This window comes from Leptosomus discolor, chromosome 1 (genome assembly GCF_034619465.1).
Source record: "Leptosomus discolor isolate bLepDis1 chromosome 1, bLepDis1.hap2, whole genome shotgun sequence".
In the NCBI taxonomy this organism is placed as follows: Eukaryota; Metazoa; Chordata; class Aves; order Leptosomiformes; family Leptosomidae; genus Leptosomus; species Leptosomus discolor.
Window position 1 is genome coordinate 151,920,947 of NC_141391.1, and position 133,731 is coordinate 152,054,677.

General features: G+C 52.1%; 13 protein-coding genes across 15 annotated transcripts in view; 11 read left to right on the forward strand and 2 right to left on the reverse strand.

The window, feature by feature from the left end:
• The first annotated feature begins 322 nt into the window (after nt 1–322).
• WASHC1 (WASH complex subunit 1) lies at nt 323–45,955 on the forward strand. 3 transcript variants are annotated; one of them, XM_086467398.1, is made up of 12 exons: nt 323–366; nt 2,430–2,544; nt 13,063–13,216; nt 34,891–35,002; nt 35,687–35,833; nt 40,823–40,959; nt 41,907–42,042; nt 43,164–43,368; nt 43,834–43,998; nt 44,301–44,459; nt 45,083–45,151; nt 45,665–45,955. In XM_086467398.1, exons 3-12 carry the CDS (start codon nt 13,068–13,070, stop codon nt 45,814–45,816), a joined length of 1,431 nt encoding a protein of 476 aa, XP_086323524.1. In that variant the 5' UTR covers nt 323–366; nt 2,430–2,544; nt 13,063–13,067; the 3' UTR covers nt 45,817–45,955. The 3 variants fall into 3 exon arrangements, with proteins under 3 accessions (XP_086323524.1, XP_086323533.1, XP_009948844.2); XM_086467407.1 differs by lacking the exon at nt 2,430–2,544; XM_009950542.2 differs by lacking the exons at nt 323–366; nt 2,430–2,544 and having other exon boundaries at nt 13,038–13,216.
• A 1,521-nt stretch (nt 45,956–47,476) lies between these two features.
• Nucleotides 47,477–66,067, reverse strand: DDX11 (DEAD/H-box helicase 11). Its single transcript, XM_086467417.1, has 26 exons — nt 65,987–66,067; nt 65,508–65,735; nt 64,723–64,809; nt 62,929–63,086; nt 61,798–61,843; nt 61,193–61,300; nt 60,550–60,637; nt 59,918–60,120; nt 59,197–59,349; nt 59,042–59,088; nt 58,171–58,250; nt 56,865–56,909; nt 56,656–56,723; nt 56,102–56,140; nt 55,505–55,628; nt 54,842–54,979; nt 54,277–54,389; nt 52,857–52,929; nt 52,398–52,501; nt 51,479–51,628; nt 49,451–49,519; nt 49,170–49,270; nt 48,669–48,753; nt 47,985–48,060; nt 47,664–47,818; nt 47,477–47,543 (listed from the first exon to the last, which is right to left on the reverse strand). The coding sequence occupies exons 1-26, from the start codon at nt 66,050–66,052 to the stop codon at nt 47,514–47,516; spliced, it is 2,634 nt and encodes an 877-aa protein (XP_086323543.1). The 5' UTR covers nt 66,053–66,067; the 3' UTR covers nt 47,477–47,513.
• A 1,577-nt stretch (nt 66,068–67,644) lies between these two features.
• Nucleotides 67,645–69,066, reverse strand: LOC104342199 (uncharacterized). Its single transcript, XM_009951271.2, has one exon. The coding sequence runs from the start codon at nt 69,064–69,066 to the stop codon at nt 67,645–67,647; it is 1,422 nt and encodes a 473-aa protein (XP_009949573.2).
• Nucleotides 69,067–73,618: 4,552 nt separating this feature from the next.
• On the forward strand, nt 73,619–78,528 carry LOC147416308 (uncharacterized). The gene is made up of 5 exons (XM_086461308.1): nt 73,619–73,655; nt 74,670–74,885; nt 75,292–75,386; nt 75,953–76,400; nt 78,284–78,528. Exons 1-5 carry the CDS (start codon nt 73,619–73,621, stop codon nt 78,526–78,528), a joined length of 1,041 nt encoding a protein of 346 aa, XP_086317434.1.
• A 545-nt stretch (nt 78,529–79,073) lies between these two features.
• LOC147416309 (uncharacterized) lies at nt 79,074–84,458 on the forward strand. Its single transcript, XM_086461320.1, has 6 exons — nt 79,074–79,110; nt 80,123–80,338; nt 80,745–80,839; nt 81,413–81,856; nt 83,702–83,840; nt 84,337–84,458. Exons 1-6 carry the CDS (start codon nt 79,074–79,076, stop codon nt 84,456–84,458), a joined length of 1,053 nt encoding a protein of 350 aa, XP_086317446.1.
• On the forward strand, nt 84,458–89,898 carry LOC147416310 (uncharacterized). Its single transcript, XM_086461331.1, has 6 exons — nt 84,458–84,491; nt 85,505–85,720; nt 86,127–86,221; nt 86,788–87,235; nt 89,108–89,341; nt 89,777–89,898. Exons 1-6 carry the CDS (start codon nt 84,458–84,460, stop codon nt 89,896–89,898), a joined length of 1,149 nt encoding a protein of 382 aa, XP_086317457.1.
• A 5,441-nt stretch (nt 89,899–95,339) lies between these two features.
• LOC147416311 (uncharacterized) lies at nt 95,340–100,714 on the forward strand. Its single transcript, XM_086461342.1, has 6 exons — nt 95,340–95,376; nt 96,386–96,601; nt 97,008–97,102; nt 97,669–98,112; nt 99,958–100,096; nt 100,593–100,714. Exons 1-6 carry the CDS (start codon nt 95,340–95,342, stop codon nt 100,712–100,714), a joined length of 1,053 nt encoding a protein of 350 aa, XP_086317468.1.
• Nucleotides 100,714–106,099, forward strand: LOC147416312 (uncharacterized). Its single transcript, XM_086461352.1, has 6 exons — nt 100,714–100,747; nt 101,764–101,979; nt 102,386–102,480; nt 103,054–103,497; nt 105,343–105,481; nt 105,978–106,099. The coding sequence occupies exons 1-6, from the start codon at nt 100,714–100,716 to the stop codon at nt 106,097–106,099; spliced, it is 1,050 nt and encodes a 349-aa protein (XP_086317478.1).
• A 5,441-nt stretch (nt 106,100–111,540) lies between these two features.
• LOC147416313 (uncharacterized) lies at nt 111,541–116,916 on the forward strand. Its single transcript, XM_086461364.1, has 6 exons — nt 111,541–111,574; nt 112,588–112,803; nt 113,210–113,304; nt 113,871–114,314; nt 116,160–116,298; nt 116,795–116,916. The coding sequence occupies exons 1-6, from the start codon at nt 111,541–111,543 to the stop codon at nt 116,914–116,916; spliced, it is 1,050 nt and encodes a 349-aa protein (XP_086317490.1).
• On the forward strand, nt 116,916–122,301 carry LOC147416314 (uncharacterized). The gene is made up of 6 exons (XM_086461375.1): nt 116,916–116,949; nt 117,966–118,181; nt 118,588–118,682; nt 119,256–119,699; nt 121,545–121,683; nt 122,180–122,301. Exons 1-6 carry the CDS (start codon nt 116,916–116,918, stop codon nt 122,299–122,301), a joined length of 1,050 nt encoding a protein of 349 aa, XP_086317501.1.
• LOC147416315 (uncharacterized) lies at nt 122,301–127,686 on the forward strand. The gene is made up of 6 exons (XM_086461385.1): nt 122,301–122,334; nt 123,351–123,566; nt 123,973–124,067; nt 124,641–125,084; nt 126,930–127,068; nt 127,565–127,686. The coding sequence occupies exons 1-6, from the start codon at nt 122,301–122,303 to the stop codon at nt 127,684–127,686; spliced, it is 1,050 nt and encodes a 349-aa protein (XP_086317511.1).
• On the forward strand, nt 127,686–133,071 carry LOC147416316 (uncharacterized). Its single transcript, XM_086461394.1, has 6 exons — nt 127,686–127,719; nt 128,736–128,951; nt 129,358–129,452; nt 130,026–130,469; nt 132,315–132,453; nt 132,950–133,071. Exons 1-6 carry the CDS (start codon nt 127,686–127,688, stop codon nt 133,069–133,071), a joined length of 1,050 nt encoding a protein of 349 aa, XP_086317520.1.
• LOC147416317 (uncharacterized) overlaps nt 133,071–133,731 on the forward strand; it is a 5,386-nt gene continuing 4,725 nt past the window's right edge. The window contains exon 1 of the mRNA XM_086461401.1: nt 133,071–133,104. Within this exon, the coding sequence (XP_086317527.1) occupies nt 133,071–133,104 (34 nt within the window). The remainder of the gene's footprint in view (nt 133,105–133,731) is intronic.

Below are 133,731 nucleotides of genomic sequence, written 5' to 3' on the forward strand. Positions count from 1 at the left end.
AGCCACCCCGGGCCCAGGCCAGCACCGAGGCTGGGGAACAAGGGAGGGCGGCCGTGCCGGGAGGGGCTCGGGAGGGGCTCAGGCGGGGCAGACGACGCGCCGCCTGGCCCAGCAGTGCCGGGGTCACGGGAAGGGGCAGCCGGCTGCAGGCCCACAACATGGCCGCCGCCAGACAACATCACACGCCCTGCGGCCCGCCCTCTCCAGCGCATGCGCAGCTCCACCCCCCCGCCCTCGGCTCGGCCTAGGGACTCGCCGGGAGATACAGGCGCCCCCTCCGGGCGGAAGTGACGAACGACTAGGGGCGGAAGCGGCTCAAGGTGCCGCTTCCTGCTCGGCGCCGGGGCGTGGCTGGCTTCGCGGCAGGTGAGGGGCGCGCGGCACGGCCGCGGGGGGCGGGCTCTGTGCCCGGCGGCCGGGGCGGGCTCGGTGCGGCCTGGCCGGGCCCCGCGGCGGACAGCGGGGCCCGGTGGGGCTGGTGGAGGGCGCCGAGCGTGGAGGAGGGTCGGGCGCATCGCGGAGAGGAACAGCGTTGGCTGGGCTCGGCGGCGGGGAGCGGGGACTTGGGGGGGGTCCGACCTGCCGGGCCTGAGCGGGGCGGCAGGCGCTGGCAGGGCCCTGTGAGGGGCTGCCGCGGGGTCCGCGGCCTGTCGCCCGCCGGTGAAACGCGTCTGGTGGCCGAAGGCTCTGTCCGGCGAGAGCCCCGTCAGGCCTTGGGAAGAAGAGCTTGGCGATGTGAAATGAGAGCCGTACGGTACCTGTTTGGGTGGGATAACGGGTTCAGAAAATAGTTTGTTACAGTTCTTACGTGGTGGTTCGGTGCTGAGCCATGCAGTAGAGTGGAAAACCTGCCAGGCAGGCATGGAGCGTGGAAATCTCAGGTTGGCAATTACACATGGGACACTTGGACTCAACGTAGCCCTTCGGGGACTGGGGAAGTGGCGCCTTCTCTCCGTGTAGGTTAGGTACCCTGTAGGGATAGACAGCTGGATGCTCCAGCCTGAAGGGAGTCACGAAAAAGAGAAAAAGGTGTCCAAGGCAGAGGGTCAGAGGACTCTGGGATATGGAGTTTTTCCTCAGAAAATCACCTAATAGCTTGTTATAGAGTTGTGGGGGGTCTTGTACTATTCCAAGTACCAATGCGTTACTATTAACTATCAGCTAATTCAAAGAACACCACAGGTTGTAAGAAAAAGTAACTTCTAGGGCATCAACACAGTTTGCTACCTGGAACGCTGGCAGATCAGTTTTAACATGGGTTGCCTTTAAGTTGTGCAATGGTGTGTTCCTCACTCCCAAGCTGGTAGCTGTGGCGGTGTAATGATTTGTCAAATAAAAACACATTGTCAGTGTTTGCAAGTGAACCCAAATGTTGTTGTGATTTATTGTATTCATTTTTTTCTATGTTCAAAATAACGGCTGAGTCAGTAAACAGTAAAAAGACCACAGGGCTACTAGACCTAGCTGTACATGTGAGGAAGGGCTGCTGGTGGACATAGTGAATGTTGTGGATCCACGTCCAGCAGTGATGATCGCTGTTAGTATTTATTTTAGTAACTGGCAGAAGTCCTGTTGAGGTGAGGTTCCCCCTGCCCCGCCACTCCTTTTTCTTTTTTTTTTTTTTTTTTTTAAGATGGTGTGGTTCAAATGTTGAGTGGTTGGACAGCACCTGGATGTTCCCAAAGGCCTCTTTCAAAAGAGGAGGCTTTTAATCCTTGGGAAGGGTAGGTTAATTCTTGACTCTGCTCGCTTCTACAGTGCAGCTTCCAACAAGGAGTGTGGGTTAGTGCCGGCTATAGTTGTGGCATTTCACGTGATTCAAGCAAATGTCAGCTAGGAGTTTGCTTGAGATGACCTATTTATTTAATTTAGGTTGTGTGGCGTGTGTTGCTGGCAGTGATTTGCAGACCGGGTTGACCTATCCTGAAGTAGATGAGGTAGAAGCTAAAAGTGTCCCTATTTCTTGCCAATTCTCTGGATACGGAACCCTCCTTGAGCAGTGAAAGGAAGCAGAGCGGATAGTGCTGCTATTGCCAGAGGCAAGGGGTAGAAGCAAAGTGACTTTGGCATGTCCTTGTAGAGGCTTTCTGTGTTCCAGTTGTCCAGGGAATCAGAGGGGCACCGGTCAACTGTCCCTTGCTTAGACCTTTTTTTTTTTTTAGGAAGGTTAGCTAGAGGCTGATAAGTTCTCCTGTTGCTTGGTTATGTTTGTCTTGTCCGAGTAGTAAAGCTGGGATGTAAAGGCTGCCTAATATACCAGATATTCCTGGGGTGCTTTGGCTGGGGGGAAACAGCTACATCTCCAAAGAGCCCTCAGGCAGAAAAATGCCAAGGCAATCCCAGAGCAGCACAGGCTGCTAGTCTCAGCATCTGCCCTTCTCCTGTCACTCTGGATATTTAAACTGAGTTTTCAATCTTCATTCCTTCAGATAAAAAAGTGCTGTTCTCTTCGCTCAACTCAGGAGTTCCTTGGCAAGAAAACTGAAAGCAGATAATCCCTGGGAACTACTTTGCAGTCTGGCTTCTGGGTTCTGCTAATACCAGGTAACTGTAGTCACTGCGTGCTCAGCCTGAGCAGTAAAGAGAAGAGTAGAAATTGGGGGCTGGGGAAAGATAGTACTGAGATAAGCCTGAAAGCAAGGCAGATTTTTTTTTAGATTTTTTTTTTTTTTTTAAATTAAAGGTAGTGTGCAGAAGAGGATTATCTCTGAAATTGTGATGTTTCCCATGTCTGTTGTGGATGAGCTTGAAGGGAATAATTTTTATCACTCAAAAAGCAATTTCTATAGCTAATCAGCTCTGCTTAGACCCTTTCACAAGATAACCGTTGCCAGAAAATAGTCCATCCAGCAGTTTTAGTGGATTATTGATTCCCCAGGTATCATTCTTTTGAGCCAGCTTGTTGTCAGCTCCTGTCATCTAGGCCACCCTGTAGGGTTGTCCCTTCTACAAAATGGGACCAGGCTTGAAGACATTTCTTTATAGTGAGCAAGTTCCTCTCCTGTCATCTTGCACAAATGCAAGCATTCCTTTTGCTTTTGAATGTACAAAATGGTCAGGAACTGCTTTGGTTGCCAGTTTCATAGAATCATAGAATGGTTTTGGTTGGAAGAGACCTTAAAGATCATCTAGTTCCAACTGGAATGGGCAGGGACATCTTCCACTAGACCAGGTTGCTCAGAGCCCCGTCCAACCTGGCCTTGAATGTTTCTAGGGATGGGGCTTCTACCGCCTCTCTGGGCAGCCTGTTCGTGTTTCACCACCTTCATGGTAAAAATTTCTTCCTTATGTCCAATCTAAATTTATCTTCTTTTAGTTTCAAACCATTACCCCTTGTTCTATCACAACAAAGCCCTACTAAGAAGTTTTTCCACGTCTTTCTTATAAGCCCCCTTTAAGCACTGGAAGGCCGCTATAAGGTCTCCCCGGAGCCTTCTCCAGGCTGAACAACCCCAACTGTCTCAGCCTGTCCTCACAGGGGAGGTGCTCCAGGCCCTTGATCATCAGTTTGATTTGGTTGTTGCCTTCATTAAATATATCAGCATCTGTTGTAACACAGTGTGTGTTTGGTATGGGTGCTGTAAAACTCCAGAACTTTGGAGCAGAGGGTACTGAATGTGGAGGTGAAAAATAGGACATTGCTAGTTAGGGTCTGTGGCAGTGAGATGTGGCGATGATTAGCTCTGCCGATAAGGTCGCTCTGCGGGAGACTGAAGCTGATTTTGCATCAGAAAAATAGAGGGAAAAATTAACTGGATTTTTTTTTTTTTTTAGGGAGCTGCTGTGTTTTTGGAATTATGTATTTGTTACTGTGGTCTGATAGTAAGAATGAGCAGCTCCTCATTTTTCTGAACTGAATGTTCTGCAGGAAGCTCTACACCAGTGTTTCAGCAAGCCTGCTTTTGAAACTCCAGTATTTAAGAGAACTTACTGCAGAGAAATGACCTTCTAAGGAACTTTTGGCATAGCCAGTGGCTTCTGTGTATTTGGCATACAAAACCAAAGTGCTCCCATTTAGGAAATGGAATGAAGAGCTGTGTCGGGATATTTGAGCTGGGATTCTCAGTGTTACTTTTGATGTCTGTATTGTAGGTGTAGCTAAGTGTTTGCTCAGGCTTATTTTATAATAAATAGTGAGAGGCAGGGAAGGCAGGCAGTTGGCACGGTGCTTTTGGTCAGTTGTAGATGGCTGCCTTAAAATCAGATCAATTGTTCATTAGAGCGCCTGATTATCTCCATTAATGATGAGAGCCAAAGGTGACAGTTGCAGAGTGGATTATCAGATTTAAGTTTAGATATCAACATCTGTCCGTCAAAATGAGCTTTATGTATCCAGCTGAAGGAAACCAGTTTCAGCCTGTGCTTAGAGGACAGGGCTTTCTCAGCAAGGTGACGTAGCCTGCAGCTCAGTGCCTCATGGCAGTGAGGGCTGCTGTCTGTGCTTTGCAAAGCAGGGCTCTGCTTTGAGAGGAGAGGGTGTCTTCAAGATAGTAGTGGCTTAGAGGCCATCTTAGCTTGTGGAGCTGAGAGGATTGAAGTGTACCTGTAAATTCTTTTAAGTCTCTACCTTTCAGAGTCTCTTTAAAGAAAAAGTTTAATAGGATTCTGTCTTCTGGAGAGTCGGTATTGTTTGATTTTATGTGATCCATCTTTAAATGTCAGGTATTTTGCAATTTGCCAGGGAGTTGCCATATGCTATTTTAACGCTGGGCTCTGAGATCTCAAATTTTGATTCTTTCTCTTCAGCCTAAGTGGAATAGGGCAGTGTAGTATGTGACAAACCAACAAATCTGAGTGGCTCTGAGCAGTTTTTAGGGAAAGGGAGGGTCTCCATTTGAGAATGATCACGAAGTCTGTTGATGTACTGGTTCAGGCCCATGCTTATTTGATCTGAGAGACAACGCTGCTGCTGGGAAAACAAATCCTCCATGTGCATTTAGTTAGCTGTCAATAGTGTCTTTGCCGTAATGTCATATTGCTCATAGATTTCAACTGTCTTTAGTAGCTGCAGTAGCTACTGTTTCTGTCAAAGCAATGTGTCTGAGATAAAGGTGTTACCAGGCCCTGGCTTCTTGAGAAGGGGCTGCCTTAAATACTGGGCTCATGCTTTCAGAAGTAGATATTTGACAGGCCAGTGCTTTTCCTTTGGTAGCTCTGAGTACTCGGGAAGGATCACATACAGATAGCTTTTTATTCCAGAAACAGCAGGATAGCACAAACACATAAGTAGTGAGGGGTGTTTGTTGGTGTCTGATACAGCCCATGGTCCAGGGAGACATGTTCGTATCAGGCACCCAGTTTACAGAAACTGCATCAGTAAGCTGCTCTTTTGTTGCAAAGCAGGCTATTTAGTGTGTTCCCTCTGCAACTTAGGAAATTAACTCAAAAATGAAAAATTTTTGGGGTTTTGGATGCAAGCTTCATACCAGAGTCTCTCTTGCTGTTTCCAAAAGTGGATATCTTCATAGCATTACCTTAATACCTTTTTCTAGTACAGTGTTGGTAGTCAATAGGTTGAGTGAAATGTGTATTTCAAATTGAATGGATCTGGGGTACCTTTCATGCAGATCCCAAGGTATGTTGGGTTGAACCAAACAGCTGTCAGTAGTATGCAGATTCAGCTAACAAAAAGGCACCTGGCACTGTAGCTGACATCATGGTGCAACACAATGTTCTTGGATGTGCGAGGTACCACATTATGTGGTAACTGCCAGTAATTCCACACCATTTGGATATGGAGAACTGAGTGGCGTTATATCACTGGGTAGTTAGTGGCTGCCTACCAGTGCAGCAGAAAAGACTTTTCCTTTTCCCGCAGCTGCTGCTAGGGCAGATGAGGTGACACTGCTTCAGTGGTGGAATCCACTCCTGCCATTTCCCTGCAGAAAATTGGCCCACAAGGCCAGGATGCGCAGTGCGTGAAATGCAGCGTGAGCCCCCGAGTCCTGCTGAGTGTCAGGTCAGGCTCCTCAGTGCTCTGCTGTTTCTGCAGGGCAGTGGTGTGATGTGGGAGGCTGACTCCTTTTGAACATACCTTGGCTGTTCAGGCAGTCACGTATCAATGGGCAGCTTTTGGAAGTATCAGTGTGTAGCAGGAGGTTCCCTGTAGGATTCATTTTCTGTGTGGACTTTGTTGTTGTTGTTCTTCTGAGGTAATGCTGTTAAAGACAGGCTGAAAGTATGAAGTTGATGAGATTGAGTGAGTATCTGTCTTTCTACAGCTGGAGCAGAGGAGCAGAAATGGCTTTTACAGCTGTGGCTAGGTTAACTTTGTGATGTAGATGTGGCCATGATGTGCTCTAGCTGCTCAAAGTGGGAGGGAGAGTGACAGCTTCTAAAGCTTCTCACTTTCCTGCACCCCTTGCCAGTCTCTGTGCCCGGGGAGCTCCAGCTGCCCGGTTTAATTCACCCATTGAGAATGGGCAGGGTGGGACAGATGGAATGGAGAGCTCTCTTGCTGCAGGAATGGTACTGGGAAGTAAAATCCTAGCTGATGCCAGGCCCTCCAAAGGTGGAGAAACCCAACTCTTCATAGCTTTGTCTAAAACAACTACTAGAGATGTTGAGACCCAAAGCAGTAATGTCTACAACAGTTTGAGGCTGCTACTATAAGAGACATCTAGTAACATGAGCACCCTGGTGGAGTACAGCCTGCTACGGGGCCTAATTACGGTCTTATTAATGCTTTCTTTCATCACTGCCTTCCAGCCTTCAGAGGTGATTAGACCTATTTATAGGGGCAGACTTCTTTAGTATTCAGCACAGTGCACCTCTTGCCAATCAAATCAGTACCATCTGCATCTTTGATTGCTGCTTAATAACACTGTAGAACATGGTTAATTAAAAAATATAAATAGACTTTTCATCCTCTTAACTTATCAAAGTGCTTTTCTCCTCCTCTCTTCTCCTCCCTGTGCCCCCTCCTCCCCCCCAAAAAAAGGTGAAGTTGGCTTAGCACAGGGACTGTGATGAACCTCTCATCTTCACTGCTGGAAATACATCCTGCTCTCCTACCCAGGATAGTTACCTCTTGTGTGCTGAACAGCAAGGTGTGGACTAAATTTCAACCCCTCCAGTGAATGTCAACACAGGGCAGAACACTCATTTGCTGCACAATGGAATAGGACTTACATCTAGGCTCCTGTGCTGCATTTACCACCAGAGTATAAGCGACTTCTAGCTTTTGTTTCAGTTTTGTGTCTCCATCTGTGTGAGTCCATGTGTGTATGCTGCCTTACCCTGTCCCTTAACAGGAGGAGCATATGCAATGATGTGTTTTGCTTTTCTAGCATTTTAAGTCTCTCTTTTAAATACAGTTCCTTGGTTTTGCAGCTGGTAAACTCACAGGAGTGTGCTTTATCTGTGGAGGGCAAGGTGATAAAATTGTCTTTTTGTTTTGTTTTGTTTTTTTCTTGGAGGAATTCATGCTGATATTTTGTTGGAATGGTCTCTGAGCAAGCTTCTAGTACAACCAAGGTATGACTTAAATATGCCAGCAGATTTGATCATGATTTGAAATTCTGCGGGAAGCCTGTGTGGCAAGTAGAGAACGAGGATGATGTAGTAGTGTGTTAAGCACAGCACTACAGATTAGTTAAGTGTACAGTGGTAGAAGTTTGTGATGAGACACACAGCAGACATTGCAGTGGCTGGGAGCTTCGCAAACTCTGAAAGGCACATTTAGGTATTGTGAGCAATGTGCTGGTGTAGTATGCTGGATTGGAGCAGAGGAAAGTGAGAATAAGGGGTCTGTTATTGTCAGCCAGAATGGGACAGTATTTGTCCATAGACATAGGAGAAAGTATTATGTGTAAGGAATTACTGTCAGTGAGGAATTTGATCTGACTTCTCACTGTGAACCAAGTTATCCGTGTGACTTTCCTCTGTCAGAGGAGGCAGCATCTCGTGATAAGCTATGCCCAAAGCCTGTCTCTCTACTCCATCTTTTGAGTGTGTTTAATCTCAACCTGTAGTTCACTTGTGACTTGGTCTGTTCCCACTGTGGAGCCATCCTAGTGGTAGCGTTGTGTGTGGTGAGGGATATGCAGGCTTGTGTTTATTGCATATTGCTGGTCTCTGCATCCTTGCAGGTGGCTACAAGGCATTCATCTTTTATTAGGATCCTACAAAGGAGAGACGTAGGGCTAGAGATAGGCTGTCATTGCTTCTTGGAGATGTTACTGCATGTGGGAATTAAAGGCCTTTAGTTCATGCTGCCTTTCCAGTGCAGTGACAGCAGCAGCAGCACAATAATTGCTAAAGCAGCCCCTGTATCTTTGAAGAATACACACTGATATTTTTCAAAGTATTTAAGCCCTCTTCTCCCTCAACCCACTGTTTTTAGTTCCTTGATGCATGTTCAGGAAGCAAGTATTGTTGGTGGCTTGCTTTATTCTCCCATTATTTTCATAGCATGGTATGCATCTGCTTGTATATATACAAGCTTTACAGTCTCTGCCTGTGTTGAGGGCAGCCAAATTGTTTTCTTAATGTTTGCTTTGTTTATGTTTCCTTGAAAAATTAAGGTGTTTTAAGGTTGTGGAGCTTTTTCTTTGTAGAGAATCATCTCAGTGATTGATCCTCCATAGAGCAATATTTTCAAAAGAACTCAGAGGAGTGTTGCTTCTTTTACAGACTCTGCTTGCTCTGTAGCAGGTTCTCCTGGGCTTAGCCTTGACACCAGGAGTTTTATTCTTGGGTCCAGGGGGAAGTAACCCAAGAGGTGAGCAAAGTAGGTGGAGTGTTTCTGTACCTATCCAGAGCAGCGAATTGTCTACTTCCTCCTCTGGGTTCGGAGCTGCAAATCTCTATGTAGCCATCAGAGTATTAGACTTGCCTGTGATGATTGAACAGTATGACCCGTTGCTGGTCCAGATACCTGAAAGCTGGAGTGCAAAGCCTGTGTCTATCCTGGTGTAAGTCATTTGGGAAGGTGAGACAGTCTGGCGGAGGCTGATGTTGCGTTTCCCACTGCTCTTGTTTCCCTCAGCTTTTGCTGTTGTGAATGTTGGAACTGGGAGGGAAAGAGCAGCTTTGGGTGCAGAGGGATTGACACCAGCCCTGGCCAGCTTTGTACCAGCTTGCTTGAGGTTAAAGGCATAGGCGGCTTAAGACAAAAGTGCAAATCTGAGCAGTTGCTAGCTCTAGTCAGAACTTCCAAATCAGGATATAGCACTCAGAAACTGGGGGTGCAGTGAGAAAACAACCTTTTTTGTTTGCAATTTAACAAGGTGAATGAGGTTATTATGTAACACCGGAGCACATTTGTCTTAATCACGAAAGTTGATATTAAAAAATAATTGAATGAAGAGTGGCTGGAGCCCCTAGATGCTGCAACTCTTATCCAGAGCCTCTTTGATCACAAAAAAAGAGCCGTCTTGCTGTTTCTTCTGCCTTGTGTGACCCGCAGGTGGTCACACCACTAACAATTAAATTTCTTGGGTGATCTGGCGTCTGCTCTTCTGAATCATACCTGCTTCGGGGTTTTATATGCCTGTTTCTCACTGTACCTTGTGAGTATTTCCTGTCAGCTGTCATAATTCCAGGATGCTGTGCTTTCTGCTGAAACACACCAGCGCCCTCTTTAAGATTCTGGAGTGATACTGGAACCAGTTTGTTGCTTTGCGGAAGTCACTTCCATGTGTAGTATATGAACAGTTTATTTGCACCTTTGGCCTGTGTGTTACATGAAGGTTTGGCATCCATTGGGCAGGGTGTGAGAGCTGAGTTTTTTCTCATCTGCAGCACTTTGTTTTCATGTAATGCCTAATTCTGATCATGGAGCATGGCAAGGAAATGTGCTGCTTCTTTCTCAGTGCACTGGAGGTTGAGATAAAGGAAGATTCAGTCTTGCTGAGTGACATTTGGTCTTTGATTTCTTTCCTGACTTTTGTTGGGAATATTTTGACATTTCCCTATTAAGATCTTCCTTGTTCCTGCAGTCTGTCTGTTATGGGAAGCAATTCCGCTTTTGTTCGAAGCGTATGGTCAGGCTTTTACTCAAAGCATTTGTAAAACTGCCTGTTTTCTGCGGTTAGTTTGGTCACAAGAGGTAATAAATAGCAGCTGTAGCATGGGATTTTGCCCGAGTCTAGTCATTTAGAAGGCTGTTGCTGGTTTTCCTCTTGCTATAAATCTCTTAATTTGTTACCTTGCACAGAAAGAATTGTCCCTTGTACCTATCTCTGATAGCAGTTCCCACAGAGTGTACAGTGTTTCTCTGATGTGTTTGTCTAGGAAGGGTGAGAATCTGGAGCTCATGCAAGAGGCTGTGTTGAGAACCTGTGAAACTGAAGTTCACTGACAGCTGAACTGTGACAGTGTGAGCAGGAGCAACCGGGGCTTTTCCTGCTTTGCCCCACTACTCTGTGCTTCTTTCTTTGCAAGGGAGCAGTGTGTCCTGAAGAACAGTCTGTAGTTCTGAGGGCAAGGAAAGAAACAGTTTGGTAGTAGCTAGGGGAGTGCTGCTTCTGAGTACAAGCATCTATCAGGCAGCAGCTGAGCTGAGCTTGGCTTTAGAAAGTTCACGAAGAGAATTAGGATTGGTGAGAGTCTGGGAAATCGTACTGGGGCTGTAAAATCTCATCTGGCCTCAAGAGGTGAAAAGCTTGGCCTTCTCATCCTGCAGGGCAGGATTACCGTTACACAGTAATGGTCTGGATAGTGAAGGAAGTTTAAGTCATCCCCTTCTTGCCCCTGCTTCCCAGTCTGTTTCACGACTGGGCAATTACAGCTGTATCTGGCTGTGGTAAATTGGGTCATTGAAGTGAACTGAGTTAAAAATAGGCATCTCAAACATCAGCAGCATTAATGCAGCAGAAGAGTTGTGACCAGTGGCGAGGAAGATCATAAACTTGTTTTGCTGCCAGAGCCAAAGTATCTCATCACTGCACACTTGCTGTGTTACCTCGTTGCTTTGTTCTGTGTTGTCAGACAAATAGTAGATTTGAAAGCAAAAGGGTTCAAGCTTGGTTATGGTCAGCAGGTCAAAAAATGCCATCTCAAAATGAGCCGTACTCCTCTCAGATTAACTTGTATGCTTTACAGCTCTAAATAATAATTTCTTGCCTGCTGGATAGACCCAGTCAAGAAGACTAATCGGTGTGCAAACATTGCCCCTAAAGAGTGTGGATACAGAGTTTGGCTGCCAGTGATGCATGAAGTGAAACAGAATAGGTTTAAGCTTCCTGCAGCAGAGCCAGGTCTTCTGATGGCTGGGCTTGATTTTGCAAATTTGTTATCTGTGGGAAGGATCCTAGGTTTCCTCCTTCTTTTACCTCTTCTACAATTCATTATTAAACAACCCTCCCCTCCACAAAATACCAGCAACCCCAACCAATGCCACCCCCCAAAAAAACCAAACCAAAAAACCCCCAAACAAACCAAGCCAAAAACCCGCAGAACAGCCGCCACATCACATTTACAGAAAGTCTTTCCTAGCCTGCTGTGGTAAGATCAGAAAGGACAAATTTGGAGAGGGTGGATGGTGTTTCTTAAATGTACAGGAATGGCTACAGGCACATCTAATCTGATGTCTTTTCGTTTTGTGAAGCAAGATAGGGAATTTAAAGAATATGTGAAGACCCCTCTAATTTTCACCTATTAACAGTTGTTTTATGCTCTAACTATCTCTTCAGGTTCTTGTTTTGTGAATTTCTCCAGTATAGGCTGTGTTTCTATGCCATTCTCAGCCTGCTCCGCTGTATAGGCTGGAATACAGTTTGCACACAGCAGTGCTCCCTGGACTAGCGCCTGCAGACCTCCAAGTACCATGGAGGGAATGTGTTGTGTCCTGAGGCATCTCTGTCTGTTTCTGGTACCTTACTTTTTGATCCTCCTTTGTTTTGCTTCTCTTCAGCTTAATGAATATTTTCTTATACGGATGTATAGCACTCTGCGTGATGAAACCGTGTAATGAGCAGCTGTAGACTTTGGGTTTTTTAGAGTCTGAATGAGGAAAACACACAGAGAAAACAAGTTTGAAGGAAATTGTGTCGGCCTAGCAGCAGAGTTCGGGTTAGAAAACTGTACAGTCTACTCTGTTCATTAATCAGACTGTCCTAACAGTAATGTATTTGTGAGTTTACAATTTCTAATGTGCTCAGGGAAATGGTTTTCTTCTTTATACCCTCCTCCACATCCTGGAAACTTTTTGTTCTTTTTGTGAGTAAAAACATGGGAGGCAGAATCTTTGGGAATTGCTGAGGGAGAAGTGAGGAAGGTTGGCAGATAGAAACATGGGTGATGCATAGCCTTCTCCTGGCTGAACTATAGAGCAGCGGTATGGGTTCAGCTGCATCCGGGTGCATGCATACTGCTCTGGTGGATGTGTTGAACACAACTGAAAGATTTCAGTGACCGTTTAGGTTTTGTGTGTGAAAGGATCCTAACAATAAGGAAGCTTCCTTCAAGATAGTTTCTGAGGAAAAATCCAGTCACCAAAAGCAGTGAGCAGCTCCTGGGAGTCTCAGAATGGAACAACTCTCATTAACCTACTTGGAGCAAGGGCATGTGTGCACATGCTTGCCCTGTAATTCCGTAGCTGCTGTTCTTGGAAGGGAACAGTGGTTGTGTTTCTTGGATCAGAAGTGTAAGGTGAAATACTGGATTGAATGACCCGAAATATATCCATCTGGAATATGAGGATGGGAAGAGGGGACAGAGTGATTTCTGACGAGTCTTATCGCCACCCTGAACCGACTTTGCTCCAAAGTGTGGTCTTTGTTTTCAACACAGTGCTGAGCAGACATTTGTTAAGTATCATGCTAAAAATAAAGTTATGGTTCCCAAGAGAATTCAGATAAGCAAGAAACTGCCACCTCACTGTAGCTGCCTTGGGTTTATTAAAAATCCGATGTGTCAGCCTTACTACTTGTGCCTTTCTCCTCAGGTTACTGGTGCCTTTCTCCTCAGGTTACTGGTGCCTTTCTCCTCAGGTTACTGATTCTGTTGCAAACTCTTTCCTAAAATAATTACGGGAACAGAGAGTGGAAGTCCCTGAATAACAGCTGTGATAAAATGGAAGTGTGTTTATTGTAATGACCTATTTGCTCTTTCCTTTAGGTACAATGGCTACAGTAGCCCAGAAGCACTTTTTGGAAGGGCAGACGTACTCGGTCCCACTGATCCAGCCGGACTTACGCAGGGAGGAGGCTGTTCAGCAGGTGGCAGATGCTCTGCAGTATCTGCAAAAGGTGTCGGGCGATATCTTCAACAGGTATGGTGCTGTCACATGGGGGTTGGGGGCTTAGCATTCAGCAGTAGGAAACAGAGTGCTGCGATGATGTTGCAGCAGTGAAAGGGCATTTCATTGGCAAGCAATGGAAGTTCAGAAAAGGGATAAAGAAGGACCAGATGCACTTCAATAAAAGTTTATTGGATTCATGTCTGTCAAAGTTAAGCATAATGAAATGAGTGCAGTTAGCCAGAAGTTGGTGGTTATTAATTTTTTGTTCAGTGGAAGACTCCCACAAATTACATTACTGCTTCTGCTGCAGTTATCCTTTATTCCTTCTTGCCTGTGTTTTAAAGGGGAGACTTTCTCATTTAGGGTATCCTGAAGATACGTCTTTGAGTCGTCATACTTAGAGCAGCGGAGGAGGAAATGTCTTTTTATTCTGATCTCTGGAACTTACAAACTGTTCCCTTTGGGCCTCTGATGTTTTGCACTTCTCTTTTTGTGTGTTGGGAGGGCTGAACATGTGAGAGTGTCTGTTCTTCTTGCAACAGTCTCATAATCCATCTCAACTGATCTCTTCAGGGATTCAGCCCAGACTTGCCACCTCTTGTATGTGGCCGTCTTTAGGACCGGATCTATAAGGCTGCCTATACAGCAGATCAGAGAGATTCTTGTGTTTGCCTGAAAGTGATGGTAGAAAGTGTGGTGCCTTTTTTCATCTGATGCAGTCTTTGATATCTCAGTGCCCTGGAGTGGCATGTCGTATCATTGATATAGAAACAGATCAGCATTTATCTTCTAGCCTGATTAGCGAAAGCACCTGCTTTGGCTTCAGTGGGGATCGTGTCTATCTAGTTTGATTTATTATGGTTGAGCAAGACCATGGCATTCTTTCTTCTTTTGAGTTTTTAGTTTTCTTAAGGGCAGAATGAAGTTCTTCAGTTTTTGGTAGTGACATTTTGAAGGGCAGTCTCTGGGCAAAGGATAGTCACTAAGGCTGAGCTCAGGTCATTGAGGAAAATAAAGGTTTTTCATTGGAATAGTCTCTGTTTGGGCAAGGGCTCCTGGGCAAGGGCTGTGTGGAGGATGGATTAGGTTGAACACAAGCTCTTGCTCGCTTCTGCACTTCTCTGTATGGGAACCCTTCATGATAAAAGGCTGGGAGAAGGCTTTCTAGAGCTTCCAGAAACATGTGGAAGGCACCTCTCAACCTGGGACTGCTGACAGTGCTGTCCCTCTCTGTGGGGCAAATAAAGCTACTGCTAAAAGAGGAGTGTTTCTTTCTCTATCTCTTTTTTTTTTTTTTTTTTCTTTTTCCCCTCCTACTCAGTGCTTTGTAACACAGTACCCTGTAATTTCCCCGGGGAGACAAGCCTGCTGTTTTGTATGCAAGTCACTCCTGAGTCCTGAACAGTGACTGTGATGCTGTTCTCTCGTTCATTGGTGCACTCATGACTTTTAATTACCAATTTTTTCCAACAACAAAGGAGGCTTCATTGGGCTATTTGTTTGCTTTGCCTTTCCTCTGAGGTCTCAGCTCTCTGATATAATTAGTAACGATTTAGTAATTATGCAGGCGTCTGATTAAAAGTTCCGTGACCTTGGTTGTTCCATGCCAATCAAGGGGCAAAGCTTTCAAGGTGAGAACTTTGCCACTTAGTGAAGAGTGACCTTTTATCTTCCCTTTCCTGAGATAAGGCAGCTCTGGCTTCCATTTCCAGGAAGGAGCTGCCTTATCGGGGGAAGCTGACTGTTCTGATCTGTGAAACAGCAGCTTGCAGTGCTGGTGGAGAGGAAACTTGTTCGGTTTGGCAGACTCAGCTGAGTGTGTCAAACTCATTACTTCAGTACTACAAAGATGCAGGTGTTCTGGGGTTGTTTTGTGGGAACAATTGGATTGGTACAGTGCTTTCGAGAGTGGCAAGCTGATTTGTAATTTGTTGAAGGTGGAGTGAAAGTCTCTCTTACTCTTTATGGAAGGAGGAATCTTTCCACAACCAAATCTTTTTTTACATATTAGCTGACGAAAGCTTCTGCTTTGAGTCGTTGCTGACCTGACAACTGACATTCTTAAAATGAACACGTCCATCCATTGTGCAAGGAAGGTGAGCTTTTTCCCTCTTTATTTTGAAATGGGCTGAAAGCAACTGTGGTACTGTCGTGGTTGTAGAAGAAATATTCCCTGGGACAGTTAGTGGTTGTGCAGAAGCAGCAGTGGTGAAAAGTGCCTGTGGATTCAGTCGTCTCAAGGGGACGCAAGAAAGACACCTTTTGCATTTGGAGAATTGGGAGAAAGAAGATAAGCAGCTTTCCTCCCCTTCTGCCTGGTTTGGGGAATCTGGGAAATAACCCAGGAGACAGGTGTCTGCCAAGCTGTCTTCTTTCCAAATGCTCTCAAACAAGCTGACTGGTTATTAAATTTAACTGTGATGTGGTACATGGGGAATGAGGCACTTCAGAGTTCCTTAGTTTGTAGAGAATCAAGGGATGTACAGGTGCAAAAAAACAGGTAAATTACGTCTGAGACCCAGAGCAGACCAACTGGGAACAGCCTTGGAGAATAGGTCTAGCAACCCATAGCAGCCAAACCTCCTCTGTACCTTGCTAACAGTGCACCTGGACTGTGATCTGGAATCGCTGAGAAAGTGCAGGATGTAGTTCAGCATCCCTCTCTGTCATATTCCTGACTCTTGGGAGCAGAGACCCATCCGACTTCTTCCACGTGGAGAACAGCAAAGTACCACATCCTGCAGAGGGAGAGCACTGACCTGGACAGGCTCTCGGCCGCTGGGCAGTGCAGGTCAACAGTCCTGACCTCTTAGGAAGTCCCATCCTCTTGGTGATGATAGCAGTATTGTGAGGAGATCAAGAGGCTGCACGTACTTTCTAGGGTTATGCTTTGGAGTAATGGAAGTTTTAACCTTGTGTGTGTTAACTGAATTCATGTAATTAATCTGCTGTGGAAGCTGCAATAAAGATCAGATTCATTGCCTGCAGCTACTGAGATTTTAATACATATCATTACTGCTTAAAACATAAATATTCTAACATAGCTGATCTGACATAATATCTGTGTGAGTTTAACTCCTGGACTTTTAAGGAGGGCTTTTGATATAGGTCACAGGAGGCAGAATGACCAATTGAAACACTCAATTAACCAGTAGTCTTTCATCTGTTTATTTCATCATTACCAGCATTTTCTGTGTAAGAGCTTGTATTGGAATTGTATGCTGTGGAATTTTTTACAGGAACGTTATTGTGATAAGTACTTCAGATAGGTGATGTGTTTAGCTTTCCTGAGATGCCCCCCTGGTTAGCTAGGCTTGCCCTTCGGGATTTCTCAGTTTCTGAGGAGAGTTTTTGTTGCCAGGAGATGTTAATAAGCTCTAATATATCAGTTCATTATTCAGAGTGTACGCTTTTGTATAACAGATTTGTGGAAAATTGCCTATGCCAGTTATCTCATAGAGTTTTACAGCAGTAGAAAGAAAACAAATACTTGAGGTTGGAATGTTATTATCAAGGTCTCCTTTGCCTGTGATCCAACCGTAAGTTGCCCAGTATACAAAAATTCTCATCTTTTTTCTTCTTATTTTTTCAGTTTATGGAAGAATTTCTGGGTTTGTCTTTTTAAAGATCTTTATTCAATGTCTTTTGCTTGTCTGGAATTGTATTTTGCTAAACAGGCCTATCCTTCTTGTTCCTCCCCAGTTGGATTCAAATTAATTTCCTACTGAAGACTTGAAAAGAGCTTTAGTATTAAAAGAAGTTTAACTGAAAGCCACACTTCTGAAAATGGTAGCTGGAAAACAAAAGCACTGTGGGAATGCTGTTAAGTGTGGGGAGGAAGTCTGGTCAGCGTGTGATTAAGGAGGTGGGTGGGCAGCAGAGCCCTAAGGGATGTTTAGGACAGGAGCAGGGTTGAGGTGCAAGTAGACCTGAAATTGAAGATATAGACAAAACCTTAAATTTGTGGTGCATTTGTGTGTTCCCCCCTTACTTTAAACTTATTAATGTGATTAGTCATGATGATCAATAATGGATATGAGTGACTGAGCGTGTCCATAAGAATGTACTTGATTTAGGAGGTTTGTGGAATGCATTATTAAATGTTCGTGGAAACTTGCAAAGAAGGGTCTTGCTGCAATCTGTACCGTGTTTGTTGTGCACCGTGGCTCTGGGATGCAGCTTGTAGCTTGGACACTGCATTGTAGTTGTTCCTCTGCTGGCTGTAAGGCTTTGCACTTACTCTGAGGAGAGCTGTCAAGAGGGCTTCATTGTGATGGGTCACCAGTCAGGTGGGTTTACACCAGGAGGCTGGCTGTAGCACAGGGAATCAATTTTTCTCCAGTTAATTTGAGAGTGTTATGGCTCTTGTTAAGGACCAAGTCACCTCATGGTACTTTGAAGTTGTCCCAGAAGCCATCTGAGAGAGGATACTAGGTCTAGTTTACTTTCAGACACCTCTTTTGAGGGGCTGTAGGAGCAGTCATTCACTGCCAGGAATGTTAAGCAGAAACAGGGAGGTAAGAGTGAGTGGATGGTCCTACAGCCATGAGGACATGGAGCATGCGGAAAACAGGGAGGAATTTTGCCCCCAGATACTGGTTATTCTTGTAGAGGCATGTCCAAGTAATGAGGATTGTCTGTCTGTCTGTCTGTCGCACACACTTTGTAAGAAATTGCTTACTTGTTTTAACTCTTCTGGTCCTCTGGAAGCTAAATTGGAAAGCTTGTAAAGATGTAGCTTGAGAGATGTTCCCAAACTGCTGGGAAGACTTTAGGAGGCAACATATAAAGGATCAGATCGGTGTGCCTGGAAGGTTGGTGGCAGCTGGCAGTAGCAAGTATCCTACACTCCAAAAAAGAGGTGAAAGGATAGTGACTGTTCTGCAGGAGTCCAGATTACAACTCTTTCTGGATGCTACTAAAATCCGTAAGCTTAAAATCTTGTCGGATCTGAAGCCCAGACTTAATTCAGGTGTCTTGACAGCCCATGAAGTGGGGCAGTGGGTGGGAAGGGGCACAGACAGAGCTGTCACATCTTGAAAAGAAATAGGAATAGTAGGAAAGAGGAGATTGAATGGTATTAAGTCATTAAGAAATTATTCCTTCAAAAATAAAGCAAACATGGCAGAGAATTAGCAAGACAGGATTCTTGCTCATCTCAGGAAGTGCTGAAAATCTGTTTCTTTTGGACTTTGAGAGATTAAGTTTGTCTTTTGAAAAAGAAGAACAGAATGATAAATTTGATTCCGCAAGGAAGATGCTTTTTTATGGCATTGCCATTGAAATGTAACGGTGGTTACTTAAGCCTTTGCTCTAAGTCTACTAACAACAGCTCTTCCACATAATTTCTTTCACTAGCAGTCTGTTTATCTTTGAATCCCGTTCCCCCAAAAGGAGGATGATCAATCTGTTCTGCCTTAAGTGATTGAAAAGCAGGCTTGAACTTGTTAAGAGTGCTGTAGCTTTCTGTACACGAACAAGGCCTTCAGCATTGTTTAAAATGAGCAATTTAAAGAAGTGATTGAAGTGCTTCACCTTCAGTATCCTCCTCCAAGCAGACTTAAACTTTTCTTACCTAATAGCAGGTCTGGAAATAGTGGTACATTTTAATGAATAGCTAAAAGACTCAGTGCCGGCATTAATGCAAAATATTTCTCAAAGCATGAGATGAGTTTACGTTAGCTACAGAAAACATTCTGTGGGGAGGAAGGCCTCTAAATGCTTGATTCTACATCTGAAAAGAAAATGATGGAATATTGTGTCTAGGATGCTGAAATGGCCGTCCAGGAGCACAAAGGAAACAATACCCCTATCCTCGTTCACTAAAAATAAAATAAGTGGTTTAGGTGCAGTCATGCTAAACTGCTGATGTATCAATTTGATGTAAGTAGTAAAAAAGTGAAGGAAAATGCAAAAGTTGCAGGAGAGGTGTTCTTCCACTTCTGGAATTGGTCTCAAAGCCACTTAGCAAAAGGAGGCCAGCAACAATATCAGACTTAATGGAGCTCTTGAGAGGATTCTCTCTACTCTTACAGGCACTTTCATGGTAGTGGAATATCTGTCTAGTGGAAACGTGAGGCAGTTTGATCAAAACAGATGTCATGTGCAATAGGAAAGGCAAACAGTAGGGAGTAACTTAGGTAACTTTGGTACATAAGATTTATTGTTTTATTTTAGTTTGCCTTTTTTTTTTTTAATCCTGACAGGATAGTCTCTTGTTCGTACTGTCTGCTTTGTTGAAGAAAATTCAATATTGAGTGACAGTTTTCAAGTTCTTGTGAGCTAATTCTCTCCTGGTCCTTAAAGACAGGACAAGACAGACTCCCTGAGAAAGCATGTGAGAGGTTCAAAAGTAGGGGGAAGTGTAAGATGCACCTACCTACATGAGTGCAATTCGGTAGCTGGAAAAATACCCAGTAGAATACGCACTGTGGCTTGACCGTCCTCAGGCCTGAATCTGTTTCTTCTTCTCTGGACAACTTTCACTCTGCTTTTGCAGAATCAGATCAGATTCATTTGCAGAAGGGAGGACCTGCTGTTCCTCAAAGGGTGAAGGAGTGATACCGAAAGAGTACAGAGGGAGGCAACGTTGCTGTTTTAATAAAGGAAGACTTTGCATGGAAGGTGTTTGATTTATTTTCTTTGTTTGGTCACAGGCAGGGGGAAATCTCACCTTATCTTCTAGAGGATTGATTGTGGCAATGCCCATCATTTGTAATAGGGATGTTGCTGTCTACAACTATATGAGTCTGTTTTCCTGAAGAGAGGTGTCCCAGAAAAGTCTGTGATAAATCTTAAAACGCTTAAGAAAAATAAGTTCTTAATAGCATAGGAACTTCATGCTTTGCAGACTCTGTTCATGCAGCAGAACTTTGCATCTTGAAGAAAATCTTTAATCAAAAAACCCCATTTGGTCCAATCACATGCAGTTCATAGTGTCTTTGTGACATTGTATTGGATTTTTTTTGATCATGTTTTTATGTCTCTGTAGGCTAAAATCAATTTACTACCATGTATAGACACCCTATGGCTTATCAAAACTTTTCTAAACTGTTTGAAGAGTTATGAATTTAACACAAGAGATGCCATATGTAGTAGCTACTGTTTATTATTCAAAGGGCATGTTCCAAAACAGATAAAGCCAGTTTCAAAACCATCTGTGGAAATAAAGCCTGTAGCAGCAAGAGGCGAAAGAAACAAATGTTACACGCGTTTGTGGAGGTGAGAAGTAATTATCTTGATAAATATTGCCTTGCTTTCACTGACAGTTATTTTAAAGCACAGTTTGAGGACAGAGTTGTGACCAAGTTGAAGGATGGGTACACCCCCAACTTCTATAAACTGGTTTAAACTTTTATGAGCTATCTTGTAACAAAAAGTACAGAGCTATAATTACCCCTGCTTTTACTGCTTTAAGAAGTGGAAGCCCAGGAAGACCTCTCTGCTATTGACAAGATGTAACTTTTTGCTCACTGAGCTGTTTCTGGATTGGAAAGGTAGTGTGTGAATAGCCTGGAGGCTAAGCACTATGCAATCACAGTGAAATAACCTTCTTTGAAGCTGAGTGCAGCAGGATCTGAACCAGCTGATGCTTGTGGAGGCTTGTGGACTTCAGAAATGCTGTCTGACACATTAATGCGGTGAGGTTTTAAATGGCTGAAAGTTGTAACATCCTAGAGCGTGAGAGTAACGTATCCAGAAATAATAATGGTGGTGATGTCTCCATAACGGCCTAAATGTATGCGAGAAGAGAATTCCACACTGAACCCTAAAGCAGACTTTTCTGCATAGCAAGAGCACTGAGCCCTTTGTGGAAGAAGTAAAAAAAAATTGGCAGGGCGTGGAAGTGGTGTTGATCTGTCCTCCTTACCACATGCCAAAAAGACTTGTTCCCGTGAGCAATGCAAGTCTTTACAACGGGACGAAGTGTCCACCTTTGCATGTTTGTTTTCAGTTAATTCTGAAGCCAGAGCTGTGTGAGCATGTTGACACCTTTTCTAGTCTCATCTCTTGAATGTTGTTTCAGAGTCTCTACCGGATTCAGACAGATGTGAACATGTGAATTCACTTGTATATTGTGTTCAGAAATGTTCCGGGGTGCCTTAAAGGTAGCATTTGGGTGGGAGATAGGCAGCAGCTCAGCATGAGCGAGATGTGAAGGCGTGGTAGGGAAATGAGTTTTAGAGGGTAGGGGGTGGACGAGTTGGACTACAGCGTGTCTCTGGCTGTGTTTTGCTAACAGCTCATCCCTCAGCAGGTTAGTGGGATGTCAGTGTCAATTCAGGGTCCAGACAGTGACCTGAGCCCTGAGGGCTGCCCAGAGAGCAGAGGTGGGACTGACTTCCCAGCTACATCTGTGAGTGACTAATGCAAAGAGGTGTCATGGCTGCCTCCTTTAGCATGGGAGGGTTGCGTATGCTTCCCTAATGTCTGCTCGCAGTTGTGGTACCCTAAGAAGGTTCTCCAGGAGAACTCTGAAACTCTGCTCGTGTGCAGCTGAGTAAACTTCCTTTCCTTGAAGTACTCTGGATAGCTGTGGGTTGGAAGGATCCAGATCCACTTGAAGGGAGATGCGGTGGCTAAGGTCCTTGTCCAGCAATAAATCACGTCTATAAACTTCTAGGGCAGGAGGTGGCTGTTAATTAACAGAGATTTGGGAAAGGTCTTGCAAACTTCCCCATCCAGAGAGGCATACCCTTACCCCAAGTGTCTGTAGCTATTAGTCTCTGGAAATATCCAAGAAAAAGCAGGTCATAACAACAAGTCGATGTGTGCCTCGTAGCAAAAGAAATGTTCCTTTTTTTCTAGTTTCTTAACCTGCAGGTTTGGCAATGTCGTCAGATTCTCCCACTCCCACAATTGCCGTGTCATTCTTTTCTTACACAAAGTGATAGCTCTACCTTCTCAACCAGCTTCAGACGCTGGGCTCTCACACGTGTGTTGGAGTCATTTTCTGTTCCTGTGGATGAGGTTTTTTTCTACTCAGTCAGCCCTGGAGGAAGAGCTGCAAATAAGTCACTTTGGTTTATAGGCATGACTTCCATCAGGGATCTAGGGTGGAGAAAACTGTCTGGAAAATAACACTGTGTGGCTTGAAATGTGTATTGCAGGCTCCCTCCTATATAAGTGGGAATGTGCGCACTGAAGGGGAGAGTTGCAGGAGGAGACGCCGGTGCCAAAGGTCTGTTCTTCACACTTGACTGGTGGATTAAATTCTCTTTCCATGGCCCTTCTTTCTGACTAGTTGTGGTGCTGTCACTGGGCTTTTCCAAATGGGGTAGGTTCAAGTTTGGGTAGAAATGCAACTGACCGTTAAGACAGAGCAGCGCTCTTCAAGACAGCGGATCCATTTGTAGACACTAATGAAAGAGTTCTTGTTTTTCTTCCATCCAAACCCTCTAGACAATCATTTTATTGAGGGAATCCACCATGCTGTGCCATTAGGGAGAGGAGGGGCTAAAAATTATTTTTGGAGCCAGGGATGAAGGATTTGGATGGTAAAGTGTGTTAAAGAGAAACCCCAGGTGGGTAATTTAGCATCTTCTGAGCTGGATTCCATTCTTAATTTATTCAAGAATATGATCCTTATTCTGGATTAATATACATTTTAAAATGCAAATACCTGGTTTTATTTTACTTCTAGGACTTTCATTTTAGATCTACTGTAAAAGCTGAACAAGACGACATGCTTGATGGGCTTAAGAGGCGTAACAGTACATTCCTTTTAGAACAGGAGGTAAAGCTCTTGCACTTCTGCTCTGTGGTAGTGCAGCAGGCGTAGCCTTTCTGATTATCTATGAACTATATATAACGTGCTAATTGTTCTAGTAGCTCAGCACCAAGCAACTAGAAAGTTTCATGGTCTCTGTGGTTCAGTTTTCTCTGTCACTTTGACCCGATGATTGGCTTGCTTTGTTTTTGCTTCAACAACAATATTTTGAAAGAGGCACCCTGAATTTTGTTGATTCCAGAACAAAGTCAGACTTTGTGTGGCTTGAGGGAGGAAGGGAGGATGAGAAGCTCACAATTCCTCTTGTGTTGCTGAGCACCAGGCAGAGTTTTCTTTGTTCTTTCTAGCATATGAGCGATTTAGGGGGGAAAGAACAACCAACCAACCCACCCCACGGCCAAAATCACGCCCTTCATTATGCTTCATGCTTACTTTTAGCTGGGATGAGGGGTTTAGCTGCTGCTAAAGGCATCGGTCCATGAGAACATTGATTGTGTATGTCACAGGGTGAGCAGTTAAGCTATTAAAATTTATGGATTTACAGTCCTGGCAGTTTTTGGGTAGGGAAGGAGGTTTGACAAGTGTATTGTACAAATTTGTTCTGGTATTACTGTCAAGCTAGTGTTTCCATTCTTAATGACTATTTGTGAGTCACTACATGGGGGAGATGAATTTTAAAAGGACAGTGAGGAAAATGAAATCATGTATCTAGAACTGCTCTAAAGGTGATGTCTGATCATTGTTGTGCCACAGACTGTTTAACTGAAATGACCGAGCAGCTGTCAGTCCAAGCAGAGAGGCAGCTGCTCTTTGATTTTGGAAAAATCTCTGCCTTGGGCCCAAGTTTGTTTGCGAAAAATAACTAGAAATCCCTCAAGAAGTAAGGAAGTGCTGTAAATCACTCAAGAAAGGTGTTAGACGGATAACGTGTGATAAAGAGTTGCTCTCATTTGTTGAAGAAGCACTTATGCACAAATTAGCTTGTTGATGGGGATATCATAGAAGGTGCCTTTTGAGATTTGAGTGTGACTGTGATTGATTGTAGGAAAATGAAGAAGTAACACTAAACAACCTCTGTTTCTGAAGAGCAAATAATTGTGAAATAAAAAGCTCAATTTACAAAAAATACAGAAAAAAAATCTTTCATTTAAGAGAGAGACCTGTTTTGAAAGAGAAAGATCTGTTGTGAGAAGTTCAAATTGGAAGCATGGGTGAGAAAGGGAAAAGCTTTTGTTAGTAATAAGGTTTTGTAATTAGCAAAGGGCTGATAACTGTTTCTGAGAGTGTGATTATTTTTTTTTGTTTGTTTTTTAATGTGATTTGGCTTGTTTTCATTGTAGCAAAATTTTGGGGGAATCTTGGGAATCGGCAGTAGTCCTTCCGGGATGCTGAGGAGGATCGTTGGCTGCTGAACAGAAGCAGTGAGTGGCAATGCTTGCATGGGCAGAAGTATCTAATTGAAGGAAGAGTGAGAATAGAAGAAATTTGATTGAGTTGTGAGCTGTTGAAAGTACAGTGATCACTGCAGCAAATATGATGAGCAGAAACACGATATTGAGAGCAAAACAAAATGACCTGGTTACTCCATCCTTCAAAAGCTAGTTAGGTCATTTATCAAGTATCTGATGACAACCTCAGTAGGTCAGGACAAAGCAAAGACAGACCACAGAAGCAGACCCTTGTTACGTGGTTGAAGTCAGAAACGAACTGAGAATTACAAGAAGAACAGATGAAGTACAGTTGTCTTTGAGGGTTTCGCAGTTGATGAAACAGACTGCTTTGTGGTAGCAAGTCCTTTTTCTTGGTTAGCCTTGCTTTCTCCTGAAAATGCAAGTCCGGTTGTGCAGGACAATGGCTTTTATAGAGGCTGCTCTTAGTTAGTGATTGTTGTGTAAGCAGTAGCTTGTAAATGATAGCTCTTAAGTATCTGTTACCGACAAGGGGACTGAAGGGTTCAACTTGTGGCATACAAGTCAAATTCCCTGTGATTGCCATGAGCTATTGGGAAGTGGAGAAAATTTAAAGTTAATGCAAAAACCTTTACCTTCAAAGTTGTGTCTTACATATGGGAGAGGATATGTTTTGGATCCGGAGAAAGAAGTGGTGTTGGAGAGAATGGTCAGTGTTTTACATCAATGTTTGCTGGCTGCAGCTTATTCTGGAGAGCAGCAGTGGGATAGATCTGGCAATGGGGAGGCACTGAAGAGTGTAGAAGTACTTGCATAGGTGGTCTTAAAATTTTCAGTAAAACTGAAAATTAAACAACTGCTAAAATGTACGTGTTAACTCCTGTGAATTGAAGCAAAATTTATTCAAATTAGCAAATGATGGACTGAAAATCTGGTTTGTTGAGACTGTACTGTGAGTTTCCCCAGATTTCCTCTGTCACAGGGGACAAACGATTCCACTCTTGGTTTCACAAGCAACCAAGACTTAATTAACTCTTGGAAATTGCTTTGAGATCTTTGGGTGAAAAGCTATGAAGTTCTAATGAAATTTGATTAAATGCAAAGAAAAGCAATGGTTTTCTCGGAGTATGATTAGTTTGAACTTCTATCACAAGGAATCATTTTCTGCTCCAGAGGAGGGTGTGTTTTGATCAGCGTTCTTAGTCTTGGTGACAATGGCTTGTTTTGATAGCAGAGATAAACAGACTAGGAGCAGTATTTGTGCTATGTGCTCTGTTGGCAAGTCCCACAGCAGAGCCTTTAGGGGTGTTCACTTATCAGTTCTTATCACACGTGGGGTGATACTTACCTTTGTCAAGAAAACTGATTTAAACCCACTTGGAAGGTATGGGGGAAAGCTAGGAATAAAGAAGAGCTTCCTGGTCTTCTGCTATAACCCAGGCTATCCTTTTGTTCTGCAGTGTTGAGTCCACGTGGACTGCCGGTGGGGAGGAAGGCTCTGCAAATGTCACTCTTCCTTCCCACATTATCATGACTATGTAGTGAGGCGTCTTTGGCTCAAGCGAGGCAGAGGCTAAAAGGGCTGGGGAGGCTGCTGTGGGCTTGTCAGTGCTAATCTGATGTTGCTGCCTTCAGGTGAAGCTCAGAAGAGACATCAGTTTAGGCTGGCAGCTTATGCATTTCTCTTGCAATCCCACCTGGGAGAAGGCACAGATCAAACATTTAAATCCAGGTTGATCTGTCTCCTGTGACTACTGCTGATAGGAAATGTGGAGCATAATGTTGATTTAAGAGTGAGTTGTAGAACAGAAGCACTGTTTGTGTAGAATCAGGCACGGTGCCCAAATGAAGGGTGGGAAGGCGTTTCTTCTGTGCTCTGTGATCCAGAGGAATCTGACACCTTTTTCAAGGCGTTAGCTCTCCCTTCCCCCAGATACAGTTCACCACAGGGTCACCTGGGCATTTCTATGCTGCTTATTTTGTGTTCAGTAGGGACAGGGAGGAAGATCTTTGGCTAATCTAAGAAAAGAGCTTTGATGGGAGAAAGAGAAACCTAATGTTTGTGTACGCAGTTGATTAATTTAAGGTTACAGGGTGCCAAAACACCTTCTTAAGCTATCTGCCAAATAAGATCCTTAACTTTAAGCAACATGGAAACAAAATTTACTTCTGACAGTCTCATAAAATTCTGTCCAAACAGGATTAGCCTTCCATTCAAAAGTGATTTAAAAAAAAAGAAAAAGGAAAAAAACAACCACTTAAGGCTTTTACTACAAAAGATTGAGCTTCAGTGAGTAGATACTTATGAGAATTTTACAAGGATGAGTGGAGACTATATAGATAACAAACCAGTTACTAGTACTTTACTAGTAACTTTTAGTAGTTACAGTATTAGTACCAGTTAGTACAACACCTTCCCTATGAGGACAGGCTGAGAGAGTTGGGCTTGTTCAGCCTGGAGAAGAGAAGGCTCCGGGGAGACCTTATAGTGCCCTTCCAGTGCTTAAAGGGGGCTTATAAGAAAGATGTGGACAAAGTTCTTAGTAGGACTTGCTGTGATAGAACAAGGGGTAATGGTTTTAAACTAAAAGAGGGTAGATTTAGATTGGACATAAGGAAGAAATTTTTTACCGTGAGGGTGGTGAAACACTGGAACAGGCTGCCCAGAGAGGTGGTAGAAGCCCCATCCCTGGAAACGTTCAAGGCCAGGTCAGACGGGGCTCTGAGCAACCAGATCTGGCTAAAGGTGTCCCTGCTCATTGCAGGAGGGTTGGACTAGATAACCTTTAAAGGTCCCTTCCAATCCAAACTGTTCTGTGATTCTGTACTTGCAGCATCTGCTGCCTGATCTCAAGACTATTCCTGTGGCTGCTGCTCTGGGAAGCAGTTCCACGGTGGAGTTCAGTATCTGCCTCCACACTGCCGGTGGAGGAACCCAAAAGGTCACCTGTGAAACTCCAGCAGTACTGGTAGAAGAACCAGTTTTTCCCCATTACTTCTTTCAGAGCATCCTTCCCAAAAGTTGTCACAGTGATGGTAGAACTTATTGTGTTTATCTGTCTTAACACTATTACTAAAAAGTAGCCTATGTAGTTTAAATAGAAGATCTAATTATGTAATATATTTGCAAAGACGGAATTTCTACTTAGTATATATTCTAAAAAAAGAAAAGCATGTCTGCTTTCAGATCAGTCAGTGGTGGGAGTCAAGTAAAAAGGCTGGAAGGTTAAAGAACAACTTGTTTGTGACCTTTTTTTTAAAAAAAAAAAAAAAAAGAAAATGAGAAGAAAAGCTCCTTTTCTGGGGAGGAGAGCAAGCTGCAGGGGAAGAGGAAGGAAGGTGCTATGATGATAGGTCAAAATTCTGAATTTCCAGTTTTACATAAACTTAATTCGTAGTAGCGGCAGCACCTTGTTAAATGAGAGATTAAAAATCAAAACGAAATGATTTTTGTGTGAGAACATGACCTATGGAGAGTGATGTATGCCAGATCCTGCTGAGGATAACCTGGCAACCTTGATCACCCTCCAATCTGCAAAGCCGTTCAGCATCACAGGAGCAGGGCAATATATGAATGCTGAAACACCTGCAAATCAGGCTCAAGGAGCAATCAGTGTGATAAACATTAATTAGTATTATACCCAAACCTTTAATGGAGGAAAGAGCATTGATTACACTATTTCACTTGGGATTTCTTTCTTTCAGAGATGGCGGATGATGACAGCTTCTGATTACACTTACTCAGACATGAAGTAAGACTTTAAAAACTGTTTAAATATGGGGAGAGAAGAGCAGAAAGCAAACAAGTTGGTCTTTCTTTGAGTGGTGGAATGATTTGGCTTTTTATAAAAAAGGATGCATTTTTGCTTTTTGCCTTTCAAACTTTTGAGGCGAATTGTGAACCGGCTTTGAATACTTCCCTGGCTCACTGTAAATGTCTTAGCAGCCTTTTCTTTGCTCTCTCCAACTCAATCCTGCGATATTGCCAGCTGCTGGGGCAGAGGCACTGCGTGGGAGTGGGGAGAGAGGGGCTCGGGCTTCTCACAGTCTGTTTCTGACTGTGCCGGCCGTTGCTGTGTGAGCTCTGAGCTGTCCCACTGCAGGGGGTAGGAAGGTCCATGTGCGGTAAGGCTGTCTGTAAAGCACACTCTGGTGCCTCATAAAACATTACCCTTTGTTGCCTGGCCAGAACACGCGTAGATATTCCAGCCAGCTGTCTAGGCCTGCTTCAGTCTAGTGGATTGTGCATCAAAGCCCGGAGTTATGGGTGCCAGCGGCGATAGATTGATGTTTCCCCGTCACTCCAGCAGCCTGAGGAACCATAAAAGTCCGTGGCCTTTTTTCCAAGAAGGTTCTTGGACAAATTAAAACTGGAAAAAGCTTGAGATTTTCTTCTCCGTAGCATACAAGTAGAAGAGAGCAGTGATATGCCTCTAGGTCCCAGGAAAGAAGTGGGTGAGGAAGGGGCTTGGTAGCCTGAGAAAAAAGGTGGACATTTAGCTCCCTCAGCACCCCTCCTGCTCCTGCTTTCATCACGGGATGATGTCTCCCTCCGCTGGGAGGTAGTCTTTCCTCACCTCACCAATGGTTCTCTCACTTTTGGAAACCCACTGAAACTTGTCCTAGAGGTTTAGTGGTATCTCATTCATCAGTAGTGGTATCGTGCCAGTTTTGGCACTGGCACTGTGGACGGATGAATGGCAGCCAGCACTGTTATCTTCCCTCATTACCCTGCTCCAGTGCCAGCTACTTGGAAATTCTGGGAATGTGATAAAGTACAAGAATCATAAACCCCGTCCCTTCTAATTCATGCCTCCTGCAGTAAAGGAGGAATTTAATAGAAGAACGCTTTGCTGCAAAAAAAGCAGCTTGACTTTTAGGCAAAAAGCCAGGGTTTTATAGAACAAATTTACCGTATGTACCCTGAAGTTCAGAACAGCAGTGATGAGCATCGCTCTGCTATCTCTCAGGGCTGGAACTTGGGGTGGGAGGAGACCAGAAGACTGACTTGCTGTGATGTGTACAGTCCTCATTTAAGGAAAAAGTCATTTAATACTTCGGCTGCCTTATCCTCCTGTGCAACTTCATTTCTCATTCTGCTCCGTAATGTTCTTTCTCCTTGGTTGATCACTTACTTTTGTACTTCAGACATGAAATTGAAGTTCTTTGGTATTCTAGAGAGGTTTGCTCCCAGGCTCTGCTGCCTTGCCTTTCTTGTTCACCTTGGTGTGGCGCTTGCTTCTTCTGTCTCCCAAGTTTTGTTGTCCCTGTCACTTATGGGTGATATGTGTGCTCAACGTAGGCCGCAAAGGATCTCCTGCTGCTGTGGTGCTTCCTTCCAGCTGAATTCTGTCTTGCTCGGCCACCTTTCTGGGAATCTGTCAGCTTGTCTTTAAACCTGCTCTGTTTTTAAACTGTTTTCTGATGCTGTCTGATCCCTAGCAAATATGGGCGACAAAAATCACAATGCGTTTTTGGCATTGTGGAGTGCTTCGAGACGCTCATAAAAATCAATGCTGACAACTGACAGGCAGTGTCCAGTGTCCTGGGTGCCAGATTCCTAATGCCTCAAATCTCTTTCCCATGGGACTAAGAGAACAGTGATTTTTGTTTTTTTTTTTTCTTTTTTCTCCCCCCCCCTCCATGAGCAGACACAGATGCAGCAAAGGACGTCTTTCAGCAGCTGCCTGAATGTGAGATTTATCAGAGGGGTCATAAGGAAATAACGGGAAGTGATCTGCTCCATGGCTGCAGATAGGACAGAGGATACGGGGCCAGCGAGGGAGGCAGTGAGGCAGGAGGAAGTATTCCTGGGACCTGCTGTGGGTGTTGGAGAGAGTTGCCTCTAAAACAGAGAAGAGTTCAAGGCAGCAGGGTGAGGGCTTTAGGAGAAATGAGATCCAAGTTGGGGGTGAGGCGCAGAGGGCTTGACTACAAAAAGATTTCAGAGGGACAAGAGAATGTGAAAGCTTGAATCAAAGCAGCTGAAAGATTGGCTTTAATATCTGCTTAGATCAAAAATAAAAGTCTGTATGGATTAAGAGATAATCCACTAGATAGATTTAATCTGCCACATGTATTACTTCCCCAAAGAAAAGCATTGGGAGGGGAAGTTCGGTTTGACTCAATGCCCAGGATTTGACGGCAGGTGATGTATATTCTCCTCCTTTCTCCTGCAGACCTCTGTTTCCCTTTATCCCAAAGCATGCATCCTGCCCAAAGGGAGGGGCTGTTGCTGTACGCTTCCTGCTTCTTTGCAACTCCAAAGTCACATTGAATCTAACTAGAGGGGTTTCTCAAGCAGAAAAGAGAACCAAGAGCAAAATAACACAGCAGTGACTAATAGGGTAGGCGCAGGGTAGGTTCAGGTGCTGGTGGTGGTTTTGGCTGTCTGAGCACAGGGTTCTGAGGGACAGTAATGGGCCATTTTATTAACACTTACTCCTCCTATCCTGATTGCAACTGCCTCTCAAACAAATGCAACTCAGTAACATACTCCTTAAATGGAGGTTGAGGTCTGAATGCCACCTTCTTCAAACACTTTGCCCCTGAAATCCTTAGCAATAGCCCTCTCCATCCCTTCCTGTTTCCTTTCTTTACAAACACCGGTTGACTCCATAGAGTAAGTTCATTTTCCACAGCAGTAGAAATACTGAAGTTGCTGGAGAACGCTTGAACATGAGTTTGTTTTTTCCATGTGTTTTTTCAGTATCAGTATAGTATGTTGTCTCCTTTAACTAACACGTGCAACGGTATCTTGAACTGTATGTGCGTAACAGTCATGCACTTTTAGGAGCCTGTACATGTGATAGAACTTGGATTAGTTGGATTGAGGGGGTTTAGTAATTTTTTTCATAGTTATCTTGCTTGGCCACAAATAAATTCATTCTGTAGACTGGTGTGTATTCCTTCTGTGTTGTGGGCCAGCCTCTGTACCACGTCAGGTGAAGGTTTTTGGCATATCTCCGAAGGTCAGTGGGTTTGGCCTGTCAAATGCTAGAGTAGGAGATCACAGGAGAAAGTACAGGGTGCCTCAGAGAGGAGCCATCGTGGTTTGAAACACCTGAGCCGGCGCTGGACGACTTCCCCAGCTTGTGCTGGAAGCGGGCCGTCTGCCTGATACTGTCCTTTTATGGGTGAATGTAGTCACTCTGGTTGTGTTTGGTGGGCAGTAGGGATGGCTGAAGCTATAGGTGTCTTCCCTCTTTCCCTTCTGGATGCACCATTACTGTTGCAGCTAGGGCACAGCAATTGCCAGTCCTGTTCAGTTTTTAGGGATGCTTCCTTTTTAAGAGAGCTTCCAGCAAACCTTAAATGAGAAGGATGAATGCAGCGCTGTGGGCTCAGAGGTGCTTTGCTTTCTGTTCTCCCCCTGACGCTGTCCCTGCGCTACGGGAGGCGTTAGTACTCTAGCACCGAACAGCACTTTGTAATAGCCAACGCACTACCTGTGTTTGGGGGCGTAAAGGGGGTTGTGGCACCGTTCCTCTCCTAAACTGGATATCTTAGAGGATGAATGTTAAATGTGGAAGTGGTTATGGGTGAAAGGTAAGGATGTTTCCTCAAAAATTCCTTTGCTGCTTCACAGCTAGTGAAAGAGTGAGTGTGGGAAGGGAGAGGAAGAGTCTGATACCTGGTGAAGCACTGGGGATAACGTGGGGCAGGAAAGGGAGGCGATCAAACACTTCCCTCACTCCCTTGACCCACTCACGTTCATGGAGTGGAAGGGAGAACGGTTACTGGTTTCCAAGCCTGAGCTTGCATAACTATTTGCTTAACACTTCCTTCTGGGAGTGAAACATGTGCCTCATCAGCCCCTGAGAGTTGTGTCTGGGAGTCAGCAGGGTACTGCCTAAAAGGCAATTGATACCTTTGCTTTCATTTGGAGCTTCAGGAAGGCTTTGTTGAGCTCTTCTGGGAGAGGGGTCTACTCACAGGTGAGAGGGAAAATTGCATCATTGATTTGAGGGAGAGCAGCAAAGCAGAAATAAATGACCAATTTTTTCAGCTTTGAAGGAAGTAAAAATAGTCAGATGCCCCCAGGAGCAGCAGTGGAAATAGTGTCAATCAATACAATTATGAAACATCTAGGAAAGAGGTGAACTGTGAGGTGGGAAAATTTGCTGGGGAGAGCAGTTAGGGAAGACTTGGGTCCTTCAGAGGCATCTCACACTTGAACAAAACAAGGCGATGGGACAGCCCTGTGACACATGAAATTTGCTGCAGACAGGTACTAGGAAATGCACGCTGAAAGGAACAACAGAAACTTCTCTGAGAACCTATCAAGTGTGTAAGTGATGCGGACTTACTCCACTGAGACAGAGGGGGAGGGTGTGGGAAGGAAATCATGAACAGATTTGTACTTAGTGTTGGTACAAAATACAAGCTGTTAAGCTGTGGTTAAAATAAAAGGATGCGGAAATGGAGAATAATTCCAAGAGGGAGAATCTTGTGAGGTTCAGTTTTGCTCATAGCCCACTCCAAAAAGAACAAAGCAGAAACAGGCTGTGTGCTCTTCTGCCACATGCATAAAGGAGGTTTTTCATCCCTCCAGGAAGAAGGGAGCATGGCTGTAAACAAACAGAAACACTTAAAGCTTTTTGGAGACAGAAATGGGGTTTTTTTTCAGAATGATACAAGGTGCTTGTACTTACTGTTTTTTCACTACCTACAATGGGGAGGCTTTAGTGGAGTCCATTTCTGTACCGTAATAGGGAATGTGCTGCAGAGTGAAAAGACTTGAAAAGATGGGTTTGGTGCAGTTTGAAAATGGGAATCATGGGTCACTGCTGATGTCACACTTGTTACTAAAAGAAATTATACAGACAGAGTGGGGGAAAAAAGCATAGGAGCGCTCTACTCAAAAGCAAAGAGGGACTTTTGGTGAAATTTGAAGGCAGTACCCGAGACTGATTTTTTTTTTTTTTGCAGGCACAAAAATGATGCAGTGGAACTCATTACTACAAAACATTGCTGGAATGCTGTCTCTCCTAATGGGTTGTATAGCCAGAAAAATACTCTTTGCTGGCTTCATTAGAGGGGTGAAGATTCAGAACACTTTTCAGCTTTTGAGCTTGAAGCTACGAGAACATGCTAGTTATGGGAAGGGAGGTCTCTTCTGAGGAGGTGACTCCATAGTTACATGTAGCTGATGCCTGGTCCCAATGTTCCTCGTAGCCTTTGGTTGAATGTGTGTGACATTCCTGCAGCACAGCAGCGACTGTGCACCACATGCTGGCGGCTTCAGTTGGCTGCAAGGCGTCTGCTGTAAGCTTTGTGGGAAAGGAATATGGCGTGTGGTGAACAGACAGGTACTTAACTAGTGACTGCTATCCCCTGCTGCCACAGAGTGCTTTTCACCTCAGTCCCAAAGCATTTTGATGCTGACCTAGTGTGGTGGTTTAACCCCAGCTGGCAACTGAGCGCCACACAGCTCCTCGCTCATTCCTCTCACAGCGGGATGGGGGGGGGAAGAGAATGGGAAGGGTAAAAGTGAGAAAACTCGTGGGTTGAGATAAGAACAGTTTAATAATGGAAATATAACAATAATAATAGTAATGAAAAGGAAAATAACAAAAAAAAAAAAAAAAGAGAAGTAAAACCCAAGAAAGACAAGTGATGCAAATGAAAAACAGTTGCTCCCTGCCAACCTATGGATGCCCAGCCAGTCCCCCAGCAGCAGCCCCTGGCCAACCTTCCCCCTAGTTTATGTGCTGACCACAACATCATATGGTATGGAACATCCCTTTGGTCAGCTGGGGTCAGCTGTCCCAGCTGTGTCCCCTCCCAACTTCTTGTGCACCCCCAGCCTCCTCGCTGGTGGGGTGAGGTGAGAGGCAGAAAATGCCTTGACTCTCTGTGAGCACTGCTCAGCAGTGGCTAAAGCATCCCCGTGTTATCGACGTTGTTTTGAGCACAAATCCAAAACACAGCCCCATACTAGCTACTGCGAAGAAAATTAACTCTGTCCCAGTCAAAACCAGCACATCTAGTTATGCAAAAATTATGCAAGTTAGCGTGCCTTATTGCTCCGAATGAGGACCTAATGTTGTTTAACTGGTGTGAAAACCCCATCACAAAGCTGCGAAGCAACACAGAAGAAGTCACGCGACGTGCTGCTGGTATAGTAGAGGACAGGATAAGCCTTGCAAGTCCTGAACTCTGCTCGTTAGCATGGGTTGCCTTTAATTTTTAACAAGTCATTTTTATTAAAAGTATGTTGGCAGTTGATAACTGGCTGGGCCTTTCTTCTCAGCAGTACCTGCAGAGAGGCATAGGGCTTGTGGCACTCTGGTGTTGTGAAAAAGCTGCAGTTCTCCATCTTTCTGTGCTGTGCCTCAAACAGCCGCGGGAACATTGTGCTGTGAATCACAGACTAGTCCTACCTTCATGTCAGAGTGCATAAAGCTCTCAGTGGGACCGAGACAAGCGTATCTCAACCAGCACTATTTTGCCCGATGAAACAATCCACTCTGACGAGAGTCACATTCTTCCCTGAGGGCCTGGGCACTGGCTGTGGCCAAAAAATCTTTGGCTCTGGCTTAAGGAAGGTGCTTGCCTCCTAGGATCTCTCAGCGGGTGGAGGCCAGCCGGGCACAGCTTCAGGCAATCGGGGAAAGAGTCACACTCGCCCAAGCGAAGATTGAGAAGATAAAGGGAAGCAAGAAGGCTATTAAGGTAGGGACTTCAGTGAAGGCTGCATGGCCTCCCTTCTTTCTTCCACCTTCTCTCTTTACTCCTGATGTAAGCTCTGGAGAAGAACAGCAGCTGCCCGCTCACCTCTCCATGCCTTGCTGCTGAGCAGGGTTGTGATGAGAAGCCCTTTCCTGACTTGGCCAGTTGATGATTTTTAGACCCATGAGCCACACAGCTTCTGGCTTTATGAAGCCTTATACGTAAGTTGCTGCCCCATCTTCTCCCCAAGAAAGAGAAAAGGCATGTGCCCAACGCCCTCCCACTTGAGGCTCATAGATGCTATGGCTATTTGAATGAAAGCTGCTGTTAGAGAGCCTCCCCTTAGTGCACCTTAATCTCGTTGAGCCACGTAAAACTGGTGAAAACCCTTCTTTCCTAGTTCTTCCTCCATTTAATTACAGTGTTTCAAATTTGCTTCCTATGAATCTGGAAGCCTATGATCTGCTAGTACTTACATACAGAGAGAAGTTCTGGGCACTTTTACTTTCTGAAGTGTAGCCTGCGCACTATTGGGACCGTGCAGGTAGCTCTTAGGAGCCTGTTGACTCCAAGGCTGTCCATTCCCACCAGCAGCATAGACCGTGTGCTTACTCCACTCCGTGTGTTTCTGTAGTGTAGGACTGCTTAGTTGTTGCGATTTTTCAGTCTCTCCTTGTCTCTCCACAGGTATTTTCCAGTGCCAAGTATCCAGCCCCGGAACGGCTGCAGGAGTACAGTTCAATTTTTGCTGGTGCAGAAGACCCAGCTAAACAGAAGTGGCCAAGACACAAGATTCAGAGCAAACACCGAGTGCTGGATGAGAAAGCTCTGCAGGTAAGGAGGCGGAGAACAGACCTCGAGGTGAACAAGCGAAGAGAAGCTGGGAGGTTGTTAGTCTCCTTGGTGAAGTAGACCCGGGCTGTAGGATACAGGCTGGGAACAGAACATCTTTTCAGCTTGGCCTGTTGGTGGGGGTGTGTGAGGTCAGGCTGGGAAGCTTGCAGAGCTGCCAATTTGAGAGGGCCATGTCAGTACAAGACCTTGGCTGGGTGGCTGAGTGCTCTGGGTGGCTGTCATCTGCCAGCTCTGCGGAGCAGTTCCGTTGCCCGAAATGCCGCCGTTTCCTGCAGCAGCGCTGGTGGGTGCAGCTGGCTGGGCTTAAGGCTTCGGCTGTGCGTAGCAAGGCAGCTGGGATCAGGGTCGTAATTGTTTGAAAAATAGTTTCTGAAGGCTCTAATATAAGCAATGGTGAGAAGGGAAAAGGTAAAAGTGCTTGTGTGTTGGGAGAAAAAGTACTCAGAGCATTTTTCTGTCCCAGGAAAGCATTGCACTTGGCTATTGTCCCTCTCTGCTTCCCAGCTAAGTTTTACATCTTGAGGGAGGAAGATAGTTTTGCTTCTTTACATCTTCTGTTTGTGCTTTGCTTCTCCTTTGCCTTGTGTTGAGCTATTGTAGGTTGCAAGCCCTTCGGAGGGGCTGAATCTCTCAGTACCCAGCACAGCTGGGGCTTCCAGGTATGCCCATAGCGCAGATGTCTGTGGCTGGTGGAGTTGAATGAGGTCTGAAGTATTAAGTTCCCTTTTAGTCTGTGGATTGAGTGGCAGAGAGGGGCTTCTTGGGGAGATCTGAGAAGCAGTGGATTTGGCAGGAAATGTTACCAAGGGATTCTCCAGCAATTTAGGCCAACATCCCTGGGCTGAAAGCATAGCATGAAGAGTTGCTGTCCTTAAAGTTTAAAAGTTACTGTGTATGTGCTGTGCCAGGAGTGGCAGATGTGCTCTTCCTGGCAGGTTAAGGATCAACCTGACAACTTCCCTGCTCTCCACCCCTAAAGAGACTTCCTTCCTCATCCTTGCCTGCCTTGGCCCAAAAATAAAGCTGCCACTGAATAATTTATCATGCTAAACTTTCCTGAGTTTTAATGGAGTTGAGACTTCACACAGTGAAGTAGTTATGAATATTTCAGCCAGGCCAGGGAAGGAGGGCTGCTGGCCGAATGGGCAGCTGGCAAACTCAAGCAGGGTTCATGCTTCCTTTGAGCCCTGGCAGTAGCGCAGGGCAGAGCTGCGTGCGACCTGCTGCTGGCCGGCCAGGGGAGGCCGATGACGGTTGTGCTGTCTGGCTGGTGGCCCCATCCCGTCAGAGCGTGTGGGGGGAGCAGAGGTCGGTGGTGAGTGGACAGGGGAGATGCACTCCCACCCCGAAGAGCTGGTGCCAATGTACAGCCCCTCTGAGAAGAACCTCAGCTGTTAAAAAGCAGTGTCCTGCAAAGATTAAATGGTGTGCCCATCCGGCTGGCCCACTGGCTCCAGTAGGCGCTGCGTGCCCTTCCCCGCCGCCCTCCCATCTGGCTGCAATGCCACCTCTTCCCTGTCCCGGGTGGTCTCTGTACCATTGCCATGTTCTGCCCTTTGTGACCAAGGCTGCCATCACCACAAGGACTTTGTTGCAGGCCCCGGGGAACGTTTGTGTTTGTTCCTTCCCTCCTGTGACCCATCTTTCAATCCTCCTTTGGGGTTGTTCACCTTTCTCTGGCTTTGCTGACCCTATCTCATGCAGCAGTCCTGTTACTCTTGCCAAGCTCACACACACTAGCTCCTGCAGCTCTTCTGTGGGGCGGGGGGATGCTGCTGTGCTGGTGAGTGGCTGTCAGCTGACGAACGATGGAGGGGCCTGTGCCAGGAGCAGCTGGTGGGGCTCAGTGCGGCCGAGCTCTGACCACATTCCAGGGGGACAGGCCCTTCTTGGCCATAGCTGACTTCGGAGCCTGATGCGCCTTGCAGTAATGAAATGTGACAGAGGGAAGTCTAATGTTTGCATTTATGCCCTCCTCAATTATTCAGGGCTTTCAGCAGAGGCTCGCTGTCTGTTTTCACTTCTAATGAGGGCCTCTTTGCTGGGAGCAGTCACAGTGGCCTTTGCTAACTTTGCTCGCACACGCACACACACGCCCCACCAGGAAAGCAAGCTCTGCTTGTGTCAGTTTGAGGGTAAGTGGTGGCAGCCTGTGCTCAGCGTTTAGGGTTTGTGCTCTGCGGGGGAAAGCAGCCGAGTTGGAAATGCGTGTGGTTCTGCAGTTTACTTAAAAATGCTTCCCTCCTGGGAAATTCTCCTTTCCCCCTCCACACCTCGCGCAAGTGAAAAGTCAACTGTTGAGAGGACACCGTTAGGTTGGTAAGGTAAGGACTGGTGCCTAAGAGTGTCAGAAACGAGGCCCTTGTGGTGAGCCTGGAAAGCCACTTGCTTTGCATGTTGCTGTGGTAGCAGCTAGGCACAGTTCAACAGTGAGGTGGATGCAGCCCTGTGGGGCTTCTCAGGCGCTGGGCACTGCCTTTGTGGTGGGAGCTGGGTCTGGGTGCTGCAAGTGCCCCTCAGGAGGCTGGAAAACGGCGTGGGAGACATGGTCTGCCTGGGCTTGGGAAGAGGTCCAGGCAAAAGTTATAGTCCACTGCTGGAGTAACCTTGCAGGGCTTCAGAAGTGTCAGTAACTTGGCATGTTCTTGTGAATTCTGCCTCTCTCAGAGTCCAGCGTGGGCGTGGGAAGCTAAACCAGGTTTTTGGCACTTGCTCATCTTCAAGGACTTTTCGAGCTAGCGTCAGCACTCCGTTGGCCTGGGGAGGATGGGGTTTCTGGTGTATCATACCAATTCCCTTTGTAATAGTGTGTGCTTAATTAAACTTAATAACCAGGGTGACTTTATGTATGTTTAACTGTAGGCTGTTAGGGAGAAAAACGCCTGCAAACGCAGTGTCCATAGGGGTGTGATCCTGCCACGGGCCAAACCCCAGGTCGGGGTGTTTGAGCATTCAAGCACCCCCCATGACTTCCGTATGTTGAGGTTGCTGAACCCTCAGCTTAAGGCCTTAATGTCCCTATAAGAAAACTCATTTTTAAGTGGCATGTTAACTTGTGGAATTCTCAGTTGCAGGATATTATTGACAGTAGGTAGCTGTTCGAAGTTTCAAAACGGATCTAGGTACTTGAATAGGACTAGCACGTTGGTGGCATTTAAATTAAAAGGATTATGTAGAGCCTCGTGTTTCAGAAGAATACTCATGCGTAGTGCTTTTATAACTGCCTTAGATGAGACTTAAAAGTAAATGTAGGTGATGGTTCATTTCTCACTCCGCCCTTAAAGTGACGCACAGTCTTCCGGTGCTAATTGAAATCTACGAAGAGAGAATTAAAAAGAAAAAAAAAAATTACTTGAGGGCTAAGTGTGTGTGAACAGTTCTAGCAAAAATGTCAGTACTCCCTCATGCTTAAAAAATTAAACATTGGGAAATGAATATTAATGATCAAAAGAACCTTTATTTCTGAATCTCTGCTTCTGTGGTCTCTAAATAACAATTTATATATTTTTGCAGCTGTAAAAATTCAAGATGTTTATTTCAATGTATTTTTCACAAGTTGGAATGTGTTATTTTGCGGGGGGGAGGAATTTAAATCAAAACCTCCCAGGTCTTTTCTTACAGCCTTTTATAGAGTCAGAGCATCATACAAACTCTTAGTGGATTAACTGAGCTGTGACTAAGCCATTTCCTAGGATTTCTGGCTACCAAGTTCAAGCCTGAAATTTCAATCAGCAGAAACTGCTTATGTTGCTGAGATGGGGTTTTAAAACTGAACCAACGTTGGTCTCCATTTCCTCCATACAAGTACAAGGAGGGAGGAAGGACTCGGAGAATGGGATCAAGCAGGGATGCTGGAAGTAGTGAGGCAGTCGGAAGCTGCGGGCAGCGTTTGAAGCGGTCATCTTCTGGTGACGGAAGAAAACCACAAGACTGTGGCCAGTTATTTAACCTGACGAACTGTCCTGCTTAGTGCTCGGGTTTCTTCTGGTGCGAACGCTTACCACCTCACAGCTGCTGGGCTGCTGCTTGCCCTAGTTTGTGAAGGAAGGAGTTGTGAAGGGGCTGAGGAAAGGTGTGGGGAGGGGTCTGGGGTGCAGGTTTGTCCATCCGAGGCTGTCTCCGAGTTCAGGAACTGATGCCCTTCCTCCCTCTACGGCAGTGTGCTGTGGGCACTGAGCTTCGTCCCCCCGAGCATCTGGCAGCGAGCGCTGTCACGCTAGCTGAAACACTGGTCTGATCTGGGATGGCAATTCCTGTTCTCTACAGAAGTCAAGCAGTTCAGATGTTATAAGTCCTTTTCTAAAGGGAGCTCTATATATTATGCATGAAGTTTTAGAACCGAGAGAGAGGAGATTTCAGTTCATTAGAGTTGAAAACTACTGCAAATCCCTCAGGCTTTGCAAGACCATCTGGCACACGTTCCACCCTGCGCACTCCCTTCTGCCTGATCTCATGCCTAGTGCAGGCACTCTGTTTTCTCCTAACCTCTTTTTCCTTTGCCTTCCCTGCATACCCCACCGGTGGGATCGCATCTCTTAAAACATCAACTGAAGGCGGCAGAGGGGAGGTAATAGAGATGTTTGGGGGACTCTGCCTGCATGAAAATGGCTCGTAGTTGGAGACACCGTAACGAACGCCTTTTAGACTGCGGTGCTTGATCCCTGCTGCTGGCTCTAGAGCCCAAGTGGTTGTTTTATTTTGGTGGGTCCTTGTCACAGCAGCACCCGTTCAACATGACCCATCCAGGGCACCGAAAGCACATGCCGTGAGTCTGAACTGCTGAGATTTGTCATGAGCGTGGGGTTGCAATGTTGTCCACATGCTTCCTTACTCAAAGGGAGGTGGAGAGGGAGCAGTAGGATTCCCAGACCATGCAGCGGATCCAGCAGTGTGGGTTGTGGTGGCTGGGGAGAGCTGTCTCAGCAGCTGTGGTTTTAGTGTCTTACCATGTTATCTGTCATCTTGCAGGAGAAGCTCAGGTACTTCCCTGTGTGCCTGAGCACCAAAATTCACCAGGAGGATGACGCAGAAGAAGGCCTTGGCAGCCTCCCCAGGAACATCAGCTCCCTCAGCTCCCTGCTGCTCTTCAACACCACCGAGAACCTGTGAGAGCTGGAAGCAGTGCTGTGCTGCTCACCTGCCCCTGCTTGCCCTCAGAGGAGCTTCCCCTTCCCCAGGGACAGCAGTAACTGCTTGCTTTCCTGGGGGTCTTGCATACCAGGCTCCTGATAGGACAGGGTTTGGTACCTCTCCCCTGGCTTCCAGCTAGCCACCCTTTCTTCTCTGCTCTTCCCCTTGGGTGGGAGGAGTTATGTTGTCTGCACCTGATCCTCCCTTCACCTGCTTTCAAGCCAACTTTGCACTTCCCTTCCCTGACTTAGTTTTTCCTGTCATACCCCTGTAATAATTTCTCTCCGGCCTTGGGACGTGCTGTCACTCCTACCTTTCTCTTGCCCCACGTGCCTGCCTAGATTCTGCTCCTTCTCCCGATGGTTCCTCACAGCAACACTTCACCCCTGTTGCTGCTTTAATGCCTCCACTGCCTCTCACTGCAGTTCCCTTTCCTGTTGGGCTTTGCCTCATGCTTTCTCCTTCTGCCCGTACTGAAGAGCATCTTTAAGCCCTTCTTGAGCTTTCATCTGCTGGATCTCCTCTTTCTTTCCCTGACTCACAGATTATTTCCCCTCTTTATCTTTCCTCCTGCCCCTTGAGTGACAAGTGACCAGGAAAGACTTGTGTCCTGCTGCAGGTTGTAGAACGGTCTTAGGCCAGGTGGTGGGAGTGGGCAAGCTTGGTAATGATGGCGTCGCAGTGGGGCTTTGCTTTAGGATGAATGTGGAGGCTGCACCGGCAGGGTGGGGAGCTGTTTGCTTCCTGGTTGTGGAGGGGAAAGGTGGGAAAATGGGGCTAGAAGGAAACTGGAAGGCCCAACATGTTCCACCTGTGTGAGTGAGTGAGGAGGTCTCCACCTCCAAGGCTTCTTGGGTACGCTGTTTCTTCTGGCCTTGGCTCTCAAGGTGGCATCATTGAAATACTTGTCCTCTACCGTTAGGTACAAGAAGTATGTTTTCCTGGATCCTCTGGCTGGAGCAGTGACCAAGACCCATGTGGCTCTGGAAACAGAGACAGAAGAGAAGCTCTTTGATGCTCCTCTCTCCATCACCAAAAGGGGACAGCTGGACCGACAGGTGAGATGCAGCTGTGGGGGTGCTGCCGCTTCCCCTTCAGGGGATTGTGCTCAGCACTCTGAGAGGAGAGGGCTTCTGTAGGGCGGAGAGCAGGTAGGAGAATGGCCCCTCATGGGTCTCACGTATGGACCTTGCCCATTTTTGAAGTCCTGGTGTGGGCTTGATGGATGGCACAAAACCCTCAGACTTGGCAGGTGTTTCTCCCTGCTGAAGTCGTTGTTGGGTGCTGTGAGAAGAGTAATGCAATATCGATTCACCTTGCTACTAGACCTTGGGGCTCTAGAGGATTTTGGAGGCTTCATCACTTGATAATCCCCTCCTGAGCCTTGTGAGGTGTGAAGGTGAGATGCCATGGCTGGGAGGAGACCTGTGGCCCATTATTCCTGCTGGGAAGGGAAACCTGCTGGTGCAAACAGAAGGACCAGCCAGGATGAGTGAAGGGTTTGTGCTTGGTGTGGGTGTGGGGCACACAGTGCACCAACCCAGCTGCCCCAGCATGTGACTGACCTTGTCCCCAACTCCTCATAGTGGCCACACCTGGAGCTTTGCTGGTACATGATTGAATGTGTGGTTGGGGGCTGGGGAAGGAAGCCTGGGAGCCATTTGCTCATCATGCTGTACCAGAGGAGATAGCAGTCTGTATAGAAACAAAGCCCTTTATGCACAGTGCACCTCTGGTACTGTTTTGCCTGTGTGTTAAACACAAAACCCAAACCTCTTAACTACTTGGTTGTGCTTCTCCTGCATCTTAATCTCAGAAATGGGCCAGGAACCATTCTCTTCTGGAGGAGAAGGGACTGCCTTATGTAGGCTGCAAAAGTTGGTGCCTGAGACCTTCAGAGGAGGATAGGGTCTGCTTGCCAAGAGTCCTGCACCTTTTCTTCCTCCTGGAGCCTGCCTTTTCCAAGCCTGGTCTGCAGAGGGTAGCCTCCAAGCGCAGGCAGCTGTTGCAGGACAAGAGCACAGAGTTGTAGGGGTAACGGATGAGTGGCCACCGTACCAAGGCACACAAGCCCGGCTCTGGCTGCTGCCCAGGCTGTTCCCTGCAGTGCCCATGCTTGCTGCAAGGGAAAGCAAGTGCATAGTCGCCGTCTTATCTTTTTGTTTTGGGTTTCCTTTAGGTAGCTGAAAATTACTTCTACGTGCCAGACCTGGGCCAGGTCCCCGAGATTGATGTGCCGTCCTACCTGCCAGACCTGCCTGGCATTGCTGCAGATCTCATGTACAGCGCTGATCTGGGCCCCGGCATCGCGCCATCTGCCCCGAGCGGTGCTATTCCCGAGCTGCCCACTTTCAACACTGAGTCGGTGGAGCCTTTGCAACCAGGTATTTCCAATCCCTGTGAAGGAGGAAGGCAGGGAGTGCTAGAAGGTGCAGAAAGTCCCTTGGTGGAGATTTCGAGATGGATGTTGGAGATACCTCTGGCTTGTGCTTGGGCCCAAGTCAAAGCTGCAACCTGCCTAAGTGCTGGCCAGACTCCAGGCCCTTCACCTCCCTCTCCGCCTGCATGGCTAGGGAGGAGGGACTGCGGTGTGCAGGGACTGGCAGCCTGGTGGGCTGCCCTTGGGCGAGCTGGGCAGACCCACTGGCGTGCAGCTGGGGAGGGCAGAGTAGGGCAAACTCAAACTCTACCTTGGCTCTGCCTGCTGTTAAGAGGGTGGGAGCGCTCTGCTGCACGGTGCCTGCTGAGAATTGTGATCTGTTGCTGCTGAGGCATGCAAAGCTCTGAGCTGAAGCTCTCAGTGTGTTGTCCTCTGGGACACTTCAGATGCAACTTCTTTCATCTTTCAGACATTCAAGATGCTGAGCTATTGCCGCCTCCTCCCCCACCGCCTCCCCCACCACCTCCTGTTATGCCAACGACCGTGCCTCCTCCACCGCCCCTGCCCCAGCCCACAGCCCCCTCTGAGCCAGCCCGGACAGTGCGTGAGGAGGGCAGCAGTGCAGTGCCTGCAGGTAAGTAAGGGCTGGGCTTCTCCACAGCTTCACCACCAGAATCTAACTCTTGACTCCTCGGTTTCAGCCTGTGTCCTTGGTTGGTTCCTGGTGGCATTCCAGCCTTCTGGCAGAGGAGGGAAGCTGCGGTGGGAGGGGAAGCTGCTCCCACCTGCTGCCCCTCAATGGGGTTGCTGCTCTCTGGGCCTGGCTCACAGCCCTGAGCAGAAGCTGGGTGTCGGAGCAGCCCATTTGGGGATTTGCCTGGGCCTGTAGCTGCTGCACTGACCCGTGGCTGCTGCCTGTCCTTCCTGTCCCTGCAGCTTCAGTCCACGGAGCCCCAAAGGAGGTGGTGAACCCTTCTACTGGACGTGCCAGTCTCCTGGAGTCCATCCGCCAGGCCGGTGGCATTGGGAAGGCCAACCTCCGTAGCGTCAAGGAGAGGAAGCTGGAGAAGAAGAAGCAGAAGGAACAAGAACAAGGTGCTGAGGCTCTCTGGCAGAACTGTTCTTCTTTGCTGTGCCCCAGCTGGGGGGAGACGGGCAAGCCAGGAGCACAGTGAACACACAGAGCGGAAAGGAGTTGCATCTCCTCGCAGGCTGGCATAGGTCTCGGGTGTTTCCCATTCAGCCAAATCTGTGCGAACTCGCTAAACCCCATCTGCCAGAAGGGCATTCCTGTTCTTGATGGAGACCCCCTCGGTCTCAGGGCAGGTCTAGAAGTTTCACGTGTGCTGCATGAGGGCAGACGCACAAAGGAAAGCGTGGGGCCAAGAGGGGCAGGGCCAAGCACGTTGGTTTAGGCAGCTGGGGAGGGTGTTGATGGAGCTGGTTTGGCAGGGTGAGATGGCAGATGCCAGCCCCTCTTGCCCCTCAAGGAATTCCACTCTTGGATTTCCCCAGAAGATACCCTGCAGTGCCTGGTGTTTTCCTGACCTGAAACTGGACTATAGTGGGAGAGATTAGGGGTGTGATACAAGATTAGAGGTTGTTTTGGGTTTGGTTTTTTTTTTTCTTTGCTCTGAAGGCAGTATCGCAGAACTCTGCCATAGCGCTAGGTTCAGACTGACGCTGCTGCTTGTCTGACTTGTTTTGCTCTGTTTCAGTGAGAGCTACGGGACAAGGTGGCGATTTGATGTCAGACCTCTTCAACAAGCTGGTGCTGAGGCGCAAAGGTACTGTCCTGCAGGGTGGGCGGCTCCTTCCCCCTAGGAAAGAGGGAGAGCCCTTTCTGGCACCTCAGTTGTCAGCCACATCCCTAGGAACAGGAACAGTGACACTTTCCCCAGCGAGCGTGCCACAGCGCAGCCGCGTGTCTTCACAGAGGGCGAGCAGGGCAGCCTCCCCCCCAGGTCCCACTGGAGGAGGTTGTGTGTCCGAGGCAGAGGATGGACTCTAAAAGCTACCTGTGAGGAAGGGACAGTGGTGTCTTTTTTGATTCAGTGCTGGGGCAGCTGGGCCACTTCCCCCTGGGGGCACCTGAGTCACCCCTGAGGCATTTAGGGCCAGTGTCACCCCTCAGTGCCTGGCACAGGGCTATGATGGTGTTTAAGCTTGTTGGCCGTTCTGCTTGCACCGTTCTGCTTGCCTGGGTGCTGGGAGCAGTGGCATGCGGCGTGGTTTTCCCCCCGCCTCTGTGTCCTCTGGTCCCCAGGTGTCACTCACTGGTGCTTTTCCTTCCCCCACAGGTATTTCAGGGAAAGGGCCAGGAGCCTCCGGAAACCCTGACGCTCCAGGCAGTCCTGCTGGTGCCTTTGCTCGTATGTCGGACTCAATACCACCCCTCCCACCCCCGCAGCAGCCCGTGGGTGAGGAGGATGAGGATGACTGGGAGTCATAGATGGGGTCAGTGTGAATCCCAGGACTCTTGAACTAAGCACCTCTGAGAGACAGGAGCCTGTGGAAGAAGTACCTCCTGAAGGGTGGGCCCTGTCATTTCTTTTTCAAGAGCGGCAGCAAGAGGAGGGACGTGCTGCTGCAGTTATAGTTATCAGTGAGGATTTTCTTCTGCTGTTCTCCACCCCAAATACCACATTCCATCTTGAATGCTGCTGTGGCTCAATAAATCCTGCCTTAGCTGGTGGGTAGTGGGGCAGCCTGTGCTCAGAGGATCAGAACTAGTATTGCTCCTGATTTAAAGGGCCCTCAGTCTTTCCTAATGTGACTGGTGATGACTGTAAAAGCATCTCTTGCAGGCAAACAGCCCTTGCCTCATTTGTCTCCTTGCTTGCTGAAGCTCCTGTTTGCTTGGTTGTTGTTGGAAGAGAGAATGAGTGTGTGTGTGTGTCCCTTCCTGGGAGCCTAATTCCTGGTGCCTCTATATTTGATGGTTTCCTTCTTTACCTGGCTTATGGTAATTCTTTGCCTGTTGCTGTCTGAAAAATTTCAATAAAGTTGAAAGAAGCAGGTCCTTGCAGCCTTCACTAGCTAAAAGCAGGAAACATGCTCCATTAAGAGTGTCTCAAGGGCAAGCCCAGCTGTCTGCTCTCATCTCAGGCAGGGGCTGGCCTTACAGCCTAGCCCCACCAGCCACGGGGCTGGAGGGCAGCAGCTGTTACAAAGTGTGCCCCCACTCCTGCTGCTGCCTTCGCTAGGGTGAAGGCAGAGCCTGTGCCAGGCAGAGGGCTTTGCTCCCACCGAAGGGGCAAGAGACTCAAAGAGACACTTCTCAGAAGCAGCTGCTTCTTTCCCTGGGGGAATAATTAACATATAGGGAGTGGGTACTGGCTCTGTGTCTAATTAGATGTGGTTTTTTTCCACTGTGAAGAGCTTGGAGAGGTAGGATCCAGCTGATGAAACTGGCAAGGAGGCAAAACAGCTCCTGAAAAGACTTGCTCAGGATGACAGAAAGAGCTGGGAACTGCAGTGGGATTACACAGCTGCTGTTAGTGCTACCTTCCAGCACTGACCCATGACCCAGGAAAGTTACACTAAAAAAAAAAAGAATCTTAAAAATTAAAAAAAGGTTTTACCATTTTCCACAGAAAGTTACTTTGAATTCAAAAACCTGGGCAGTAAAAAGAGCAGAGCACTCCTGTGCTCAAGCATGATCAAAGGAGAAGTGCTGTATTACAGCCCTATCTTTCTTCCCCTTGAAAGAATGAACCACTCCTTGAATCTATTGACTGCTTGAAGGAAGGTAAAAAGAAGGGGATAAGAGACATTACCCATAGCTGCCCTGTGTCTTACCCGTCTGACTGTGTAATTCCAACATAATTATAGTCCCCATAGAAAGTGTTTGGGTTGGAAATATTTAATCAATTTAAATAAAACCTTAATAACTGTAAATAAATAGGAACCTGCCACTACTCCCTTCGCCTGCCTCAGACCCACAACCAGTTTCACTCCTGGTTATGGTGCCGAAGGCTGTCTCGCCATCACAGCGCTCAGATACTGAACAGTAAATACCCACAAAGGAGGCAAAAGGCAGAGATTCACCAACTCCTTGGTACAGAAAAGCAGAAGCTTGCATTGCTTCAGGTGTTCTTCAGAGGCGTAGCTCACAGAGTTGACCTGCAGCCTGTTCTCTGGTGTGCATCACAAAGCATCCGACTTCCCTCGATGGAACTAGGAGCACACAAAACCAGACAGTTTGTCCCTGGCTTTACTCTACAGTGAAAGTATGAGAAAAGTACAGTACAGTGGGAAGCAGTTTTGGTGGCAGTAACATAAGGTACAACTTCTGACCTTTCTTAACTCCGCAAACGCTGATCCAAAGGCAGGTTTCACCTGGGTTCTCTCCCTGATCCACTGCGGCAGTTTGTTAAAGATGGCAGGGCGTGCATACCTGTGGTCCAGGAGCAGGATGCTTGCAAAGTCCCTCTGATGGCGAATGGCTCTGCCTGTACAGAGTGTACAGCCACATTAAAAGGGCCGGCTCAGGTGTTTGTTCTCGGGCAAGGAAGCTCATGTTCCCGTCATCTGTACTTTGACTGATTGCTCCCACCCTCCTCCTCCAGTGCAGTCACCTTTTGTATCCCCCAGCCTGCCCAAGGAAGGATGAATTACCTATTGACTGGTTTACTGCCTTCATGCACAGGTTTTCAATCAGCGCTCTGCTAGGTGCCTGGCCAGCAGCTCTGGGCTGGAAAGGAGAAATAAGTAAGACTGAACAAGAGGTGGATGTAAGTCAAACTAGGAAGCCTTAAGTGACAAAGTGAGGCAAATGCTTTTACCCCTGCAGAGCCAGCGAGTGGCCAAGCAGACCCCAAGCTGAGAGCAAGGAGGGACAGAAGAAAGGTTGCAGTCAGAAAACTATGTTGAGCATTCACAAAGAGCCAGCCTAAGGCCCCCTCGAAGGCAGAAAACTTGTCCCCACCAGCCCAGGAACAGCATCTCCCGTGGGCAGCGAGAAAGAACAAGTGAGCCAAGAGAAGTGATCCTGGCAAGCAGCTTCTATCACACTGCCACCTCCTCTGGGGTGAAGGGACCTTGCTCCCCGTGGAACTCAGAGCTCCCAGCGAGCCCCAGTGGTGTTTCCCTCCACTGAGCTTCTTCCCTGTGTTCAGGGCCACCCGTACACGTGCAGTGCGGAGAAGGCTCTGCTCTCGGTACCACACAGTCTGGGAAGGGAGGGCAAGCTCAAAAGGAAAAAAAAGTCTGCAAAGGCAGCCCTGGGATTCTTGTGCTGGGAGGAAAGTTAATACTAAAAAGCAGGAGTGAAACAGGCAGAGGTGTAAGTGTCTCTGTTACCATTGTCTTGTCAAGCCAAGTCATTTTTTCCTGGAGCTCTGGAGATTTAATGTTGGGGTAAGGCATTCCCACCATAATCACACACCTGCAAGGGAGGACTGCATTAGTCTTAATGTCTCATCCTAAAGCACTTTGCCAATAGACTGATAAATTAGAGGTCACTGCACCCCTGAAAGACAGCCAGCCCTGAAAACCAAAGGCAGCAATAAAGCACAGCAGTGTGACAAGCACGTTCTGAACGGAAAGCTGCAGAGGGATTCAGGGTGCCAGAGCAAGGGATTATCTAGCACAGCAAGCCTAACTGCATTACTCACATGAAAAGCAGTCTGGATCAGCAGGTTTTACACCACCCAGCAGACTTGGTCCCACTGGTTTAAGCATCAGCCCAAGCCCTGTGCTCCCCAGGATTCTCTATCTATGCAAGTACTGATGTGTCCAGCCTGCTTGGAGTTACCATGGCACAGGCCCAGTGCTTCCCTTCCAAGGAGCAGCCCCCCTTACCTTCCCAGGTCATCAGAGAAGTTGATCCCTTCACTCATTTTGCCTCCAACTACAGAAAGCAGCAGGGCCCCCGTCATCTGTCCTCCTGCCTGGCTGCAGCGCTGCAGGAGAGGGACCAGCAACTTTTAAACCAGAGCAGGGAAGATGTCTGTACTTCAGAAACACTCCCACACCCGGGCTAGAGCCCTCTTTTCTTGCTAAAAGCTGCAATGCCCTCTTTAGCAGCACTCCCAGGCGCAGTTGGGATGCCAAACTCCCACGAGCCTGCCAGCTCAGCTTACCTTTATGCACTTGGCATATTCCACCAGCACCTGCTCCACCTGGTTGGCTTTCTTAGGCTCCTGAAAGATCTGTCACAGGCACAGTGCGTCAGTTGCAGCAACAGGAAGCAAACAGTTTAAAGAAAGCAAATCATTTTACTCCCGTGCCATTAAACAGCACGTGGAACTAGGATCAGGGAAGGGCAAATTGCCTGGAAAAAACCAAATTCACCAGGACCTTTCCCCTTCACCCTGGAAACACACTGCACGCTCACTGCAGCGCTTCTCAGCTGAGCTCTGAAGGGAGCAGCAGCTGCTCCTGCCCCTCCAACATTCCCTTTCAGCTTTGGCAGACTTGTCTCATTCTGCGAGAAGTTACAGGCCGTCTGAGAGCTGGAAGGCAGGAGGGCAACGTGCACCTCTTCCACCTACATATAAAAATCCAGCGAGATGAGGAGACCCTCCAGCTGTAAGACCTTGGAGGACAGTGACACAGGACCAATCAATTCGACTCACCAAGTAATTCCAAGTAATAGCTCCCCTTGCCCAGTGCATAGATTAGTTTTCTATGCAAAGCATACATAAGGTAATATTTCTTTATGTTATTCTAGCATGCCTAATTAGTTACTGAAAGCCCCTGCAGTTAATTAAGCTGCATTTTGATAGATGCTGCACCTTGGCCTAAATCACAAGTTGTTTTTCTAGTAAACAAGAGGGGCAACATCTGTCTTTTCTGTGACAGTAAAGAACCGAAAGGATATGTTTCGTCTTGGTTAGCAAGGCGCACTATCAAATTTTACCAGCCAGAATTAGCCTTTCAGTAGAAAAATAACTGGCAATTACAAATAAAAGCCAGAACAATTTAATTCCTTAAACAGTAGCTATTTTATCCTCTGATTTAAATTAATTTTCCCTGTGTAATTTGTATGTAATATCAGTGTGATCTCACCACCTCAGGAAAGATTTTAACCTTCCTCTGCTGTGACATGATCTTGTGTGTGGGCAGCTGAAAGTCACACTTGCTGCATTTTTACCAAATTGCTTTGCTAACACATATCCAATTTGCTGGAGACTGCAAAGGCCAAACAAGAACAAATCAGAGTTGAAAGGCAGAGCAAGCTGCGTGACTGTAGCACAGAGCCTCAGAGGCACCAGGCAGAGCACTGGGACCCTGACAGAGCACACCTGAAAGGCACTGCGAGTGACAGCTGTACAAACACATGGAGAAGACAAAGCATAATGCTTCCACCCCAAAAACCTACAGGCAGATCCACGTGCCAGAATGCCTGCACCAAGGCTGTGAAATATCTGGGACTGTGCTCTCTTAATCCACGTAGCAAGTTATTTAGCTTTTGGTCAGCAGAAGTCACAGCCAGAGTGGATCTAAATCTTTTTTTTTTCCCCCTGGCACATGATCCAAGATCCCTGCCCCATGCCCCGAGTCAGACTGCCTGAGTTTCAATACCCAGCCTTCAAATACTTGTAAAGTATTTGCAAAGATTTTACATTTGCAGTGATCTCCCTATTTAATGTTTCTCATCACTTCAAGTGGAAACACCACCACTAGTCTTTCAATTCTCATCTCTGCACTTCTACCAGGAAGAAACCACCATTTGTCCCATGAACTGCAGCCTGGTCCCACTCTGCCCAGCCCTTAATTGTGCTGGTCTGCGTTCAAAGGGCACACAGCTGAGCCTGGGACAAACGAATTCCCTTGAAGAGCTCAACCTGAACAGCCCCCCCTGCAGCCGCACGGGAACAAGCTTGCTGGTTATGGACAGCAAGGATTGTCTCCCCCCATAGCTGCTACACAGACTGTGCACTTAAAGAATCTATAGCTGCATTTAATCTAATTTAGATCCCACCTCAGTGATCAGCCGCCCGGGAAGTATCATTTATTCATTACTGGAGGGACTGGCTAGATAAACATCCGCTCTGCTCTGCCGAGTGTGAGAACATCTCAGCGAGAGAGGCCTGTAACGCATAGATAATTGTTTGATTTTTGAAACCTCCATTTAAAGTACCAACTGCCCCTGGCTGCACAAATACCTTCTTCCTAGTTGCCAGGCGGGTGAGCAGCCCCGTCTTCTCCCAGTGTGCGTACACCTGCTTCTCGTACTCGTAGGAGGGGAAGAAGCACACCACGCCCCCCGGGACCACGTTGCAGAGGTTGCAAAGGATCCGACCGGTCTCATCCATCTGCAAGAGAGACACGAGCATATTGCAGCTGACAGGAGCCCCAGCTAATGCCACTCCAGTTCTGTGCTCAATCCCAGGATCACACCTCCCCTGTGACATGCCTTTGGGGAGGAAAAACGTGGGAAATTTGCCAGCTCTGAGAGAGCTCTCTAGGGGAGCTGGGCATCACCAAAAAGCTCTTCACTGCTTTGCCTCTCCTCCTAATCCAGGGTTTCTGTTACCACTGTGGAGCAGCGGTCATTCAGGAAAGCAGGGTTTATGTCTGTTGTCGCAGTGGATTGGACCTGTCACACTAGAACAGATGTGGAGAGCTAGCTGGCACATCTGGTGCAGATTCAGCAGGGGCAGAGCAGATCTCGCATCTGACATTGGGTGCTTACCGGCCCACCAAAGGAAGAAGAGAAAAAAGTGCAGAAACATCTGCTGCTGCCCCTATGGTTTGTGCTGCACTCTCCAGCGCTGTCACGCTCCACCAACACTGGGCACTTCAAACTGCAAAGCACAACTAGAGATCTCCTTCTGATGCCCAGCACATGAATGCAGATCTCCACACAGCCAAACAGGAGCTGCTAGTATTCCTTGGCTCCAATAGCTTTGCTGCTACTCTCTCCCAACTACCTGGCAACACGCCTGCCCCAAATCCTATGGATTTCCCTTGCCATAGCTTTTGCTCAGCCCACCTTTCATATAGAGAGCACACTGTCCTATGAAACACAGACAGGCAAAGCAAAAGAGGGATATGAAGGAAGGGACCAAAGGAAAGACTGACCATCTGGGGCAGGTCTCTCGTCTGGTAGGTGAACTCCAGCTGCTGGTTGGAAGGACCACTGCAGAGGATTATGGGTAAAATGTTTTCTGGAGGAATCACATGTCCTGGAAACAAAAACGAGAAGTGAGTCGACATCAGTGCTGTTGGCGCAAACCCCACCTGTGTGCAGTGACAGAGGCACACGTTTGCCTGGCTAAGCCAAAGTGCCCCAAGTCACTCTGTGGCCCTGACTTCCATCCCCTCAGGCCCTGGGAAGGGGGCACGGCACAGCACGCTGCCTGTTGATATGGGCCAAGACCGCTGATGAAAATCAGAGTGAACTAGCACCCCTTTGCTGCCATGATTTCTAGGAAAGCTGCCGTGCCGCCTAGAGCGCTGACAAAACAGCGTCGAAGGCCAACGGCAACAGTTGGGTCTCGCACAGACAGGTTACAGCCTATAGATCCCCGGCACACTCACCGCAGGAGAACTCCACGATGCGTGCGGGGTCCACACCAGCACAGGACAGCAGCTGCTCTCGGAAATCGGCCACCTATGAACCACCACAGGAGAGGTGAAGTACGTTGTCCCAAAAGACACTGCATCGGCAACACTGGTACCGCTCCTGGAGCACCAGCGTCGAGGGAGAGCGGGTCAGCTCTGTCCAGTGGGCTGCTGGCCCGGGGGAGGTGGGCTCCCCCCGGGATGAGACAATCAAGGCGGTGGGAACCGGGGCACACAAACCCAGGGCCGCGAGGTGTGCGGGAGTCCAGGGCACGCAGGAGGAGAAAGGTCCTGCGTAAATCCCGCAAGGTCAGCCGCGGCCTGAAGCCGCTGCCGAGCGGACACCTCATCTACCTCGGCGGCCCCGCCGCCGCCCGGCCACCCAGCCCCGGGCCCCGCGCCCCGCCGCCGCCGCCGCCGCCGCCGCCGCCGCCCAGCCCCAGGCCCCACGGCCCGGCCGCCTCTGGTACCGGTGCGGCAGCGGCCCCTGCCGGCGGCCCGGCCCGGCCCGCCCGAGGCGCCGCTCCGCCGTCGGGTCCCGCCGTCCCCCCGCCGCCCAGGCCAGGCCGAGCGCGGACCTTGCAGCCGGCCCAAGCGCAGCGGGCAGCGTGAAGGGGCTGGGGGGCTCGGAGGGGGCTCCCCTTTCAGTGCGCCCGTGGTCTAAGCCTTGCCCGCTCCCATGCGCTGCCCAGACCACAGCGTGGAGTGCAACTACGTCCTCTCTCCCGAGCTGCAGTCTGAAGGGTTCGAACTTGGAATGGCGGCCTTCCAAAAAGGAGGTTCCTGCACTTCACACCCCCTCCCCTCCCTTGTCACCGAAAGGGCCAAGAGGAAATTTCAGCACATCCCTGTCCAGGAACAGGGTAAGCGTAACGAACTGGGATACCCGACGCACCTCACCGCTTCTCTACAACACAAACACCCTGTCTCTCAGGCAGTAACACAGCAGGAGGATGGTAAGCTGCCCGCTGCCATACCAATACTGAAGTCTTGATTTTTCTGAAAGATTCCCCTATGGGACAGTCCCTGAGAGATCCCTGTCCCTTTAGAAGGTCAGATGGTTTTACACCATCCTCTGACTGCTATCTGTGCTAGTTCCAACCTACCATGAGCTCAGCCTCAGCCTGCAGCTTCTTGAGAACAAGAAAGGCTGCAAGGGCGATCCTGCCCTTGCACGTACAACTTCTGGCATAAACAGTCAGTGTGACACCTCACACAGGGAAACCATACTAGGGAGATAAAAGGGTGGGTGGGAGAGGCCTTTTCCCCACACACACCACGGGAAGCGAGAAGAGCAGCACATCCAAGTGGGGCCAAGCTGCTGTCTTTCCATGCCGGCTTGCAGAGAGCACCGGAGACCTCCCGAGAGCTCAGCATAGCACCCTTATTGCCTCACCGGCTGCATGGTGCCCCCAGCGATGATTACAGCACGGCATTCTTCCACCACCTTGGCAAAGTGGACAGCTGGATTCAGCAAGAGGAATTTGAGGCTGCTCTGACCAACTGTGCCTGGGAAAAGGAGAGAAACAGCATCAGGAACTAGCTGTGGCACACACTCAGGGATATGAGAGAGTGTCTCCCTTCTGCCCTGGGCACTCTGGCAGGTCCCCACCTCTCAAAGCAAGAACCTGAGGCAGCAACAGGTAACACCAACCTGGAAGTTACCTTCTGCTCCCGAATCTTCCCGGAGCCGTAGAAGAGCCGCGGTAAATTGCGAGACAAAACCCAATATCCAAAGCAGGAGCAGAGCGCTGCAAACCCTGGCCCCAAGGCCCTCAGTTAAAAATTCCCTTTGGGTTCACGAGCACCCTCAGACAGACCAAGCCTGCCAGCCTGCCTCACCGACAGCACAGGCACGTTGCTGCAGGCTCCCCCCAGGCTCAGGATCTCCTCCCTCACTGCCAGCGAAGCGCCCGGCTTGCGAGTCGCGCCACCTCTCCCCAGCTCGCCCTTCCCAGTACCTTGCCTGTTGAGAATGACTCTGCCATCCTGGTTTGCGTTCGTGAGGGCTGAGAGGAATCCTTCAATCTGCATCAGTGGAGAGGCAGCTCGGAGCTGGTCGTTCTCAGCCTCCACGGGAAGGCTCTGGGGAGTCCCTGCCGGCCCAAAGAGAAAACGAGAGGCAGGAAACTTAGGCCACACGTCTGAAGACAGGGACTAAGCACGAAATATAGACGGGTCCCTTCTACAGGAACATGATACCTGGTCTACCTATGCAGGCAGAGAACAAAGACTCAATAAAAGAGATCCCAAATTCTGTCTCAATACTGGGGGAGGGGGAGAAGAAGATCTGGTTTTTGTATCTGGCACCACTGAACAGAGCTACCCACGGTAGCTCAGGTTGCAGAGCCAGCAGGTCACAGCAGCGCAAAGCTTGAGTGTGTGCAGTGTAAACACGGAACTGCATCATCATTCAGCTTGGAAAGGACCTCAGGAGATCTTCTAACCATACCTACCAGTGCCTAGGGCATCTAGTCAGATCCACTAAAAAACACCCGTGCAGGACAGCTCCTGCAGTCTCTCGTTCTTCAGATCTGCCCCCCACTTCTCCTCATGCAGACAGATGCAGGTTCCACATCCTCACTTTCTCCACAGATGCACAAGAGGAGGATGTCTGAACTCACTCTCTTTATCAGATCCCTGCTGGAGGGTCAGAAGAAAGTTCTGCAAACCAGCCAACTTCTGGTTCTCCTTGTTGGTCTTCACAGCCATGGCAGGGCCTCCGTAGCGCTCCACAAACCCAAAAAGCTGCCAAGCAAACGCCAGAAAGACTATCAACAGCAGGAATCGGACAAGACAAACCCAGGTTTGCTGGCCTGCCACAGATGAAGCTCTGCGGGAGGTGTTCGCAAACCAGCCCAGTCAGAATCTACCAGCGCAGCCCAGAGCTCCCCTTGCTTTCCTCCACCCACTGAATCAAAACCAAAACAAGTCTCTGATGTTCGTTCCTCCAGTGCAGCGCAGCCCACCAGGCTGGCAGGTTTGAGGCCAAGCAGCACAGAATTAGCACCTGCTGGAACACCGTGGCACACCTTGTTGTATGTTTCTTTGCTCTATAAGCAAAAGGTAACCTGCCCATATAGTGCTTTTTGCAGGAACCATGTTTGCAGACCAGGGTGGAGAAGACAGGCTCCCACCCCAGCTGCTGCCTCTTCCACTTCAAACTCAACGCGTGAAACAGCACCTGAACACTGCTGACCACAAAGCCTCGGGGACAGTACCTTCCTACTGATGAGGCTCTTCTCGCAGTAACGCTGAACCTGTTGGGGAAGACAGAAAAATGAACCAGCATTCACCATCCCTTCTGCCCCACCGCTGCCCGTGATCCCTGTCCAGCAGGGATCTCACTCGCTGCTCTTGGGGAGGGGTGCACAGCTCTTCGTGAGCGCTGGCTCCCAGACAACAGCTTATCACAAAGGCACTGCTTCCAGAGCAGAAACACACGGTGTTAAGGTGCTGTGTTTGGAGACCTGAGGGATGGGTTAGGTTACTGGAGCAGGACAGCTTCTTCACCCCCAGCCCTACCAGTTCAGCTTTGCCCACAGACAGCCGCTGCACTCTTAATTGCTCGCTTCCCTCTACCCCAAGACCACCCATCCAGCTTTAACACACTGTTACCCAGACAGCAGCAGCAGCAAAGATCTATACACAGATCTATGCACTGGGGAGGTGGGCGCTGCCACACAGGCCTTGGCTCTGCTTCCAGCTCTCACACACACTTCCCGATAACCCTGAACAAGCCACCACCTGTGCCCTAGCAGACGACAACATTTACCTTGAAGAGGTTGATATTGTCAGTCTGGCTCTGAAATAGAAAGTCATTGATGGATTTTAGCACTGTCCCTGAAAGAAAAGAGGGGGGGGGGGGGGGGGGGGGCAGGGAAGGAGAAAACAACTATTAGCTGCTGGGCCTGCAGCCCCTTATTGCCCACACCCATGTCCCTGACTGATGGCTGCATACCCAGCTGTTCACTCCAGCCTTACCTGTTTGGGAAACTGCCTGACAGCTAGGATTTTGGTTCACATTGCCTGTAAAACATGAAACCAATTCAAGGTAGGCTTACAATGGCTCTGTCTTAAAATTTATGCAAGACTTAACAACTGAGCTGAAAGGGACATCACACCAGGACAAAACCCAAGAAATAATCATACATCTGCAAAACCTTGCTGAACAGACACAACATCAGCTCCTGCTTAGTTTCCATTTCCCCTGTAGGGCAGCCCACCATTATAGCACAAACGTGCTGCTACTGCATCCTAAGAAACATCACGTACCTTCCTTCTGTAGCAGGATGCAGCAGGTAGGGCAGGTGCATGCAAATGCTCACACACTATGCAGTCATCACGCTGCAAAGATGAAGGGACAGGAACTGCAATGCATCCCTCAGCCCTCCTCAATGCAGCAGCAAGGAGCTGGGAGGTGCACAGGCTGGCAGGCAACTGGGAAGAGGGGGAAACCTGAGGACACCTCCATGCCCAGACCTCGACAGCCAGAACAGGATTAATTGCTGCCGCTCGCTGCATTTTACGTCCTGGTCTTTAACACCCACCTCACATCTCGCTTTTGCAGCCTCAGTCATGAAGCTGTACACAGGCTGCATGTTCTAACAAAAGCACTTCACCGAGTGCAGGGAAGAGAAGAGTGGCAGGAGCAGAGGGGGAAGAAGTACACTTTTGAGAGAAAGGCAGAAAGCACCGCCAGGCCCCTGCCCCAAAATGCTGCCCTTCCCCTGGGCAAGAAGGAATTTATTTATGAACTTAGGACAGGCTCTCCTCAAGACACACCTAGGTCTGGCAAACAGATTATTAGGGAAAAGAAGCCCTGCAAATTCCAGTGGATTTAAAATCGCAGCAAAACAGTATTTTCTCACAAAGGCAAAGATCGATTCTGCAGAGGCATGCCTGACGTAGGTAGAGGCCTTGCTATCAGATGACCCAGGAGATTTATTCTGTGCAGCTCTTGGGCTGTCCTGATCACCGTCACACATGTGCTGTATCCCTCACTTAGCATCCTACCTCATCCCCACTCAAACCAGGTCTGAAAACCACAGAGAAAGAGAAGGAAGCTGCCTCTACCAACTTAGGATGTCATCTACGGCTCCTCAGCTAATCAAAGAGAGGGGCTCAGGCAGACACCAGCCAACACCTACGTGTTACCCAACAGCCTGAGAAATAAAATTATTGGCATCTGAACCCATACATGAGCCCCCACGGTCTCTGCAGAGGGGGAAGCAGGACAGTGCACCAACTAGCTCAGTCTATCAGGACCTCTGGAGACAGGTTTGCTTACCTCCCAGCATGGCCACAAACCGCTCCAGCAAATACAGGATCTGCTTAATGTACATCAAGTTCTTTGCCTTCAAACGTTTCCTACGAAAAATGAACATATGTATCAGGCCCCAAAACATCTTCAGGGACTAACTGAAGCAGCTGAGCTGCAGAAACAACTCCTCTTCATTTAGGGGAGACAGGAACCAAGAATGATTTCTCCCAGGCTCCCTCTCCCTATTTGTGACAGGGCACAGACCCCTGGATATCCTACATAAGGTCACCCCGGGCGGTCACTCGCCCATGCACGCCACGCTGTTCCTACCATTGCCTTTCTCCTCACACATTAATTACAGTTTATTACAATGGCAGTGATGCCTCAAGTCCCCGTTTCAATAATGCTCCACAAATTCAAATTAGCAAATTATTACCATTGAGCACAATAATCAACCACTGCAGGGATGACAAGATGCAGAGCCAAAAACCACATATGGCTTCCTCCTCTTCAGAGCTTACTGCCTCTGCCATAATGCCAGTCAGCACATGAAAGACTAAGGTCCAGGAGAGACATGAAAGACTGAATCTTTTGAAACTCTGCATCCCACACAAAGCAGGAGCGATTAGAGGGAGATACTGGGAAAGGAACTCAGAGTATAATGGAAAGCCAGAATCCTCAGGGTATCCCCCTTCTCACTGCTTAATACCAGCCCCAGGAGCCTGACTTAGATGGATCCTAGACAGAGATAACGAAGCAAGCGGCTTTTCATCTGCAGAAGTATTAATGCAAATAACTTTTCACCAGGGAAAAGCAAGAGAGACCCTGCAGACATGAGACAAGCCACAGCATCCGCATTGCCTGCCACTGGTGCGCTGTTGTCCTCCGAGATCCTCACCTGTATCGCTCCATGTACTGCAACAGCTGGGAGTGGGCACAGCACAGCTACACGAACGAAAAAAAAAGAGGAGCTGTTATTACGAAAGAGTCAAGAAAGGGCACTCTGCTGGAGGCAGAGCTCGCTCAGGATTAACAGGCCAGGCTGTGACTCACCTGAGAGCCACTGACCTCCGCACTATGGATACAGGTGATGGTGTCTATGAGGTTGTGGGCCTCGTCAATGATTACGACTTGGTCCTTCAGCTTGATCCCAGCAGCGGTCCTGGTAGGCTCGTGCAAGAGCGTCTGATAGGGCAGTACCACCAGCTACAGGAGAAGCACACACTGCCCTGATTCTAGCCCTCGTCCTTACAAACTTAGGGCAGTTCCCAAGCGCTCGTTAAAGGCCCATATCAGACGGTCTCGCAGAGTTCAGTCAGGTTACTTAGACTCATCATGGGAAGGGCAGGAACAGAGACAGGAGCACGTGCTTGAGAGGGGCACTGGGGTGTAAGCTGAAGAGAAAGGATTATGCTACAACAGCATATCGGCTCAGGTTACCTTCCGAATCTCCTTTGGAGGACCAAAAGCATGTTTTCTGATACAGAACTAAGCAAGGAATGAGAGCAGTCCCAAGAGCTAAGATTACACCCATGCCTCAGAGTTATGGAGCCTTTCAAGTGCTTCAGAATGCTGAGACACATTTACAGCCTCCCTATTAACTTCAAATGGGTATTCTTATTTTCCTTTGCTTCCTCAGCAAAACTACAGCTGAGAGAAACACATCCTGCTTACAAACTCCCATAATATTGAGTAACAGGACTGGAGGGAGCAGGCAACAGGTTTATTTTTAGAGGCCCTGACATCAATTCCGCTAAAAGCGCGTACACCTTACCTGAGCAGCAGGAATGGCGTATCGACTCCCATAGTACGGGCAGGCTTTGGTCTCCCTGCCCAAAGCCACCAACTGCTCAATATCCTTCACTTCCACTAGAACTTCATCGCGGAGAAACTGCATTTGCTCATAGGAATAAAATGGGCATACGGTGCGACTCGCACGTCTCTTCTTCCCTTCCATCTCTTCACCACTCTTCTTTTCTAAACACCAAAAATCAAAAGAAAGCTATGAGCAACACACAGCCCAGAACAGCCTAGGTTTCAAAGCAGGCCTTGTCATGTGTATTTTTTGACCAACATTCAGCCGTAACACTTCCACCTCCACAGTGGACACTATCTTTGCCAGTTAGATTTAGCCACGCGACATTTTCCAACATTTCTAGTACTGAGTTACAAAGCCAAGTATCGTTCCATTGCAGAAGTCCTGACCAACTTAAGACACCCAGAAAATATATAGAGATCTCGGCATCTTAGCCTGGAGGACGAGAAAAGTGCAAGCACTGAAGATGCCTAGCTCTGCTCCTCCAACCTGCCATTTTCAAGCTCCTACCGCTTTCTCGCTAGAACCGACCGGCAGCGCGCATACCAGCTTTACTGGCGATTGCCTCCCCAGGCCGGAAGCGTTCCTACCATGTTTGTTCTTTTGCATCTCCATGCAGCGGTCATTGATGAGCTGGAGAGCCCCCAAGCGTTGCACCTCCTCATTCACACACAGGTTCTTGGACATGCAAAGAGAGGAAGAGGTAGCGCATCAATTAAGAAGCGAGTGCCCCGTGTGCACCCTTTGCTGTGAAAGAAGAGATTTCTTTAAAGCAATCTCGGGTCGGATTCCAAAACTGAAAAGTCTATCAGTCAGATATCGTGCATACTAACTGCTACAAATATGTTCAAAACCCATAAAAACTTAGCAAGGATAAAAAATACGAGAAAAGGTGCACTGAGATGGCTCGCTGGCACACAACAGCTTCTAAAAAACGCTGCCAGATGTAATACTAAGAGGACAGCCTTCCCAGTGACTCAGACATCTGTAATATTCCACATGAGAAAAGGCAAAACAGATTTTTGCATTTACATCAAAGGGTAAATGGCCAAAACATAGCTCACATTAAAATGTACATCATGCAGGTCTGTGTTATGACCCTTTAGTTTTTCAACGGGAGATTCAGTCACTCCCCAAGATGCCCCTGTGGCACCAGACCCACACATCTCCTCGCAAAGTCTCTCACGTTACGTTAACACGCACTCTGGGTCCCTTGCGAACACCACCACATACCTGCCGGGATCCCAAGGAGACCAGACGTGTGTCTTTACCAAAAGGACTCTTTTGCACCTCGTGCACAAACTGGGACAGCTGGGAGTGAGTGCGGCTGCAGTAGTAAATCTACAACGAGTAAGCACACAAGAACAACAGGGAAGTCAATCCCCTGCCTACAACCAATCCTGGAAGGAAGCAGCCAAGCTCTTCAACAACCTTGCTCAAGCCTTCAAAAACACAAGGGAAGGCACACATTGGAGTGTGGAGGCCAACAGCCTTGCCTTTGTTTTCTCCCATGCATTTGCTTTCGTTGTCCCTATAAAAACAGGGACTCGCCACTGGAGAGTAATAAAGAAAACCCCATTTCTTGCAGTGTGCTTTTACAGCAAGCCGCAGCAAAGATTCAGCAGGGTTAGCAGAGCAAGCTGCTTAGGCAGCCAGTGTAGCCCGGGGGATGAGCACAGCAGAAGTGGTTGCTATTACCAACAAACTTGGCAGTTCCTGGGCGCTAGTTCCTAAATCCTTCTGTACCGCCTGACTCTGGGAAGGCTGCAAGGAAGCCATAACTCTGCTCGCTCCTACACTGTTCTATGAGGCGGCACTATTTACTCTCCTCATCTCACCTTAGTCACATGTTCCTCTTCCAAATCCTCGTCATCTTCTTCCAGCCTAAGAAAAGAGAAAGTTCAAACAGTTTCTTTTCAGCAGGTCACTGACAGTTTTGATCAAATGATGCTCTACTATAAGAGAGAGGTGTTAAGAGAGACAGTCATGTCATCTCCAGAAGAGCCTCAAATCTTAACTCAGGAGGTAAAAGGAAAATTGACTTTTTAAGAATGTTGTTAAGTGTGCACGATCAAGTCAAGCCTTGCTCTTTAAAAGAAAAATGTCTGCAGGGCTGTGTCTTTAGCAACTTCAATATTATTTTTTTTTTTTCTTTTAAATCTGGGGCTTCTAAGCCCCAGGCACAAGCTAATCATCAGTGCTATACTATTCTTTGGTGAGCTTATTTATTTATTCTTGTAAAACTTTCCCTTTAGAGACACCCTCAAGCTATTGCATAAAGAAAAGCTTCAGGAAGCTATTTAGCTGCCATAGAGTTCCTCAAATGCAACAGCAGTTTGATGTTTGATAAATGACATATAAACAAAGTAGTTAAGTGTTTTAGCAATTTTTAAGGCAGGAGGATCTGCCTAGATACTAATGAGTAAATTTGTATTTTAAATGTATTTTCTGAAGGTGAAGTATGGCTTCTGGCTTTCCGCATAAAGCAAGTGTATGAGAGAGCAAAGCGTGCACGGGGCTTTCATGCCAAAGCTGGGTCTTTAGAAACGTGAACACTCCTCCCATTAGAGTATCAAAAGATGCCAGTGCCAATCTGCAGGACCAACAGCTTCCTCTGATGCCCTGACTTCCACTTTGCTTTTCTAATGCAAAGAACTTGATCTCCAGTCAGGACATTGCCGCACATTTTAAGAAAGAGATGCGCTTTTTCAGAAAACACTTCAGTTACTCTGATCAGTCTAACAAAACTTTAAAAAAAAAACTCAATAAAATAAAATAAAACTAAAAAAAACCCCACCAAGCCAACCAATTAAACCAACCCCCAGAACAACCACTACCTTACACAGCTTGAATGGGGGAGAAACTCCAGATCTGCACAATCACAGGTGAAATCTCTTTAATCAAAGCAAGCCACAAATGATACAGAAAAGGTTTCCTTGCCATGGAACCCCCTCAGTCCCTGTCCTTACCCAGAGACCACTTTCTTTTCTTCATCACTCTCATATTCAGCAAGAATCAGCTCCTCCTCATTGTGATCCAGCTGCTCTAGAACATCTGCTCCAGCTGCCTCTGAAAGAACCTCCTTGCTGAGCTGAAGGAGGCGCTTTGTCTCATCCTCCTCAGATCTCTGAAAGGAACACACGGGTCACATTATGGCTCATGCAGAAAGAGAGGTCGCACGCACACCGCTTCATGCCGCGGACAGGTCAGAAGACAGAGAAGACAGCACAGTCCCTCGCGTGTAACACAGGGAACAGCTTGCTGGGTGAACCCCCAGCAGGACAACCAAATGCACCAAGGGTGTCTGAAGCTGTTCAGCCCCGCAGAATGCAGCTGCTGCCAACCACTAAAGACTTGCCCACGCAGACATATATGAAGGGGAAACATAAAGAACCTTCTGCCCAAAAGGCCCACTGAACTAACAGATCCTGAAATGACAATATCTGTGTAATCCAGTACGAGTTGCTTAAAGTGGCCCATAAAAAGATGTCTGCCTGAGAAAAAATAGTGTGTAAATAAACCCAACTAACCAACCATACAAGGGCCTAATCACTCTGTCCATGCTTAACTCAACACTAGGATAAACTCAGCACCTGTTTTAGAACACAGAGCCCAAGACTTCTCTTACTGTTTCTTCTCCAGTTACGCGGTTCTTATTCTAACACAGGTCTACCCCTCTACAAAAATGCCATCAAACTGTTGAAGAATAGTTTTCTGATTAACTTTGTGTTCTGATAAAAAAAAGAGTTTGTTTTTTCAATCTGAAAACAGCATCTTCCAACGTCAATGAGCTTTTTTTTTACTGTGGCATTATGAAGAAATGCAGTTAGTGAGCACTACAGAGGAGATTAATCAGTTGCTTTTCCAAATCTCTATAGTATTTCTCTCATTTGCTTTCTTGCTTTTCATCATGCTTCTCATTTCACATGCTCTTCATCCTCTTTTAAGAGACTAAAGTTCTTTATTCCACTTGGTTTTTATTTGCCATTCACCTTTGAACCTTTGCTATTTCTGCCCTATCCTTTCGAGAGGAGTTGACCAAAACATAACACAGCACTTGAGATGGAGCACACCAGAAATTAATAGCCTGGCAGCCTTGTTTGGGCACCTGAAGTGGGTATTTCGGGGAAGGTTGACTCAGACCATCAAAAAGCTCTCAGAGTCAAGAGTACTGAGGCCAGTTCACCCATCTAAACAACAGGAAAATATATTAGTGAACTTTTTATATGTAGGAAAGAGACGTTTCTGAACAATATAATCACATTTGCTATGAAAGTAAACAAACACAGTCATTCCCTAGTGGTGAGCTAAGTACAACCAAAGCCTGACCTGGCTTTTTTTGGGGGAGGTCTTCAGTTCCCACAATCTTAAATTTAACCACAGTTCTACAAGTTTTATTCCAGAAGTACAGAGTGTTCACCATGCTCACAAAACAGAGAGCTTTCAAAAAAAAATAAAAAAACAAGTATTAAAGCTTTTAAAGTAAAAGCAGAGGGCCAGAAGGCCATCAGAACACACGTCCTTTCTATCCACACACAACATAGTCACAGGAAATTCTCTAGGCACAAATTGTTTTTCACATCTGTACTGCAAAAAGAAAATCTAACCAAAAATTCTCGATAGCCAATTTCAGTGACTTAATACAAAGGGCTCTCCACACAGATGGGTTGGAAAATTCAGTGTGAAGCCGCAGATATAAGCGGGTATGAACAACACTCAAGGTAACCAAAACAGAAAGCTCTAACCTCTGCAGGGTAACTCACCTTCCTCTTTGCTGCATATTTTAACTGCACATTATGGCGAATTTTCTCAAGACGATCTTCTCGCTTTTTCCTCCTCATCTGCTCTTCCTAAAACAAAGGGAGAGTGAAGGAAGTTATCGCTCTCTACAACTACCTAAAAGGAAGTTGTAGCAAGCCTGGTGTTGGTCTCTTCTCCCAAGTAACTAACGACAGGAGGTCATGGCCTCGAGCGGTGCCAGGGGAGATTTAGATTCAACGTTAGGAAAAATTTTTTTACTGAAAGAGTGGTTAGACGTTGGAACAGGCTGCCCAGGGAGGTGGTGGAGTCACCATCCCTGGAGGTGTTTGACAGACATGTAGATGTGGTGCTTAGGGACATGGTTTAGTGGTGGGCTTGGTAGTGCTAGGATAATGGTCGGACCCGATGATCTTAAAGGTCTTTTCCAACAAAAATGATCCTATGATTCTAAGTTTATTTAGTCCTAAACCCTGGGTATAATTACTTTCCTATGCCCTGGCTATAGAAAAAAATTAACTCTGAAACAAAACCGGCAGTACACAGTCCGATTCTCCTGGAGTGCACACCTATTATATGCTACTACGTTCAGAGCAATACAGTTTCCTATCTTCTGCAGCCTGCACGGCAATGCCTTGTCCCTCGTAACTGACACACAGTGAAAGACAAAGCCCATCACCAAAATCTGCCTCATGTGTTTTCCCTCCCAGTCACCACCCAGGAGATCAGCCTTTCTGATCCTCACACCTCGCTGTTTTACCCGTCCTCTACGTTACGAACATGTCTCAACCTTTAGCCTGTGCACCACGTCCCGCTCTTCCTTCCTCCGCACAAACGCCGTGACCCAGTCCGGCTGTCCCGCGGTGTCCCCGCTGGCCGGCTGTCCCGGCCCGGCTGCGGGCAGCCCCTCCTGCCCGCCGTCCTCAGGCGCCAGAAGTCGCGCCTCTTCCTCCCGCTTCTTCTCCTCAAAGTCTCGGAGCCAGGAGAGGGCCCCGCAGATCAGACTCAGCGATTTTCCCTGCCGCAGAGGACGAACACGATGAGGCTCCCGCCGCCGCCGCCGCCCCTCACACCGCAGCGCCCCTCCGCACGGACGGCCACGCTCGGCGACCGCCCCCTCTGACCGCCGCCAGGCCCAGGCCTGGCCCCTTTCCCCACCGGCCCTCCCCACCCAGAGGGCCCCATCCTCCTCCTCCTCCTCCTCCTCCCCCCTGCCGCCGCCGCCGCCGCCAGGGCCCCGGCTGCCGCCTTCCCGCCGCGCTGTCTCACCGTGCCCGTGGGGCTCTCGAAGATGCCGACCCCGCCAGCCTCCAGCGCGCCGTACAGCGCCGCCATGAACCGCTCCTGGATCGGGTAAGGCGTGTAGGGGAACGGGAACCGCCCGCCCCCGGAGCCCGCCGCCGCCGCCGCCGTCCCGCTCTCCATCCCGCCCGCTCGCCGCCCCGCTTCGAACCGAGCGCCGCCGACGCGCCGCCCCTTTCCCGTGACGCTCCGGTGACGGCCGGCGCGCGGCGGAAGCGCCGCCTCTCCTCCCTCCGGGGGCGGTTAGTGCGGCGCTGTGCGCATGCGCACCGCAGCTGCTTCCGCCCCGCCGTTCCCTCCCCGCCGCTGCCGTGCGCCACGCTTGCCCGCGCCCCCCGGCCTTTCGCGGGCCAAGACCGCTCCAACGTGACACCGGGAAAAACCCGGGGTTATTCTGGCTTTTACCAGCCCGGGATCCTTCGGCCGCTGTTCGTGACGGGTATCGCTGTGCTGCCCCTCTGGCAGCGCCTCGCGCCTTTCCCGCGAAAGGGCTTGCCTGGCCCCTCCTTACAGCGTCACTGCCGTCACACGCAACGACAGAAAACTGGATTAGACGGAGGAAAAAAGGTTTTATTTAGGATGGAAACACATCGCTAGTAAAAAAAAACATAGCAATATGGAGGAGGTTTGCGTAATATACAGTAATTAGCGCAGTAATAAACACAAATATAGTAATACCTGACCGTTGATGATGAACTTTATGTGTCAATACTTTGCCAGCAATAGCGAGCTAAAGAAGAGTATCATAAAAAGGACTACAAAATTGCAGTCTCTGGACTAACAGTAGGAACTCATCATGAACCTGTTCAGACTAGGACATTGGAGGGGGGAGAGGGGTAATATTTTTTTTGGTTAAATAAGGCCACATTTTTGCACATCTTGTTGACGCCCCAAGTTGGAAGGTGTTTCAAAGCAGCAAGGACACATTTGGGAGAAGCTGCCACAGACTAGCAGCAGGCAGCGTTCCAACCGGAAATGGGCGCGCATCCATGTTTCCCGGGAACAGCCACAACAGTTTTGTGTTACTCAAGCTATCGTGTCACGCCGGCTTTTGCGTGCAGAGGTAGGAATTCATTGTCCCACGTCAGATTTGGAAAGCAGGAAGAAAAGACAAATAGATTGAAAGTTCAGCTCCAAAGCCTTAGACTCAAGAAGCGCCTTGTCAAACACTGGGTAAACTTACTACATTCATGAAAAATCAGGGAAGGCAATAAAAATAGAGTTCCTAAGACTACTACAGTGTCTAACAAGCCAAAGTTTTGAGTCAGAACCAGCCTGGAACTTTTGATTTTGATCTTCGCTTTGAAGTTATTTTACAAGCCTGATTCTCCCAGTTGTTGCTCTACCACATATTCACAGTTCCCAGTTTACCCAGAAGCTGGTGCCCGTTCCTCAGGCTCTCAGCACTCTTCCTAAACCACCAGCGCTCAGCTCGTAGGACTAACTCCCTGCCTCCAGACCTGCTAATGGTTTTTGTGCTGCTGGCGTTAAGGACCCAGCCCTGATATCCGAGTTACCGCACCTCCAGTCAGACCCTTCCCACCGCGGTTCTCACCACCCACCTTTTCCAGGTACCCCCCCCCCAACACTGCTTCCGTTCCCTGCTCCCAACATCCGCTCCAGCCCTATGGCAGAAGTGAGCGGGAAGTGAGCATTCTCCTACCCACTGTACATTTATAAGGTTTCTTGGCCACGTGGATTTTCAAATGCACTTTAAGCGTCGAGCTTTTCCGGAAGCTTTTCCCACACTCGCTGCACTCGTAGGGCTTGGCTCCTGCGTGGATCCTCAGGTGGGCACCGAGGGCCGAGCTGTGCCTGAACGTTTTCCCGCACTCCTCGCACTTGTAGGGTCTCTCCCCGCGGTGGATCCTCAGGTGCACGTTGAGAGCCGAGCTCCGCCGGAAGCTGTCCCCGCACTCCACGCAGATGTAGGGCCGTTCCTCGGCGTGCGTGGTCTGGTGCTTGGCCAGAGTGGAGCGGTCGCTGCACCGCCGGCCGCACTCAGCGCACTGGTAGGGGTTGGGCAGGAGGCCGCCGTGGTACACGGGCGAGGCCTTCCCCCCGTGGATCCGGCGATGAGTGGTGAGCGCCGAGCTCTGGCTAAAGCCCTTCCCGCACACGGGGCACTTGTAGGGCTTCTCGCCCGTGTGCGTTCGCATGTGGGTCACCAGCGAGGAGCTCTGCCGGAAGGTTTTCCCACATTCAGTACACTCATATGGTTTCTCTCCCGTGTGGATTCTCTGATGCCGAATGATGGCCGAGCTGTCCCGGAAACGCTTCCCGCACTCTTGGCACTTGTGGGGCTTCTCTCCGGTGTGGACTCTCCGGTGTATGATCAGGGAGGAGCGGTCACTGAAGCTCTTCTCACACCGGAGGCAATTAAAGGGTTTCTCACCCTTGTGGCTTCGCTGGTGGACGATGAGATGTGAGTTCTGGCTGAAGCTCTTCCCACATTCATTGCACTGGTAGTGTCTCTCCCCCGTGTGGGTCCGCTGATGCCTGATCACATTGGACCTCTGGCTGAAGGTCTTCTCGCACTCGTTGCACTGGTAGGGCTTCTCACCTGTGTGGATCCGCTGGTGTTTGATCAGGTCCGAGTTGCGGGTGAAACTCTTCCCACATTCGGAGCAGCTGAAGGGTTTCTCTGCCAGGTGGATCCTCTGGTGCTGGCTCAGGTACGAGCTCCGGCTGAAGCTCTTCCCACACTCAGGACACTCGTAGGTTTTCTCTCCCACCTGCTGAATCCAAATGGCACCGTTCTCACACATGGGTGGGCCTGGCTTGTCCCCAGCAAGGATAACCTCGCTGATGTGGGCTCTACCACTGTCCTCGCACTCCCAGACTTCCATCCCACAGGGAGTTACCATTCCCCGTCTCTTTCTAAAACATGTCTCCACCTCACTTTCTGTCTCCAGCTTCTGTTCGCGGTCCTGTCTTTGATCAGCATCCTGGAGGGTATCTCCTGTGAGCCTTCTGGAAGGGAACAGATGCAGCTCAGCTCTCACAGGACCTTCCTGATGAAGCTTGCCCTTCTGTGTGTCACCCATGGTCCTGTTACCTGCTGGAGTGAACAGAGGAACTATCCATGAATAAGCCCCCCGGCTTCTCTGAGAAAGAGAAGTCCAGACAGCTCAACCGCAGAGACCCGCTGCACCTCAGCCACCATCAGCTAACAGAGCAGGAGCCAGCCCCTCGGTATCTTCTCTGGGCAGAGTGAGGGCACGGAGACCAAGGACTGTGGGTCGGGAGTGTGACCCAAGGATAGGCAGCCATGGTGGCACAGATTGCAAAGAGGGTCCTCTGTCATAAAGTTACAGCCCTCAAGGACAAAACCTGTCACTTGCTTGTCCTCGAAGTTCCCATGTCTAGCGAGGTTAGAGGAACGTCATCACTGCTCTCCTCAACAGCCCCCACTGTAGCTGCTTCTCCTGTTGCCTATGAATCACTGCTCCTCTGCCAGCATTCCCATGCTTAATCAAGGAAAGAAGCAGCCGACACCACAGGAACATCCACCCCTGCCAAGTATTTTCTTTCCTCTTTCCAGTCATAGCCCTTTTCCTTAAAAAGAAAGCCCTACATATTCTGCAGCAAATCATATCTCGATTTTGTCTACAGAACAGATAGGCGAGTGGGTAGAAAGATAAACTGTTTTATTAATCAAGCATGGAAATGAACATTTAGACTGAAACATTTAGAGGCTCCTGATTTGTTATTAGTTATATGGAAAATACACTTTGGCAATTGATGCTGGAGCAAGAGATAAGCTGATTAGCTGGATGGCACTGCTTACAGAGTTGCCATCATCGTCTTACTTGTGGGAGGTCAGAATATGAGGTGAATGCAGCAGGATAAACCCCTCGGGTTGTGTTTCAGGTGAACTGCAGATTTTGAAGGACGCCTCTGCACTGGTTATACCGACTCCCAAAGTTTTGTTTACAACACTCAGGGCTGAAAAACATTTGTAGTACAAATAAAGTTACCACACTTGCCCAAGGCATGCCCCTCAAGGCAGGGAACTGACCACAAAAACATTAAAAATATTGTCAGCGTGAACGGAAGAAAAAGCTACACTTTGGTTAGTTATGCCTTCTAACATACTGAGTATAGTCTTTGGTAAAAATACATGGGATTTGATTTCATTTTGGATAGGGTCTTTTTGAAAGGGTATTAGATACCCCAGGAGCATTTAATCTCTGTCGTACTCTGTCTATGAATCTTCCAGAAAGCAGAATCTATATAGTACGCGAGCAGAAGAGGCAGGATGAGTGCGGAGCATGCAGCACAGTACATGCCAAATTTTCAGCATTCAGCTCTTCTCTTCCCTTTTCTGACATGCTCTATTCACTTTCTCACCTTGTAAGCAATCTCTCTGCTGTCTCAGTGTTTAGCTGCTCCTGGTAACAAAGCTGTTTCTCGTCATCCAGGAGGTTAAAGTCAAGTCAGGGACTGCAGATCCTGATCAGAGGAAAGAAAACAGATGTAACACATACCTGTCATAGTAGCGGTGCTGCAGAGTGAGATTATGGGAGAATAAGTATTTAGGGGACAAAAGCAACCTAGACAAGAGGAAAAACTATGCCCAGAAACATTGAGTCAGGGTCACTGTCTGTTCTCCCACACACACTGTGAGACCACTGTTTGTGTTCAATAACCAGGGCCAGCTCACGTACCAAAGATGAGGCAAACTACACATGCTGCACAGAGCTGCCTGCCAGCTTCCTCCCTTCTCTCTAACAAGAGTCTGGATGTCCCTCCTGTTGCATTGGAGGGACATGCAAAAATGTCTCCTACTGAGTTTTCTATAAGATAAATACCAATTTCTCAAACCATTTTAACTGTATCAGCGTTCTTCCTAGTGAAATAAATGAGAATATAATATAGTTAATGCAGATCTCTTCTGCAGATGGAAGAAAAATGATGCCTTCACAACTGGGCTGCTTTCTGTGTCTGGCTGGCATCCTGTTTACTGCCTTTACCGAGGGAGTATTTTGCTCGGTTGCTCTCAGTGGCTCAGCCAGGCACGCACAGGTCTGGGCGAGAGCAGAGGTTTGGGTCTGCTCGCACCTTATGCACAGGAGCAGTCCAAAGGCAGAATTGCCTGTCCTGTGCTCCAGAAAAACGGCCATTTGGCTGACTCGTTCCAGATGGAGTTGACAGGGCTGGCAGCGAGCAGAAAAAACAAGCCACGCACACCTGTTTAGGCAGGAACACCGAGATGATTTAGTCAGTGTAACGGGTCTGTGTGGCAAGGTTTTGGCAGCGGGGAGGGTTACAGGGGTGGCTTCTGTATGAAGTTGCTAGAAGTTTCCCCTATGTCGGATATAGCCAATGCCAGCCGGCTTTAAGATGGACCCGCCGCTGGCCAAGGCCGAGCCCATCAGCAACAGCGTTTTTCGCCTCTGTGATAACGTATTTAAGAGAGTGAAAAAGATGTTGCGCAGCAGTAATTGCAGCAAGTGAGAGGAGTGAGAATATGTGAGAGAAACATCCTGCAGACACCAAGGTCATTGAAGAAGGAGGGGGAGGAGATGCTCCAGGTGCCGGAGCAGTGATTCCCCTGCGGCCTGTGGTGAAGACCATGGTGAGGCAGGCTGTCCCCCTGCAGCCCATGGGTGGTGGAGCAGATGACTGCCTACACCCCGTGGAGGGCCCCCACACCGGAGTAGGTGGATACCTGAAGGAAGCTGTGACCCCGTGGGAAGCCTGCAGTGGAGCAGGCTCCTGACAGGACCTGTGGCCCGTGAACAGAGAGAAGCCCACGCTGGAGCAGGTTTGCTGCTGGTGACCCCTGAGGGGGGCCACGCTGGAGCAATCGGTTCCTGAAGGACTGCACACCACGGAGGAGACCCATGTTGCAGCAGTTCATGAAGAACTGAACCCATGGGAAGACTCATGCTAGAGAAGTCATGGAGGACTTTCTCCCGTGAGGGGGACCCCACATTGGAGCAGGGGAAACGTGTGAGGAGTCCTCCCCCTGAGGAAGAAGGAGCGGCAGAAACAACAGAGTGATGAACTGACCACAAACCCCATTCCATTTTTCCCCCTGTACCGCTGGCAGGGAGGAGGGAGAAGGGAGAGAAATTGAGATCAAAGTTAAGCCCAGGAAAGAAGGGAGGGGTGGGGGGAAGGTGTTTTAAGATTTGTTTTTATTTCTCATTACTACTCTCTGAGTTAATTGGTAATAAATTGCATTTTCCTTTAATCGAGTCTGTTTTGCCCGTGACAGTAAATGTTGAGTGATCTCCCTGTCCCTATCTCAACCCCACAAGCCTGCTGTTATTTTTTTTTCCTCTCAACTGTCCATCTAAGGAGGGGGAGTAATAGACTGGCTTTGGTGAGCACCTGGCATTTTGGCCAGGGTCAACCTAACACACTCAGGCAACATGCAATCCCACTTCTCAGGGGTCTCTGTTCAGAGCAGAAGTACGCTGCGCGGGAGTGGGGTTTGTGGGATAGAAAATCAGGTCACTCATTTAGCTTTAGCGCTACATTTGTGCACTGGTATTTGCACAGAGGCATTTTAAGATGCTGAGGGCTCGGTGATGTCCTAGAAAGGTACAGGTTACAGAAATAAAATGCTGAAAAACTGCACATGCGAATGCTAGCTCGGCAGTGGCCTTGCGCCGTTTTGGTCACATTGATCCCCAGCGTGCCGCTAGGAGCAAGTATGACATTTCTCCCGACTGGGTATTCGTAAGAAAAAGAAAGGGAAAGCGGCATCTTTCCCTTCCAAAATGAGATACAAACTGAACTGGCTGCTCAGGGGTGTATCAGAAGAGGGCATCAGAGGCCGAGGGAAGGTTTCCCCACCTGCATAACGCCACCACGATAAAAGGCCCCTGATAAAATGGAAAGCTGGCGTTTTGTAGGCTCTGCCTCAGCCTGGCATCACGTCCTTCCTGCTTCCCGCCGCCTGCTCCACAGTGAATGCGGCGGGCATCAGCCCTTGGGGAGAGGGTGTTTCCACTCCTCCCAGCAGCAGGCAGCGGCTGCAGGCTCTCATCCCAGGTAGGAGGCAGGGAAGCCGAAGTCTCCCTCCGCATACGACCCCCATCCACCTGCAAGGCAGTGCCGCCCTGTGGGTAAGCCTGACACTGTTGAGCCATCCTTCTGATTTTAGGAGGAGAAAGATGCCCTTCTGGTTCAGTCCCGTCCCGCTGTCGTTCGAGAGCTGCCACAAGCACATGGCCAACACGCACCCTAAAACGGTGGCTGAGCACCTACAGCAGGCAGAAAGCGGATGCAGGGAAACAGCCGACGCTGTTAGAATATTGCTGCCTGATTGCCTGGTGAAGATGCGTCCCTAAATAAGATGGGAAACCTGAAATGCCAGAAACCCGGCGCCGGGCAGCACGCAGGCCCAGCGGCGGGGCAGGAGAGGAGGCGGCGGGAGGCGTGAGTGGGAGGAAGGGGGGGCAGCGGAGGGAGGAACAGCGCAACGGGGGCCTCTATGACGCCATAAGCCATGCCTCCGCCCCCAGCACTGCGGGGCCAGCCGGCGTCGGGGCAGGAGGAGGACGCGGGCAGCTGGGCAAAGCAGCCGAGGGGAGACCTCCGGCAGCACAGCGGGCCCAGGCTCTTACAGGCGCCACTCACGGCATGATGTCGGCCATGTGGGCTTGTCTGGTTTTGTGTGGTGAGTAGGAAACATCTCTCCTTCAAGCCAGGTTGTGAGAAAGGGCAGCTGACCCGGCTGCTTTTTACCCCTCCCCATTAGCCCCTCGGCTTTGGCAATTTGGAGGCGAGAGGCAGAGAGGGGAGCGCCCTCGAATGCCTCGGGTGCCAAGATCTCGGCTGCTTCAAATGTTGCCCGTCTTCACCCATTGGAGCTGATGTTTTATTCGTCAAGAAGGGACAGAGAGAAGAGGCCTAGGAGCCAGGGAGGAGGACTCGGAGCTGGATGCAGTGGGCAGAGGCTGGAGCAGAGGGGCAGACTGGAAAGGCGAGGATAGGGACAGCTGGGCACGTAAAGCAGACACGAGCACGCAGGCAGAGACCTGGACTTGACCTGCAAGGCCAGAAGGGAAGAGCTGGCCAGCTGACGTGACAGGGGAGGCAGGAGAAAGAGGGCTGAGAGGGGACCTTGCTTAAAGACAAGCAGAAAGGGATAGAGCAGGAAGGAATGGATAGAGAGGCCAGGCTGCTGCAGTCACATCCCAGCAGGAGAACGGGGAGGCGTCCTGTAACCCCCCCCTCCACTCTCCTTGTTCCCCTGCTTTCTGCAAACCCCCACACAGTCACCTGGCCAAGTGCTGTTCTCTCCTCTCCTACTGCCTCACCGAGTGCTTGATAACCCCCACTGTCCTCTCGGGGAGAACGTTCCAGGTTTTTGTTTGGTCCTGCTGCATCTACGGACACACAGGTGCCAACAACATGGCACGAGTGTTAGTGAGATATAGGCCATGAGGAAGTTTCTCAGTTTCAGCCATGTACTGTCCCCAAAATACTACAACCCCTTTCAACATGGGCAGAGCACGTTTTCCCCATATCTACACCTCCCATCTGGAGCCTGTTCCTGCATTTCCCACGTGCTGGATCCTGCACCCAGAGAAGGCCACAGAGATCTGCGTTCAGCCCTCCAGCTCCTCGGAGGGTGCCGCGCATGGCACTTCCTTCTCCTTCTGACCCCCTGCGTTCTCTCTTTCACCAGTGCTCTTGGCTTGGGGCTGCACAGCCCACCCTTTTGGCGAGAAGGCACAGCAGCCAGGAACGCCACTCTCCAAGCAGGAGTACCGCCAGTTCTTCAGGTCCCTCCGGACTGCCCGCCGTGCCAAAACTGCCTGCCTCCTCCGTGAGCTGTACGGCTGCCAGAATCCCCTGGTCCAGAGACTGGACGAGTACGAAAACCACGGAGTCATCCCTAAGGGTAAAGCTGATGACCATGACTCCCCAGGGCAGGCAGATGGATGGGGGGTCCTGCACAGCTAGCCCCGGACCTGATCGCTGGGAGGGGACAGAGACTCATGAGCTGCCGGGGGAGAGGCGTGGGTAGCGATCCTGCAGTGAGGAGAAGACATCTGCTCCGGAGTATCCTCTCCCCCCCCTTGACTGCATCCAAATGTGTCCCTGGGATGAGCCTCCTCTCGCACATTGGGTCATGCAGATGACCAAGAAGCACTGGAGTTTCTCACGGAGGTTCAGGGAGGCACCCAAATGGCCTGGGGGTTTTTGTGGAGGGACATCATTCGACAGCGTGCTTATTGCTGAGGGCTGGTGGGACCCCAGCACTGGAGTTTATCACTGAGTCTGTGTCTTTGCTTGCCTCTTTCTAGGGCCCGTATGCTCCGAACAGCGAGGAAATTCTTTCTTCCCCGACTTCTGCACCTTTGCTTTTTATCGCTGTACTCGGAGAAGGTATTACGTTAAGGTGAGTTGTTTAGCTGTTTCCTGAAGACCGTGGTGTGCTCTGGCCAAGCAACAGGCAAAAGGGAGAGCCCTGAAAATGGGGAAGTGGGAAAACAGGAGGCTGAAAGACAGGGAAGATAGAGGAGAGCCACGGGCAGCCCCCCTTCCAGCAAGGTGAGTAACTTACACAGGTGGCGCCCGCAGCCACCTCCCTGCCAAATGGAGGACTTTGCGGAAGGTATTCTTCAAGACAACAAACCTTTGAGGACCACCTCAGCCCTTATCTCCAGCTCTCACTGCCAACTAAGTTGAGACAATCTAGGTTACTGCAGGAGAAAGGGTGATCCACGCAGGTCAGAGGAGAAGGAATGTAAAGAGAAAGATGACTGCGAGTCACAAGAAGAGACTTACGGGCAGACTTGACAGGGAGAGGAGAAGAAGGTTTCTTTCCTTTCTTGGGCTCATGTTTGTAGGGAGTGGGAAAGCCGGGATTGTGCCGGGAGCGCTAAGCCCACAGAACAGGGGAGGGGCCAGGGGCCTGCTCCTGAAGCCCACCGTCTCTACAGATGTGTGTTTTCTCCTCCACAGAGGACTGCATGCCCAGGAGAGACCTCAGCCGAGCTCGGCAGCACACAACCCTTCAACGTCATGACCATGAGCAGCGATGCCCTGCTGTCTGGCATCTTCAGACCCCAGAGCCTTTTCCCCTCATCTCCCACAACTGCCCAGCCAGGCCGCCCCGGCCCTGACACAGAAGGAGCTGGGATCCCCACCTCTTCAGCTAAGGGCACACCACAGCTGAGGAGCGGGCAACTGAATCCTTCTGACCCACATGCCACACAGGTGGCAGACAGTGGCCAGCAGCAAGGACAGTTGCCCACCACTGACATCCAGGATCTCCTCCTAAGGCTGCAAGATACCCATGTGCAGAGTTCAGCGCAGACGCTTCAGCAGCTATTGAACATGGGGAAGGCGGTGGAGGAGGAAGAATTGCAGGCTGCCGCCCAAGAGCTTCTGGTGGCCCTGAACAGCGCAAGTGCCTCTTAGCCAACAACCGGCACTGATACAGGGCCCGGAACAGAGAACTGAGCAGCAAAGGAGGATCAGCCATTGTGGCTTTTCTGCGTGGTGTCAAGTCAGAGACGCTGTCTCAGAGACGATGTATGGGAAGATGGAAAACAAGAGAAGGCCTCTTCCTTCCCTAGCCTGAGGCATTGTAAGGTTGACAGTGCTTCCCCAGGTCAGCGGTGTGGGAAACAAGGGGGAAAACCATCTTTTCCAAGTGCAGGGGAAAACCCAGGCATGTGAAATGGTGTTTCTCGGGGGATTCACAGAGAAAGATGTTATCCTCTTGGAAACAACCGTACTGAAGAGTACCGTCACCCCCTGCAAAAACTGGCTATTCCTGAACAATAAAGATGGAAAAAGAACTCCGTTTTCCTGCTTGGGGTTTTGCAACCACAACTAGCTCTCTGTCCTGGGCAAAGAGATGAGGTTTGTTGTGTCATTCGATGACCTGACCTGAAGGCAGGTCACACGCAGGAAACGTGCAAGCCCGTAACAAGATTGCTTGCTTGTTTTCATGGAGGACTGCCCAGTGCGTGGTCCTTACTGGGTGGGATTCCTAACACAACGCAGGCTGCCCTCGCCTCAGCCTGGCACACCAGCTCCTTCTCTTCTCCCTAGAAAGAGCCCAAAGCTGCCAGATCCCCGCCTGAGGCACCAGCGCTTCCTCTCCTCTCCAGCTGCCTTGGCAGTGACACCTCCCCCAGCCCCAGCAGGGAGCTCTGCCGGGGCATTTCTCACAGCAGCCACCGGCCGCTCGCCGGGAGACCAGCTGCAGGGGCAGGTAAGCCCTCACGGGGGAGGGGATTCGCGGCAGAAAGGCCGGCAAAAAGGTGCTTTGGGGCCCTTTTTCAGGCTGGCAAAAGCGGCGGCTTGAGGGCGGGCTGCTGAGGCGGCGTGGGCGGAGCCAGCACCACCGGCGGCAGCTCTGAACGAGGCGTAACGGCGCCAACGGCCGCTCGCCCAGACCACCCCCCCCACCCCCCCTTTACAACAGAAGCCCCTCGGGAGCGAAGCCACCGAGTAAACAGGCAGCGACTGGGCGTCACCACGGTAAGGGCTCGGCAAACAGAGCGCGGCATTTCGCTTGGGAGGGCTCCGAAAGTCTGCCGTCTCGGCCAGGAGGCGGTGGTAAGCCCTCGGCAGAAGACCATGGCTTCCCTGAGCCCTGCACCCACCAGCTCTGATGCAGCTTCCCAGGCGGAGCTCTCGTGGGAACGCGCTGCCACCCAGGCGTCGGGCTGCAGGGTGTGCAGAGAGCAGCTCCTCCGCTTCGTGATGGAGCTCAGGGAGGAGGCAAGCAGGTCGAGGGCCATCAGGGAAAGCGAGAGGGAGATAGATGCTTGGAGTCGTACCCTGACCCCCATGACAGAAACCCAGCAGGCAGACAGAACCCCTGCTACAGAGACCTCCCTGTCCTCTTTCTGTCCGACTGAATGTGGTGATTTGGAGGATGGGGGGGCAATGGCAAAAAGTTCCTGCCTGCCTCAACAGGTGTAGCAGGTGCGTCTGCCCACTGCCCACCCCACCTTCCCAGGTGCCCTTGCATAACAGGTATGATCTTCTGCACGGGGAACCAAGTAAGAGCACAGAGGACAGCTCACCTAGCTTGGAGATGTCACCGAGGCTGAGACACCTCTGATCAAAACATCCGAGACAAAGACAGACGGACGGGTCCTTGTTGCAGGGGACTCGATTCTGAAGGGAGTGGAAGGCCCAAGATGCAGGTCAGACCCGCTACATAAGGAAGTCTGCTGCCTACCTGGGGCCCAGGTTAGGGTTGGAAAGATGAAGCTTCCTTCCATAGTACGGCCCTCAGATTACTATCCCCTTTTGATTTTTCGTGTGAACAAGGTCCTAGGGCAACAAAGAAAGATTTCGGGGCCCTGGGACAACTGATCAAGGGATCAGGAGCGCAAGTTGTGTTCTCCTCTACGCCTCCAGTTGAGGGGAACGACGAGGTAGCAAAGAGGAAGAGCCAGCAGATGAATGCCTGGCTCCAAGGCTGGTGCCACCGGCAGGACTTTGGATTCTTTGATCATGGACTGATCAATGACACCAGGCCTGCTGTCAACAGATGGGAAAAGCGTATCTTATAGGGGGAAGGGGGTCCTAGGACAAGAGTTAGCAGGGCTCAGTGAGAGAGCTTTAAACTAGATTCGAAGGGGGGGCGGGGCTGTATCTGGGCCTGCCAGAGAGGTGCCTGAGGCTTAGTACTCATGGGGCAGCATACTAGTATTTCTGAGAAGCAAAAGGCCTACCACCCCTGGAGGGTAAATCTATATGTCCAACCCCTACCATCCTGTAACTCTGTGTTATTCTGTGTCCAAATGCAGGCTCACGCAGGCAGCCGCCACTGTCTTCCCTGAAATGCCAGAAACCCGGCGCCGGGCAGCACGCAGGCCCAGCAGCGGGGCAGGAGGGGAGGCAGCGGGAGGCGTGAGTGGGAGGAAGGGGGGGCAGCGGAGGGAGGAACAGCGCAACGAAGGCCTCTGACACCATAAGCCATGCCTCCGCCCCCAGCACTGCGGGGCCAGCCGGCGTAGGGGCAGGAGGAGGACGCGGGCAGCTGGGCAAAGCAGCCGAGGGGAGACCTCCGGCAGCACAGCGGGCCCAGGCTCTTACAGGCGCCACTCACGGCGTGATGTCGGCCATGTGGGCTTGTCTGTTTTGTCTGGTGAGTAGGAAACATCTCTCCTTCAAGCCAGGTTGTGAGAAAGGGCAGCTGACCCGGCTGCTTTTTACCCCTCCCTATTAGCCCCTCGGCTTTGGCAATTTGGAGGCGAGAGGCAGAGAGGGGAGCGCCCTCGAAAGCCTCGGGTGCCAAGATCTCGGCTGCTTCAAATGTTGCCCGTCTTCACCCATTGGAGCTGATGTTTTATTCGTCAAGAAGGGACAGAGAGAAGAGGCCTAGGAGCCAGGGAGGTTGACTCGGGGCTGGATGCAGCGGGCAGAGGCTGGAGCAGAGGGGCAGACTGGAAAGGCAAGGATAGGGACAGCTGGGCACGTAAAGCAGACACGAGCACGCAGGCAGAGACCTGGACTTGATCTGCAAGGCCAGAAGGGAAGAGCTGGCCAGCTGACGTGACAGGGGAGGCAGGAGAAAGAGGGCTGAGAGGGGACCTTGCTTAAAGACAAGCAGAAAGGGATAGAGCAGGAAGGAATGGATAGAGAGGCCAGGCTGCTGCAGTCACATCCCAGCAGGAGAACGGGGAGGCGTCCTGTAACCCCCCCCTCCACTCTCCTTGTTCCCCTGCTTTCTGCAAACCCCCACACAGTCACCTGGCCAAGTGCTGTGCTCTCCTCTCCTACTGCCTCACCGAGTGCTTGATAACCCCCACTGTCCTCTCGGGGAGAACGTTCCCAGTTTTTGTTTGGTCCTGCTGCATCTACGGACACACAGGTGCCAACAACATGGCACGGGTGTTAGTGAGATATAGGCCATGAGGAAGTTTCTCAGTTTCAGCCATGTACTGTCCCCAAAATACTACAACCCCTTTCAACATGGGCAGAGCACGTTTTCCCCATATCTACACCTCCCATCTGGAGCCTGTTCCTGCATTTCCCACGTGCTGGATCCTGCACCCAGAGAAGGCCACAGAGATCTGCGTTCAGCCCTCCAGCTCCTCGGAGGGTGCCATGCTTAGCACTTTTCCTTCTCCTTCTGACCCCCTGCGTTCTCTCTTTCACCAGTGCTCTTGGCTTGGGGCTGCACAGCCCGCCCTTTGGGCGAGAAGGCGCAGCAGCCAGGAACGCCACTCTCCAAGCAGGAGTACCGCCAGTTCTTCAGGTCCCTCCGGACTGCCCGCCGCGCCAGCGCTGCCTGCCTCCTCCGTGAGCTGTACGGCTGCCAGAATCCCCTGGTCCAGAGACTGGACGAGTACGAAAACCACGGAGTCGTCCCTAAGGGTAAAGCTGATGACCATGACTCCCCAGGGCAGGCAGATGGATGGGGGGTCCTGCACAGCTAGCCCCGGACCTGATCGCTGGGAGGGGACAGAGACTCATGAGCTGCCGGGGGAGAGGCGTGGGTAGCGATCCTGCAGTGAGGAGAAGACATCTGCTCCGGAGTATCCTCTCCCCCGCCTTGATTGCATCCAAATGTGTCCCTGGGATGAGCCTCCTCTCGCACATTGGGTCATGCAGATGACCAAGAAGCGCTGGAGTTTCTCATGGAGGTTCAGGGAGGCACCCAAATGGCCTGGGGGTTTTTGTGGAGGGACGTCATTCGACAGCGCGCTTATTGCTGAGGGCTGGTGGGACCCCAGCACTGGAGTTTATCACTGAGTCTGTGTCTTTGCTTGCCTCTTTCTAGGGCCCGTATGCTCCGAACAGCGAGGAAATTCTTTCTTCCCCGACTTCTGCACCTTTGCTTTTTATCGCTGTACTCGGAGAAGGTATTACGTTAAGGTGAGTTGTTTAGCTGTTTCCTGAAGACCGTGGTGTGCTCTGGCCAAGTAACAGGCAAAAGGGAGAGCCCTGAAAATGGGGAAGTGGGAAAACAGGAGGCTGAAAGACAGGGAAGATAGAGGAGAGCCGTGGGCAGCCCCCCTTCCAGGGGCACTCACAGCAAGGTGAGTAACTTACACAGGTGGCGCCCGCAGCCACCTCCCTGCCAGGTGCAGGACCTTGCGGAAGGTATTCTTCAAGACAACAAACCTTTGAGGACCACCTCAGCCCTTATCTCCAGCTCTCACTGCCAACTGAGACAATCTAGGTTACTGCAGGAGAAAGGGTGATCCACGCAGGTGAGAGGATAAGGAATGTAAAGAGAAAGATGACTGGGAGTCACAAGAAGAGACTTACGGGCAGACTTGACAAGGAGAGGAGAAGAAGGTTTCTTTCCTTTCTTGGGCTCATGTTTGTAGGGAGTGGGAAAGCCGGGATTGTGCCGGGAGCGCTAAGCCCACAGAACAGGGGAGGGGCCAGGGGCCTGCTCCTGAAGCCCACCGCCTCTACAGATGTGTGTTTTCTCCTCCACAGAGGACTGCATGCCCAGGACAGACCCCAGCCAAGCTCAGCAGCACACGACCCTTCAACGCCACGGCCATGAGCAGCGATGCCCTGCTGTCTGGCATCTTCAGACCCCAGAGCCTTTTCCCCTCATCTCCCACAACTGCCCAGCCAGGCCGCCCCGGCCCTGACACAGAAGGAGCTGGGATCCCCACCTCCTCAGCTGAGGGCACGCCACAGTTGAGGAGCGGGCAACTGAATCCTTCTGACCCACATGCCACACAGGTGGCAGACAGTGGCCAGCAGCAAGGACAGTTGCCCACCGCTGACATCCAGGATCTCCTCCTAAGGCTGCAAGATACCCACGTGCAGAGTTTACTGAAGGCACTTCAGCGGTTGTTGACCACGGGGAAGGCGGTGGGGGAGGAAGAACTGCGTGCTGCCGTCCAGAAGGTGCTGGTGGCCCTGAACAGCGCAAGTGCCTCTTAGCCAACAACTGGCAATGATACAGGGCCCAGAAGAGAGAACTGAGACACGGGTACTGAAGGGCTACTGTCCTCTCCCACAGAAACTGTTCACCCGGTGTCGTTTCATCTGGGAGACGGCTCTTCTTGAACAATGCAGGATGGAAAAAGAACTGCTGTTTCCTGCTCGGGGCTGGGCCACCACGACTACCTCTCTGTCCTGGGCAGAGAGACAGGGTTTCTTGTCTCATCCCATGAACGTCTTGGGAGAATGCTGTCCTTTCTTCTTATAAATATAGGTGCTTCTGCTCAGAACCATTAAGGCAAGACTCTTCTTTGGAAGTGTGTGTGCGAATATACATACATATATAGGCAAGGGGTGCGCTCTCAATGCCAGAAGACCTCACCCTGCGAGGGAACTGCTGATCTAGCGTTCTGCCTGTATTGGTGTTTACACGTGGGTGTCATCTACTTCTGAAGTGACGCTATGAAACACTCAGGATAAATATTCCTGTTGAGAACCTCCTCTTGTCTCCCTCGGAAAACCAGAGTCTGATTTACGGGAACACTGGCTGAAGCCATCTGGAGCCAGCACTTCCTGCTCAGAGCAGAGCGGGAACTCTTTGGGAACCAACTCTGGTTTTCTGAATCTCCACTCAGAACGAGTTTAGAGCTACCTCAAACCTACTCTAAACTCCTGTGGTTGGTTTCGGCGTTCAAGAGACCACCACCCTTAAAGTGACAATCCCCTAGTCACCTTTCCTCCCGCAGGCCGCCTTGTCATCTAGTCCACCGAGGGCCATGAGGAGAAAGGGGCTGAAGGCAGCTCTCCTCAAGGATGCACCACACCAAGCACTCATGGGGAGGGGCGGGGATGTCTCTTCCCTTTACGCTGCCTAAGTGACACAAACGCAGCTGAGTGAAGTATAGGCTCTGTCTCTATCCGCTGAAGGAAGTCCTTAGAAGAAGGACTCCATTGAGAAGCCCATTTGAAGAAGAAGATCTCCAAATTACAGGTCCTCCATTGGTCCTGGGAAGCGTAATCTTTCCCAAGGCTGAAGGCAACTGGGCTGCTTTCTGTGTCTGGCTGGCGTCCTGTTTACTGCCTTTACCGAGGGAGTATTTTGCTCGGTTGCTCTCAGTGGCTCAGCCAGGCACGCACAGGTCTGGGCGAGAGCAGAGGTTTGGGTCTGCTCGCACCTTATGCACAGGAGCAGTCCAAAGGCAGAATTGCCTGTCCTGTGCTCCAGAAAAACGGCCATTTGGCTGACTCGTTCCAGATGGAGCTGACAGGGCTGGCAGCGAGCAGAAAAAACAAGCCACGCACACCTGTTTAGGCATGAACACCGAGATGATTTAGTCAGCCAACATGCAATCCCACTTCTCAGGGGTCTCTGTTCAGAGCAGAAGTACGCTGCGCGGGAGTGGGGTTTGTGGGATAGAAAATCAGGTCACTCATTTAGCTTTAGCGCTACATTTGTGCACTGGTATTTGCACAGAGGCATTTTAAGATGCTGAGGGCTCGGTGATGTCCTAGAAAGGTACAGGTTACAGAAATAAAATGCTGAAAAACTGCACATGCGAATGCTAGCTCGGCAGTGGCCTTGCGCCGTTTTGGTCACATTGATCCCCAGCGTGCCGCTAGGAGCAAGTATGACATTTCTCCCGACTGGGTATTCGTAAGAAAAAGAAAGGGAAAGCGGCATCTTTCCCTTCCAAAATGAGATACAAACTGAACTGGCTGCTCAGGGGTGTATCAGAAGAGGGCATCAGAGGCCGAGGGAAGGTTTCCCCACCTGCATAACGCCACCACGATAAAAGGCCCCTGATAAAATGGAAAGCTGGCGTTTTGTAGGCTCTGCCTCAGCCTGGCATCACGTCCTTCCTGCTTCCCGCCGCCTGCTCCACAGTGAATGCGGCGGGCATCAGCCCTTGGGGAGAGGGTGTTTCCACTCCTCCCAGCAGCAGGCAGCGGCTGCAGGCTCTCATCCCAGGTAGGAGGCAGGGAAGCCGAAGTCTCCCTCCGCATACGACCCCCATCCACCTGCAAGGCAGTGCCGCCCTGTGGGTAAGCCTGACACTGTTGAGCCATCCTTCTGATTTTAGGAGGAGAAACATGCCCTTCTGGTTCAGTCCCGTCCCGCTGTCGTTCGAGAGCTGCCACAAGCACATGGCCAACACGCACCCTAAAACGGTGGCTGAGCACCTACAGCAGGCAGAAAGCGGATGCAGGGAAACAGCCGACGCTGTTAGAATATTGCTGCCGGAGGGCAGAAAAGCAATCTGCCTGATTGCCTGGTGAAGATGCGTCCCTAAATAAGATGGGAAACCTGAAATGCCAGAAACCCGGCGCCGGGCAGCACGCAGGCCCAGCGGCGGGGCAGGAGGGGAGGCGGCGGGAGGCGTGAGTGGGAGGAAGGGGGGGCAGCGGAGGGAGGAACAGCGCAACGGGGGCCTCTATGACGCCATAAGCCATGCCTCCGCCCCCAGCACTGCGGGGCCAGCCGGCGTCGGGGCAGGAGGAGGACGCGGGCAGCTGGGCAAAGCAGCCGAGGGGAGACCTCCGGCAGCACAGCGGGCCCAGGCTCTTACAGGCGCCACTCACGGCGTGATGTCGGCCATGTGGGCTTGTCTGGTTTTGTGTGGTGAGTAGGAAACATCTCTCCTTCAAGCCAGGTTGTGAGAAAGGGCAGCTGACCCGGCTGCTTTTTACCCCTCCCCATTAGCCCCTCGGCTTTGGCAATTTGGAGGCGAGAGGCAGAGAGGGGAGCGCCCTCGAATGCCTCGGGTGCCAAGATCTCGGCTGCTTCAAATGTTGCCCGTCTTCACCCATTGGAGCTGATGTTTTATTCGTCAAGAAGGGACAGAGAGAAGAGGCCTAGGAGCCAGGGAGGAGGACTCGGAGCTGGATGCAGCGGGCAGAGGCTGGAGCAGAGGGGCAGACTGGAAAGGCGATGATAGGGACAGCTGGGCACGTAAAGCAGACACGAGCACGCAGGCAGAGACCTGGACTTGATCTGCAAGGCCAGAAGGGAAGAGCTGGCCAGCTGACGTGACAGGGGAGGCAGGAGAAAGAGGGCTGAGAGGGGACCTTGCTTAAAGACAAGCAGAAAGGGATAGAGCAGGAAGGAATGGATAGAGAGGCCAGGCTGCTGCAGTCACATCCCAGCAGGAGAACGGGGAGGCGTCCTGTAACCCCCCCTCCACTCTCCTTGTTCCCCTGCTTTCTGCAAACCCCCACACAGTCACCTGGCCAAGTGCTGTGCTCTCCTCTCCTACTGCCTCACCGAGTGCTTGATAACCCCCACTGTCCTCTCGGGGAGAACGTTCCCAGTTTTTGTTTGGTCCTGCTGCATCTACGGACACACAGGTGCCAACAACATGGCACGGGTGTTAGTGAGATATAGGCCATGAGGAAGTTTCTCAGTTTCAGCCATGTACTGTCCCCAAAATACTACAACCCCTTTCAACATGGGCAGAGCACGTTTTCCCCACTCCTACACCTCCCATCTGGAGCCTGTTCCTGCATTTCCCACGTGCTGGATCCTGCACCCAGAGAAGGCCACAGAGATCTGCGTTCAGCCCTCCAGCTCCTTGGAGGGTGCCGCGCATGGCACTTCCTTCTCCTTCTGACCCCCTGCGTTCTCTCTTTCACCAGTGCTCTTGGCTTGGGGCTGCACAGCCCACCCTTTTGGCGAGAAGGCGCAGCAGCCAGGAACGCCACTCTCCAAGCAGGAGTACCGCCAGTTCTTCAGGTCCCTCCGGACTGCCCGCCGTGCCAAAACTGCCTGCCTCCTCCGTGAGCTGTACGGCTGCCAGAATCCCCTGGTCCAGAGACTGGACGAGTACGAAAACCACGGAGTCATCCCTAAGGGTAAAGCTGATGACCGTGACTCCCCAGGGCAGGCAGATGGATGGGGGGTCCTGCACAGCTAGCCCCGGACCTGATCGCTGGGAGGGGACAGAGACTCATGAGCTGCCGGGGGAGAGGCGTGGGTAGCGATCCTGCAGTGAGGAGAAGACATCTGCTCCGGAGTATCCTCTCCCCCCCCTTGACTGCATCCAAATGTGTCCCTGGGATGAGCCTCCTCTCGCACATTGGGTCATGCAGATGACCAAGAAGCGCTGGAGTTTCTCACGGAGGTTCAGGGAGGCACCCAAATGGCCTGGGGGTTTTTGTGGAGGGACGTCATTCGACAGCGCGCTTATTGCTGAGGGCTGGTGGGACCCCAGCACTGGAGTTTATCACTGAGTCTGTGTCTTTGCTTGCCTCTTTCTAGGGCCCGTATGCTCCGAACAGCGAGGAAATTCTTTCTTCCCCGACTTCTGCACCTTTGCTTTTTATCGCTGTACTCGGAGAAGGTATTACGTTAAGGTGAGTTGTTTAGCTGTTTCCTGAAGACCGTGGTGTGCTCTGGCCAAGCAACAGGCAAAAGGGAGAGCCCTGAAAATGGGGAAGTGGGAAAACAGGAGGCTGAAAGACAGGGAAGATAGAGGAGAGCCACGGGCAGCCCCCCTTCCAGCAAGGTGAGTAACTTACACAGGTGGCGCCCGCAGCCACCTCCCTGCCAAATGGAGGACTTTGCGGAAGGTATTCTTCAAGACAAGAAACCTTTGAGGACCACCTCAGACCTTATCTCCAGCTCTCACTGCCAACTAAGTTGAGACAATCTAGGTTACTGCAGGAGAAAGGGTGATCCACGCAGGTCAGAGGAGAAGGAATGTAAAGAGAAAGATGACTGCGAGTCACAAGAAGAGACTTACGGGCAGACTTGACAGGGAGAGGAGAAGAAGGTTTCTTTCCTTTCTTGGGCTCATGTTTGTAGGGAGTGGGAAAGCCGGGATTGTGCCGGGAGCGCTAAGCCCACAGAACAGGGGAGGGGCCAGGGGTCTGCTCCTGAAGCCCACCGCCTCTGCAGATGTGTGTTTTCTCCTCCACAGAGGACTGCATGCCCAGGAGAGACCTCAGCCGAGCTCGGCAGCACACAACCCTTCAACGTCATGACCATGAGCAGCGATGCCCTGCTGTCTGGCATCTTCAGACCCCAGAGCCTTTTCCCCTCATCTCCCACAACTGCCCAGCCAGGCCGCCCCGGCCCTGACACAGAAGGAGCTGGGATCCCCACCTCTTCAGCTAAGGGCACACCACAGCTGAGGAGCGGGCAACTGAATCCTTCTGACCCACATGCCACACAGGTGGCAGACAGTGGCCAGCAGCAAGGACAGTTGCCCACCACTGACATCCAGGATCTCCTCCTAAGGCTGCAAGATACCCACGTGCAGAGTTCAGCGCAGACGCTTCAGCGGTTATTGAACATGGGGAAGGCGGTGGAGGAGGAAGAATTGCAGGCTGCCGCCCAAGAGCTTCTGGTGGCCCTGAACAGCGCAAGTGCCTCTTAGCCAACAACCGGCACTGATACAGGGCCCGGAACAGAGAACTGAGCAGCAAAGGAGGATCAGCCATTGTGGCTTTTCTGCGTGGTGTCAAGTCAGAGACGCTGTCTCAGAGACGATGTATGGGAAGATGGAAAACAAGAGAAGGCCTCTTCCTTCCCTGGCCTGAGGCATTGTAAGGTTGACAGTGCTTCCCCCAGGTCAGCGGTGTGGGAAACAAGGGGGAAAACCATCTTTTCCAAGTGCAGGGGAAAACCCAGGCATGTGAAATGGTGTTTCTCGGGGGATTCACAGAGAAAGATGTTATCCTCTTGGAAACAACTGTACTGAAGAGTACCGTCACCCCCTGCAAAAACTGGCTATTCCTGAACAATAAAGATGGAAAAAGAACTCCGTTTTCCTGCTTGGGGTTTTGCGACCACAACTAGCTCTCTGTCCTGGGCAAAGAGATGAGGTTTGTTGTGTCATTCGATGACCTGACCTGAAGGCAGGTCACACGCAGGAAACGTGCAAGCCCGTAACAAGATTGCTTGCTTGTTTTCATGGAGGACTGCCCAGTGCGTGGTCCTTACTGGGTGGGATTCCTAACACAACGCAGGCTGCCCTCGCCTCAGCCTGGCACACCAGCTCCTTCTCTTCTCCCTAGAAAGAGCCCAAAGCTGCCAGATCCCCGCCTGAGGCACCAGCGCTTCCTCTCCTCTCCAGCTGCCTTGGCAGTGACACCTCCCCCAGCCCCAGCAGGGAGCTCTGCCGGGGCATTTCTCACAGCAGCCACCGGCCGCTCGCCGGGAGACCAGCTGCAGGGGCAGGTAAGCCCTCACGGGGGAGGGGATTCGCGGCAGAAAGGCCGGCAAAAAGGTGCTTTGGGGCCCTTTTTCAGGCTGGCAAAAGCGGCGGCTTGAGGGCGGGCTGCTGAGGCGGCGTGGGCGGAGCCAGCACCACCGGCGGCAGCTCTGAACGAGGCGTAACGGCGCCAACGGCCGCTCGCCCAGACCACCCCCCCCACCCCCCCTTTACAACAGAAGCCCCTCGGGAGCGAAGCCACCGAGTAAACAGGCAGCGACTGGGCGTCACCACGGTAAGGGCTCGGCAAACAGAGCGCGGCATTTCGCTTGGGAGGGCTCCGAAAGTCTGCCGTCTCGGCCAGGAGGCGGTGGTAAGCCCTCGGCAGAAGACCATGGCTTCCCTGAGCCCTGCACCCACCAGCTCTGATGCAGCTTCCCAGGCGGAGCTCTCGTGGGAACGCGCTGCCACCCAGGCGTCGGGCTGCAGGGTGTGCAGAGAGCAGCTCCTCCGCTTCGTGATGGAGCTCAGGGAGGAGGCAAGCAGGTCGAGGGCCATCAGGGAAAGCGAGAGGGAGATAGATGCTTGGAGTCGTACCCTGACCCCCATGACAGAAACCCAGCAGGCAGACAGAACCCCTGCTACAGAGACCTCCCTGTCCTCTTTCTGTCCGACTGAATGTGGTGATTTGGAGGATGGGGGGGCAATGGCAAAAAGTTCCTGCCTGCCTCAACAGGTGTAGCAGGTGCGTCTGCCCACTGCCCACCCCACCTTCCCAGGTGCCCTTGCATAACAGGTATGATCTTCTGCACGGGGAACCAAGTAAGAGCTCACCTAGCTTGGAGATGTCACCGAGGCTGAGACACCTCTGATCAAAACATCCGAGACAAAGACAGACGGACGGGTCCTTGTTGCAGGGGACTCGATTCTGAAGGGAGTGGAAGGCCCAAGATGCAGGTCAGACCCGCTACATAAGGAAGTCTGCTGCCTACCTGGGGCCCAGGTTAGGGTTGGAAAGATGAAGCTTCCTTCCATAGTACGGCCCTCAGATTACTATCCCCTTTTGATTTTTCGTGTGAACAAGGTCCTAGGGCAACAAAGAAAGATTTCGGGGCCCTGGGACAACTGATCAAGGGATCAGGAGCGCAAGTTGTGTTCTCCTCTACGCCTCCAGTTGAGGGGAACGACGAGGTAGCAAAGAGGAAGAGCCAGCAGATGAATGCCTGGCTCCAAGGCTGGTGCCACCGGCAGGACTTTGGATTCTTTGATCATGGACTGATCAATGACACCAGGCCTGCTGTCAACAGATGGGAAAAGCGTATCTTATAGGGGGAAGGGGGTCCTAGGACAAGAGTTAGCAGGGCTCAGTGAGAGAGCTTTAAACTAGATTCGAAGGGGGGGCGGGGCTGTATCTGGGCCTGCCAGAGAGGTGCCTGAGGCTTAGTACTCATGGGGCAGCATACTAGTATTTCTGAGAAGCAAAAGGCCTACCACCCCTGGAGGGTAAATCTATATGTCCAACCCCTACCATCCTGTAACTCTGTGTTATTCTGTGTCCAAATGCAGGCTCACGCAGGCAGCCGCCACTGTCTTCCCTGAAATGCCAGAAACTCGGCGCCGGGCAGCACGCAGGCCCAGCAGCGGGGCAGGAGGGGAGGCAGCGGGAGGCGTGAGTGGGAGGAAGGGGGGGCAGCAGAGGGAGGAACAGCGCAACGAAGGCCTCTGACGCCATAAGCCATGCCTCCGCCCCCAGCACTGCGGGGCCAGCCGGCGTCGGGGCAGGAGGAGGACGCGGGCAGCTGGGCAAAGCAGCCGAGGGGAGACCTCCGGCAGCACAGCGGGCCCAGGCTCTTACAGGCGCCACTCACGGCGTGATGTCGGCCATGTGGGATTGTCTGTTTTGTCTGGTGAGTAGGAAACATCTCTCCTTCAAGCCAGGTTGTGAGAAAGGGCAGCTGACCCGGCTGCTTTTTACCCCTCCCCATTAGCCCCTCGGCTTTGGCAATTTGGAGGCGAGAGGCAGAGAGGGGAGCGCCCTCGAATGCCTCGGGTGCCAAGATCTCGGCTGCTTCAAATGTTGCCCGTCTTCACCCATTGGAGCTGATGTTTTATTCGTCAAGAAGGGACAGAGAGAAGAGGCCTAGGAGCCAGGGAGGAGGACTCGGAGCTGGATGCAGCGGGCAGAGGCTGGAGCAGAGGGGGAGACTGGAAAGGCGAGGATAGGGACAGCTGGGCACGTAAAGCAGACACGAGCACGCAGGCAGAGACCTGGACTTGACCTGCAAGGCCAGAAGGGAAGAGCTGGCCAGCTGACGTGACAGGGGAGGCAGGAGAAAGAGGGCTGAGAGGGGACCTTGCTTAAAGACAAGCAGAAAGGGATAGAGCAGGAAGGAATGGATAGAGAGGCCAGGCTGCTCTGGTCACATCCCAGCAGGAGAACGGGGAGGCGTCCTGTAACCCCCCCCTCCACTCTCCTTGTTCCCCTGCTTTCTGCAAACCCCCACACAGTCACCTGGCCAAGTGCTGTGCTCTCCTCTCCTACTGCCTCACCGAGTGCTTGATAACCCCCACTGTCCTCTCGGGGAGAACGTTCCAGGTTTTTGTTTGGTCCTGCTGCATCTACGGACACACAGGTGCCAACAACATGGCACGGGTGTTAGTGAGATATAGGCCATGAGGAAGTTTCTGAGTTTCAGCCATGTACTGTCCCCAAAATACTACAACCCCTTTCAACATGGGCAGAGCACGTTTTCCCCATATCTACACCTCCCATCTGGAGCCTGTTCCTGCATTTCCCACGTGCTGGATCCTGCACCCAGAGAAGGCCACAGAGATCTGCGTTCAGCCCTCCAGCTCCTCGGAGGGTGCCATGCTTAGCACTTTTCCTTCTCCTTCTGACCCCCTGCGTTCTCTCTTTCACCAGTGCTCTTGGCTTGGGGCTGCACAGCCCGCCCTTTGGGCGAGAAGGCGCAGCAGCCAGGAACGCCACTCTCCAAGCAGGAGTACCGCCAGTTCTTCAGGTCCCTCCGGACTGCCCGCCGCGCCAGCGCTGCCTGCCTCCTCCGTGAGCTGTACGGCTGCCAGAATCCCCTGGTCCGGAGACTGGACGAGTACGAAAACCACGGAGTCATCCCTGAGGGTAAAGCTGATGACCGTGACTCCCCAGGGCAGGCAGATGGATGGGGGGTCCTGCACAGCTAGCCCCGGACCTGATCGCTGGGAGGGGACAGAGACTCATGAGCTGCCGGGGGAGAGGCGTGGGTAGCGATCCTGCAGTGAGGAGAAGACATCTGCTCCGGAGTATCCTCTCCCCCGCCTTGATTGCATCCAAATGTGTCCCTGGGATGAGCCTCCTCTCGCACATTGGGTCATGCAGATGACCAAGAAGCACTGGAGTTTCTCATGGAGGTTCAGGGAGGCACCCAAATGGCCTGGGGGTTTTTGTGGAGGGACGTCATTCGACAGCGCGCTTATTGCTGAGGGCTGGTGGGACCCCAGCACTGGAGTTTATCACTGAGTCTGTGTCTTTGCTTGCCTCTTTCTAGGGCCCGTATGCTCCGAACAGCGAGGAAATTCTTTCTTCCCCGACTTCTGCACCTTTGCTTTTTATCGCTGTACTCGGAGAAGGTATTACGTTAAGGTGAGTTGTTTAGCTGTTTCCTGAAGACCGTGGTGTGCTCTGGCCAAGCAACAGGCAAAAGGGAGAGCCCTGAAAATGGGGAAGTGGGAAAACAGGAGGCTGAAAGACAGGGAAGATAGAGGAGAGCCACGGGCAGCCCCCCTTCCAGCAAGGTGAGTAACTTACACAGGTGGCGCCCGCAGCCACCTCCCTGCCAAATGGAGGACTTTGCGGAAGGTATTCTTCAAGACAACAAACCTTTGAGGACCACCTCAGCCCTTATCTCCAGCTCTCACTGCCAACTAAGTTGAGACAATCTAGGTTACTGCAGGAGAAAGGGTGATCCACGCAGGTCAGAGGAGAAGGAATGTAAAGAGAAAGATGACTGCGAGTCACAAGAAGAGACTTACGGGCAGACTTGACAGGGAGAGGAGAAGAAGGTTTCTTTCCTTTCTTGGGCTCATGTTTGTAGGGAGTGGGAAAGCCGGGATTGTGCCGGGAGCGCTAAGCCCACAGAACAGGAGAGGGGCCAGGGGCCTGCTCCTGAAGCCCACCGCCTCTACAGATGTGTGTTTTCTCCTCCACAGAGGACTGCATGCCCAGGAGAGACCTCAGCCGAGCTCGGCAGCACACAACCCTTCAACGTCATGACCATGAGCAGCGATGCCCTGCTGTCTGGCATCTTCAGACCCCAGAGCCTTTTCCCCTCATCTCCCACAACTGCCCAGCCAGGCCGCCCCGGCCCTGACACAGAAGGAGCTGGGATCCCCACCTCTTCAGCTAAGGGCACACCACAGCTGAGGAGCGGGCAACTGAATCCTTCTGACCCACATGCCACACAGGTGGCAGACAGTGGCCAGCAGCAAGGACAGTTGCCCACCACTGACATCCAGGATCTCCTCCTAAGGCTGCAAGATACCCATGTGCAGAGTTCAGCGCAGACACTTCAGCAGCTATTGAACATGGGGAAGGCGGTGGAGGAGGAAGAATTGCAGGCTGCCGCCCAAGAGCTTCTGGTGGCCCTGAACAGCGCAAGTGCCTCTTAGCCAACAACCGGCACTGATACAGGGCCCGGAACAGAGAACTGAGCAGCAAAGGAGGATCAGCCATTGTGGCTTTTCTGCGTGGTGTCAAGTCAGAGACGCTGTCTCAGAGACGATGTATGGGAAGATGGAAAACAAGAGAAGGCCTCTTCCTTCCCTGGCCTGAGGCATTGTAAGGTTGACAGTGCTTCCCCCAGGTCAGCGGTGTGGGAAACAAGGGGGAAAACCATCTTTTCCAAGTGCAGGGGAAAACCCAGGCATGTGAAATGGTGTTTCTCGGGGGATTCACAGAGAAAGATGTTATCCTCTTGGAAACAACTGTACTGAAGAGTACCGTCACCCCCTGCAAAAACTGGCTATTCCTGAACAATAAAGATGGAAAAAGAACTCCGTTTTCCTGCTTGGGGTTTTGCGACCACAACTAGCTCTCTGTCCTGGGCAAAGAGATGAGGTTTGTTGTGTCATTCGATGACCTGACCTGAAGGCAGGTCACACGCAGGAAACGTGCAAGCCCGTAACAAGATTGCTTGCTTGTTTTCATGGAGGACTGCCCAGTGCGTGGTCCTTACTGGGTGGGATTCCTAACACAACGCAGGCTGCCCTCGCCTCAGCCTGGCACACCAGCTCCTTCTCTTCTCCCTAGAAAGAGCCCAAAGCTGCCAGATCCCCGCCTGAGGCACCAGCGCTTCCTCTCCCCTCCAGCTGCCTTGGCAGTGACACCTCCCCCAGCCCCAGCAGGGAGCTCTGCCGGGGCATTTCTCACAGCAGCCACCGGCCGCTCGCCGGGAGACCAGCTGCAGGGGCAGGTAAGCCCTCACGGGGGAGGGGATTCGCGGCAGAAAGGCCGGCAAAAAGGTGCTTTGGGGCCCTTTTTCAGGCTGGCAAAAGCGGCGGCTTGAGGGCGGGCTGCTGAGGCGGCGTGGGCGGAGCCAGCACCACCGGCGGCAGCTCTGAACGAGGCGTAACGGCGCCAACGGCCGCTCGCCCAGACCACCCCCCCCACCCCCCCTTTACAACAGAAGCCCCTCGGGAGCGAAGCCACCGAGTAAACAGGCAGCGACTGGGCGTCACCACGGTAAGGGCTCGGCAAACAGAGCGCGGCATTTCGCTTGGGAGGGCTCCGAAAGTCTGCCGTCTCGGCCAGGAGGCGGTGGTAAGCCCTCGGCAGAAGACCATGGCTTCCCTGAGCCCTGCACCCACCAGCTCTGATGCAGCTTCCCAGGCGGAGCTCTCGTGGGAACGCGCTGCCACCCAGGCGTCGGGCTGCAGGGTGTGCAGAGAGCAGCTCCTCCGCTTCGTGATGGAGCTCAGGGAGGAGGCAAGCAGGTCGAGGGCCATCAGGGAAAGCGAGAGGGAGATAGATGCTTGGAGTCGTACCCTGACCCCCATGACAGAAACCCAGCAGGCAGACAGAACCCCTGCTACAGAGACCTCCCTGTCCTCTTTCTGTCCGACTGAATGTGGTGATTTGGAGGATGGGGGGGCAATGGCAAAAAGTTCCTGCCTGCCTCAACAGGTGTAGCAGGTGCGTCTGCCCACTGCCCACCCCACCTTCCCAGGTGCCCTTGCATAACAGGTATGATCTTCTGCACGGGGAACCAAGTAAGAGCTCACCTAGCTTGGAGATGTCACCGAGGCTGAGACACCTCTGATCAAAACATCCGAGACAAAGACAGACGGACGGGTCCTTGTTGCAGGGGACTCGATTCTGAAGGGAGTGGAAGGCCCAAGATGCAGGTCAGACCCGCTACATAAGGAAGTCTGCTGCCTACCTGGGGCCCAGGTTAGGGTTGGAAAGATGAAGCTTCCTTCCATAGTACGGCCCTCAGATTACTATCCCCTTTTGATTTTTCGTGTGAACAAGGTCCTAGGGCAACAAAGAAAGATTTCGGGGCCCTGGGACAACTGATCAAGGGATCAGGAGCGCAAGTTGTGTTCTCCTCTACGCCTCCAGTTGAGGGGAACGACGAGGTAGCAAAGAGGAAGAGCCAGCAGATGAATGCCTGGCTCCAAGGCTGGTGCCACCGGCAGGACTTTGGATTCTTTGATCATGGACTGATCAATGACACCAGGCCTGCTGTCAACAGATGGGAAAAGCGTATCTTATAGGGGGAAGGGGGTCCTAGGACAAGAGTTAGCAGGGCTCAGTGAGAGAGCTTTAAACTAGATTCGAAGGGGGGGCGGGGCTGTATCTGGGCCTGCCAGAGAGGTGCCTGAGGCTTAGTACTCATGGGGCAGCATACTAGTATTTCTGAGAAGCAAAAGGCCTACCACCCCTGGAGGGTAAATCTATATGTCCAACCCCTACCATCCTGTAACTCTGTGTTATTCTGTGTCCAAATGCAGGCTCACGCAGGCAGCCGCCACTGTCTTCCCTGAAATGCCAGAAACCCGGCGCCGGGCAGCACGCAGGCCCAGCAGCGGGGCAGGAGGGGAGGCAGCGGGAGGCGTGAGTGGGAGGAAGGGGGGGCAGCGGAGGGAGGAACAGCGCAACGAAGGCCTCTGACACCATAAGCCATGCCTCCGCCCCCAGCACTGCGGGGCCAGCCGGCGTAGGGGCAGGAGGAGGACGCGGGCAGCTGGGCAAAGCAGCCGAGGGGAGACCTCCGGCAGCACAGCGGGCCCAGGCTCTTACAGGCGCCACTCACGGCGTGATGTCGGCCATGTGGGCTTGTCTGTTTTGTCTGGTGAGTAGGAAACATCTCTCCTTCAAGCCATGTTGTGAGAAAGGGCAGCTGACCCGGCTGCTTTTTACCCCTCCCTATTAGCCCCTCGGCTTTGGCAATTTGGAGGCGAGAGGCAGAGAGGGGAGCGCCCTCGAAAGCCTCGGGTGCCAAGATCTCGGCTGCTTCAAATGTTGCCCGTCTTCACCCATTGGAGCTGATGTTTTATTCGTCAAGAAGGGACAGAGAGAAGAGGCCTAGGAGCCAGGGAGGTTGACTCGGGGCTGGATGCAGCGGCAGAGGCTGGAGCAGAGGGGCAGACTGGAAAGGCGAAGATAGGGACAGCTGGGCACGTAAAGCAGACACGAGCACGCAGGCAGAGACCTGGACTTGACCTGCAAGGCCAGAAGGGAAGAGCTGGCCAGCTGACGTGACAGGGGAGGCAGGAGAAAGAGGGCTGAGAGGGGACCTTGCTTAAAGACAAGCAGAAAGGAATAGAGCAGGAAGGAATGGATAGAGAGGCCAGGCTGCTCCGGTCACATCCCAGCAGGAGAACGGGGAGGCGTCCTGTAACCCCCCCCTCCACTCTCCTTGTTCCCCTGCTTTCTGCAAACCCCCACACAGTCACCTGGCCAAGTGCTGTGCTCTCCTCTCCTACTGCCTCACCGAGTGCTTGATAACCCCCACTGTCCTCTCGGGGAGAACGTTCCAGGTTTTTGTTTGGTCCTGCTGCATCTACGGACACACAGGTGCCAACAACATGGCACGGGTGTTAGTGAGATATAGGCCATGAGGAAGTTTCTCAGTTTCAGCCATGTACTGTCCCCAAAATACTACAACCCCTTTCAACATGGGCAGAGCACGTTTTCCCCACTCCTACACCTCCCATCTGGAGCCTGTTCCTGCATTTCCCACGTGCTGGATCCTGCACCCAGAGAAGGCCACAGAGATCTGCGTTCAGCCCTCCAGCTCCGTGGAGGGTGCCGCGCATGGCACTTCCTTCTCCTTCTGACCCCCTGCGTTCTCTCTTTCACCAGTGCTCTTGGCTTGGGGCTGCACAGCCCGCCCTTTGGGCGAGAAGGCGCAGCAGCCAGGAACGCCACTCTCCAAGCAGGAGTACCGCCAGTTCTTCAGGTCCCTCCAGACTGCCCGCCGTGCCAAAACTGCCTGCCTCCTCCGTGAGCTGTACGGCTGCCAGAATCCCCTGGTCCAGAGACTGGACGAGTACGAAAACCACGGAGTCATCCCTAAGGGTAAAGCTGATGACCGTGACTCCCCAGGGCAGGCAGATGGATGGGGGGTCCTGCACAGCTAGCCCCGGACCTGATCGCTGGGAGGGGACAGAGACTCATGAGCTGCCGGGGGAGAGGCATGGGTAGCGATCCTGCAGTGAGGAGAAGACATCTGCTCCGGAGTATCCTCTCCCCCCCCTTGACTGCATCCAAATGTGTCCCTGGGATGAGCCTCCTCTCGCACCTTGGGTCATGCAGATGACCAAGAAGCGCTGGAGTTTCTCACAGAGGTTCAGGGAAGCACCCAAATGGCCTGGGGGTTTTTGTGGAGGGATGTCATTCGACAGCGCGCTTATTGCTGAGGGCTGGTGGGACCCCAGCACTGGAGTTTATCACTGAGTCTGTGTCTTTGCTTGCCTCTTTCTAGGGCCCGTATGCTCCGAACAGCGAGGAAATTCTTTCTTCCCCGACTTCTGCACCTTTGCTTTTTATCGCTGTACTCGGAGAAGGTATTACGTTAAGGTGAGTTGTTTAGCTGTTTCCTGAAGACCGTGGTGTGCTCTGGCCAAGCAACAGGCAAAAGGGAGAGCCCTGAAAATGGGGAAGTGGGAAAACAGGAGGCTGAAAGACAGGGAAGATAGAGGAGAGCCACGGGCAGCCCCCCTTCCAGCAAGGTGAGTAACTTACACAGGTGGCGCCCGCAGCCACCTCCCTGCCAAATGGAGGACTTTGCGGAAGGTATTCTTCAAGACAACAAACCTTTGAGGACCACCTCAGCCCTTATCTCCAGCTCTCACTGCCAACTAAGTTGAGACAATCTAGGTTACTGCAGGAGAAAGGGTGATCCACGCAGGTCAGAGGAGAAGGAATGTAAAGAGAAAGATGACTGCGAGTCACAAGAAGAGACTTACGGGCAGACTTGACAGGGAGAGGAGAAGAAGGTTTCTTTCCTTTCTTGGGCTCATGTTTGTAGGGAGTGGGAAAGCCGGGATTGTGCCGGGAGCGCTAAGCCCACAGAACAGGGGAGGGGCCAGGGGCCTGCTCCTGAAGCCCACCGTCTCTACAGATGTGTGTTTTCTCCTCCACAGAGGACTGCATGCCCAGGAGAGACCTCAGCCGAGCTCGGCAGCACACAACCCTTCAACGTCATGACCATGAGCAGCGATGCCCTGCTGTCTGGCATCTTCAGACCCCAGAGCCTTTTCCCCTCATCTCCCACAACTGCCCAGCCAGGCCGCCCCGGCCCTGACACAGAAGGAGCTGGGATCCCCACCTCCTCAGCTGAGGGCACGCCACAGTTGAGGAGCGGGCAACTGAATCCTTCTGACCCACATGCCACACAGGTGGCAGACAGTGGCCAGCAGCAAGGACAGTTGCCCACCGCTGACATCCAGGATCTCCTCCTAAGGCTGCAAGATACCCACGTGCAGAGTTTACTGAAGGCACTTCAGCGGTTGTTGACCACGGGGAAGGCGGTGGGGGAGGAAGAACTGCGTGCTGCCGTCCAGAAGGTGCTGGTGGCCCTGAACAGCGCAAGTGCCTCTTAGCCAACAACTGGCAATGATACAGGGCCCAGAAGAGAGAACTGAGACACGGGTACTGAAGGGCTACTGTCCTCTCCCACAGAAACTGTTCACCCGGTGTCGTTTCATCTGGGAGACGGCTCTTCTTGAACAATGCAGGATGGAAAAAGAACTGCTGTTTCCTGCTCGGGGCTGGGCCACCACGACTACCTCTCTGTCCTGGGCAGAGAGACGGGGTTTCTTGTCTCATCCCATGAACGTCTTGGGAGAATGCTGTCCTTTCTTCTTATAAATATAGGTGCTTCTGCTCAGAACCATTAAGGCAAGACTCTTCTTTGGAAGTGTGTGTGCGAATATACATACATATATAGGCAAGGGGTGCGCTCTCAATGCCAGAAGACCTCACCCTGCGAGGGAACTGCTGATCTAGCGTTCTGCCTGTATTGGTGTTTACACGTGGGTGTCATCTACTTCTGAAGTGACGCTATGAAACACTCAGGATAAATATTCCTGTTGAGAACCTCCTCTTGTCTCCCTCGGAAAACCAGAGTCTGATTTACGGGAACACTGGCTGAAGCCATCTGGAGCCAGCACTTCCTGCTCAGAGCAGAGCGGGAACTCTTTGGGAACCAACTCTGGTTTTCTGAATCTCCACTCAGAACGAGTTTAGAGCTACCTCAAACCTACTCTAAACTCCTGTGGTTGGTTTCGGCGTTCAAGAGACCACCACCCTTAAAGTGACAATCCCCTAGTCACCTTTCCTCCCGCAGGCCGCCTTGTCATCTAGTCCACCGAGGGCCATGAGGAGAAAGGGGCTGAAGGCAGCTCTCCTCAAGGATGCACCACACCAAGCACTCATGGGGAGGGGCGGGGATGTCTCTTCCCTTTACGCTGCCTAAGTGACACAAACGCAGCTGAGTGAAGTATAGGCTCTGTCTCTATCCGCTGAAGGAAGTCCTTAGAAGAAGGACTCCATTGAGAAGCCCATTTGAAGAAGAAGATCTCCAAATTACAGGTCCTCCATTGGTCCTGGGAAGCGTAATCTTTCCCAAGGCTGAAGGCAACTGGGCTGCTTTCTGTGTCTGGCTGGCGTCCTGTTTACTGCCTTTACCGAGGGAGTATTTTGCTCGGTTGCTCTCAGTGGCTCAGCCAGGCACGCACAGGTCTGGGCGAGAGCAGAGGTTTGGGTCTGCTCGCACCTTATGCACAGGAGCAGTCCAAAGGCAGAATTGCCTGTCCTGTGCTCCAGAAAAACGGCCATTTGGCTGACTCGTTCCAGATGGAGCTGACAGGGCTGGCAGCGAGCAGAAAAAACAAGCCACGCACACCTGTTGAGGCATGAACACCGAGATGATTTAGTCAGCCAACATGCAATCCCACTTCTCAGGGGTCTCTGTTCAGAGCAGAAGTACGCTGCGCGGGAGTGGGGTTTGTGGGATAGAAAATCAGGTCACCCATTTAGCTTTAGCACTACATTTGTGCACTGGTATTTGCACAGAGGCATTTTAAGATGCTGAGGGCTCGGTGATGTCCTAGAAAGGTACAGGTTACAGAAATAAAATGCTGAAAAACTGCACATGCGAATGCTAGCTCGGCAGTGGCCTTGCGCCGTTTTGGTCACATTGATCCCCAGCGTGCCGCTAGGAGCAAGTATGACATTTCTCCCGACTGGGTATTCGTAAGAAAAAGAAAGGGAAAGCGGCATCTTTCCCTTCCAAAATGAGATACAAACTGAACTGGCTGCTCAGGGGTGTATCAGAAGAGGGCATCAGAGGCCGAGGGAAGGTTTCCCCACCTGCATAACGCCACCACGATAAAAGGCCCCTGATAAAATGGAAAGCTGGCGTTTTGTAGGCTCTGCCTCAGCCTGGCATCACGTCCTTCCTGCTTCCCGCCGCCTGCTCCACAGTGAATGCGGCGGGCATCAGCCCTTGGGGAGAGGGTGTTTCCACTCCTCCCAGCAGCAGGCAGCGGCTGCAGGCTCTCATCCCAGGTAGGAGGCAGGGAAGCCGAAGTCTCCCTCCGCATACGACCCCCATCCACCTGCAAGGCAGTGCCGCCCTGTGGGTAAGCCTGACACTGTTGAGCCATCCTTCTGATTTTAGGAGGAGAAAGATGCCCTTCTGGTTCAGTCCCGTCCCGCTGTCGTTCGAGAGCTGCCACAAGCACATGGCCAACACGCACCCTAAAACGGTGGCTGAGCACCTACAGCAGGCAGAAAGCGGATGCAGGGAAACAGCCGACGCTGTTAGAATATTGCTGCCGGAGGGCAGAAAAGCAATCTGCCTGATTGCCTGGTGAAGATGCGTCCCTAAATAAGATGGGAAACCTGAAATGCCAGAAACCCGGCGCCGGGCAGCACGCAGGCCCAGCGGCGGGGCAGGAGGGGAGGCGGCGGGAGGCGTGAGTGGGAGGAAGGGGGGGCAGCGGAGGGAGGAACAGCGCAACGGGGGCCTCTATGACACCATAAGCCATGCCTCCGCCCCCAGCACTGCGGGGCCAGCCGGCGTCGGGGCAGGAGGAGGACGCGGGCAGCTGGGCAAAGCAGCCGAGGGGAGACCTCCGGCAGCACAGCGGGCCCAGGCTCTTACAGGCGCCACTCACGGCGTGATGTCGGCCATGTGGGCTTGTCTGGTTTTGTGTGGTGAGTAGGAAACATCTCTCCTTCAAGCCAGGTTGTGAGAAAGGGCAGCTGACCCGGCTGCTTTTTACCCCTCCCCATTAGCCCCTCGGCTTTGGCAATTTGGAGGCGAGAGGCAGAGAGGGGAGCGCCCTCGAATGCCTCGGGTGCCAAGATCTCGGCTGCTTCAAATGTTGCCCGTCTTCACCCATTGGAGCTGATGTTTTATTCGTCAAGAAGGGACAGAGAGAAGAGGCCTAGGAGCCAGGGAGGAGGACTCGGAGCTGGATGCAGCGGGCAGAGGCTGGAGCAGAGGGGGAGACTGGAAAGGCGAGGATAGGGACAGCTGGGCACGTAAAGCAGACACGAGCACGCAGGCAGAGACCTGGACTTGACCTGCAAGGCCAGAAGGGAAGAGCTGGCCAGCTGACGTGACAGGGGAGGCAGGAGAAAGAGGGCTGAGAGGGGACCTTGCTTAAAGACAAGCAGAAAGGGATAGAGCAGGAAGGAATGGATAGAGAGGCCAGGCTGCTGCAGTCACATCCCAGCAGGAGAACGGGGAGGCGTCCTGTAACCCCCCCCTCCACTCTCCTTGTTCCCCTGCTTTCTGCAAACCCCCACACAGTCACCTGGCCAAGTGCTGTGCTCTCCTCTCCTACTGCCTCACCGAGTGCTTGATAACCCCCACTGTCCTCTCGGGGAGAACGTTCCCAGTTTTTGTTTGGTCCTGCTGCATCTACGGACACACAGGTGCCAACAACATGGCACGGGTGTTAGTGAGATATAGGCCATGAGGAAGTTTCTCAGTTTCAGCCATGTACTGTCCCCAAAATACTACAACCCCTTTCAACATGGGCAGAGCACGTTTTCCCCATATCTACACCTCCCATCTGGAGCCTGTTCCTGCATTTCCCACGTGCTGGATCCTGCACCCAGAGAAGGCCACAGAGATCTGCGTCCAGCCCTCCAGCTCCTCGGAGGGTGCCACGCTTAGCACTTTTCCTTCTCCTTCTGACCCCCTGCGTTCTCTCTTTCACCAGTGCTCTTGGCTTGGGGCTGCACAGCCCGCCCTTTGGGCGAGAAGGCGCAGCAGCCAGGAACGCCACTCTCCAAGGAGGAGTACCGCCAGTTCTTCAGGTCCCTCCGGACTGCCCGCCGCGCCAGCGCTGCCTGCCTCCTCCGTGAGCTGTACGGCTGCCAGAATCCCCTGGTCCGGAGACTGGACGAGTACGAAAACCACGGAGTCATCCCTGAGGGTAAAGCTGATGACCGTGACTCCCCCGGGCAGGCAGATGGATGGGGGGTCCTGCACAGCTCGCCCCGGACCTGATCGCTGGGAGGGGACAGAGACTCAGGAGCTGCCAGGGGAGAGGCGTGGGTAGCGATCCTGCAGTGAGGAGAAGACATCTGCTCCGGAGTATCCTCTCCCCCGCCTTGATTGCATCCAAATGTGTCCCTGGGATGAGCCTCCTCTCGCACCTTGGGTCATGCAGATGACCAAGAAGCGCTGGAGTTTCTCATGGAGGTTCAGGGAGGCACCCAAATGGCCTGGGGGTTTTTGTGGAGGGACGTCATTCGACAGCGTGCTTATTGCTGAGGGCTGGTGGGACCCCAGCACTGGAGTTTATCACTGAGTCTGTGTCTTTGCTTGCCTCTTTCTAGGGCCCGTATGCTCCGAACAGCGAGGAAATTCTTTCTTCCCCGACTTCTGCACCTTTGCTTTTTATCGCTGTACTCGGAGAAGGTATTACGTTAAGGTGAGTTGTTTAGCTGTTTCCTGAAGACCGTGGTGTGCTCTGGCCAAGTAACAGGCAAAAGGGAGAGCCCTGAAAATGGGGAAGTGGGAAAACAGGAGGCTGAAAGACAGGGAAGATAGAGGAGAGCCGCGGGCAGCCCCCCTTCCAGGGGCACTCACAGCAAGGTGAGTAACTTACACAGGTGGCGCCCGCAGCCACCTCCCTGCCAGGTGCAGGACCTTGCGGAAGGTATTCTTCAAGACAACAAACCTTTGAGGACCACCTCAGCCCTTATCTCCAGCTCTCACTGCCAACTGAGACAATCTAGGTTACTGCAGGAGAAAGGGTGATCCACGCAGGTGAGAGGAGAAGGAATGTAAAGAGAAAGATGACTGGGAGTCACAAGAAGAGACTTACGGGCAGACTTGACAAGGAGAGGAGAAGAAGGTTTCTTTCCTTTCTTGGGCTCATGTTTGTAGGGAGTGGGAAAGCCGGGATTGTGCCGGGAGCGCTAAGCCCACAGAACAGGGGAGGGGCCAGGGGCCTGCTCCTGAAGCCCACCGCCTCTACAGATGTGTGTTTTCTCCTCCACAGAGGACTGCATGCCCAGGACAGACCCCAGCCAAGCTCAGCAGCACACGACCCTTCAACGCCACGGCCATGAGCAGCGATGCCCTGCTGTCTGGCATCTTCAGACCCCAGAGCCTTTTCCCCTCATCTCCCACAACTGCCCAGCCAGGCCGCCCCGGCCCTGACACAGAAGGAGCTGGGATCCCCACCTCCTCAGCTGAGGGCACGCCACAGTTGAGGAGCGGGCAACTGAATCCTTCTGACCCACATGCCACACAGGTGGCAGACAGTGGCCAGCAGCAAGGACAGTTGCCCACCGCTGACATCCAGGATCTCCTCCTAAGGCTGCAAGATACCCACGTGCAGAGTTTACTGAAGGCACTTCAGCGGTTGTTGACCACGGGGAAGGCGGTGGGGGAGGAAGAACTGCGTGCTGCCGTCCAGAAGGTGCTGGTGGCCCTGAACAGCGCAAGTGCCTCTTAGCCAACAACTGGCAATGATACAGGGCCCAGAAGAGAGAACTGAGACACAGGTACTGAAGGGCTACTGTCCTCTCCCACAGAAACTGTTCACCCGGTGTCGTTTCATCTGGGAGACGGCTCTTCTTGAACAATGCAGGATGGAAAAAGAACTGCTGTTTCCTGCTCGGGGCTGGGCCACCACGACTACCTCTCTGTCCTGGGCAGAGAGACGGGGTTTCTTGTCTCATCCCATGAACGTCTTGGGAGAATGCTGTCCTTTCTTCTTATAAATATAGGTGCTTCTGCTCAGAACCATTAAGGCAAGACTCTTCTTTGGAAGTGTGTGTGCGAATATACATACATATATAGGCAAGGGGTGCGCTCTCAATGCCAGAAGACCTCACCCTGCGAGGGAACTGCTGATCTAGCGTTCTGCCTGTATTGGTGTTTACACGTGGGTGTCATCTACTTCTGAAGTGACGCTATGAAACACTCAGGATAAATATTCCTGTTGAGAACCTCCTCTTGTCTCCCTCGGAAAACCAGAGTCTGATTTACGGGAACACTGGCTGAAGCCATCTGGAGCCAGCACTTCCTGCTCAGAGCAGAGCGGGAACTCTTTGGGAACCAACTCTGGTTTTCTGAATCTCCACTCAGAACGAGTTTAGAGCTACCTCAAACCTACTCTAAACTCCTGTGGTTGGTTTCGGCGTTCAAGAGACCACCACCCTTAAAGTGACAATCCCCTAGTCACCTTTCCTCCCGCAGGCCGCCTTGTCATCTAGTCCACCGAGGGCCATGAGGAGAAAGGGGCTGAAGGCAGCTCTCCTCAAGGATGCACCACACCAAGCACTCATGGGGAGGGGCGGGGATGTCTCTTCCCTTTACGCTGCCTAAGTGACACAAACGCAGCTGAGTGAAGTATAGGCTCTGTCTCTATCCGCTGAAGGAAGTCCTTAGAAGAAGGACTCCATTGAGAAGCCCATTTGAAGAAGAAGATCTCCAAATTACAGGTCCTCCATTGGTCCTGGGAAGCGTAATCTTGCCCAAGGCTGAAGGCAACTGGGCTGCTTTCTGTGTCTGGCTGGCGTCCTGTTTACTGCCTTTACCGAGGGAGTATTTTGCTCGGTTGCTCTCAGTGGCTCAGCCAGGCACGCACAGGTCTGGGCGAGAGCAGAGGTTTGGGTCTGCTCGCACCTTATGCACAGGAGCAGTCCAAAGGCAGAATTGCCTGTCCTGTGCTCCAGAAAAACGGCCATTTGGCTGACTCGTTCCAGATGGAGCTGACAGGGCTGGCAGCGAGCAGAAAAAACAAGCCACGCACACCTGTTGAGGCATGAACACCGAGATGATTTAGTCAGCCAACATGCAATCCCACTTCTCAGGGGTCTCTGTTCAGAGCAGAAGTACGCTGCGCGGGAGTGGGGTTTGTGGGATAGAAAATCAGGTCACCCATTTAGCTTTAGCGCTACATTTGTGCACTGGTATTTGCACAGAGGCATTTTAAGATGCTGAGGGCTCGGTGATGTCCTAGAAAGGTACAGGTTACAGAAATAAAATGCTGAAAAACTGCACATGCGAATGCTAGCTCGGCAGTGGCCTTGCGCCGTTTTGGTCACATTGATCCCCAGCGTGCCGCTAGGAGCAAGTATGACATTTCTCCCGACTGGGTATTCGTAAGAAAAAGAAAGGGAAAGCGGCATCTTTCCCTTCCAAAATGAGATACAAACTGAACTGGCTGCTCAGGGGTGTATCAGAAGAGGGCATCAGAGGCCGAGGGAAGGTTTCCCCACCTGCATAACGCCACCACGATAAAAGGCCCCTGATAAAATGGAAAGCTGGCGTTTTGTAGGCTCTGCCTCAGCCTGGCATCACGTCCTTCCTGCTTCCCGCCGCCTGCTCCACAGTGAATGCGGCGGGCATCAGCCCTTGGGGAGAGGGTGTTTCCACTCCTCCCAGCAGCAGGCAGCGGCTGCAGGCTCTCATCCCAGGTAGGAGGCAGGGAAGCCGAAGTCTCCCTCCGCATACGACCCCCATCCACCTGCAAGGCAGTGCCGCCCTGTGGGTAAGCCTGACACTGTTGAGCCATCCTTCTGATTTTAGGAGGAGAAACATGCCCTTCTGGTTCAGTCCCGTCCCGCTGTCGTTCGAGAGCTGCCACAAGCACATGGCCAACACGCACCCTAAAACGGTGGCTGAGCACCTACAGCAGGCAGAAAGCGGATGCAGGGAAACAGCCGACGCTGTTAGAATATTGCTGCCGGAGGGCAGAAAAGCAATCTGCCTGATTGCCTGGTGAAGATGCGTCCCTAAATAAGATGGGAAACCTGAAATGCCAGAAACCCGGCGCCGGGCAGCACGCAGGCCCAGCGGCGGGGCAGGAGGGGAGGCGGCGGGAGGCGTGAGTGGGAGGAAGGGGGGGCAGCGGAGGGAGGAACAGCGCAACGGGGGCCTCTATGACGCCATAAGCCATGCCTCCGCCCCCAGCACTGCGGGGCCAGCCGGCGTCGGGGCAGGAGGAGGACGCGGGCAGCTGGGCAAAGCAGCCGAGGGGAGACCTCCGGCAGCACAGCGGGCCCAGGCTCTTACAGGCGCCACTCACGGCGTGATGTCGGCCATGTGGGATTGTCTGTTTTGTCTGGTGAGTAGGAAACATCTCTCCTTCAAGCCAGGTTGTGAGAAAGGGCAGCTGACCCGGCTGCTTTTTACCCCTCCCCATTAGCCCCTCGGCTTTGGCAATTTGGAGGCGAGAGGCAGAGAGGGGAGCGCCCTCGAATGCCTCGGGTGCCAAGATCTCGGCTGCTTCAAATGTTGCCCGTCTTCACCCATTGGAGCTGATGTTTTATTCGTCAAGAAGGGACAGAGAGAAGAGGCCTAGGAGCCAGGGAGGAGGACTCGGAGCTGGATGCAGCGGGCAGAGGCTGGAGCAGAGGGGGAGACTGGAAAGGCGAGGATAGGGACAGCTGGGCACGTAAAGCAGACACGAGCACGCAGGCAGAGACCTGGACTTGACCTGCAAGGCCAGAAGGGAAGAGCTGGCCAGCTGACGTGACAGGGGAGGCAGGAGAAAGAGGGCTGAGAGGGGACCTTGCTTAAAGACAAGCAGAAAGGGATAGAGCAGGAAGGAATGGATAGAGAGGCCAGGCTGCTCTGGTCACATCCCAGCAGGAGAACGGGGAGGCGTCCTGTAACCCCCCCCTCCACTCTCCTTGTTCCCCTGCTTTCTGCAAACCCCCACACAGTCACCTGGCCAAGTGCTGTGCTCTCCTCTCCTACTGCCTCACCGAGTGCTTGATAACCCCCACTGTCCTCTCGGGGAGAACGTTCCAGGTTTTTGTTTGGTCCTGCTGCATCTACGGACACACAGGTGCCAACAACATGGCACGGGTGTTAGTGAGATATAGGCCATGAGGAAGTTTCTGAGTTTCAGCCATGTACTGTCCCCAAAATACTACAACCCCTTTCAACATGGGCAGAGCACGTTTTCCCCATATCTACACCTCCCATCTGGAGCCTGTTCCTGCATTTCCCACGTGCTGGATCCTGCACCCAGAGAAGGCCACAGAGATCTGCGTTCAGCCCTCCAGCTCCTCGGAGGGTGCCATGCTTAGCACTTTTCCTTCTCCTTCTGACCCCCTGCGTTCTCTCTTTCACCAGTGCTCTTGGCTTGGGGCTGCACAGCCCGCCCTTTGGGCGAGAAGGCGCAGCAGCCAGGAACGCCACTCTCCAAGCAGGAGTACCGCCAGTTCTTCAGGTCCCTCCGGACTGCCCGCCGCGCCAGCGCTGCCTGCCTCCTCCGTGAGCTGTACGGCTGCCAGAATCCCCTGGTCCGGAGACTGGACGAGTACGAAAACCACGGAGTCATCCCTGAGGGTAAAGCTGATGACCGTGACTCCCCAGGGCAGGCAGATGGATGGGGGGTCCTGCACAGCTAGCCCCGGACCTGATCGCTGGGAGGGGACAGAGACTCATGAGCTGCCGGGGGAGAGGCGTGGGTAGCGATCCTGCAGTGAGGAGAAGACATCTGCTCCGGAGTATCCTCTCCCCCGCCTTGATTGCATCCAAATGTGTCCCTGGGATGAGCCTCCTCTCGCACATTGGGTCATGCAGATGACCAAGAAGCACTGGAGTTTCTCATGGAGGTTCAGGGAGGCACCCAAATGGCCTGGGGGTTTTTGTGGAGGGACGTCATTCGACAGCGCGCTTATTGCTGAGGGCTGGTGGGACCCCAGCACTGGAGTTTATCACTGAGTCTGTGTCTTTGCTTGCCTCTTTCTAGGGCCCGTATGCTCCGAACAGCGAGGAAATTCTTTCTTCCCCGACTTCTGCACCTTTGCTTTTTATCGCTGTACTCGGAGAAGGTATTACGTTAAGGTGAGTTGTTTAGCTGTTTCCTGAAGACCGTGGTGTGCTCTGGCCAAGCAACAGGCAAAAGGGAGAGCCCTGAAAATGGGGAAGTGGGAAAACAGGAGGCTGAAAGACAGGGAAGATAGAGGAGAGCCACGGGCAGCCCCCCTTCCAGCAAGGTGAGTAACTTACACAGGTGGCGCCCGCAGCCACCTCCCTGCCAAATGGAGGACTTTGCGGAAGGTATTCTTCAAGACAACAAACCTTTGAGGACCACCTCAGCCCTTATCTCCAGCTCTCACTGCCAACTAAGTTGAGACAATCTAGGTTACTGCAGGAGAAAGGGTGATCCACGCAGGTCAGAGGAGAAGGAATGTAAAGAGAAAGATGACTGCGAGTCACAAGAAGAGACTTACGGGCAGACTTGACAGGGAGAGGAGAAGAAGGTTTCTTTCCTTTCTTGGGCTCATGTTTGTAGGGAGTGGGAAAGCCGGGATTGTGCCGGGAGCGCTAAGCCCACAGAACAGGAGAGGGGCCAGGGGCCTGCTCCTGAAGCCCACCGCCTCTACAGATGTGTGTTTTCTCCTCCACAGAGGACTGCATGCCCAGGAGAGACCTCAGCCGAGCTCGGCAGCACACAACCCTTCAACGTCATGACCATGAGCAGCGATGCCCTGCTGTCTGGCATCTTCAGACCCCAGAGCCTTTTCCCCTCATCTCCCACAACTGCCCAGCCAGGCCGCCCCGGCCCTGACACAGAAGGAGCTGGGATCCCCACCTCTTCAGCTAAGGGCACACCACAGCTGAGGAGCGGGCAACTGAATCCTTCTGACCCACATGCCACACAGGTGGCAGACAGTGGCCAGCAGCAAGGACAGTTGCCCACCACTGACATCCAGGATCTCCTCCTAAGGCTGCAAGATACCCATGTGCAGAGTTCAGCGCAGACACTTCAGCAGCTATTGAACATGGGGAAGGCGGTGGAGGAGGAAGAATTGCAGGCTGCCGCCCAAGAGCTTCTGGTGGCCCTGAACAGCGCAAGTGCCTCTTAGCCAACAACCGGCACTGATACAGGGCCCGGAACAGAGAACTGAGCAGCAAAGGAGGATCAGCCATTGTGGCTTTTCTGCGTGGTGTCAAGTCAGAGACGCTGTCTCAGAGACGATGTATGGGAAGATGGAAAACAAGAGAAGGCCTCTTCCTTCCCTGGCCTGAGGCATTGTAAGGTTGACAGTGCTTCCCCCAGGTCAGCGGTGTGGGAAACAAGGGGGAAAACCATCTTTTCCAAGTGCAGGGGAAAACCCAGGCATGTGAAATGGTGTTTCTCGGGGGATTCACAGAGAAAGATGTTATCCTCTTGGAAACAACTGTACTGAAGAGTACCGTCACCCCCTGCAAAAACTGGCTATTCCTGAACAATAAAGATGGAAAAAGAACTCCGTTTTCCTGCTTGGGGTTTTGCGACCACAACTAGCTCTCTGTCCTGGGCAAAGAGATGAGGTTTGTTGTGTCATTCGATGACCTGACCTGAAGGCAGGTCACACGCAGGAAACGTGCAAGCCCGTAACAAGATTGCTTGCTTGTTTTCATGGAGGACTGCCCAGTGCGTGGTCCTTACTGGGTGGGATTCCTAACACAACGCAGGCTGCCCTCGCCTCAGCCTGGCACACCAGCTCCTTCTCTTCTCCCTAGAAAGAGCCCAAAGCTGCCAGATCCCCGCCTGAGGCACCAGCGCTTCCTCTCCCCTCCAGCTGCCTTGGCAGTGACACCTCCCCCAGCCCCAGCAGGGAGCTCTGCCGGGGCATTTCTCACAGCAGCCACCGGCCGCTCGCCGGGAGACCAGCTGCAGGGGCAGGTAAGCCCTCACGGGGGAGGGGATTCGCGGCAGAAAGGCCGGCAAAAAGGTGCTTTGGGGCCCTTTTTCAGGCTGGCAAAAGCGGCGGCTTGAGGGCGGGCTGCTGAGGCGGCGTGGGCGGAGCCAGCACCACCGGCGGCAGCTCTGAACGAGGCGTAACGGCGCCAACGGCCGCTCGCCCAGACCACCCCCCCCACCCCCCCTTTACAACAGAAGCCCCTCGGGAGCGAAGCCACCGAGTAAACAGGCAGCGACTGGGCGTCACCACGGTAAGGGCTCGGCAAACAGAGCGCGGCATTTCGCTTGGGAGGGCTCCGAAAGTCTGCCGTCTCGGCCAGGAGGCGGTGGTAAGCCCTCGGCAGAAGACCATGGCTTCCCTGAGCCCTGCACCCACCAGCTCTGATGCAGCTTCCCAGGCGGAGCTCTCGTGGGAACGCGCTGCCACCCAGGCGTCGGGCTGCAGGGTGTGCAGAGAGCAGCTCCTCCGCTTCGTGATGGAGCTCAGGGAGGAGGCAAGCAGGTCGAGGGCCATCAGGGAAAGCGAGAGGGAGATAGATGCTTGGAGTCGTACCCTGACCCCCATGACAGAAACCCAGCAGGCAGACAGAACCCCTGCTACAGAGACCTCCCTGTCCTCTTTCTGTCCGACTGAATGTGGTGATTTGGAGGATGGGGGGGCAATGGCAAAAAGTTCCTGCCTGCCTCAACAGGTGTAGCAGGTGCGTCTGCCCACTGCCCACCCCACCTTCCCAGGTGCCCTTGCATAACAGGTATGATCTTCTGCACGGGGAACCAAGTAAGAGCTCACCTAGCTTGGAGATGTCACCGAGGCTGAGACACCTCTGATCAAAACATCCGAGACAAAGACAGACGGACGGGTCCTTGTTGCAGGGGACTCGATTCTGAAGGGAGTGGAAGGCCCAAGATGCAGGTCAGACCCGCTACATAAGGAAGTCTGCTGCCTACCTGGGGCCCAGGTTAGGGTTGGAAAGATGAAGCTTCCTTCCATAGTACGGCCCTCAGATTACTATCCCCTTTTGATTTTTCGTGTGAACAAGGTCCTAGGGCAACAAAGAAAGATTTCGGGGCCCTGGGACAACTGATCAAGGGATCAGGAGCGCAAGTTGTGTTCTCCTCTACGCCTCCAGTTGAGGGGAACGACGAGGTAGCAAAGAGGAAGAGCCAGCAGATGAATGCCTGGCTCCAAGGCTGGTGCCACCGGCAGGACTTTGGATTCTTTGATCATGGACTGATCAATGACACCAGGCCTGCTGTCAACAGATGGGAAAAGCGTATCTTATAGGGGGAAGGGGGTCCTAGGACAAGAGTTAGCAGGGCTCAGTGAGAGAGCTTTAAACTAGATTCGAAGGGGGGGCGGGGCTGTATCTGGGCCTGCCAGAGAGGTGCCTGAGGCTTAGTACTCATGGGGCAGCATACTAGTATTTCTGAGAAGCAAAAGGCCTACCACCCCTGGAGGGTAAATCTATATGTCCAACCCCTACCATCCTGTAACTCTGTGTTATTCTGTGTCCAAATGCAGGCTCACGCAGGCAGCCGCCACTGTCTTCCCTGAAATGCCAGAAACTCGGCGCCGGGCAGCACGCAGGCCCAGCAGCGGGGCAGGAGGGGAGGCAGCGGGAGGCGTGAGTGGGAGGAAGGGGGGGCAGCGGAGGGAGGAACAGCGCAACGAAGGCCTCTGACGCCATAAGCCATGCCTCCGCCCCCAGCACTGCGGGGCCAGCCGGCGTCGGGGCAGGAGGAGGACGCGGGCAGCTGGGCAAAGCAGCCGAGGGGAGACCTCCGGCAGCACAGCGGGCCCAGGCTCTTACAGGCGCCACTCACGGCGTGATGTCGGCCATGTGGGCTTGTCTGGTTTTGTGTGGTGAGTAGGAAACATCTCTCCTTCAAGCCAGGTTGTGAGAAAGGGCAGCTGACCCGGCTGCTTTTTACCCCTCCCCATTAGCCCCTCAGCTTTGGCAATTTGGAGGCGAGAGGCAGAGAGGGGAGCGCCCTCGAAAGCCTCGGGTGCCAAGATCTCGGCTGCTTCAAATGTTGCCCGTCTTCACCCATTGGAGCTGATGTTTTATTCGTCAAGAAGGGACAGAGAGAAGAGGCCTAGGAGCCAGGGAGGTTGACTCGGGGCTGGATGCAGCGGCAGAGGCTGGAGCAGAGGGGCAGACTGGAAAGGCGAAGATAGGGACAGCTGGGCACGTAAAGCAGACACGAGCACGCAGGCAGAGACCTGGACTTGACCTGCAAGGCCAGAAGGGAAGAGCTGGCCAGCTGACGTGACAGGGGAGGCAGGAGAAAGAGGGCTGAGAGGGGACCTTGCTTAAAGACAAGCAGAAAGGAATAGAGCAGGAAGGAATGGATAGAGAGGCCAGGCTGCTCCGGTCACATCCCAGCAGGAGAACGGGGAGGCGTCCTGTAACCCCCCCCTCCACTCTCCTTGTTCCCCTGCTTTCTGCAAACCCCCACACAGTCACCTGGCCAAGTGCTGTGCTCTCCTCTCCTACTGCCTCACCGAGTGCTTGATAACCCCCACTGTCCTCTCGGGGAGAACGTTCCAGGTTTTTGTTTGGTCCTGCTGCATCTACGGACACACAGGTGCCAACAACATGGCACGGGTGTTAGTGAGATATAGGCCATGAGGAAGTTTCTCAGTTTCAGCCATGTACTGTCCCCAAAATACTACAACCCCTTTCAACATGGGCAGAGCACGTTTTCCCCACTCCTACACCTCCCATCTGGAGCCTGTTCCTGCATTTCCCACGTGCTGGATCCTGCACCCAGAGAAGGCCACAGAGATCTGCGTTCAGCCCTCCAGCTCCGTGGAGGGTGCCGCGCATGGCACTTCCTTCTCCTTCTGACCCCCTGCGTTCTCTCTTTCACCAGTGCTCTTGGCTTGGGGCTGCACAGCCCGCCCTTTGGGCGAGAAGGCGCAGCAGCCAGGAACGCCACTCTCCAAGCAGGAGTACCGCCAGTTCTTCAGGTCCCTCCAGACTGCCCGCCGTGCCAAAACTGCCTGCCTCCTCCGTGAGCTGTACGGCTGCCAGAATCCCCTGGTCCAGAGACTGGACGAGTACGAAAACCACGGAGTCATCCCTAAGGGTAAAGCTGATGACCGTGACTCCCCAGGGCAGGCAGATGGATGGGGGGTCCTGCACAGCTAGCCCCGGACCTGATCGCTGGGAGGGGACAGAGACTCATGAGCTGCCGGGGGAGAGGCGTGGGTAGCGATCCTGCAGTGAGGAGAAGACATCTGCTCCGGAGTATCCTCTCCCCCCCCTTGACTGCATCCAAATGTGTCCCTGGGATGAGCCTCCTCTCGCACCTTGGGTCATGCAGATGACCAAGAAGCGCTGGAGTTTCTCACAGAGGTTCAGGGAAGCACCCAAATGGCCTGGGGGTTTTTGTGGAGGGATGTCATTCGACAGCGCGCTTATTGCTGAGGGCTGGTGGGACCCCAGCACTGGAGTTTATCACTGAGTCTGTGTCTTTGCTTGCCTCTTTCTAGGGCCCGTATGCTCCGAACAGCGAGGAAATTCTTTCTTCCCCGACTTCTGCACCTTTGCTTTTTATCGCTGTACTCGGAGAAGGTATTACGTTAAGGTGAGTTGTTTAGCTGTTTCCTGAAGACCGTGGTGTGCTCTGGCCAAGCAACAGGCAAAAGGGAGAGCCCTGAAAATGGGGAAGTGGGAAAACAGGAGGCTGAAAGACAGGGAAGATAGAGGAGAGCCACGGGCAGCCCCCCTTCCAGCAAGGTGAGTAACTTACACAGGTGGCGCCCGCAGCCACCTCCCTGCCAAATGGAGGACTTTGCGGAAGGTATTCTTCAAGACAACAAACCTTTGAGGACCACCTCAGCCCTTATCTCCAGCTCTCACTGCCAACTAAGTTGAGACAATCTAGGTTACTGCAGGAGAAAGGGTGATCCACGCAGGTCAGAGGAGAAGGAATGTAAAGAGAAAGATGACTGCGAGTCACAAGAAGAGACTTACGGGCAGACTTGACAGGGAGAGGAGAAGAAGGTTTCTTTCCTTTCTTGGGCTCATGTTTGTAGGGAGTGGGAAAGCCGGGATTGTGCCGGGAGCGCTAAGCCCACAGAACAGGGGAGGGGCCAGGGGCCTGCTCCTGAAGCCCACCGTCTCTACAGATGTGTGTTTTCTCCTCCACAGAGGACTGCATGCCCAGGAGAGACCTCAGCCGAGCTCGGCAGCACACAACCCTTCAACGTCATGACCATGAGCAGCGATGCCCTGCTGTCTGGCATCTTCAGACCCCAGAGCCTTTTCCCCTCATCTCCCACAACTGCCCAGCCAGGCCGCCCCGGCCCTGACACAGAAGGAGCTGGGATCCCCACCTCCTCAGCTGAGGGCACGCCACAGTTGAGGAGCGGGCAACTGAATCCTTCTGACCCACATGCCACACAGGTGGCAGACAGTGGCCAGCAGCAAGGACAGTTGCCCACCGCTGACATCCAGGATCTCCTCCTAAGGCTGCAAGATACCCACGTGCAGAGTTTACTGAAGGCACTTCAGCGGTTGTTGACCACGGGGAAGGCGGTGGGGGAGGAAGAACTGCGTGCTGCCGTCCAGAAGGTGCTGGTGGCCCTGAACAGCGCAAGTGCCTCTTAGCCAACAACTGGCAATGATACAGGGCCCAGAAGAGAGAACTGAGACACGGGTACTGAAGGGCTACTGTCCTCTCCCACAGAAACTGTTCACCCGGTGTCGTTTCATCTGGGAGACGGCTCTTCTTGAACAATGCAGGATGGAAAAAGAACTGCTGTTTCCTGCTCGGGGCTGGGCCACCACGACTACCTCTCTGTCCTGGGCAGAGAGACGGGGTTTCTTGTCTCATCCCATGAACGTCTTGGGAGAATGCTGTCCTTTCTTCTTATAAATATAGGTGCTTCTGCTCAGAACCATTAAGGCAAGACTCTTCTTTGGAAGTGTGTGTGCGAATATACATACATATATAGGCAAGGGGTGCGCTCTCAATGCCAGAAGACCTCACCCTGCGAGGGAACTGCTGATCTAGCGTTCTGCCTGTATTGGTGTTTACACGTGGGTGTCATCTACTTCTGAAGTGACGCTATGAAACACTCAGGATAAATATTCCTGTTGAGAACCTCCTCTTGTCTCCCTCGGAAAACCAGAGTCTGATTTACGGGAACACTGGCTGAAGCCATCTGGAGCCAGCACTTCCTGCTCAGAGCAGAGCGGGAACTCTTTGGGAACCAACTCTGGTTTTCTGAATCTCCACTCAGAACGAGTTTAGAGCTACCTCAAACCTACTCTAAACTCCTGTGGTTGGTTTCGGCGTTCAAGAGACCACCACCCTTAAAGTGACAATCCCCTAGTCACCTTTCCTCCCGCAGGCCGCCTTGTCATCTAGTCCACCGAGGGCCATGAGGAGAAAGGGGCTGAAGGCAGCTCTCCTCAAGGATGCACCACACCAAGCACTCATGGGGAGGGGCGGGGATGTCTCTTCCCTTTACGCTGCCTAAGTGACACAAACGCAGCTGAGTGAAGTATAGGCTCTGTCTCTATCCGCTGAAGGAAGTCCTTAGAAGAAGGACTCCATTGAGAAGCCCATTTGAAGAAGAAGATCTCCAAATTACAGGTCCTCCATTGGTCCTGGGAAGCGTAATCTTTCCCAAGGCTGAAGGCAACTGGGCTGCTTTCTGTGTCTGGCTGGCGTCCTGTTTACTGCCTTTACCGAGGGAGTATTTTGCTCGGTTGCTCTCAGTGGCTCAGCCAGGCACGCACAGGTCTGGGCGAGAGCAGAGGTTTGGGTCTGCTCGCACCTTATGCACAGGAGCAGTCCAAAGGCAGAATTGCCTGTCCTGTGCTCCAGAAAAACGGCCATTTGGCTGACTCGTTCCAGATGGAGCTGACAGGGCTGGCAGCGAGCAGAAAAAACAAGCCACGCACACCTGTTGAGGCATGAACACCGAGATGATTTAGTCAGCCAACATGCAATCCCACTTCTCAGGGGTCTCTGTTCAGAGCAGAAGTACGCTGCGCGGGAGTGGGGTTTGTGGGATAGAAAATCAGGTCACCCATTTAGCTTTAGCACTACATTTGTGCACTGGTATTTGCACAGAGGCATTTTAAGATGCTGAGGGCTCGGTGATGTCCTAGAAAGGTACAGGTTACAGAAATAAAATGCTGAAAAACTGCACATGCGAATGCTAGCTCGGCAGTGGCCTTGCGCCGTTTTGGTCACATTGATCCCCAGCGTGCCGCTAGGAGCAAGTATGACATTTCTCCCGACTGGGTATTCGTAAGAAAAAGAAAGGGAAAGCGGCATCTTTCCCTTCCAAAATGAGATACAAACTGAACTGGCTGCTCAGGGGTGTATCAGAAGAGGGCATCAGAGGCCGAGGGAAGGTTTCCCCACCTGCATAACGCCACCACGATAAAAGGCCCCTGATAAAATGGAAAGCTGGCGTTTTGTAGGCTCTGCCTCAGCCTGGCATCACGTCCTTCCTGCTTCCCGCCGCCTGCTCCACAGTGAATGCGGCGGGCATCAGCCCTTGGGGAGAGGGTGTTTCCACTCCTCCCAGCAGCAGGCAGCGGCTGCAGGCTCTCATCCCAGGTAGGAGGCAGGGAAGCCGAAGTCTCCCTCCGCATACGACCCCCATCCACCTGCAAGGCAGTGCCGCCCTGTGGGTAAGCCTGACACTGTTGAGCCATCCTTCTGATTTTAGGAGGAGAAAGATGCCCTTCTGGTTCAGTCCCGTCCCGCTGTCGTTCGAGAGCTGCCACAAGCACATGGCCAACACGCACCCTAAAACGGTGGCTGAGCACCTACAGCAGGCAGAAAGCGGATGCAGGGAAACAGCCGACGCTGTTAGAATATTGCTGCCGGAGGGCAGAAAAGCAATCTGCCTGATTGCCTGGTGAAGATGCGTCCCTAAATAAGATGGGAAACCTGAAATGCCAGAAACCCGGCGCCGGGCAGCACGCAGGCCCAGCGGCGGGGCAGGAGGGGAGGCGGCGGGAGGCGTGAGTGGGAGGAAGGGGGGGCAGCGGAGGGAGGAACAGCGCAACGGGGGCCTCTATGACACCATAAGCCATGCCTCCGCCCCCAGCACTGCGGGGCCAGCCGGCGTCGGGGCAGGAGGAGGACGCGGGCAGCTGGGCAAAGCAGCCGAGGGGAGACCTCCGGCAGCACAGCGGGCCCAGGCTCTTACAGGCGCCACTCACGGCGTGATGTCGGCCATGTGGGCTTGTCTGGTTTTGTGTGGTGAGTAGGAAACATCTCTCCTTCAAGCCAGGTTGTGAGAAAGGGCAGCTGACCCGGCTGCTTTTTACCCCTCCCCATTAGCCCCTCGGCTTTGGCAATTTGGAGGCGAGAGGCAGAGAGGGGAGCGCCCTCGAATGCCTCGGGTGCCAAGATCTCGGCTGCTTCAAATGTTGCCCGTCTTCACCCATTGGAGCTGATGTTTTATTCGTCAAGAAGGGACAGAGAGAAGAGGCCTAGGAGCCAGGGAGGAGGACTCGGAGCTGGATGCAGCGGGCAGAGGCTGGAGCAGAGGGGGAGACTGGAAAGGCGAGGATAGGGACAGCTGGGCACGTAAAGCAGACACGAGCACGCAGGCAGAGACCTGGACTTGACCTGCAAGGCCAGAAGGGAAGAGCTGGCCAGCTGACGTGACAGGGGAGGCAGGAGAAAGAGGGCTGAGAGGGGACCTTGCTTAAAGACAAGCAGAAAGGGATAGAGCAGGAAGGAATGGATAGAGAGGCCAGGCTGCTGCAGTCACATCCCAGCAGGAGAACGGGGAGGCGTCCTGTAACCCCCCCCTCCACTCTCCTTGTTCCCCTGCTTTCTGCAAACCCCCACACAGTCACCTGGCCAAGTGCTGTGCTCTCCTCTCCTACTGCCTCACCGAGTGCTTGATAACCCCCACTGTCCTCTCGGGGAGAACGTTCCCAGTTTTTGTTTGGTCCTGCTGCATCTACGGACACACAGGTGCCAACAACATGGCACGGGTGTTAGTGAGATATAGGCCATGAGGAAGTTTCTCAGTTTCAGCCATGTACTGTCCCCAAAATACTACAACCCCTTTCAACATGGGCAGAGCACGTTTTCCCCATATCTACACCTCCCATCTGGAGCCTGTTCCTGCATTTCCCACGTGCTGGATCCTGCACCCAGAGAAGGCCACAGAGATCTGCGTCCAGCCCTCCAGCTCCTCGGAGGGTGCCACGCTTAGCACTTTTCCTTCTCCTTCTGACCCCCTGCGTTCTCTCTTTCACCAGTGCTCTTGGCTTGGGGCTGCACAGCCCGCCCTTTGGGCGAGAAGGCGCAGCAGCCAGGAACGCCACTCTCCAAGGAGGAGTACCGCCAGTTCTTCAGGTCCCTCCGGACTGCCCGCCGCGCCAGCGCTGCCTGCCTCCTCCGTGAGCTGTACGGCTGCCAGAATCCCCTGGTCCGGAGACTGGACGAGTACGAAAACCACGGAGTCATCCCTGAGGGTAAAGCTGATGACCGTGACTCCCCCGGGCAGGCAGATGGATGGGGGGTCCTGCACAGCTCGCCCCGGACCTGATCGCTGGGAGGGGACAGAGACTCAGGAGCTGCCAGGGGAGAGGCGTGGGTAGCGATCCTGCAGTGAGGAGAAGACATCTGCTCCGGAGTATCCTCTCCCCCGCCTTGATTGCATCCAAATGTGTCCCTGGGATGAGCCTCCTCTCGCACCTTGGGTCATGCAGATGACCAAGAAGCGCTGGAGTTTCTCATGGAGGTTCAGGGAGGCACCCAAATGGCCTGGGGGTTTTTGTGGAGGGACGTCATTCGACAGCGTGCTTATTGCTGAGGGCTGGTGGGACCCCAGCACTGGAGTTTATCACTGAGTCTGTGTCTTTGCTTGCCTCTTTCTAGGGCCCGTATGCTCCGAACAGCGAGGAAATTCTTTCTTCCCCGACTTCTGCACCTTTGCTTTTTATCGCTGTACTCGGAGAAGGTATTACGTTAAGGTGAGTTGTTTAGCTGTTTCCTGAAGACCGTGGTGTGCTCTGGCCAAGTAACAGGCAAAAGGGAGAGCCCTGAAAATGGGGAAGTGGGAAAACAGGAGGCTGAAAGACAGGGAAGATAGAGGAGAGCCGCGGGCAGCCCCCCTTCCAGGGGCACTCACAGCAAGGTGAGTAACTTACACAGGTGGCGCCCGCAGCCACCTCCCTGCCAGGTGCAGGACCTTGCGGAAGGTATTCTTCAAGACAACAAACCTTTGAGGACCACCTCAGCCCTTATCTCCAGCTCTCACTGCCAACTGAGACAATCTAGGTTACTGCAGGAGAAAGGGTGATCCACGCAGGTGAGAGGAGAAGGAATGTAAAGAGAAAGATGACTGGGAGTCACAAGAAGAGACTTACGGGCAGACTTGACAGGGAGAGGAGAAGAAGGTTTCTTTCCTTTCTTGGGCTCATGTTTGTAGGGAGTGGGAAAGCCGGGATTGTGCCGGGAGCGCTAAGCCCACAGAACAGGGGAGGGGCCAGGGGCCTGCTCCTGAAGCCCACCGCCTCTACAGATGTGTGTTTTCTCCTCCACAGAGGACTGCATGCCCAGGACAGACCCCAGCCAAGCTCAGCAGCACACGACCCTTCAACGCCACGGCCATGAGCAGCGATGCCCTGCTGTCTGGCATCTTCAGACCCCAGAGCCTTTTCCCCTCATCTCCCACAACTGCCCAGCCAGGCCGCCCCGGCCCTGACACAGAAGGAGCTGGGATCCCCACCTCCTCAGCTGAGGGCACGCCACAGTTGAGGAGCGGGCAACTGAATCCTTCTGACCCACATGCCACACAGGTGGCAGACAGTGGCCAGCAGCAAGGACAGTTGCCCACCGCTGACATCCAGGATCTCCTCCTAAGGCTGCAAGATACCCACGTGCAGAGTTTACTGAAGGCACTTCAGCGGTTGTTGACCACGGGGAAGGCGGTGGGGGAGGAAGAACTGCGTGCTGCCGTCCAGAAGGTGCTGGTGGCCCTGAACAGCGCAAGTGCCTCTTAGCCAACAACTGGCAATGATACAGGGCCCAGAAGAGAGAACTGAGACACGGGTACTGAAGGGCTACTGTCCTCTCCCACAGAAACTGTTCACCCGGTGTCGTTTCATCTGGGAGACGGCTCTTCTTGAACAATGCAGGATGGAAAAAGAACTGCTGTTTCCTGCTCGGGGCTGGGCCACCACGACTACCTCTCTGTCCTGGGCAGAGAGACGGGGTTTCTTGTCTCATCCCATGAACGTCTTGGGAGAATGCTGTCCTTTCTTCTTATAAATATAGGTGCTTCTGCTCAGAACCATTAAGGCAAGACTCTTCTTTGGAAGTGTGTGTGCGAATATACATACATATATAGGCAAGGGGTGCGCTCTCAATGCCAGAAGACCTCACCCTGCGAGGGAACTGCTGATCTAGCGTTCTGCCTGTATTGGTGTTTACACGTGGGTGTCATCTACTTCTGAAGTGACGCTATGAAACACTCAGGATAAATATTCCTGTTGAGAACCTCCTCTTGTCTCCCTCGGAAAACCAGAGTCTGATTTACGGGAACACTGGCTGAAGCCATCTGGAGCCAGCACTTCCTGCTCAGAGCAGAGCGGGAACTCTTTGGGAACCAACTCTGGTTTTCTGAATCTCCACTCAGAACGAGTTTAGAGCTACCTCAAACCTACTCTAAACTCCTGTGGTTGGTTTCGGCGTTCAAGAGACCACCACCCTTAAAGTGACAATCCCCTAGTCACCTTTCCTCCCGCAGGCCGCCTTGTCATCTAGTCCACCGAGGGCCATGAGGAGAAAGGGGCTGAAGGCAGCTCTCCTCAAGGATGCACCACACCAAGCACTCATGGGGAGGGGCGGGGATGTCTCTTCCCTTTACGCTGCCTAAGTGACACAAACGCAGCTGAGTGAAGTATAGGCTCTGTCTCTATCCGCTGAAGGAAGTCCTTAGAAGAAGGACTCCATTGAGAAGCCCATTTGAAGAAGAAGATCTCCAAATTACAGGTCCTCCATTGGTCCTGGGAAGCGTAATCTTGCCCAAGGCTGAAGGCAACTGGGCTGCTTTCTGTGTCTGGCTGGCGTCCTGTTTACTGCCTTTACCGAGGGAGTATTTTGCTCGGTTGCTCTCAGTGGCTCAGCCAGGCACGCACAGGTCTGGGCGAGAGCAGAGGTTTGGGTCTGCTCGCACCTTATGCACAGGAGCAGTCCAAAGGCAGAATTGCCTGTCCTGTGCTCCAGAAAAACGGCCATTTGGCTGACTCGTTCCAGATGGAGCTGACAGGGCTGGCAGCGAGCAGAAAAAACAAGCCACGCACACCTGTTGAGGCATGAACACCGAGATGATTTAGTCAGCCAACATGCAATCCCACTTCTCAGGGGTCTCTGTTCAGAGCAGAAGTACGCTGCGCGGGAGTGGGGTTTGTGGGATAGAAAATCAGGTCACCCATTTAGCTTTAGCGCTACATTTGTGCACTGGTATTTGCACAGAGGCATTTTAAGATGCTGAGGGCTCGGTGATGTCCTAGAAAGGTACAGGTTACAGAAATAAAATGCTGAAAAACTGCACATGCGAATGCTAGCTCGGCAGTGGCCTTGCGCCGTTTTGGTCACATTGATCCCCAGCGTGCCGCTAGGAGCAAGTATGACATTTCTCCCGACTGGGTATTCGTAAGAAAAAGAAAGGGAAAGCGGCATCTTTCCCTTCCAAAATGAGATACAAACTGAACTGGCTGCTCAGGGGTGTATCAGAAGAGGGCATCAGAGGCCGAGGGAAGGTTTCCCCACCTGCATAACGCCACCACGATAAAAGGCCCCTGATAAAATGGAAAGCTGGCGTTTTGTAGGCTCTGCCTCAGCCTGGCATCACGTCCTTCCTGCTTCCCGCCGCCTGCTCCACAGTGAATGCGGCGGGCATCAGCCCTTGGGGAGAGGGTGTTTCCACTCCTCCCAGCAGCAGGCAGCGGCTGCAGGCTCTCATCCCAGGTAGGAGGCAGGGAAGCCGAAGTCTCCCTCCGCATACGACCCCCATCCACCTGCAAGGCAGTGCCGCCCTGTGGGTAAGCCTGACACTGTTGAGCCATCCTTCTGATTTTAGGAGGAGAAACATGCCCTTCTGGTTCAGTCCCGTCCCGCTGTCGTTCGAGAGCTGCCACAAGCACATGGCCAACACGCACCCTAAAACGGTGGCTGAGCACCTACAGCAGGCAGAAAGCGGATGCAGGGAAACAGCCGACGCTGTTAGAATATTGCTGCCGGAGGGCAGAAAAGCAATCTGCCTGATTGCCTGGTGAAGATGCGTCCCTAAATAAGATGGGAAACCTGAAATGCCAGAAACCCGGCGCCGGGCAGCACGCAGGCCCAGCGGCGGGGCAGGAGGGGAGGCGGCGGGAGGCGTGAGTGGGAGGAAGGGGGGGCAGCGGAGGGAGGAACAGCGCAACGGGGGCCTCTATGACGCCATAAGCCATGCCTCCGCCCCCAGCACTGCGGGGCCAGCCGGCGTCGGGGCAGGAGGAGGACGCGGGCAGCTGGGCAAAGCAGCCGAGGGGAGACCTCCGGCAGCACAGCGGGCCCAGGCTCTTACAGGCGCCACTCACGGCGTGATGTCGGCCATGTGGGCTTGTCTGGTTTTGTGTGGTGAGTAGGAAACATCTCTCCTTCAAGCCAGGTTGTGAGAAAGGGCAGCTGACCCGGCTGCTTTTTACCCCTCCCCATTAGCCCCTCGGCTTTGGCAATTTGGAGGCGAGAGGCAGAGAGGGGAGCGCCCTCGAATGCCTCGGGTGCCAAGATCTCGGCTGCTTCAAATGTTGCCCGTCTTCACCCATTGGAGCTGATGTTTTATTCGTCAAGAAGGGACAGAGAGAAGAGGCCTAGGAGCCAGGGAGGAGGACTCGGAGCTGGATGCAGCGGGCAGAGGCTGGAGCAGAGGGGGAGACTGGAAAGGCGAGGATAGGGACAGCTGGGCACGTAAAGCAGACACGAGCACGCAGGCAGAGACCTGGACTTGACCTGCAAGGCCAGAAGGGAAGAGCTGGCCAGCTGACGTGACAGGGGAGGCAGGAGAAAGAGGGCTGAGAGGGGACCTTGCTTAAAGACAAGCAGAAAGGGATAGAGCAGGAAGGAATGGATAGAGAGGCCAGGCTGCTCTGGTCACATCCCAGCAGGAGAACGGGGAGGCGTCCTGTAACCCCCCCCTCCACTCTCCTTGTTCCCCTGCTTTCTGCAAACCCCCACACAGTCACCTGGCCAAGTGCTGTGCTCTCCTCTCCTACTGCCTCACCGAGTGCTTGATAACCCCCACTGTCCTCTCGGGGAGAACGTTCCCAGTTTTTGTTTGGTCCTGCTGCATCTACGGACACACAGGTGCCAACAACATGGCACGGGTGTTAGTGAGATATAGGCCATGAGGAAGTTTCTCAGTTTCAGCCATGTACTGTCCCCAAAATACTACAACCCCTTTCAACATGGGCAGAGCACGTTTTCCCCATATCTACACCTCCCATCTGGAGCCTGTTCCTGCATTTCCCACGTGCTGGATCCTGCACCCAGAGAAGGCCACAGAGATCTGCGTTCAGCCCTCCAGCTCCTCGGAGGGTGCCACGCTTAGCACTTTTCCTTCTCCTTCTGACCCCCTGCGTTCTCTCTTTCACCAGTGCTCTTGGCTTGGGGCTGCACAGCCCGCCCTTTGGGCGAGAAGGCGCAGCAGCCAGGAACGCCACTCTCCAAGCAGGAGTACCGCCAGTTCTTCAGGTCCCTCCGGACTGCCCGCCGCGCCAGCGCTGCCTGCCTCCTCCGTGAGCTGTACGGCTGCCAGAATCCCCTGGTCCGGAGACTGGACGAGTACGAAAACCACGGAGTCATCCCTGAGGGTAAAGCTGATGACCGTGACTCCCCCGGGCAGGCAGATGGATGGGGGGTCCTGCACAGCTAGCCCCGGACCTGATCGCTGGGAGGGGACAGAGACTCAGGAGCTGCCAGGGGAGAGGCGTGGGTAGCGATCCTGCAGTGAGGAGAAGACATCTGCTCCGGAGTATCCTCTCCCCCGCCTTGATTGCATCCAAATGTGTCCCTGGGATGAGCCTCCTCTCGCACCTTGGGTCATGCAGATGACCAAGAAGCGCTGGAGTTTCTCATGGAGGTTCAGGGAGGCACCCAAATGGCCTGGGGGTTTTTGTGGAGGGACGTCATTCGACAGCGTGCTTATTGCTGAGGGCTGGTGGGACCCCAGCACTGGAGTTTATCACTGAGTCTGTGTCTTTGCTTGCCTCTTTCTAGGGCCCGTATGCTCCGAACAGCGAGGAAATTCTTTCTTCCCCGACTTCTGCACCTTTGCTTTTTATCGCTGTACTCGGAGAAGGTATTACGTTAAGGTGAGTTGTTTAGCTGTTTCCTGAAGACCGTGGTGTGCTCTGGCCAAGTAACAGGCAAAAGGGAGAGCCCTGAAAATGGGGAAGTGGGAAAACAGGAGGCTGAAAGACAGGGAAGATAGAGGAGAGCCGCGGGCAGCCCCCCTTCCAGGGGCACTCACAGCAAGGTGAGTAACTTACACAGGTGGCGCCCGCAGCCACCTCCCTGCCAGGTGCAGGACCTTGCGGAAGGTATTCTTCAAGACAACAAACCTTTGAGGACCACCTCAGCCCTTATCTCCAGCTCTCACTGCCAACTGAGACAATCTAGGTTACTGCAGGAGAAAGGGTGATCCACGCAGGTGAGAGGAGAAGGAATGTAAAGAGAAAGATGACTGGGAGTCACAAGAAGAGACTTACGGGCAGACTTGACAAGGAGAGGAGAAGAAGGTTTCTTTCCTTTCTTGGGCTCATGTTTGTAGGGAGTGGGAAAGCCGGGATTGTGCCGGGAGCGCTAAGCCCACAGAACAGGGGAGGGGCCAGGGGCCTGCTCCTGAAGCCCACCGCCTCTACAGATGTGTGTTTTCTCCTCCACAGAGGACTGCATGCCCAGGACAGACCCCAGCCAAGCTCAGCAGCACACGACCCTTCAACGCCACGGCCATGAGCAGCGATGCCCTGCTGTCTGGCATCTTCAGACCCCAGAGCCTTTTCCCCTCATCTCCCACAACTGCCCAGCCAGGCCGCCCCGGCCCTGACACAGAAGGAGCTGGGATCCCCACCTCCTCAGCTGAGGGCACGCCACAGTTGAGGAGCGGGCAACTGAATCCTTCTGACCCACATGCCACACAGGTGGCAGACAGTGGCCAGCAGCAAGGACAGTTGCCCACCGCTGACATCCAGGATCTCCTCCTAAGGCTGCAAGATACCCACGTGCAGAGTTTACTGAAGGCACTTCAGCGGTTGTTGACCACGGGGAAGGCGGTGGGGGAGGAAGAACTGCGTGCTGCCGTCCAGAAGGTGCTGGTGGCCCTGAACAGCGCAAGTGCCTCTTAGCCAACAACTGGCAATGATACAGGGCCCAGAAGAGAGAACTGAGACACGGGTACTGAAGGGCTACTGTCCTCTCCCACAGAAACTGTTCACCCGGTGTCGTTTCATCTGGGAGACGGCTCTTCTTGAACAATGCAGGATGGAAAAAGAACTGCTGTTTCCTGCTCGGGGCTGGGCCACCACGACTACCTCTCTGTCCTGGGCAGAGAGACGGGGTTTCTTGTCTCATCCCATGAACGTCTTGGGAGAATGCTGTCCTTTCTTCTTATAAATATAGGTGCTTCTGCTCAGAACCATTAAGGCAAGACTCTTCTTTGGAAGTGTGTGTGCGAATATACATACATATATAGGCAAGGGGTGCGCTCTCAATGCCAGAAGACCTCACCCTGCGAGGGAACTGCTGATCTAGCGTTCTGCCTGTATTGGTGTTTACACGTGGGTGTCATCTACTTCTGAAGTGACGCTATGAAACACTCAGGATAAATATTCCTGTTGAGAACCTCCTCTTGTCTCCCTCGGAAAACCAGAGTCTGATTTACGGGAACACTGGCTGAAGCCATCTGGAGCCAGCACTTCCTGCTCAGAGCAGAGCGGGAACTCTTTGGGAACCAACTCTGGTTTTCTGAATCTCCACTCAGAACGAGTTTAGAGCTACCTCAAACCTACTCTAAACTCCTGTGGTTGGTTTCGGCGTTCAAGAGACCACCACCCTTAAAGTGACAATCCCCTAGTCACCTTTCCTCCCGCAGGCCGCCTTGTCATCTAGTCCACCGAGGGCCATGAGGAGAAAGGGGCTGAAGGCAGCTCTCCTCAAGGATGCACCACACCAAGCACTCATGGGGAGGGGCGGGGATGTCTCTTCCCTTTACGCTGCCTAAGTGACACAAACGCAGCTGAGTGAAGTATAGGCTCTGTCTCTATCCGCTGAAGGAAGTCCTTAGAAGAAGGACTCCATTGAGAAGCCCATTTGAAGAAGAAGATCTCCAAATTACAGGTCCTCCATTGGTCCTGGGAAGCGTAATCTTGCCCAAGGCTGAAGGCAACTGGGCTGCTTTCTGTGTCTGGCTGGCGTCCTGTTTACTGCCTTTACCGAGGGAGTATTTTGCTCGGTTGCTCTCAGTGGCTCAGCCAGGCACGCACAGGTCTGGGCGAGAGCAGAGGTTTGGGTCTGCTCGCACCTTATGCACAGGAGCAGTCCAAAGGCAGAATTGCCTGTCCTGTGCTCCAGAAAAACGGCCATTTGGCTGACTCGTTCCAGATGGAGCTGACAGGGCTGGCAGCGAGCAGAAAAAACAAGCCACGCACACCTGTTGAGGCATGAACACCGAGATGATTTAGTCAGCCAACATGCAATCCCACTTCTCAGGGGTCTCTGTTCAGAGCAGAAGTACGCTGCGCGGGAGTGGGGTTTGTGGGATAGAAAATCAGGTCACTCATTTAGCTTTAGCGCTACATTTGTGCACTGGTATTTGCACAGAGGCATTTTAAGATGCTGAGGGCTCGGTGATGTCCTAGAAAGGTACAGGTTACAGAAATAAAATGCTGAAAAACTGCACATGCGAATGCTAGCTCGGCAGTGGCCTTGCGCCGTTTTGGTCACATTGATCCCCAGCGTGCCGCTAGGAGCAAGTATGACATTTCTCCCGACTGGGTATTCGTAAGAAAAAGAAAGGGAAAGCGGCATCTTTCCCTTCCAAAATGAGATACAAACTGAACTGGCTGCTCAGGGGTGTATCAGAAGAGGGCATCAGAGGCCGAGGGAAGGTTTCCCCACCTGCATAACGCCACCACGATAAAAGGCCCCTGATAAAATGGAAAGCTGGCGTTTTGTAGGCTCTGCCTCAGCCTGGCATCACGTCCTTCCTGCTTCCCGCCGCCTGCTCCACAGTGAATGCGGCGGGCATCAGCCCTTGGGGAGAGGGTGTTTCCACTCCTCCCAGCAGCAGGCAGCGGCTGCAGGCTCTCATCCCAGGTAGGAGGCAGGGAAGCCGAAGTCTCCCTCCGCATACGACCCCCATCCACCTGCAAGGCAGTGCCGCCCTGTGGGTAAGCCTGACACTGTTGAGCCATCCTTCTGATTTTAGGAGGAGAAACATGCCCTTCTGGTTCAGTCCCGTCCCGCTGTCGTTCGAGAGCTGCCACAAGCACATGGCCAACACGCACCCTAAAACGGTGGCTGAGCACCTACAGCAGGCAGAAAGCGGATGCAGGGAAACAGCCGACGCTGTTAGAATATTGCTGCCGGAGGGCAGAAAAGCAATCTGCCTGATTGCCTGGTGAAGATGCGTCCCTAAATAAGATGGGAAACCTGAAATGCCAGAAACCCGGCGCCGGGCAGCACGCAGGCCCAGCGGCGGGGCAGGAGGGGAGGCGGCGGGAGGCGTGAGTGGGAGGAAGGGGGGGCAGCGGAGGGAGGAACAGCGCAACGGGGGCCTCTATGACGCCATAAGCCATGCCTCCGCCCCCAGCACTGCGGGGCCAGCCGGCGTCGGGGCAGGAGGAGGACGCGGGCAGCTGGGCAAAGCAGCCGAGGGGAGACCTCCGGCAGCACAGCGGGCCCAGGCTCTTACAGGCACCACTCACGGCGTGATGTCGGCCATGTGGGCTTGTCTGGTTTTGTGTGGTGAGTAGGAAACATCTCTCCTTCAAGCCAGGTTGTGAGAAAGGGCAGCTGACCCGGCTGCTTTTTACCCCTCCCCATTAGCCCCTCGGCTTTGGCAATTTGGAGGCGAGAGGCAGAGAGGGGAGCGCCCTCGAATGCCTCGGGTGCCAAGATCTCGGCTGCTTCAAATGTTGCCCGTCTTCACCCATTGGAGCTGATGTTTTATTCGTCAAGAAGGGACAGAGAGAAGAGGCCTAGGAGCCAGGGAGGAGGACTCGGAGCTGGATGCAGCGGGCAGAGGCTGGAGCAGAGGGGGAGACTGGAAAGGCGAGGATAGGGACAGCTGGGCACGTAAAGCAGACACGAGCACGCAGGCAGAGACCTGGACTTGACCTGCAAGGCCAGAAGGGAAGAGCTGGCCAGCTGACGTGACAGGGGAGGCAGGAGAAAGAGGGCTGAGAGGGGACCTTGCTTAAAGACAAGCAGAAAGGGATAGAGCAGGAAGGAATGGATAGAGAGGCCAGGCTGCTCTGGTCACATCCCAGCAGGAGAACGGGGAGGCGTCCTGTAACCCCCCCCTCCACTCTCCTTGTTCCCCTGCTTTCTGCAAACCCCCACACAGTCACCTGGCCAAGTGCTGTGCTCTCCTCTCCTACTGCCTCACCGAGTGCTTGATAACCCCCACTGTCCTCTCGGGGAGAACGTTCCCAGTTTTTGTTTGGTCCTGCTGCATCTACGGACACACAGGTGCCAACAACATGGCACGGGTGTTAGTGAGATATAGGCCATGAGGAAGTTTCTCAGTTTCAGCCATGTACTGTCCCCAAAATACTACAACCCCTTTCAACATGGGCAGAGCACGTTTTCCCCATATCTACACCTCCCATCTGGAGCCTGTTCCTGCATTTCCCACGTGCTGGATCCTGCACCCAGAGAAGGCCACAGAGATCTGCGTTCAGCCCTCCAGCTCCTCGGAGGGTGCCACGCTTAGCACTTTTCCTTCTCCTTCTGACCCCCTGCGTTCTCTCTTTCACCAGTGCTCTTGGCTTGGGGCTGCACAGCCCGCCCTTTGGGCGAGAAGGCGCAGCAGCCAGGAACGCCACTCTCCAAGGAGGAGTACCGCCAGTTCTTCAGGTCCCTCCGGACTGCCCGCCGCGCCAGCGCTGCCTGCCTCCTCCGTGAGCTGTACGGCTGCCAGAATCCCCTGGTCCGGAGACTGGACGAGTACGAAAACCACGGAGTCATCCCTGAGGGTAAAGCTGATGACCGTGACTCCCCCGGGCAGGCAGATGGATGGGGGGTCCTGCACAGCTAGCCCCGGACCTGATCGCTGGGAGGGGACAGAGACTCAGGAGCTGCCAGGGGAGAGGCGTGGGTAGCGATCCTGCAGTGAGGAGAAGACATCTGCTCCGGAGTATCCTCTCCCCCGCCTTGATTGCATCCAAATGTGTCCCTGGGATGAGCCTCCTCTCGCACCTTGGGTCATGCAGATGACCAAGAAGCGCTGGAGTTTCTCATGGAGGTTCAGGGAGGCACCCAAATGGCCTGGGGGTTTTTGTGGAGGGACGTCATTCGACAGCGTGCTTATTGCTGAGGGCTGGTGGGACCCCAGCACTGGAGTTTATCACTGAGTCTGTGTCTTTGCTTGCCTCTTTCTAGGGCCCGTATGCTCCGAACAGCGAGGAAATTCTTTCTTCCCCGACTTCTGCACCTTTGCTTTTTATCGCTGTACTCGGAGAAGGTATTACGTTAAGGTGAGTTGTTTAGCTGTTTCCTGAAGACCGTGGTGTGCTCTGGCCAAGTAACAGGCAAAAGGGAGAGCCCTGAAAATGGGGAAGTGGGAAAACAGGAGGCTGAAAGACAGGGAAGATAGAGGAGAGCCGCGGGCAGCCCCCCTTCCAGGGGCACTCACAGCAAGGTGAGTAACTTACACAGGTGGCGCCCGCAGCCACCTCCCTGCCAGGTGCAGGACCTTGCGGAAGGTATTCTTCAAGACAACAAACCTTTGAGGACCACCTCAGCCCTTATCTCCAGCTCTCACTGCCAACTGAGACAATCTAGGTTACTGCAGGAGAAAGGGTGATCCACGCAGGTGAGAGGAGAAGGAATGTAAAGAGAAAGATGACTGGGAGTCACAAGAAGAGACTTACGGGCAGACTTGACAAGGAGAGGAGAAGAAGGTTTCTTTCCTTTCTTGGGCTCATGTTTGTAGGGAGTGGGAAAGCCGGGATTGTGCCGGGAGCGCTAAGCCCACAGAACAGGGGAGGGGCCAGGGGCCTGCTCCTGAAGCCCACCGCCTCTACAGATGTGTGTTTTCTCCTCCACAGAGGACTGCATGCCCAGGACAGACCCCAGCCAAGCTCAGCAGCACACGACCCTTCAACGCCACGGCCATGAGCAGCGATGCCCTGCTGTCTGGCATCTTCAGACCCCAGAGCCTTTTCCCCTCATCTCCCACAACTGCCCAGCCAGGCCGCCCCGGCCCTGACACAGAAGGAGCTGGGATCCCCACCTCCTCAGCTGAGGGCACGCCACAGTTGAGGAGCGGGCAACTGAATCCTTCTGACCCACATGCCACACAGGTGGCAGACAGTGGCCAGCAGCAAGGACAGTTGCCCACCGCTGACATCCAGGATCTCCTCCTAAGGCTGCAAGATACCCACGTGCAGAGTTTACTGAAGGCACTTCAGCGGTTGTTGACCACGGGGAAGGCGGTGGGGGAGGAAGAACTGCGTGCTGCCGTCCAGAAGGTGCTGGTGGCCCTGAACAGCGCAAGTGCCTCTTAGCCAACAACTGGCAATGATACAGGGCCCAGAAGAGAGAACTGAGACACGGGTACTGAAGGGCTACTGTCCTCTCCCACAGAAACTGTTCACCCGGTGTCGTTTCATCTGGGAGACGGCTCTTCTTGAACAATGCAGGATGGAAAAAGAACTGCTGTTTCCTGCTCGGGGCTGGGCCACCACGACTACCTCTCTGTCCTGGGCAGAGAGACGGGGTTTCTTGTCTCATCCCATGAACGTCTTGGGAGAATGCTGTCCTTTCTTCTTATAAATATAGGTGCTTCTGCTCAGAACCATTAAGGCAAGACTCTTCTTTGGAAGTGTGTGTGCGAATATACATACATATATAGGCAAGGGGTGCGCTCTCAATGCCAGAAGACCTCACCCTGCGAGGGAACTGCTGATCTAGCGTTCTGCCTGTATTGGTGTTTACACGTGGGTGTCATCTACTTCTGAAGTGACGCTATGAAACACTCAGGATAAATATTCCTGTTGAGAACCTCCTCTTGTCTCCCTCGGAAAACCAGAGTCTGATTTACGGGAACACTGGCTGAAGCCATCTGGAGCCAGCACTTCCTGCTCAGAGCAGAGCGGGAACTCTTTGGGAACCAACTCTGGTTTTCTGAATCTCCACTCAGAACGAGTTTAGAGCTACCTCAAACCTACTCTAAACTCCTGTGGTTGGTTTCGGCGTTCAAGAGACCACCACCCTTAAAGTGACAATCCCCTAGTCACCTTTCCTCCCGCAGGCCGCCTTGTCATCTAGTCCACCGAGGGCCATGAGGAGAAAGGGGCTGAAGGCAGCTCTCCTCAAGGATGCACCACACCAAGCACTCATGGGGAGGGGCGGGGATGTCTCTTCCCTTTACGCTGCCTAAGTGACACAAACGCAGCTGAGTGAAGTATAGGCTCTGTCTCTATCCGCTGAAGGAAGTCCTTAGAAGAAGGACTCCATTGAGAAGCCCATTTGAAGAAGAAGATCTCCAAATTACAGGTCCTCCATTGGTCCTGGGAAGCGTAATCTTGCCCAAGGCTGAAGGCAACTGGGCTGCTTTCTGTGTCTGGCTGGCGTCCTGTTTACTGCCTTTACCGAGGGAGTATTTTGCTCGGTTGCTCTCAGTGGCTCAGCCAGGCACGCACAGGTCTGGGCGAGAGCAGAGGTTTGGGTCTGCTCGCACCTTATGCACAGGAGCAGTCCAAAGGCAGAATTGCCTGTCCTGTGCTCCAGAAAAACGGCCATTTGGCTGACTCGTTCCAGATGGAGCTGACAGGGCTGGCAGCGAGCAGAAAAAACAAGCCACGCACACCTGTTTAGGCATGAACACCGAGATGATTTAGTCAGCCAACATGCAATCCCACTTCTCAGGGGTCTCTGTTCAGAGCAGAAGTACGCTGCGCGGGAGTGGGGTTTGTGGGATAGAAAATCAGGTCACTCATTTAGCTTTAGCGCTACATTTGTGCACTGGTATTTGCACAGAGGCATTTTAAGATGCTGAGGGCTCGGTGATGTCCTAGAAAGGTACAGGTTACAGAAATAAAATGCTGAAAAACTGCACATGCGAATGCTAGCTCGGCAGTGGCCTTGCGCCGTTTTGGTCACATTGATCCCCAGCGTGCCGCTAGGAGCAAGTATGACATTTCTCCCGACTGGGTATTCGTAAGAAAAAGAAAGGGAAAGCGGCATCTTTCCCTTCCAAAATGAGATACAAACTGAACTGGCTGCTCAGGGGTGTATCAGAAGAGGGCATCAGAGGCCGAGGGAAGGTTTCCCCACCTGCATAACGCCACCACGATAAAAGGCCCCTGATAAAATGGAAAGCTGGCGTTTTGTAGGCTCTGCCTCAGCCTGGCATCACGTCCTTCCTGCTTCCCGCCGCCTGCTCCACAGTGAATGCGGCGGGCATCAGCCCTTGGGGAGAGGGTGTTTCCACTCCTCCCAGCAGCAGGCAGCGGCTGCAGGCTCTCATCCCAGGTAGGAGGCAGGGAAGCCGAAGTCTCCCTCCGCATACGACCCCCATCCACCTGCAAGGCAGTGCCGCCCTGTGGGTAAGCCTGACACTGTTGAGCCATCCTTCTGATTTTAGGAGGAGAAACATGCCCTTCTGGTTCAGTCCCGTCCCGCTGTCGTTCGAGAGCTGCCACAAGCACATGGCCAACACGCACCCTAAAACGGTGGCTGAGCACCTACAGCAGGCAGAAAGCGGATGCAGGGAAACAGCCGACGCTGTTAGAATATTGCTGCCGGAGGGCAGAAAAGCAATCTGCCTGATTGCCTGGTGAAGATGCGTCCCTAAATAAGATGGGAAACCTGAAATGCCAGAAACCCGGCGCCGGGCAGCACGCAGGCCCAGCGGCGGGGCAGGAGGGGAGGCGGCGGGAGGCGTGAGTGGGAGGAAGGGGGGGCAGCGGAGGGAGGAACAGCGCAACGGGGGCCTCTATGACGCCATAAGCCATGCCTCCGCCCCCAGCACTGCGGGGCCAGCCGGCGTCGGGGCAGGAGGAGGACGCGGGCAGCTGGGCAAAGCAGCCGAGGGGAGACCTCCGGCAGCACAGCGGGCCCAGGCTCTTACAGGCACCACTCACGGCGTGATGTCGGCCATGTGGGCTTGTCTGGTTTTGTGTGGTGAGTAGGAAACATCTCTCCTTCAAGCCAGGTTGTGAGAAAGGGCAGCTGACCCGGCTGCTTTTTACCCCTCCCCATTAGCCCCTCGGCTTTGGCAATTTGGAGGCGAGAGGCAGAGAGGGGAGCGCCCTCGAATGCCTCGGGTGCCAAGATCTCGGCTGCTTCAAATGTTGCCCGTCTTCACCCATTGGAGCTGATGTTTTATTCGTCAAGAAGGGACAGAGAGAAGAGGCCTAGGAGCCAGGGAGGAGGACTCGGAGCTGGATGCAGCGGGCAGAGGCTGGAGCAGAGGGGGAGACTGGAAAGGCGAGGATAGGGACAGCTGGGCACGTAAAGCAGACACGAGCACGCAGGCAGAGACCTGGACTTGACCTGCAAGGCCAGAAGGGAAGAGCTGGCCAGCTGACGTGACAGGGGAGGCAGGAGAAAGAGGGCTGAGAGGGGACCTTGCTTAAAGACAAGCAGAAAGGGATAGAGCAGGAAGGAATGGATAGAGAGGCCAGGCTGCTCTGGTCACATCCCAGCAGGAGAACGGGGAGGCGTCCTGTAACCCCCCCCTCCACTCTCCTTGTTCCCCTGCTTTCTGCAAACCCCCACACAGTCACCTGGCCAAGTGCTGTGCTCTCC

What these genes read in the sequence shown, in the direction of transcription:
- LOC147416310 (XM_086461331.1), top strand. Translation starts at nt 84,458, where the DNA reads ATGTCGGCCATGTGGGCTTGTCTGGTTTTGTGTG. An exon ending in GGAGAAGGTATTACGTTAAG is followed by an intron (nt 86,222 to 86,787) that starts GTGAGTTGTTTA and finishes TCTCCTCCACAG; the next exon opens with AGGACTGCATGCCCAGGAGA. An exon ending in TGTCAACAGATGGGAAAAGC is followed by an intron (nt 89,342 to 89,776) that starts GTATCTTATAGG and finishes CTCCGCCCCCAG; the next exon opens with CACTGCGGGGCCAGCCGGCG.
- LOC147416313 (XM_086461364.1), top strand. Translation starts at nt 111,541, where the DNA reads ATGTCGGCCATGTGGGCTTGTCTGGTTTTGTGTG. An exon ending in GGAGAAGGTATTACGTTAAG is followed by an intron (nt 113,305 to 113,870) that starts GTGAGTTGTTTA and finishes TCTCCTCCACAG; the next exon opens with AGGACTGCATGCCCAGGAGA. An exon ending in GCTGCAGGCTCTCATCCCAG is followed by an intron (nt 116,299 to 116,794) that starts GTAGGAGGCAGG and finishes CTCCGCCCCCAG; the next exon opens with CACTGCGGGGCCAGCCGGCG.
- LOC147416315 (XM_086461385.1), top strand. Translation starts at nt 122,301, where the DNA reads ATGTCGGCCATGTGGGCTTGTCTGGTTTTGTGTG. An exon ending in GGCTTGTCTGGTTTTGTGTG is followed by an intron (nt 122,335 to 123,350) that starts GTGAGTAGGAAA and finishes CTCTTTCACCAG; the next exon opens with TGCTCTTGGCTTGGGGCTGC. An exon ending in TGCTGGTGGCCCTGAACAGC is followed by an intron (nt 125,085 to 126,929) that starts GCAAGTGCCTCT and finishes GGCGTTTTGTAG; the next exon opens with GCTCTGCCTCAGCCTGGCAT.
- LOC104342199 (XM_009951271.2), bottom strand. Translation starts at nt 69,066, where the DNA reads ATGGGTGACACACAGAAGGGCAAGCTTCATCAGGAAGGTCCTGTGAGA.
- LOC147416308 (XM_086461308.1), top strand. Translation starts at nt 73,619, where the DNA reads ATGATGTCGGCCATGTGGGCTTGTCTGGTTTTGTGTG. An exon ending in CCACGGAGTCATCCCTAAGG is followed by an intron (nt 74,886 to 75,291) that starts GTAAAGCTGATG and finishes GCCTCTTTCTAG; the next exon opens with GGCCCGTATGCTCCGAACAG. An exon ending in GGTGGCCCTGAACAGCGCAA is followed by an intron (nt 76,401 to 78,283) that starts GTGCCTCTTAGC and finishes CGTGTGAACAAG; the next exon opens with GTCCTAGGGCAACAAAGAAA.
- WASHC1 (XM_009950542.2), top strand. Translation starts at nt 13,038, where the DNA reads ATGACCTATTTGCTCTTTCCTTTAGGTACAATGGCTACAGTAGCCCAG. An exon ending in TGGATGAGAAAGCTCTGCAG is followed by an intron (nt 35,834 to 40,822) that starts GTAAGGAGGCGG and finishes GTCATCTTGCAG; the next exon opens with GAGAAGCTCAGGTACTTCCC. An exon ending in GCTGGTGCTGAGGCGCAAAG is followed by an intron (nt 45,152 to 45,664) that starts GTACTGTCCTGC and finishes CTTCCCCCACAG; the next exon opens with GTATTTCAGGGAAAGGGCCA.
- LOC147416309 (XM_086461320.1), top strand. Translation starts at nt 79,074, where the DNA reads ATGTCGGCCATGTGGGCTTGTCTGTTTTGTCTGGTGA. An exon ending in CCACGGAGTCGTCCCTAAGG is followed by an intron (nt 80,339 to 80,744) that starts GTAAAGCTGATG and finishes GCCTCTTTCTAG; the next exon opens with GGCCCGTATGCTCCGAACAG. An exon ending in TGCTGGTGGCCCTGAACAGC is followed by an intron (nt 81,857 to 83,701) that starts GCAAGTGCCTCT and finishes GGCGTTTTGTAG; the next exon opens with GCTCTGCCTCAGCCTGGCAT.
- DDX11 (XM_086467417.1), bottom strand. Translation starts at nt 66,052, where the DNA reads ATGGCGGCGCTGTACGGCGCGCTGGAGGCTGGCGGGGTCGGCATCTTC. An exon ending in GAAAAGAAAGTGGTCTCTGG is followed by an intron (nt 61,844 to 62,928) that starts GTAAGGACAGGG and finishes CTCTTTTCTTAG; the next exon opens with GCTGGAAGAAGATGACGAGG. An exon ending in GATGCAAAAGAACAAACATG is followed by an intron (nt 60,121 to 60,549) that starts GTAGGAACGCTT and finishes TTTGGTGTTTAG; the next exon opens with AAAAGAAGAGTGGTGAAGAG.
- LOC147416311 (XM_086461342.1), top strand. Translation starts at nt 95,340, where the DNA reads ATGTCGGCCATGTGGGCTTGTCTGTTTTGTCTGGTGA. An exon ending in GGAGAAGGTATTACGTTAAG is followed by an intron (nt 97,103 to 97,668) that starts GTGAGTTGTTTA and finishes TCTCCTCCACAG; the next exon opens with AGGACTGCATGCCCAGGAGA. An exon ending in TGCTGGTGGCCCTGAACAGC is followed by an intron (nt 98,113 to 99,957) that starts GCAAGTGCCTCT and finishes GGCGTTTTGTAG; the next exon opens with GCTCTGCCTCAGCCTGGCAT.
- LOC147416316 (XM_086461394.1), top strand. Translation starts at nt 127,686, where the DNA reads ATGTCGGCCATGTGGGCTTGTCTGGTTTTGTGTG. An exon ending in CCACGGAGTCATCCCTGAGG is followed by an intron (nt 128,952 to 129,357) that starts GTAAAGCTGATG and finishes GCCTCTTTCTAG; the next exon opens with GGCCCGTATGCTCCGAACAG. An exon ending in GCTGCAGGCTCTCATCCCAG is followed by an intron (nt 132,454 to 132,949) that starts GTAGGAGGCAGG and finishes CTCCGCCCCCAG; the next exon opens with CACTGCGGGGCCAGCCGGCG.
- LOC147416314 (XM_086461375.1), top strand. Translation starts at nt 116,916, where the DNA reads ATGTCGGCCATGTGGGCTTGTCTGGTTTTGTGTG. An exon ending in CCACGGAGTCATCCCTGAGG is followed by an intron (nt 118,182 to 118,587) that starts GTAAAGCTGATG and finishes GCCTCTTTCTAG; the next exon opens with GGCCCGTATGCTCCGAACAG. An exon ending in GCTGCAGGCTCTCATCCCAG is followed by an intron (nt 121,684 to 122,179) that starts GTAGGAGGCAGG and finishes CTCCGCCCCCAG; the next exon opens with CACTGCGGGGCCAGCCGGCG.
- LOC147416312 (XM_086461352.1), top strand. Translation starts at nt 100,714, where the DNA reads ATGTCGGCCATGTGGGCTTGTCTGGTTTTGTGTG. An exon ending in GGCTTGTCTGGTTTTGTGTG is followed by an intron (nt 100,748 to 101,763) that starts GTGAGTAGGAAA and finishes CTCTTTCACCAG; the next exon opens with TGCTCTTGGCTTGGGGCTGC. An exon ending in GCTGCAGGCTCTCATCCCAG is followed by an intron (nt 105,482 to 105,977) that starts GTAGGAGGCAGG and finishes CTCCGCCCCCAG; the next exon opens with CACTGCGGGGCCAGCCGGCG.